General features: G+C 44.1%; 4 protein-coding genes across 4 annotated transcripts; 2 read left to right on the top strand and 2 right to left on the bottom strand.

Moving 5' to 3' along the window:
- Positions 1 to 47522: 47522 nt before the first annotated feature.
- On the bottom strand, positions 47523 to 56105 carry HIF1AN (hypoxia inducible factor 1 subunit alpha inhibitor; the record flags this gene model as incomplete). Its single annotated transcript, XM_079708190.1, has 8 exons — positions 47523 to 47567; positions 48420 to 48530; positions 48758 to 48821; positions 49245 to 49351; positions 50146 to 50291; positions 52615 to 52763; positions 55395 to 55645; positions 55929 to 56105. 8 exons carry the CDS (start codon positions 56103 to 56105, stop codon positions 47523 to 47525), a joined length of 1050 nt encoding a protein of 349 aa, XP_079564316.1.
- Positions 56106 to 58054: 1949 nt separating this feature from the next.
- Positions 58055 to 63393, top strand: NDUFB8 (NADH:ubiquinone oxidoreductase subunit B8). The gene is made up of 5 exons (XM_079698999.1): positions 58055 to 58150; positions 58414 to 58540; positions 60020 to 60119; positions 60556 to 60711; positions 63210 to 63393. Exons 1-5 carry the CDS (start codon positions 58066 to 58068, stop codon positions 63300 to 63302), a joined length of 561 nt encoding a protein of 186 aa, XP_079555125.1. The 5' UTR covers positions 58055 to 58065; the 3' UTR covers positions 63303 to 63393.
- Positions 63394 to 69202: 5809 nt separating this feature from the next.
- On the top strand, positions 69203 to 97747 carry SEC31B (SEC31 homolog B, COPII coat complex component; the record flags this gene model as incomplete). Its single annotated transcript, XM_079712780.1, is given in 30 exon segments — positions 69203 to 69299; positions 69654 to 69777; positions 75938 to 76133; positions 76336 to 76431; position 77372; positions 77375 to 77514; positions 77873 to 78015; positions 78872 to 78971; positions 79091 to 79252; positions 79801 to 79839; positions 79845 to 79896; positions 79899 to 79933; positions 82856 to 83086; positions 85030 to 85104; positions 85359 to 85457; positions 87329 to 87428; positions 87950 to 88020; positions 88024 to 88128; positions 88399 to 88525; positions 88883 to 88905; positions 88909 to 89028; positions 89739 to 89912; positions 90423 to 90584; positions 94528 to 94705; positions 95375 to 95683; positions 95912 to 95970; positions 96260 to 96402; positions 96660 to 96813; positions 97268 to 97348; positions 97568 to 97747. Coding segments are annotated over 30 exon segments (3558 nt in total). The 5' UTR covers positions 69203 to 69220.
- A 4978-nt stretch (positions 97748 to 102725) lies between these two features.
- Positions 102726 to 129918, bottom strand: WNT8B (Wnt family member 8B; the record flags this gene model as incomplete). The annotated part of the gene is made up of 6 exons (XM_079697845.1): positions 102726 to 103271; positions 103483 to 103625; positions 104387 to 104512; positions 105322 to 105460; positions 106218 to 106251; positions 129851 to 129918. 6 exons carry the CDS (start codon positions 129916 to 129918, stop codon positions 102726 to 102728), a joined length of 1056 nt encoding a protein of 351 aa, XP_079553971.1.
- Positions 129919 to 144179: the final 14261 nt, after the last annotated feature.

Genomic DNA, 144179 nt, shown 5'->3' with positions numbered 1-144179 from the left:
TGAGTAGTATTCTATAGTGTGACTGTACCACAATTTATTTCCCCACAGAAGAACATTCACCTATTGAAGGACATTGGGGTTGTTTCTGATTACTATGAATAAAGCTGCTATGAACAATTGTGTACAGGTTTTACGTAGACATAAATTATCGTTTCTCTATGATAAATGCCTAGGATTACAATTGCTGGGTCATATGATAGATAGGATAGATAGATAGATAGATAATTTTAAGGAACTGCCAAACTGTTTTCCAGAGTGACTATACCATACATTCCCACCAGCAATGTATGAGTGACCATTTCTGTGCATCCTTGCCAGCATTTGGTAGTGTCATGGGTTTTTTTTGTTTTTTTTTTAATTTTAAGCCATTTTGAATGGTGTATAATCTCTCACTATGGTTTTGTTTTGCTTTTGTTTTTGCATTACCCTGAATATTTTTCCATGTAATTATTTGCCACATATGTATCCTCTTTGGTGAAATGTCTCTCTTCATGTCTTAAGCCCATTTCTATTGGGTTGCTTGACTTTTTTTTTTTCTTTTACTGTTGAGATTTTAAGAGTTTCTTATATAGTCTATATACTAATCATTTGTTGGATATATGATTTGCAAATATTTTATCCCTGTCCGTAGTTTGTTCTTTTATTCTCTTAACTGAGCTAAAGTTCTAAATTTTCAGAGTCCCGTTTATCAATTTTTCCTTATATGGATCATACTTTTGATGTCCAGTCTAAAAACTCTTTGCCTAGTTCTAGATCCTGACAGTTTTCTCATGTTTTTTCCTAAATATTTTTTTAACATCTTTATTGGAGTATAATTGCTTTATATTTTACATTTGAATATGTGATTCACTTTGAGTTCACCTTTGTATAAGGTGTGAGACTTAGGTCAAGGTTCTTCTTTTTTTAACCTATGGATATCCACTTGCTCTAGCACCACTTGTTAAAAAGACTATCTTTCCTCCACTGGATTGCTTTTGCACCTTTGTCAAAAATCAGTTGGACATATTTGTGTGGTTTATTTCTGGATTCTTTACTCAGTTTCATTGATCTGTGTCTATACCTCTAAAATACCTCACAATCTTTGTTACTTTAGCTATATAATAAGACTTGAAATTGTTTAGACAGATTCCTCCCACTTTATTCTTCTTTTTCAAAATGTTTTAACTATTCTAGCTCCTCTGCCTTTACATACAAATTTTAGAATAATTTTGGTTATGTTTACCAAAAAAATCTTGCTGGGATTTCCATTTATTTATTTATTTATTGGCTGCGTTGGGTCTTTGTTGCCGCACGCAGGCTTTCTCTAGTTGTGGTGAGTGGGGGCTACTCTTCATTGCAGTGCACGGGCTTCTCATTGAGGTGGCTTCTCTTGTTGCAGAGCATGGGCTCTAGGCACGTGGGCTTCAGTAGTTGCAGCATGTGGGCTCGGTAGTTGCAGCACGTGGGCCCTAGAGCACGTGGGTTTTGGTAGTTGCAATGCATGGGCTCAGTAGTTGTGGCTTGTGGGCTCTAGAGCACAGGCTCAGTAGTTGTGGCGCACAGGCTTAGTTGCTCTGAGGTATGTGGGATCTTCCTGGACCAGGGCTTGAACCCGTGTCCCGTGCATTGGCAGGCAGATTCTTGCCACCAGGGAAGCCCCTGACAGGAGGATTCTTGACCACTGCACCACCAGGGAAGTCCTGGGATTTTCATAATAATTGTGTTAAACTTTATATCAATTTGAGGAGAACTGACACCTTTAGTATACTAAGTCTTAGTCTTCCAACTTGTGAATATGACATGCCTCTCCATTTTTCAAAAAGATCTTCTTTGATTTCTTTAATTAGCATTTTGTAGTTTTCAGCATACAAGTTCTGCCCATGTTTTGTTAGATTTACACTTGAGTATTTCACTTTATTTCTGAGCAACTATGAATGATATTTTAAATTTGTGTCCATATATTCATTGCTAGTATATAAAAATACAATTGAGTTTTGTATATTTATCTTGTATCCTGCAACCTTGCTAAATTCACTCATTAATTCTAGGAGATTAAAAAAATTTTTTTTATATTCCTACTTAGGGATTTCTTAAGTAGACATAATGTCTTCCTTTGTCATCTATATAGCTTTTCTTTTCTTCTCTTGCCTTACCATCCTGGCTAGAACTTTAAGCACTATGTTGAATTGGAGTGGGGAGACTGGACATCCTTGCTTTGTTCCTGGTCTTAGGCAGAAAATATTCAGTCTTTCACCATTAAGTATAATGTTAGCTCTAGGACTTTTATGGATGCTCTTTATCAAATTGAGGAAGTTCCCCTCTATTCCTATTTTTCAGAGAGTTTTTATCATAAACAGGTATTGAATTTTGTCAAATGATATTTCTTCATCAACTAATATGTTCATGTGATTGTTCTTCTTTAGCCAGTAAATAGGGTAGAATACATTGACTGATTTTTAAATACTGAACCAGCCTTTCATGCCTGGAATAAACTCCAATTGGTTATGGCATATAATTCTTTTTATATATTGCTGGATTTGCTTTGCTAGTATTTTGTTGAAGATTTTTGCATATATTCATGAGGGATATTGGTTTGTAGTTTTCTCTTTTTTGGATACTGTCTTTGGTGATATCCAGGTAATATTAGCTTCATAAAATTAATTGGGAAGTCTTCCTTCCTCTTCTATTTTCTAGAAGAGATTGTGTGGCACTACTTTTCTTCTTTAAACATTTGGTAGAATTCTACAGTAAAACTGTCTGGGCCTAGAGATTTCTTTTATAGAAATTTTAAAATTATTAATCCAATTTCCTTAATAGTTAGAATGCTATTAAAATGATCTATTTCATATTGGATGAGTTGTGGTAGTTTGTGTTTTTCAATGTGTGTAGAATTGTTCATACTATTCCCTTATCCATTTGATGTCTGCAGGGTCTGTAGTAATATCTCCTGTTCATTCCTGATACTGGTAATTTGTGTCTTCTCTCATATTCTTTGTTGGTCTTGCTAAAGTCTTGTCAATTTTATTGATCTTTTCCAAGAACCAGATCTCTGTTTCACTGATTTCCTCAATTTTACTGTCTTCAATTTCATTGATTTCTGCTCTTGTCTTTATTATTTCCTTCTCTTGCTTGTTTTATGTTTATTTTGCTTTTCTTCCTCTAGATTCTTGAAGTGGGAGCTTGTAATATTGATTTGAGACTTTTACTCTTTTCTAATGCATGACTTTAGTGTATAAATTTTCCTGTCAGCACTGCTTTAGCTGTGGCCCATAAATTTTTTTATATTGTATTTTCATGCTCATTCAGTTCAATGTATTTTTAAAGTTTCCTTTGAGACTTCCTCTTTGACCAATGGATTATATACAAGTGTGTTGCTTTGTTTCTAAGTGTTTGAAGAGCTTCTTGTTATCTTTATGTTATCATTCCATTCTTTAAAAATTTCACTTGTGGTCAGTGAACACATCATAAATGATTTCAATTCTTTTAAGTCTGTTGAGGTTTGTTTTATAGCCCAGGATATGGTTTGTCTTTGTGTTAAGTCCCACATACACTTGAAAATAATGTGTATTCTGCTGTTGTTGGATAGAGTGTTCTGTAAATGTCAATCAGATTCTGTTGGTTGATGCTAGTGTTGAGTTCTGATTTTCTTCCTAGTTGTTCCATCAGTTATTGAGAGGAGATGTTTATGTTTTCAATCATCATTTTGTATTTGTCTGTTTCTCCTTTCAGTTCTATCAGTTTTTGCCTTAACACATCTTGCAGCTCTATTGCTTGGTGCATATACACTTAGGATTGTACATCTTCTTGATGGATTGACCCTTTTATCACTATATTACATCCCTGTCTCTGGTAATTTTATTTGCTCTGTAATCTACTTTATCTGATATTAATATGGCATATGGACTGATATACATATGAACTCATGTTTTTTTGATTATTATTATTATTATTATTATTATTTTTGCAGTACACAGGCCTCTCACTGTTGTGGCCTCTCCCGTTGTGGAGCACAGGCTCCAGACGCGCAGGCCCAGCAGCCATGGCTCACGGGCCCAGCCGCTCTGTGGCACGTGGGATCTTCCCGGACCGGGGCACAAACCCGTATCCCCTGCATCGGCAGGTGGACTCTCAACCACTGCGCCACCAGGGAAGCCCTGATTAATGTTTTTATGATATATCTTTTCCATCCTTCTGCTTTCAATCTACCTCTATACGTAGGAGATACATTTAAAGAGTGGTCCTTGTAGGCAGCATATAATTAGGTCATATTTTTAACCATTCTGCCAATCTGCCGTTTTAAAAAAAAATATTTATTTATTCGGTTGTGTGGGGTCTTAGTTGCTGCAGGCGGTCTCCCTAGTTGCAGCTCGCCAGCTCCTTAGTTGTGGCATTCCAACTCTTAGTTGCGGCATGTGGGATCTAGTTCCCCGACCAGGGATCGAACCTGGGCCCCCCGCATTGGGAGCGCAAAGTCCTATCCACTGCACCACCAGGGAAGTCCCCAATCTGCCTTTTGTGTATTTATACCATTTACGTCTAATGCAATTATTGATATATTAGAGCCAAAGTCTGCCTTTTTATTTTCTGTTTTTTTGTTCGTTCTGTTTTTCTTCTCTGTTTTCATTTCTCTGTCTTTCTGCAGTTCACTTGGACATTTTTTAGAATTCTGCTCTTATTTTTCCATGATGTTTTTGAGGATATCTCTTTCTATAGCTTTTTAAAAAAAATTTTGTTCCTTTAGGTATTACGTTATAAATGCATAACTTATCACAGTCTACTGGTGTCATCATTTTACTGGTTCAAATGAACTGTAGAAGCTTTACCTCATTTTACATCCCTTTATCCTCTCATTTATAATATCATTGGCTTAAATATTTCCTTTATGTACATCAGTGTTGTAATTTTTTCTTTATTTTATTTTATTTTTTTTGTGGTATGCGGGCCTCTCACTGTTGTGGCCTCTCCCGTTGTGGAGCACAGGCTCCGGACGCACAGGCTCAGCGGCCATGGCTCACGGGCCCAGCCGCCCCACGGCATGTGGGATCTTCCCAGACCGGGGCACGAACCCATGTCCCCTGCATCGGCAGGCAGACTCTCAACCACTGTGCCACCAGGGAAGCCCAGTGTTGTAATTTTTGCTTCAAAAAACATAATTTAGATAACTCAAGTGGAAAAGGAAAGTCTATTATATCTACCCATATTTTTTGCTTAGCATGTTCTTTCTTCCTTCCTGATGTTCCAAAGTCCCTTCTTTTATCAATTCCTTTTTTTTTGAGAATTTTCTTTAGCCATTTTCTTAGGATAAGTCTGCTAGTGACACATTCTCTTCGTTTTCCTTCATCTGAGAATACCTTGATTTCCCCGTCATTTCTAAAGGATATTTTCACTGGATATTCTAGGTTGACAGTTATTTTCTTTCAGCACTTGAAAAAAATGTTGTGCCACTTCTTTCTCACCTGTATGGTTTCTGATGAGAAATCCACTGCATTTGAATTGGTTTTCCTCTATTAAAGTGTGATTTCTCTCTCCTTTCAAGAGTTTTGTCTTCAGTGTTTAAAAGTTTGACTATGATGTGTCTTGGTGTGGGTTTTTTAGGTTTATCCTGTTTGGAATTCACTCAGCTTCTTGAATCTGTGGGTTTATATCTTTTGCCAAATTTTAGGGAGTTTCTGCCATTTTTGAGTACTTTTCCAGCCCTGTTTTCTTTCTTTTCTCCTCCCGAAACTCCAATGACAAATATGTTAGAACTTTTGTTATAGTTCTGCAGTCTGTTTTCAGTGTTTTTTCTTTTTGTTGTTCAGATTGGGTAATTTCTACTGTTCTATCTTCCAGTTCACTGATTCTTTCCTCTGTTCTCTCCATGCTGCTTTTGAGCCCATCCACTGAGGTCTTTGGTTCTGTTACTGTATTTTTGAATTCTAAAATTTCCATTTAGTTCTTTATATTTTCTATTTCTTTGCTAAGACTTTCTATACTTTTGCCAAAACTTTCTATTTTTTCATTTGTTTCAAGTGTGTTCATAATTGTCCACTGAGGCATTTTTGTGATGGTTGCTTTAAAATTTTTGTCAAATAATTCAGACATTGTTGTCATCTCAGTGTTGGCATCTAATGTCTTTTTTCATTCAGTTTGGGATCTTCCTTGTTCTTGGTATTATGAGTGATTTTTTAAAATTGAAACTTGAACATTTTGGGTATTATAAGACTTGATTTTATTTAAATCTTCTGTTTTTGCTGGCTTCCTCTGACGGTCCTCTTGCTGAAGAAGGGGGAGAGCACTGCTTTGTAACTGCAAGGTGGAATAGAAGTTCAGGTTCCCCACTTGGCTTGTCTTCTTGTTACTACTGGATGGAGGTGAAGGTTCCAGCTCTCCACTAGGCCTCCTCTGATACCTTCCTGGCTGCAAGGGGGTACGAGTACTTTGTTACTGTTACCCACATGGCTTTCATTGACACCATGGAGGCATGAAAGTCCTAACTCTCTACTAAGCCTCCTCTGATACCACCCCAATGTGGAGGGGAAGGGTTGCTTCATTGCTGCTGGGTGTGGATGAAAGTCCAGGCTCCTCATGTGGTCTCCACTGACACTGTGCAATGGGGGTGTGTTACCACTGGCAGGTATGAACATCCAGGCTCCCTTCTTAGCCTTCTCTGACACCATCCTACAGAGGGCTGGGATGCCTCCTTATGGACTGGTGAGAGTAGAAGTCTAGGCTTAGCACTTCCCCTTGCTGACATGGGTGGGAGTGGGGTCACAGGTTTTTCTGTGGCATTTGGCTAGAGTTGAGCAGTTGTCTAAAAGCTGTCTTGCTAGGCTGCCCCTTTCCCAGTTCTTTGACTAGAGAGCAGGCTTTCACTGGAACTTTTTTTTGATCTGTACTTATTGGTGTTTCTGGGTTGCTAGCCTCTTTAGCTCTAGGTCTGAGATACATGAGGTGAGACAAAAAGAAAACTTAGGCAACTCACCACTATGTTGTTCCTTGGGTTTCAAGTTCCCTAGCTGCCTTCTTCTCTCCACTTTTCAGAGTTTTCTGATGTTTGCTTTATGTATTATGTCCAGGAGTTTTAGTTGTAATTAATGGAAGAAATTAGGAAAGTATGTCTACTCTATCTTTCTAGGATAGGAACCTCTTTTTGATCATTTTGATACCCATCAGTTGGCTGAGCCTTCTGACATATCAGGCACTGTGTAGTCACTGCAGCATGGTAAAGATATATAAATTATGGCTCCTATATACCAGGACCTCACCACTTAGTGGAATAGACAGCCATGTCTTGTTTAGTCTGGCACATAGTTAGGAGCATGGTTTGGACTCATATAGGACTGGGTCTCAATTCCAGCTCTACCACTTGCAAGTTCTGTGACCCTGAATAGGTGAGTTAACCTCTCTGAACCTCAGTCTCCTCACTTGTAAAATATGGGATAGATTAGGACCAATCTCATAGGCTGTTGGTGGCTTAAAGTAAATGAAATAGTGCATGTAAATCACTTTGCATGGTGTCAGCACATAGCAAGTACTTAGTAAATATTAGTTGGTGTTGTTTTCATTGTTACAAGGCAGGCTGGGCCAAGTGTAATTATTCTCCCTCAGTCTGTCCTCTCCAGACAGAGGAGGTCTTTTGGCTTACTTTGTGTCCACTGCCTCTCTCCCCTCCTTGATCAACTGTGGGAACCTTTTCAACCTTGTGAAGGGATTGAGATGGATGTTGCACAGGATGAGGAGGGAACATAATGTTTACTATCTGTTTTCAGTCACTCATTCCTTTATTTGTTCCTTTTTTTAAAATTTTGATTCAGCCTCAGTTTCTTAATTAATTATTTGGCTGCACCAGGTCTTAGTTGCGGCATGCGGGCTCTTAGCTGCAGCATGCAGACTCTTAGTTGCGGCATGTGGGATCTAGTTCCCTGACCAGGGATTGAACCCGGGCCCCCTGCATTGGGAGTGTGGAGTCTTAACCACTGGACCACCAGGGAAGTCCCACTCATTCCTTTACTCGTTCATGAATTCCTTCAGCAAATCTTTGTTGAACAATAACCCCGTGCTTGGCACCATGCGGGGAGCTTATAATCTAGCAGGATAGGCATCTAAGTAATGATAATATGAGGCAAACTCTAAGTGCCAAGAAGGATACAGTTAGAATACTCTTGAGAGTTCAGAAGAGAGAGAAATCACATTTGGATAGAAGAATCAGGGAGGGATTCATGGAGGAGGGCACATCTGAGCTAGATTTCAATAGGTAGACATGGAGGAAGAGCATGAGATGAGCAAGGAAACAGAGAAAGTAAGGTATAAATTATCCTTAGGAAAAAGAAAATAGTATGGTTTGACTAGAACATGGTGTATTTGTAGGGGGGTAGAATGAGAGGTGACTGGATAGTATGTTGGGGCTAATATTTGGAGAGATTTGAATATCAGGTGTGTCAGTCAGGGTGAGGGTTGACTGCAAGCAGCCAAATTACAGTAGTTTAAACACAGAAGGGTTTATTTTTCTCTAAGTTAAATATAACCTCAGAGTTTGGTGATCTGAGATTGATATGGCAGCTCTACTGCCACCAGCAACCCAGGCTCCTTATATCCTACACAAGTGCTTCCATCTTTAAAGTTGCCTCATGGTCCAAGATGGCTGCTGGAGCTCCAGCATTCCAGAAATGGAGGAAAAAGTAAGGGAAGACAGGGAATCTGTCCAGCTATCTGCCCTCTTTATGGAACCTTCCAGGAAGTGGCACCCAACAATTTGCATTCACATCATATGGTCAGAACTTAGTCACATGACCATTTATTTGCAAGGATACCAAGAAATATAATTTTTAAAACTCTGGGCATATTGCTCTCCTGGATAAGATATGATTTCTATTGCTAAAGGTAAAATGAGAATGAATACCAAGTAGGCAACTGGAAGTCTCTGCAACATCAGAGTAAGGGGGGGTTAGGCTTAATTCATCTGGCAGTAGGAGTCCTGTGGCGGATTATTTAGCAGGAGACTGGCACAGTTCAAGTTGTTGACTACAAAGATTAGTCTGGGAGTGTGGAGAAAAGACTGTAGTAGAAAGAGACTAGAGGCAGAGAGATCATTTAGGAGGTGATTTCACCAGTCAAGGAGGGAAGTGATGAAGATATGAAATGGAAAGTGAAGGGGACAGAGGGGAGACATATTTCAGGAGTTTATTATTAAGGTGGAAGTTGATTGGATGTGAGGGTTAAAATAAGCCACAGATTAATTTTGCAATGGGAACCTCAGACAATTGACCAATGGATATGGAATTGGATGTGGGGCCATTTCTGGAAAGAGGGAAATCAGAAGAAGAACTTAATTGGGGCCAGGTGATGAGCTTGGTTTGGAACAAGAAAGAGGTTCAGGCGGAACACTTATGTCAATGGTTCTCAAAGTGTGGTCCCCAAACAGCATCAGCATCATCTGGGAACTTGTTAGAAATGCAAATTCAGACCTACTGAATCAGAAACTGTGGGGTTGAGGCCTAACAATCTGCTTTAACAAACACATACTGTATTTCTATAAACTAGCAATAAAACAATAGGAATAGAAAAATTTAAAACATACCATTTACAATAGCATCAAAAGTATTACTTAAGTTGACCACAGATATGCAAGACCTATACTCTGAAAACTACAAAACATTGCTGAGAGATATTAAAGAAAACCCAAATAAATGGAGAAATATTATGTCCATGAATTGGAAGACTCAATATTGTTAAGATGTCAATACTCACCAAATTGATCTATAGACACAATGCAATCTCAAAATCCCAGCAGGTTTTTTATTTGCAGATATTGACAAATGGATTCTGAAATGCATACGGAACAACGGTCCTAGAATAGCCAAAACAACTATGAAAAGGAACAAAGTTGGAAGGCTTACATTACCTGATTTCAAGGCCTATAAAGATACAGCAATACAGAGTGGTACTAGTATAAAGACAGACAAACAGATCAATGGAGCTGAAGAGTCCAGAAATAAACCCACGCATAAATGCCTAATTGATTTTTGACAAAAGTACCGAGGCAATTCAATGGGGAAAGGAGAATCTTTCCAACAAATGATGCTGGAATATTGGATAGCCATACGCCAAAAAAAAAAAAAAAAAAAAAAATTAACCTTGACCCTTACCTCACACCACATACAAAAATTAACCTGAAAAGGATCATAGACCTAATAAAAGAGCTAAAACCATAAACTTCTATAAGAAAATGTAGGAGAAAAACTTAGTGACTCTCGGTTTGGCAAAGATTTCTTAAATATGTCCAAAAAAGGGCAAATAATTTAAAAAATCAGTAAATCAGACTTCATAAAATTAAAAATGTTTGTTCTTCAAAAGATATTGTTTAAAGAATTAAAATGTAAGACATGTACTGAGAGAAATTATTTGCAAAATACATATCTAACAAAGCCCGTGTGTTCTAGAATATATAAAGAACACTTACGGCTCAATAGTAAGAAGACAACAATTCAATTTTTTAAATAAGCAAAAGATTTGAACAGACATTTAACCCAAGAAGATAAATGGATAGAAAATAAGCACCTGAAAAGCTGCTCAACATCATTAGTTATTAAGGAAATGAACATTAAAACCACAATGAGATACCACTACATACCACTACATACCACTACATACCTACTGGAATGATTACGATTAAAAAGACTGATCACACCAGACAATGGTAAAGATGTGGAGCAAGTGGAATTCTCATACCCTGCTGATGTCTGTGTAATATGGTGCAACCAACTTGAAAAACAGTCTGGCAGTTCCTTAAAAAGTTAAACATACTCTTACCATCATGACCCAGCCATTTCACTTCCAAGAGAAATAAAAGTACAAAGTTTTTACACAAATGTTCTCAGCAGCTTTATTTGTAATTGCCCCAAACTGGAAAACCAAATGTCCATAAACTAGTGAATGGAGAAACAAACTGCTATATATTCATATAATGGACTACTACTCAGTAATAAAAAGGAATGAGCTCTTGATACATGCAGCAAAATAATTATGCTGAATGAAATAAGCCAGAAACAAGAAAGAGGTACATATTTTATGATTCCATTTACACGAAACTCTAGAAAATGCAAACTCATCTATAGTGACACAAATAGGTTAATGGTTACCTGGGAATGGGAGTGGAGGTTGAGGAGAGAAAAAAGAGGGATTATAACGAGAAACTAGGAGCTTTTTGGGGATATGGATATGTTCATTATCTCGACTGTGGTGCTGGTTTCATGAGTGTATTCATATGTCAAAACTTATCCAATTATTCACTTTGGATATGTGCAGTTTATTGCATGTCAAGTATACCTTGTATAATGCTGTAAAAAATATTTTCAGGCCCTCCCTAGGCCTACTGAATCAGAAACTGTGGGACTAAGCCCAGCAATCTCTGTTTTAACAAACACTCCAGGTGATCCAGATGCACAGCAAAGTCTGAGACCAATGAGTTAGGTGATAAACTTCCAACAGGTGGCTGAAATAAGGCTCTGGACTGGAGTACAGATTTGAGAGTCACCTGCTTGGAGGTCACAGCTGAAGTTACAGGATGACAGAATTTAGAAAGTAAAGAACAGAAAGCAAGAGGTGGGGACTAAAGAAAACCTATCCTCAGGAAATGGGAGGAACAGGTGACAGAAGCAAGGAAGAAGCCACCTGAGGTTGGGGGAAGAACTAACAGATGCCAAGGAAGTGATATTAAGATAAGGGATGATCAATAATGAGGATATCAATGTGGTATCTTATATTTGCATAAGTGCTATCCAGTTTCCAAATCGTTTTCATGTATGTTAGTGCATTAACCATGCCAGGGATGGGCAGACAGACATCAATAATATTATACCTGGTAGGTAGCACAGTTTAGATTCTACCTAGGTCTGTCCAACTCCAAATCCTGGGTTCTTCCCAGAATTTGGAGTTGGACAGACCTCGGTAGAATCTAGCTCCTTCACTCACTCATGTGACAAGTTTCTTGAACTGAGTCTCCATTGCCCTGTTTTCAAAATGGAGATAATTCTACCCACTAACAGGGTAGAATATTTGTGCTCTGTAAAATACCTGCACCAAATGACTTGCAAAGTTGTTAGTTTCTTTATGGTCTCCACCTACACCTCATGGTTCCTCATCTTACAGATAAAGAAATTGAAGCCCAGAGTGGGTGAGTGATGTACCCCAGGTCATAGAACTCCACATTCTTGACTTGAAACCTATGGGACCACTGGACAGGTGCATAGATGGGCCTCAGTGGGTATGGAACTCTTAAAATCATATGCAGACTGGATATGAGTGTGTGATGTGTGTTTTTCCTGGAGCAAGTGTTCATTATTTACATTGGCATCTCCAAGGGATCCAGGATCTAAAAAGGTTAAGAACTTCTGCTCAAAGGTCAGTTGTACTTATTTTTCCCTAAGTGCCTTGATTCATGCCTCCCCATATTCTTAGCCATCTGTCTTCCCATCACACACCTTCTTCCAGGACAGAGTTTCACTATTTCTTTGCTGACTAACCAGTCTGAAAACCAGGAAACTTGCTTCATGGTCTCACCTCAGATCATTCATTCACTCCACAAGCAACTGCTTATTACCTGCAGGTCCAGTCCACACCATATATCTGGTACAGGGAAGGACCCAAACATGGATGAGGATCCCAGCTTGAAGGAGCTTATGGTCAGGTAAAGGAGTAGGCAGGAACAGAGATAACTATGATAGATACAGTCTATGATAGGAAACATGAGAGAAGGGGCGCAAGCAAAGGTCATCTGGAAAGACTGCATTTGGACTGCCTCAGCGTGGACCTTGGTGAAATCTCTCCATCCATATGTCTGTTCATTCAGAGAAGTACAACCCTCAGCTTCATCTTTATTCTTCAAACCACCACAACTTGCCTTCCACCCACCACTTTGATGAAATGCTTTCCTCCAGGTAAACCACCAGGAACCCCTTGCCCTCTTTTACAGACTCTGCCATTTTTATCTTTGATGCTCTGTGACACTGAGCTGTGTTGGCTGGTACTCTGGGGGTCTCCTTCCTCCCTTGGCTTTCCTGACAGCAGCATCTCCTTCTTTCTCCTGCTTCTCTGGGATCTCTTCTTTCTCACTCCCAAGCTCCCGTTAACGATGGTATTTGCCACAGTTCCATCCACAGCCCACAACTCTTCCCTTTCCACATACTCACCCCGATGACCTCATCCAGGCCCATGGCTCCCCTGACCAAATTCACACAGACAATCCCCATACCGTTTTTTTTCTATCCAGCCTTTCTCAGAGCTTAGCTCTGAACAACTGACCAGCATCTCCAGCTGGATTCCTTAAGAATCTCAATTTCAACTCATCTACAATGAACTTACCACCCTCCCCGTGAATCCATTTGTGTTCCCAGAATCAGTCACCCAACCAGAAACCTGGGAGTCATTGTGAATGCCATCTTTTTTATCACCTCTTTTCATCCAAGCAATCACTAAGTCCTGTGAATTTTACCTTTCAGAAGCTTTTAAACTGGCTTCTCCTTTTCCATCTCTGCTGCCGTTGTCCTAGTTGTGTCCTTACCACATCTTTCTTGAATACCTGCAGTAGTCATCTCACTGCTCTTTCTACTGGTCTCTGCCCATCCCAATCCAGCCTATAATAGCTATAACAACAGTTAATCTTCACCAAGGATTGCTACATGCCAGTTTTACCCATACTATCTCACTGCATTCTTACAACAACTCCAAGAGGCAGGCACTATCATTAACCCCATTCTACAGATGAGGGAATTGAGGCACAGAGAGGTTAGGTCACTTTTTAGTAACACAGCTAGGAAGTGGCATGCCAAGATTATTCTAAAATGCAAATTTTAATTATGCTACACACTGTCCTAAAATCCTTAAAGGTTCCCCATCCCCTTAATACAAAAACTCAAATTCTTTAGCACAGCAGTGCAGACCTTCAGATCTGAGCCCTGCCTACCTCTCCTGTGTCAACTTTGCCTCTGGGTTTTAGTACACGCTGTTCCTTTTTAAAAAAAATTTTTTTAAATTTATTTTTAAAATTTTTTGATGTGGACCATTTCTAAAGTCTTTATTGAATTTGTTACAATATTGCTTCTGTTTAATGGTTTGTTTTTTTGGCTGCGAGGCATGTGGGATCCTAGCTCCCGGACCAGGTATCAAACCCACACCTCCTGCATTGAAAGGTGAAGTCTTGACCACTGGACTTTCAGGGAAGACCCCATGCTGTTCTTTCAACCAGAAACTCCCCTTTCCCTACATGTTCCCCTTCCGGATTTTTTTTTTTTTGCCTTGTAACCCCTACTCATTCTTCTCAAAGCTCAGGCATTGCCTCATACACAGAAGCCTTACTTCACTGTGAGTGCCCCGCCCTCCCCAGCTCAGGTAGGTGCCTTGGTGGACACTATAATGTTCTGTCCGATTCCCTTCAATGAAGGACTTACCCCAGTTGCTGGGAGTGCTAGCAGACAGTCTTCAGCTTTCAGCTCCCGTGGGGGAATGGCCTCAGTTGAAGAGAGCTGCCCAGCCTAAGGTCACACCCACTTCTGAGGCTACTTGCATTCCATGACCCACCAACACAGGGGTATGAAACCTCTGGCCCCAACTTGGGGAAAAACTGAAGGGCCATTCTAGCCTCAAGAGTGACCCAAAGAGCTGGGCTCTGCCCAATCCTGATTCCTTCCTCTCCTTCCACAGGTTTTGATCCCAAGAGCTTCCTGATAACACTCTGAGCATTAATTTCTATCTCAGAATCTGCTTCCTGGGGAAGCCCTCAGCACTTATGTCTCCCCAGCTAGGCTCCCTGAGGACTCAGTGATCCAGGGCTAGGGAACTACTGGAGAAAAGCAACAGTCTTCATGAGCCCCAGCCCGGGGGGTGCAGCTCTTTAAATGCAGGGCAATAAGTGACAAAACCCTCTCTCTCCATTGATCCACCTGGTCATGGCTTCTTAACCAGATAATTCACCTCCAGGTGGCCCTGGGCTTCCTGACCCCAGGCAAGTCATTAATTTGGTGACTCTTACTGTCCTCCAGTACTCACCTGACCTTCACCCCCCGGAAACCCCCAAACCATAGTGTGAGGCCAGAGCATGGATTTCAGAAGGCAGAGGGTGGGGATGTATGGCAGTGAGGTTGCACTCCCCTGTCACACACTATAACCACTCTGAAAACAAGTTACTTATACTCCAACTGCTCTCAGTCAAGGTAATGTGGACCCCCAAAGTACCAGCACCCTGAGACCTCATATCCTTGAATTGCTAATTCCAAAGCCTAAACTCTTGATCCTCAAATTAAAGAAACAGCTCAGTGTCGGAAAAGGCACAGCTTTGGAATCAACTAAATCTGAGTTCACCTCCTGAATCTTCCCTGTCTTGGTTGTGAAGCCTCTCGCAAGTCACTTCAGCTACCTAAACCCTCATTTCCTTGTCCGTTAAACAGATGTGGTGACAATCCCATCTCACAAGGTTTTTTTGTTTGTTTTAATTGAGACACCACATGTAAGACACTCAGCAGAGGGGCTGCTCAGTAGTTTACAGTTCTCTTCCTCTATACTTGAGAATTCTGAATCCCTAGAGTCAGAAGCAGAATAAAATGAGAAGCAGAACTCTCACTGTTATAGTACTATGTGTCAGGGACTGTTCTAAGCACCCTACTCATACCAAATCAATCCTCTCAACAATCCTGTGAGGCAGGTACCATTATTAATCTCATCTTGCAGATGAGGAAATGTGGCACAGAGAAGTTAAGTAATTTGCCTGAGGTCACACAGCTAGGAAGAGGTGGAGGCAGAATTACAACCCAGGCAGTCTGGCTCCAGATCTACACCCTGGGGGGGGGGTGGAATGAGCTCACACAGTAGGCTCTCAAGGAAGCTTGTTGATGTGGAGAAGGAAGAGGAGGAGGAAGGGCAGTGGAGGGGAGGAGGAAGAAAGGTCACTCTGGGCAGACAATGAGGAAGGCTGAGGGAACAGGTCAAGGGCCATAACCCAAAAAACATATCAGGGCCTGTCTGGCAAGAGTGGGACCAAGAATATGAAAGGTCTTGGGGGTGGGCCATCCATGAGCCTGGAGGAGCCTGGACTTTGACCAGAGCAGGGTAGAAAGCACAAGACATGGTGGTGAAACGTCTTGATGATGTTGTCAACATTTGTAGTTGGAGGTCAGTATGCGTGTATACAAGGGTGTATTTGGTGCCTGTGGTCTGAGCTGGAGCCTCTTGCAGGGGGCGATCAGGGAAGGTTTCCTCGAATAGGTGACATCTGAGTGTGGCTTTAAAAGATGTGGAATGTGGTTGGTGGAGAAGCAGGAAACTGCGGGCCTGTCAAGGAAGGTGGCCAGTCCTGAAGGGCTTATGGGGGGTGGGAGTGAGGGTGTTGGAAGGGGTAGGTTGGGGCCCATTGTGAAGAGCTCTGAATGCCATGCTGAATCGTCTTGGTCAATGGAGCACTTGCTCAGAGTAATGCTTCAGAAAAAATAATTAGGCAGCAGGAGATGAAGGGCAAAGATGAGGAGAAGGAATACCCTGGGGGCCACCCACCCTCTGCATCCCTGTGAAGTCATCTCCCCCCTCCCCTGGTCCTCTGACAGACTGGTTATCCTGGGAGAAAGGAGAAGCGGGCCACCACAGAGTCATTAATCCCCTGTGTCTTCTGTTTTTGGAAAATGCCTGCTCCACTTGCTGTAGCCAAAGTGGGCACTGGACCCCGAGAGTGCAGGTGGGTGTGGTGTGGAAAGAGGGCAGAGCTAGAGGAGAGAGAGATGGAATGCATGCCAGATAGTGGCTCCTTTATGATTATTTCTTGATCCACTGACTAAGAGAAAGAGACAGACACCCAAAGAGAGGTACACATAAAGGGAAGAAGAAAAACAGAAGATGTCTCCAGTAGAGGGACTTACCTTCTTTCCCATTTGTCTCCCACAGCACCAGGCAGCACCTTGTACGCCACAGGAGCTCAAGAATTATTTGTTGAAATAAGAGACTCAAAGGATATTCAGAAAGTGGCCAATTACTGAGATGGACACAAAAGGTGGAGAGAACTGAGGTTTGGATTGAGGAGCTTGGTGGACCTCCCTTCCCTTGTTGCATCTATATTTGCCACCGTTTCCTTGCCCCTTAACAAAAAAGCAAGTCCTGAGTCTGCTCCCTTCCCTCGAGCCTTCAAAGTGAACAGATCTCAGAGGAAGACTTCAAAGGCCTAACCCCAGGTTCTTGAAATTTCTGGCAGGGAGCAGGGAGGAAGAGGGGAGTGGCGGTCAGGAAAAGAACCCTAGGCCAGGATTTAGCTGCTGCCTGGGGCTGCCGAGGATAGGGTGGGAGTAAAAGGAGGTTCTCTGCCTTCCATGGTTCCCATGCTCCTTCACTGTCCCCAATCCAAGCCTTTCTCAGAGGCAGCCTCTGTCACACAGGTAACATGCCTTCTCATGAGAGGCAGAGAGTCAGCTGTGAGGATGGGGACACTTAAAGACAGAAGCAAGTAAGGCACAGGAAGAAAGCAGAGGGGGAGGACATGGGGAAAAGGGAAGGAGAAGACAGGAAAAGAGGGAGAGAGGGAGAGAAAGAGAGACGGAGGGGAGAGGGAAGAGATGGGAGAGAAGGTCGGGGGAGAGGGAAGGAGGGAGAGGACGGAGAGACAGAGAGAATTTTTACCCAAAATGAATATTACATAGATAATAGAAGCAAGTAGTCATCTAACAGGTGATAAACATAAACACTGGGGTCAGAGTCTGATTGTCTTTCCAACTGTCTGTTGCCCAGTTTGTCTGTTTATCTCTCTGTCCGTCTCTATCTATCCATCTATTCACGTACCCATTTCTTTTTGCTTTTAAGTTTGTCTAACTAGCCAGATATCCACATGTCCTAGGTTTGACTACCTGTCTGTCTTTGTCCATCTGCCTATTTGTTTTTCTACCTGTTTTTGATCTGTCTGTCTGCCAATTTGTCAGTTGATTTGGGTAGAATTAGGATGCTTTTGGCTGCAAGTGACAGATGATCCTACCAAAAGTGGCTTAGATACAGAACTGGAACAAAAAATTTCACAATTTGTATGGAAACACAAAAGACCCCGAATAGCCAAAGCAACCTTGAGAACAAAAAATGGAGCTGGAGGCATCAGGCTCCCTGACTTCAGACAATACTACAAAGCTACAGTAATCAAGACAGTATGGTACTGGCACAAAAACAGAAATATAGATCAGTGGAACAGGATAGAAAGCCCAGAGGTAAACCCACGCACATATGGTCACCTTATCTTTGATAAAGGAGGCAAGAATATACAGTGGAGAAAAGACATCCTCTTCAATAAGTGGTGCTGGGGAAACTGGACAGGTACATGTAAAAGTATGAGATTAGAACACTCCCTAACACCATACACAAAAATAAGCTCAAAATGGATTAAAGACCTAAATGTAAGGCCAGAAACTATCAAACTCTTAGAGGAAAACATAGGCAGAATACTCTATGACATAAATCACAGCAAGATCCTTTTTGACTCGCCTCCTAGAGAAATGGAAATAAAAACAAAAATAAACAAATGGGACCTAATGAAACTTAAAACCTTTTGCACAGCAAAGCAAACCATAAACAAGACCAAAAGACAACCCTCAGAATGGGAGAATATATTTGCAAATGAAGCAAATGACAAAGGATTAATCTCCAAAATTTACAAGCAGCTCATGCAGCTCAATAACAAAAAAACCAACAACCCAATCCAAAAATGGGCAGAAGACCTAAATAGACACTTCTCCAAAGAAGATATACAGACTGCCAACAAACACATGAAAGAATGCTCAACATCATTAATCATTAGAGAAATGCAAATCAAAACTACAATGAAATATCATCTCACACCGGTCAGAATGGCCATCATCAAAAAATCTAGAAACAATAAATGCTGGAGAGGGTGTGGAGAAAAGGGAACACTCTTGCACTGTTGGTGGGAATGTAAATTGATACAGCCTCTATGGAGAACAGTACGGAGTTTCCTTAAAAAACTACAAATAGAACTACCATACGACCCAGGAATCCCACTACTGGGCATATACCCTGAAAAACCATAATTCAAAAAGAGTCATGTACCAAAATATTCATTGCAGCTCTATTTACAATAGCCAGGACATGGAAGCAACCTAAGTGTCCATCGTCGGATGAATGGATAAAGAAGATGTGGCACATATATACAATGGAATATTACTCAGTCATAAAAAGAAACGAAACTGAGTTATTTGTAGTGAAGTGGATGGACCTAGAGTCTGTCATACAGAGTGAAGTAAGTCAGAAAGAGAGAAACAAATACCGTATGCTAACACATATATATGGAATCTAAGAAAAAAAAAAAAAAGGTCATGAAGAACCTAGGGGTAAGATGGGAATAAAGACACAGACCTACTAGAGAATGGACTTGAGGATATGGGTGGGGGGAAGGGTAAGCTGTGACAAAGTGAGAGAGTGGCATGGACATATATACACTACCAAACATAAAATAGACAGCTAGTGGGAAGCAGCCGCATAGCACAGGGAGATCAGCTCGGTGCTTTGTGACCACCTAGAGGGGTGGGATAGGGAGGGTGGGAGGGAGTGAGATGCAAGAGGGAAGAGATATGGGAACATATGTATATGTATAACTGATTCACTTTGTTATAAAGCAGAATCTAACACACCATTGTAAAGCAATTATACTCCAATAAAGATGGAAAAAAAAAGCAATATTGAGAAAGAATAACGGAGCTGGAGGAATCAGGCTCTGGGACTTCAGACTATACTACAAAGCTACAGTAATAAAGACAGTATGGTACTGGCACAAAAACAGAAATATAGATCAATAGAATAGGATAGAAAGCCCAGAGATAAACCCACACACATATAGTCACCTTATCTTTGATAAAGGGGGCAAGAATATACAATGGAGAAAAGACAGCCACTTCAATAAGCTGTGCTGGGAAAACTGAACAGCTACATGTAAAAGAATGAAATTAGAACATTCCTTAACACCATACACAAAAATAAACTCAAAATGGATTAAAGATCTAAATGTAAGGCCAGACTCTATAAAACTCTTAGAGGAAAACACAGGCAGAATACTCTATGACATAAATCACAGCAAGATCATTTGGATCCACCTCCTAGAGAAATGGAAATAAAAACAAAAATAAACAAATGGGACCTAATGAAACTTAAAAGCTTTCGCACAGGGCTTCCCTGGTGGCGCAGTGGTTGAGAGTCTGCCTGCCGATGCAGGGGACATGGGTTCGTGCCCCGGTCCGGGAGGATCCCACATGCCGCGGAGCGGCTGGGCCCATGAGCCATGGCCGCTGAGCCTGCGTGTCCGGAGCCTGTGCTCCGCAATGGGAGAGGCCACAACAGTGAGAGGCCCACGTACCACAAAAAAAAAAAAAAAAAAAAAAAAAGCTTTCGCACAGCAAAGGAAACCATAAACAGGACGAAAAGACAACCTTCAGAATGGGAGAAAATATTTGCAGACGAAGCAACTGAAAAAAGTTTAATCTCTAAAATTTACAAGCAGCTCATGCAGCTCAATATCAAAAAAACAAACAACCCAATCCAAAAATGGGCAGAAGACCTCTATAGACATTTCTCCAAAGAAGATATACAGATTGCCAACAAACGCATGAAAGGATGCTCAACATCACCAATCATTAGAGAAATGCAAATCAAAACTACAAAGAGGGGCTTCCCTGGTGGCACAGTGGTTAAGAGTCTGCCTGCCGATGCAGGGGACACGGGTTCGTGCCCCAGTCTGGGAGGATCCCACGTGCTGCGGAGCGGCTGGGCCTGTGAGCCATGGCCACTAAGCCTGTGCGTCCAGAGCCTGTGCTCCGCAACGGGAGGGGCCACATCAGTGAGAGGCCCGCGTACCACAAAAAAAACAAAAACAAAACAAACAAACAAACAAACAAAAACTACAATGAGGTATCACCTCACACCAGTCAGAATGGCCATCATCAAAAAATCTAGAAACAATAAATGCTGGAGAGGGTGTGGAGAAAAGGGAACCCTCTTGCACTGTTGGTGGGAATGTAAATTGATACAGCCACTATGGATAACAGTATGGAGGCTCCTTAAAAAACTAAAAATACAACCCAGGAATCCCACTACTGGGCATATACCCTGAGAAAACCATAATTCAAAAAGAGTCATGTACCACAATGTTCACTGCAGCTCTATTTACAATAGCCAGGACATGGAAGAAATCTAAGTGTCCATCAACAGATGAATGGATAAAGAAGATGTGGCACATATACACAATGGAATATTACTCAGCCATAAAAAGAAATGAAATTGAGTTATTTGTAGTGAGGTGGATGGATCTAGAGGCTGTCATACAGAGTGAAGTCAGAAAGAGAGAAACAAATACCATATGCTAACACATATATATGGAATCTAAGAAAAAAAAAAAGGTTCTGAAGAACCGAGGAACAGGACACAAGTAACGACGCAGATGTAGAGAATGGACTTGAGGACACAGGGAGGGGGAAGGGTAAGCTGGGACGAACTGAGAGAGTGGCATGGACATGTATATACTACCAAATGTAAAACAGATAGTTAGTGGGAGGCAGCCGCATAACACAGGGAGATCAGCTCGGTGCTTTGTGTCTACCTAGAGGGGTGGAATAGGGAAGGTGGGAGGGAGATGCAAGAGCGAGGAGATATGGGGATATAGGTAGATGTGTAGCTGATTCACTTTGTTATATAGTAGAAACTAACACACCATTGTAAAGCAATTATACTACAATAAAGATGTTAAAAAAAAGAATATCGGGACAAATCAAGGTCATGTGCCTCTTGATATAATGCACTGAGAAGAACACAGCATCATTCCTGCCAAAAAATGCATAACATGAGAAAACATCAGATAAACCCCAATTGAGAGATACTCCTAAAAAAAAACCTGTTCTGTATTCTTGCAGATTAGCCAGGACATGAAAGACAAAGAAGGACTGAAGACCTGTTCCAGATGGAAGGCAACTACAGAAACATGTCAATTAAATGCAACTGTGACTCTGGAGGGGATGCTGAACCAGAAGGGGAAAAAAGGTATCAAGGATATTATAGTACCAATGGGCGAGGTTTGAATGGATCTGTGGATTATGTGGTAGAATTATATCTATGTTAATTTTCTGATCTAGATGATTGCATATGACTATGTAAGACAGCATCCTTATTTTTTTAGGAAATACACATTGAAGTATTTAAACTGGAAAAGAAAAAGTGGCTTAGGTGATAAGAAAAATATTATCTCACATCACAAGAAGTTTGGGGACAGAGAGATTCCTAAATTGGTCAGTGTGGCCCAGGGGCATCATTTGGCACCCAGATTTTCACAGCTATCCTCTACCATCCCTGGCATGTCAGCTTTTTTTTTTTTTTTTTTTTTTGCGGTACGCGGGCCTCTCACTGTTGTGGCCTCTCCCGTTGCGGAGCACAGGCTCCGGACGCGCAGGCTCAGCGGCCATGGCTCACGGGCCCAGCCGCTCCGCGGCATGTGGGATCCTCCCGGACCGGGGCACGAACCCGTGTCCCCTGCATCGGCAGGCGGACTCTCAACCACTGTGCCACCAGGGAAGCCCCATGTCAGCTTTTGACTCAGAAGGAACCTCAGGGTTTCCAAAAAGCTGCAGCAACTCAGCACATTACATCTTCACATAGGAAAGTTAGAAATCCAGAAGGAGAGAAGAGGGCACATCTCTTCCATCAGTCCTTTTATAAGTTTGAGGTAAAATTTCCCCAAAGTCTCCTTAAGAGACTTCCTCCCACATTTCAGTGGTCAGAATTGTACCATATATCCATTTGTAAATCAATCTCCAGCGAGGGGAATGGAATTACCATGATTTTCCTGGACCAACTAAGATTCACCTCTGGGGCAAGGGAGAGGTTCAACCTTCCCCAAAGCACTTGGTCTCTAAACACCAAACAAAAGAATGGGTTCCGCTAGCACGAAGGGAGGACAGAATGTGGGGCGTGGCTATTGGGTAGGCCTATTCTACATGCTGAGCTCTGTGCAATCAGCTGTCCATCTAGCTGTCTATCGATTGGTCTGCCTGTCTGTTGGTCTGTTAGTCACTCCTGGAGACTGTCTGCCTACCTGACTATCCATGTCAGTCTGCGTGTCTATCTGTACACTTATTTATCTGTGTCTCTATTTGTCTTTTGGTCTGTCTATAAATAAATCTATTAATGAGTTTGTGTGTTTACTCAATATGTCTGTCTCTGTCCATCATCCATCTTGAACTTCTGTCCACTTCTGCCCGTCTCTTCCTCACCTATCCCATATTTTTTAAATGGATAGCTCATTTCTTTTTTTTTTTTTTTTACCACAGAATAGTCTGAAATAACTCTTGAAACTCATCACTCTTGACAAAGCACTGACCACAGGGCCCACATCTCCTAACAAGAGAGACAGCAGCAGGGAGAGACTGCCAGAGTTCCCACCCCACCATCTCATGGTGCACCATCTTCCCTCTTCCCAGGTCCTGCCCAGAGGCTGGGTTGCTCATGGTCTCTACCTGTGACGATCAGGCCGTTCCTAAGCTATCTGAGCTCCCAGAGTGACTTTGTTCATTCATTCGTTCTTGAACAAATATTTACTGAGTACCTACTATGAGCCAGGCCCTTTCTTAGGTGATGGAGATACAGAGAGGATACATGGTTCCTGCCCCTATGGGATTTACAGTCTATGCATAGACACGGCCACACATAGCCACACTTACACAGGCTTATACACCACAATGGATGCTCCCATGTGTGTGCACACACAGGTTCTCAAATATACATTTAAAGACACACACAGCTACATCTGGGCCCTGCCAGCCTCTGCAAACATTTGTTGAGCCTAATATGTATGTGGCACTTAAGTTAATCCTGTACAAAAGCACATCTTACACACACACACACACACACACACACACACACACGTACACACAGTTATACATTTTACTGCCCTGGGACCCTGATAGTAGGGCACAGGGAAGTGGCACAGGATTCTTATTTCTGTCCCCACATCTAGGCTTGACTCCCTTCATGACCTTGAGTAATTACTTCTTGACCATACAGTATCCCCTTGTACAAAAGGGGCAATGCCTGGCCCAGGGATGATCAACCCCCTCTCATTTCCTTGAACTACTCTACTCATGTTGCTTTATGGCATAAAAGTTGCTTCTGACCTGTCACTGGGAACATGTCTCTTTCTTTCCTCCCGCCTCTGCCTGTCTGTTTCTCTCCATGTCTCCACAGGGTCTCCCCCAACTGTGCTCCTGCTTTTGTGTTTCCTGTCAGAGTGTGACTGTGTCTGGGTCTCTGTCTTTGTGTGGTGTTTGAGTATTAGGATAGTGTTTGAATTCATGTCTGAGTATATGTTTGAGCTGCTGTGTATTCCTATGTGTGTCTGCCGTGGGTCTCTGTGTGTTTTTATCCAAGAGTGTGTGTATGCATACACACACACAGGCACGCGTGTGCACGAGCACGCGCTCGGCTCCCCTAATATGCTGAATGGGCCATTACGCCTCTTGTATGTGGGGCTGGGGGTGGATGGGGAGGGGGAACAGAGGGAGGCAGCAGGATTCTGTAAGAACATTAAATCCCAAATAAAGTAGAAAATATTTTTTAAAATCACCGACTTCCCGTTTTCTCTGAAATGGAGTGAAACGAGGCTGGTCCCGAGGCAGGGGCTCTGCGGGGCCAGCCACTGGAAAGGGGCAGCGCTTTATTTTTTATTTTTGTAATAAGAGGAACTGAATTAGAAAAAACGGGGAAGGAAGAGCAGAGTCAGATTGTTAAAGGATTCAATGAGCTGTGGCCAATGTATTCGAAAGGTGCTTAAGGCAGCAGAGCCGCTCACCAAACACACACTCACATGCACACACGCACGCACACACACTGTCATACACAGCCACACCAAGGCACCACATACCGCCATCACACTCACACAACCGAGACAAAGGCACATTCAACCACACTGGCATTGGGACACACACCCAGAGAAACACAGACACACAAACCCATCCCCACACATCCCCCACATGGCCAGTATACACTCCAAGATGCACGCATCCATCTCAGGTGCCAGGGCAACTAACTCAGATACACCCTGAGACACAAAATCATCTACTGCAAACAGATATACGCAATGATGCAGACACCCAAAGACAAAAACACACATTCACAGTCACACACAGACACTCACACTCCCCACACTTGGATCCACACAGATATTTTCGTATATTTTATGACAACTACCAAATTCACTTCCAACACCTGTATACTCACTCCCACAACAAACTTATTGCAAATAAACTTCACACATACTATGACGCTTGTTCTCTCACCCATGCACCCACTGTGGCTGATACACAAAGACACTCAGGCCTCCGGACACACCCACATCTTCACACACAGTCACCCAACACACCCCATGTGTAGTTATCAACAATACCAAACGTTTATAGGGAGATTTACAGTTGAACATGTATTTTGGTCTATTTAAGCCCCATGATCATCCTGTGAAACAGATGCCCTTATCCTTACTTTAGAGATGAAGCAACAGAGCTCAGGGAGGTTAAATGACCCGCCCAACACCACACACCAGCAACAGGCCAAGCCAGGACGAGAGCCCCCTGTTTAAAAATTTAAATTGCCAACTGCAGAGAGCTGAACAAACACAAACACATAGGGTCTTGGTCTTGCTCACACGTTCTCATGAACACAGCCTCACGCTCATTTACATAGGCAGGTTCAATTTCACACACACCCCCCACCCTTGCCTGGCCTGACAGTAACCTGCATGTGCTGTGCCCACATTCTCACACACAGTGACCCCCTTCTACCTCCCTTTCTCATTTTCTGTTTCTCCAGCTGCTTCCTAATCCTGCCACCCCTGGATAGCCTGAGCTAAGGTAAGTTTTCAGGGGACAGGGATGGGGCATGAGCCAGGCTCTTCCTCTCAGCTACACCTATGACCGCATTCCTCCCACCCCACCAAAAGCAACCCCACCTCGTGGCTGCCCCAGCCCCCTCCCCCAGGGCCTGGGAAAGGTGAGCTCCAGCTTCCCTCACCCTACTCCTCCCACACACTCTAACCAAGGGGACATTAAAAAGTGCTGACAGGGCAGGGGAGAGGCCACCTGCCTGCTCGCCAGTCGGGCCACTTTCATCTCAGCTGCCTTCTGCTGCAGCCGCCGCCCTGGCCTTCCCTCCCCCGGGTCCCTCTTTATTAATCTGGCCAGTCTGGCTAGCCCAGACCCGCCTAGTCGCCCCCATCACCCCTTTCCCCTCCAGCGCCAGTGGGGGCGGCTCCAGCTCCCCAACATCCCAGGGCCGCGCCAGGTGGAGGCTCCATTCCCTGCATCGATCATCCCAGGGGCCACGGAGAGTGCCTCCAACAGTCCGGGGAAGCTCGTTCTCCTCCAGATTTACAGCAGGAGATGGGGGTCTCCCATGCCCCCTACTGACACACAGACACATCACACACCGAGCCTCACCTGCACAGGACATGCATGCCACACACTGACAGTCCTACATTCACACTGCACAGCAACACACCCACACCCACAACCTCAGCCACACCCACTGTTGTTACACTGAGTTACACATAACACCCACAATGACAGTCACACACAAGGACCCCAAGGGGAGACATACACCAACAGCCATACAATAACATAGCCACCCGTAGTAACCATCATTTAGAGCACACGGTCAACACAATCACACACAAGCACCCACACATGACACAACATCACACACTAGGACACGCTATCACCCAGCTTGTTGTTGCCCATAACGATAATCAAATGGTACCTGGCTCTTAGTGGCGCTCAATAACTTAACATTTATTGAATGAATAAATGATACAGTCGCAGTACATTCACACACTACACTGCACACATATACCTTAGAGCCAAAATGCATATGCCATAGAGAGTGGAAACAAGCCCTGCTAAGAACACCCCAAGCAGCATGTGACTGATGTCAGAAAAGCAGACAGAAGAAGGTGATGGAATGAAAGCAACCCAGCTGGGACAGGGTTGGGGACAAGGCGTTCAGTTACCTTTTGCAACTGGAGAATCTTTCTGAAACACAAATCTAATACCAGAATAAAGCCCCAGCACTCCTCAACAGTCTGCACAGCCCCATCTTGTACACACCCGCTGCGTGCCTGCCTGGCCATGGTCCTACTTCCCATGCTCCAGCCATACTGGCCTCCTCTCATTCCTCATCCCACTCTGCTCCCTCCTGCCGCAGGGCTTTGCATATGCTGCTTCCTCCACCTGCAACACTTTTCTCTCCTCTGTTCTCCCAGTTTACCTTTAGCCCTTGGCTCCAGGTCACTTCCTAACTAGGTTAAATCCCTCATACTATAGACCGAATGTTTGTGCCCGCCCCCATTCATGTGTTGAAACTTAATCCCCAACGTGATAGTATTTGGAGATGGGGCCTTTGGGAGGCGATTAGTGCCCTTATGAGGGACTCCATTGAGCTCCCTTGTCTCTTCTGCCGTGTGAGGACCCAGTGAGAAGACGGTGATCTATGAACAAGGAAGCAGGCCCTCACCAGATAATAAATCTGCTGGTGCCTTGATCTTGGACTCGCCAGCCTCTGAAACTATGAGAAATAAATTTCTGTTGTTTATAAGCTACTCAGTCTATGTGTTTTGTTCTAACAGCCTAGAAGGACTTACATCCCACTTATAAGCCCACCTTATCAAACCGCTGATCTCTCCTTTATGGCACTTTTCACAGATGCAGTTTTTGTGTCCCCACGACTAGACTGAAGGCCCTATGAGGGCAGACAGTGTCTGCTTTTGCTTCCACCAACTCACAGGACTGCTACCTAATAGTCCTGAGGGCCTACTCTGTACACATCGCATAGTAGGTGCTCAATAAACATCTAAATGAATGAATGACAGACACGAGGTACATAAAAGAACACTAAAGGGACAGCTTGGCTAGAAGTTAACAAGTCCTAGAATGCTAGAACTGGGAGGGATATGGGGAAACCCTGAGTTTTTGCCCTTGCTGTGTGACTCTGGGCAAGTCTCTTCATCTCTCTGGGCCTCATTTTCCTCACCTGTAACTGAAGGCATCAGAATGTGCTCTGTGGAGCTCTAGGGGCTCAGGAGCATCCAAGTTGCTGTGGGCAACGATGGGAGCAAAGGAGAGCAAGCTTCAGCCACAGCACTTCTGCTTTTATCTCTGTGTGTGTGTGTGTGTGTGTGTGTGTGTGTTCAGAATTGAAGGTTCTAAAGTTTAAAATATTCTTTGAAATCCCTGAACTAGGTGATCTCTAGTTGTCTTCTGGAATATTACAATGCAACAGAAGCAGAATAGTTCCAAAACAGTAAGATGCCAGAGCATGTGCTACTTTTTATCTGCGAAGTTATCTAAGTGGCCCCTCAAAATCGACAGAGGAAAGGAGCAATAAGAATTGAATGAGCCCAATTGGAGGAGGATTCCTCGAGGAGAGGAGTTTTCAACATCCTCTGCTGATTCCTAACTCTGGTGACAGACTCAAAGAGACCAGGGAGCTGGTGGGGGAGGGATCAGGGAACCACTTCCCAGAAGGGATCGTGATCAAAGCAACAGACTAAAAAAGGTAAGTCCTGCCTGACTATGAGTAGGAGAAGACAATGGGTGGGTGGGGTGGTGGGGGAGAAGGGCACAGGGCGGTCCACAAGCTTTCTGAAAAGCCCACATGCACGGAGGATGGCAAACAGGAAAAAACTCTACAGTCAAGTCACCCTACAGGAACTGAACTTTATCCTGGGAAAGGGAAGGCTGAAGGCACAGGAGTTGAGAATCACTGAGTATGGAGGGCAGGGTAGGAAAGCCAGATAAATCAGGATAGTTACAGGACACGGGCTATCTGTTTTTCTCTGTGTTCCTTGAGGGGGGCAGAGGAAACAATAGCCTAAACTGGGGGTTAAGAAGGCAGGTGGGGCAGAGAAAGGTCAGAGAATGGAGCCTGGAGAAATCTACTACTTTGTACCTAAGGTGGGGATGGTTCCTTGGGAACCCCTTAGCTAAGAGAAGAACTTCTTCTCCTACTCTATCCCCTCCATCAGCCTCAATGTTTCCTCTCTCTCATATACACCCTTTTCAACCTGCCTTGGGAACCTCAATTGTCTCCCTCTTTCCTTGAACTCCCAAGTTTCTCCAATCCACAAGCCATCTTCACCCACTGCCTCCTTCCTGCAGTGGCTCCCCTGCCTGTCTCTAGCCTCCACCCTGCTGCTGTCCTGAAGTCACTTGTTCTGGAAGCAGCCAACCCCTAGGCCTATTCTCTGGGGTACCTGGCACTGGTGATGCTCTTCTGGAAGCTCTCTGCCCTCTCCTAGTTCTCCAACCTCTCTGATTCTCTCCCAGCAACTCTTCTTATCTGCAGAAGGGGCCCAGGCTCAGTCTGAAGGTTTTCAGTGCTTTCCCCTCCACACTCTCTCCCATGACCAACTTATCTACAAGCAGGACTTCAAATTCAACTAGCAACCCCATAGGAAAGACCCTCAAAGGGGCCCTCTTTTATATGTGTATTGAGTGTACTCAATAGATGTGGATTAATGACTCCCAAATCGGTACTTCAGTCCAACTTCCAACTGGCATCCCCAATTCCTCACCAGATATCTCCTCCCAGATTCCCCATCACTACATTAAATTCACTGTGATCACCTTGAGTCCCAAACCAGCCCACATCTCCCAGAATTTCCTCAGGTCATGTGCCTGCTAGATCAGGCCCAGCCCACTCTCAATTCATGAATCTTCACACTGGGAATTTCCCTTCAAATGTCCCTTAGTATTGCCGCTTATCTGCACATTTTAACCCCAAACCCAGTCCAATTCATGTGCCTTCCCTCCAGGGTTTGGTCCAGATTCTCCCCCTCACCCAATGTCTTCCCTGACTGCATGAGTGGTCTTCCTAAATATGCCATGCCCTCATCCAGAACCCCACAGGTCTCCATTTCTCTGCCCAGTGTCCAGAGCCCTCAGTCTGACCTTCTGGGATGTGCTCCCAGCCTTCTCTGCAGCCCTAAGCCTGCCCTTCCCTCCAGGAACACTTGCTTCCAACAGAGTCTAATTCTTCTCAGCCAGACTGGTCTGCAAGCTCCTCCCGACACTTGCTCAAGCTGCTCCAATCTCTGGGATTGCTACTCTTCTGAGGAGTTAAATCCCAAGCATCCTTTCTAGCTGAGTTTCTCCTGCACATTCTCAACTGGGACATGACTGACCACTGATACCACTCCTGGCTCCTGCCGGCCACATCAACAAAAATGTCCCTGGTTGAGAACCACTGGTTGTATACTGTTCTCTCACCTTCCTCCCAACTACTAGATCGTCTCTAAATTACCAGTATGTTCCAAGACCTTCTTTCAACTTCCTCAAAGTCCTTAGCTTCTGGCTGGAGGCAATGAGGATCAATGAGAAATAATAATAATAATAATAATAATGGCAGCATCCCCTAAGCAGAACTTTCTATGTACTAGACACTGTTTTAGGTCCTTTACATATATTTACTTAATCCTCACAAAAACCTATGAGCTAGCATTACTATTATCCCCACTTTTCAGATGAGGAAAGTGAGGAAGAAATTAAGTAATTTTTTCAAGGTTACTTACCTAGTAAGTAGTGATAAAAAGGCATAGCAGAAAGCATACGCTTTGGAAACAGAAAAAACATTCAAATACTTAACTCTGATACCAACTGGCTGTGTGACCTCAGCTAAGTTACTTCCCCTCTCTGAACCTTGATCTCATATGTAAAATAATAATAATAGCACCTACGTAACTCACGGACGGTCCTGTGAGGATCAAATCAGTTTATCTAGAACAGTGTTTGGCACAAAGCAATGCTCCCTTTCTGCATCTCCTTATGTTCTTTTCTCCACTCAAATCCTACCTCAGATAGTTAAAAAGAGTAACAATGATAACCCCTCACAGTTAAACTCAGGCTCTTGGCCCCCCTACACTGCATGGCCCCACACTGTTCAATCAAGCCTTCCCAGGCCTGCTCTGGCAGCTGTTCCTCTCTTCCCCAGCAAAGCCCCTCCCTGCCTTCATAGTGTTCTGACCTCTAGGCTCCGGAGACTGTTGTAATCCGGTCACACCATGGCTTGCTTGCTCCATCCTGCTCCCAGAAGCAGAGCGTCAGACCTGACCCAAGAGAAACCCAAGCCCGAATCTTCTGCCTCCCAGGCCTGCTGGGCAATATGTCAGATGTCCAGACCACTCCTTTGATTCCACCCCTTCCTCTGTATCCCTCCAGCCCAGCCCCACCCTGGCCACCCTTACTTCAAGAAGCCTACTTTAGGAGGTCAAAGTCTGGGTCCAAGCAGAGCTCTACGACTTCAACCCTTTCTTCTCATCTGCGGCTTTGACCTCTTCTAGGCCCTGGCTCCCTTCCCTTACTTTCCTGTCTATAACTTGGCTCTTCCCAGTGTCTGCTCAATCTCTTCCTCTCCAACAGCTCCTTCTCCCCTGTCCTCTGTCCACAGATTTCCTCCTCCCCCAGGCTAACAAAGCTTTGCTGCGGCTTTTTTTTTTTTTTTTTTTTTTTTTTTTTGCGGTACGTGGGCCTCTCATTGTTGCGGCCTCTCCGGTTGCGGAGCACAGGCTCCGGACGCGCAGGCTCTGCGGCCATGGCTCACGGGCCCAGCCGCTCCACGGCATGTGGGATCTTCCTGGACCGGGGCACGAACCCGTGTCTGCTGCATCGGCAGGCGGACTCTCAACCAATGCGCCACCAGGGAAGCCCTGCTGCAGCTTCTTTTTCAAACTGCAACCCATCTCCAGCCCTCTGTGTATTTCTCAAAGGATAACCTACAATGGTCTACACTTGCTGCCTCATTTCTTCTCCACCGACTCACTCTTTAACCCCTACCATTCTGCTGACCTCTTAATCACCAACTCTAATGACCTTCACTGGGTCCTCACCCCCACCTCCTATACCAAACAACTCTTCAGAGTTCGAGCTTGTGACTGCCCCTCCTGTGTTCTCTCCATCTCAATGACCTCCACTCTCTGGGTTCCACTCCTGCTTACTTGGTGTTTCTCTGGACGTATGTTCACACCTGTCCCTGGAAGCCCCTTCTCTCCTGTCTCCTGGGTGCTCTCATCTGCTCAAGCCTCAACCCTCACCGTCCCTACTGTGAGCCCAACCCTGAGCTTCTTTCCTCTGTCTTCCACCTCGCCCCTCCCGCCACAGCCACGCCCCTCTGTCCTTCTCACTTACTCTGTCCCGACAGTGGTCCCAGCCCTCTAACCAAGCTGGTCTCTCTATTGTCCCCCAAACCTCAGATGGATTCAGGCCTCTATAGCTTTGCTCCCCTGCAGACAGACGCAGACGCCTCACTGTCTCATTCCAGTGTTTTTTGTTTCCTTCATTTTCATAAAATCATAGTCAGAACAAAAGTAACTAAAAATAATTCTACCCATTTTAAGGTGCAGCTCCAGCTGCCCTGCTCTAGGGAGCCTTCTGTAGGTGCTCACCTACCTCTGACCTCCTAGGTGTTTACTGGCAGAACCCACAAACCCCTACCTGACTCTACTGAGTCTCCCTTTTCCCTAGGTAATCTGTGAGCCTTGTCTCCCACACCAGGCTCTGGGATCCCCAAAGGCTTAGAAAGCAGGGTGTCCTCACAAGGTCCTCCCCAGAACCAAACTGAGGGAGACTGCATCAGATGGCACCTAAATTCTCTTCCAATTCCAGGGTTCAAGGATTTGAAATTTGAGGTTTCTTTCTAGAATGTTCCTCCAGGAAGGTCTTCAAAGTTTCTGGAAGGTGTTTTCAGTTAGCAGACATCCACATGCTCATGCTCATGAGCTGACAAGAGTGCCCGCTTTTGGAGAGTTGAGCCCCAAGAGAAACCAGGCAGGTCAAACGTTATTTTGTATGTGAAGGTAGGGGAGAGGAGTCCTGGAATCGGACTCCCTCTCCTCAAGTCAGTGAAGAAATTCAGAAAAGGACTTTTAAAAATCTCAGTGCATAAGCTTGCCTTCCCCTCCCCATTCACACACACACACACACACACTCTCTCTCTCTCTCTCACACACACACACACACACATACCCTCTGGGACCAGGAAAGTTCCCCCAGAAGCTTAAGGAGCATCCCCCTCCCCTCTTACACCAAAAGAGAATAGTCAGAAGCATGGGCTCAGTGTCTCACAACAAAACACAAAGCATGGCTGCCCCCGTGGGGCTTCACTGAGCATCGCAGTCTCCACCACTTCATCTTCATGGCCCCATCATGATATAACAAACCTTCATCTCCAGCCCCTCAAGAAAACGCCAGTGTACTCCAACCCATCCTCTCAGCTCCTTCCCCTCCCAGTACACTCTGCCCCTATTCCCTTCAACAACACATTACACTCAGCACTCCAATACACCAACATACCCCCATCACCCCACCAGTATCCCCATCCCTGGTGCCAGCACCCCAATTCCTTTATGGCCCTCAGTACATCCAACCTCCCCAAGTCTCAAAACATCCATCTTGGGCTTAAGTATTGTGTCCCCATCTCCAGACCCATCGTCCTCCTCCGAACATCTTGGCTACAGTTATCTGGAGAGCAAGCCTGTGTACTCTTGATCGCCCCACTGTCCTTCTTGTGTGCTCTGAGAAACAGAACTGACACATACTAGGTAGTCTTGTATGTCCTAGGTCAGCTTCTCAAAATGTGGTCAGAGAGCCATGGACATCAGAATCACCCGGGGAGCTGGCTAAAAAAGATTCCTGAGCTCCATCCAGAACTACTAAATGACTGGTGGTGGAGCCACAAATCTGCACTTTCTACAAGCTCCTCTGGTGATTCCTGTATCAGTTCAGAATCATTGCCCCAGATGACTCTTTCAATCCTAACAACTCTATGAACTTGGCAGTGTTATTCTACTTCAAACAGTTAAGGAACCCAAGACAAACAGAACTTAGTTTAGGTAAACTGGTCACAGTCATTCAGCCAGCCAGGGGCAGGGGATTCGGGTTGGTCCATGACCCCACAGAAATGGAGCTCTCAGTGCCAGGGAACCCTCCTGCCATAGGAACAGCCCTCTGCACCCTGGGCTCCGTGCCAGGGCAGACAAGAGGCCACGCGCACAGTAGCTCAGGCAGGAATGCTTGGCTGTAATAGGAGACACACCTGAATTCCATGTGTGTTTGTGCTGTGAGTCTTCTTGCCACCCAGGAGTCCCAGGCCAGCCGCACCTAAGCTGAGTGGCCCCGTGGGCTCCCTGCAGTGGGGAGTGTGAGAAGTGCAGCCGCAGCCTGGCCGTCCACTGGGCTCCTGCTGTTGACTCAGGATCCCCACATGGAGTGAGGGCGCCACGCTGTGACCAAAGTGGGGACTACGTATCCTGGGGAAGGGCGCTGGGGAGGTGGTGCTTGAGGTCCAAATTTGCAGATTCCTTCCTACCACACTGCCCCATTTTTCTACCCATTCCCACACTGATTCCCATCCTAGACCCCTTCTCAGTAACCCCTAATCGCCCGAGTTCAGGAAATCCTGGGATGAAATTCACAGGCCAATGCCTCTGGGTACCACAGCAAGTGAGGAGAAGTAGGTCCCCCTATTTTCTCCCAAGTACCAGAAGAGTGCTCCAGATACAACTGTCTTTGCCTGGGGTCACTCCTGCCCTTCATCCCAGAACCTCAGCACCAAAGAATTTCTGGAAAGTTTCTGGCAGTATTCCGGCCTAATGCCATGCCGGCTGCTTGTCCAAAATATTTTCTCATTTGTCACTGACCTCCTTAAAAAAATGGACCTCAGAATGGACCCAGTATTCCAGAGGTGGCCTGACAATCTCAGAAAGCAGTGGGGTACCTCCCTCCCTTGATCTGGCTGCTCCTTTTCGGTTAATGCAATTTGTGATTGTATTAGAGGTTTTAGCAGTCGCATCACACAGTTGACTCATATTGAGCTTGCAGTCAACTAAACCCCCAGGTCTTTTCTTCATGAACCGCTGTCAAGCTTGGCCCGCCCCACCACCCGGTATTTATGTCATTGATTTTGTTTTAACCTAAGTGCAGGACTCTACATTTATCCCTGTTAAATTTAATCTTGTTGGTTCCAGCCCAGTGTTCCAGCCTGTTGAAATCGTTCTGAATCCTGACTCTTTCATGCAGAGTATTAGCTGCCCGTCCCACCTCTATCACCTGCAAACTTGATGAGCCTGCTGCCTCGGTCAGTTGTTAAAAATGTCAGACAAGACACCGGCCCAGACTGAACCCTAAAACATACTACTGGAGACTTTCCTCTAGTACAGGCTGACGTGGATCCATTAATCAACTCTCACTGGGTCTAGTTTTCACCAAACTTCATGACCATTTGGTTCAGATGTTTCTACTGTGTCTACAGATACTGTGAGAGGCTGTTGGCTGCACTGCTGGAAATTTCTCCTGCCCCATGCTGTGGCCCCAACACCATGGCCATGCCCTTTCTACTCTCCAAACCTCCAGCATCATTTACTTAACCCTCACTCTAGGGGATTATAGACTTCCAACAGTGCCCACTCCTACATCTCTTGAGGTGTTAAGATGTTTCTGAGCTTCAGAATCTCCCTGGGAGTCACCAATTATTGCTATTTCCTATCCTATCACCCTATGCCTCCTCTGAGGCCTTATTCTCGCACTTGAATTCTCTCTCCTGCTGCCTTCTCCTCTGCCTACAACTATGCTCAGTTGCCTCCCTCACCTAAAAACCCTTCTACTGGTTGCCTCCTTAAACTGTGATTGGCTTCTGCCTCCATGCTTCTCTTGAAAATGCAAACACTTCCAACCTCACCTCCCATGTCTCCTGAACCTTCAACAATCTTCCATCCCTCAGCTGAGTAACCACACTGCCCAGAGAGTGAGGAGTGATGGTGGAGATGGGGTTGGGATTTGGGAGTCTGAGTCAGAAGATTCAAAACCAAGCCTGATAGACCAGGTATAATCAGGTACAGGAGCTTCATAAAGCAGAGCCTGGGAGCCCTCACACACCAGAGTGAGGCTGTGGTCAAATTACGAAGGGAAGCAGGAAGTTCACAGGAACTGAGACATGAGGTCAGAGTCCAGGCAAACAGTCTGGGCAAGAGAATCTCTGGAACCAGTGTGGTTATAGACAAGAGCAGCAAACACAGAGAAGTCTGAGCCTGGTAACGTCTTGCGTATTTCCTCTAGGGGCTGAAACCAGCCCTGGGGCCAGGTGGCTGGGAAAAGACAGCCTGGACAGAGGGGATGATGAGAATAGAGAGGAGGGCAGGGACTGCACTTTTCCTGAGCCCTTCCCCCAGCTATCAATCTGCTGTTAGGAGCCTCAGAAAACCTCTAGTTCAGGTCACAGAGGTGAGATAAATCAGGTATTAGGTACCAAAATGAAGAGTGGTGACTGTGCTAAATGGGAAGGACATGCCCAAAGGGGTGGCAGCTACTCAGCTCTGGCCAACTGCTGTCCTATGGGAAACGGGATCTTACTGTTGCCAGATCTTCTAATTTTCCAGAAAAGCCAAAAGCTTTTGTTTTTATCTAGTTTTTAGTTTTTTGGCTGCATTGGGTCTTCGTTGCTGCGTGCAGGCTTTCTATAGTTGTGGCGAGCGGGGGCTACTCTTCGTTTCAGTGCGTGGGCTTCTCATTGTGGTGACTTCTCTTGTTACGGAGCATGGGCTCTAGGCGCGCGGGCTCAGGAGTTGTGGCTCGCGGGCTCTAGAGCGCAAGCTCAGTAGTTGTGGTGCATGGGCTTAGTTGCTCTGCGACATGTGGGATCTTCCCGGGCCAGGGCTTGAACCCGTGTCCCCTGCACTGGCAGGCCGATTCTTAACCACTGCACCACCAGGAAAGCCCCAAGCTTTTGTTTTTAAAGTTTATCATAAATGTTGCCAACCAATTTTAAAAAGTTTCAAAAACCATGTCTGTAGCTATGATTTGACCCACGGTGGCCATCTTAACTGCTGCCAGTGCCTGGAGAGCGACTGGTACCTAGAGAGGATAAGTGACTGGGTCTCTGGTAATACTATATGCAGAGTTTCCCCGGGAGGTGTTTGATATCCATGAGGCATACTTTTTTTTTTTTTTTTTTTTTTGCGTTACGGGGGCCTCTCACTGTTGTGGCCTCTCCCATTGTGGAGCACAGGCTCCGGACGCACAGGCTCAGCGGCCATGGCTCACGGGCCCAGCCGCTCCGCGGCATGTGGGATCTTCCCAGACCAGGGCACGAACCCACGTCCCCTGCATCGGCAGGCGGACTCGCAACCACTGCGCCACCAGGGAAGCCCCCATGAGGCATACTTTTGTGTGTAGAAATAACTATCCAGAAATTACTTTGGTTTTAAGAATTATATTCAGTTTTCGAAGTTACATATTCAAAATCCTAGTTCTTGTCTAAGCTGTGAAGTTCAGCTTACAAACCTTATTATTTTGTTTATAAAACAAAGGAGTAATGTGAGGTTAATATATTTTATTTCTTAAGTACTTCATTTACCTGACTAAAACAAACTTTCCCAAGTACTTAATTATTATATCGCCAATAGATTACGTTCATAAATACAGCAAATCTCAAATCATTTTAAATGTTCCAAAACAATATAGAGACTTGGAGAGATTTCAACTTAAAATTCAAGTCTAAATAAATTATTCAACACTCTTTAGTTGGTATTACAAGGTAAACCTATCAAACTGAAAGGCAAATTCTCCTCTGTATGTTAAGGATTTAAAAACAAACTGCATAGATTCCTTAGAGCAAATATAGTAGTGCTGCAGGTTCCATGTTCTTAAACATGCCTATCCTTCATTCTAAGTTCTTCAGAGTTAAAAGATGCTTACCTATCAAGGAAACAATTGATGCTGCACATATATTTTGGGGGTTGCCTTCTCAGATGGTTGAGATGGTAAAACAACCAGAAACATTGATTATGCTACTGACTGGATTCTAAGAAGGGACCCATAAATTCCTATTTGTTGTCTCTGAAAGCCCTATCATGGGGCCTTCATTACCTAAGACCTAAGAAGGTGGTCACCTAGCTCATATCCCTGAGTTTGATGCGCTTCAATACCCAACTGCATTTAGTCAGACATCTTGAACCCCACCTAGGCTGTCAGATACCTTGATTAGGCTGTGCACTTCCTTGGCTCTGAAAACACTTAAAAAGTCTTTCCATCTTGAAGATTTCTGCTTTTATATTCTTCCTTTCTGGGAGGACCACAACTCTCAGAGGTATTAAGATGACAGCTGGTTGAATGCAGGACTTCTCTCACAACTTGATTTGTAGTCACAATTCCTAAGGTTCCCCTGGCAGGACTCTGATCTCATCCATAGCTCACTGTCCTGTCCTCCACTCCACACAACCCCTAGACTGGCTTTTCCCTCTAGCACTCGGCACCCACCTTCTTTCTTCAAACTCACCTCTCAACATCACGTGTTCTTCACTCACCCCCACACCAACTAGATGACCAAAGGACCCCTACTCCAGCTCCAACATAGTAGAGTCCTGCCACCTTCTCCCATGACTCTTCCTCACTCACACTCACACTCCTTAGGACAACCAATCTCACCCTAGACAAGAAGGGAATTCTGATATTACTTGTTCACACTAAGTCATGGACAACTGAGTCCCTTTTAAGCTGGGTAAATTAGCTGCTTCCTAAAGGGAAAAGAAATGAAAGAAAGGGAACTAGTATTTATTGGGCACTTACTAGGGAGGCACTAGGCACTGAGATGTTTCACTTGAGCTGTCTCATTCATTCCCAATAGCCACTCGAAGGGGCCTGTTAAGAAAGCAAAGTTCAGAGACAGTAAGTAATCTGACCATCTCAGCGTTGGCAATGGTCAAAACAAGATTCAAACCTAATCCATGGGACTCCAAAACTTATGCCCTTTCTCAGCACACTGCTTTTCCTTCTTAAACCAAAACAAAATCCTGACCAAATACTGGCACAGTGAAAGACAGTGTTTTGGTGAGAAATGCTGCTTTACTGTTTCCTGCTGGAAATGTGGGAGGCTCTTATCTGTGAACTCCTGCAATTCTATGACCCACCCACTCTGGGAAAGCTCTCCTAAACCACCACCCAACAAGTATTATATAGCGCTCAATTTAGACAGAATTTTCACATATGTTGTCCCATCAGCCCTGTAAGGGAGGCGGTGATAGTACTGACCACTTTTAAAGATGAGGGGACTGAAGCATGGAGACAAATGTGCCCAAAGTCACCCAGCCTGAAAAAAGGACATCTAAGATTCACATAGGGGTTCGTGGCCCCTGAACCTTGTGTCCTTTCCACTTAGACGCACCATGTCCCCCATAGACACCCTCCTGCCCTATTTCCTTCATTCTGGGGATCAGATGGTAACCCAGAGCCTAGGTCTCTGCTTCTGCTCCTTAAGACCCCATCCTAGCAAGACCACCTTTGTCCCCATATCTGCCTTTCACAGACTTTCAGTCTCTTCCACGACCTGGTGATCTCTTTCATTTTGCTTCCCCACCCCAAGTCATCTCTTCTGTGATTCCACTTCAAGTGTCATTATCTTGAGTCAGAGTAGGATCAAAAAAGCCCAGCTATCCAAGCACTAACTAGACACTGGGTCTTCATAATAAACCATTTCCTGAGTGCCCATACTGAATTGAGTGTTTTAAAAAAATCATCACAAACGCTCATAAAAATATTGCAAGCCATGCGCTATTTTCCACCCCTCACAGCTGACGTGGCGGAGGCACAGACTTAACTTAGGTTAAGAGGTCATAGTTAGGAAGCGGCCAATAGGGATTCAAACCCAGGAGTCACATCCGATGTCTCCATTCTTGTCAAAACATCACATAAACCCTTGTAAGAACAATGACTATACTGACTGTAAAATGGGTGTGGTTTTGCTCAGTCAAAAGCTCACTATTCAAAAACTTGGAGGGAAACTTCACAAGCCTGTGGCCCTGCTGCCTCTAGACTATTGTGTGGCCTCTGTGCCCATCTCCTTGTCTCCTGTGCCCCTGCCTGCTGTGCCTCCTTCACACCTGTTGTGCCACCAGCTCACACACACTTCCAGTGCTTCTTATTCCCGTGGTGACAGCAGGTCTGATGTCTTCTATTTTCAATGACAGTGTTTCAGGTATTTTTAATATTATAAAAAAGAAATTTTAGATCATTCCTCAGCAATGGCAGCATAGTAGATTAGAGTCCTGCGAGTTGGAGGTCACCGAGAAGGGGTAGGGAATGGTAACATGAGCAAGAAATTTATGCTCCTATCTCTGCTCACGACCTGACAACTAGACTTGCTCTGGGAACAGACACAGGACCTTTGTCAGAAAGCTACATGGACGAGAAGTAAAGGCTTTAAAAGAGACAAGGCTGGGGCCATTAGAAGCCAATGACAATCAAGCCTCTGCTATGGAATAGTCACCCTGCTGAGCCTTTCTTTACATACCTTATTTCACCTAACCCTGACAAGGTAGATAATGTTATCCTCATACATATGAAGTTGAATTTCAGGTAGTCTGTCATTTGCCCAAGGTCACATAAGATGACAGATCTAGGATTCAAAGCCAAATATGCAAAGTCCTCATTTTCAACCACTACTCTATATTGCACCATACACTATACATTCAAGAGCTTGGATATGGAGATAAGCAGCAGAGCTTCCCTGAAGGGCAGGATTGACCTCAATGACCAAGTAAGTTTTAAGTAAACTGAATAAAACACAGCAACATTTTCTGGGCCAGAGGGAAGGCTTCCAAGGCCCAGAGCGAAAGAAACCTAGAAGTGGAGAGGTGACTGTGAAGTGACTACAGAATGGCCTGAAGCCGACGGCTTGGCACCAGCTAGAGAGGTCTTCTACATCCATGGGGCTGGAGACCTGGGTCAGACCCAAGAGGATATGAGTGGCTAGAGGGGCAGAGAGGCGTGGCTCAGTGGGGAGGAGGGGAGTGGCTGGGAGTGGGGGAAGAACCTAAGAGATCAGTGGGATATCAGTGTGGAAGAGGCTGAGAATTCCAGGCAGCCAGAGGACCTCTCGGGCTGATGTCTAAGTAACTGGATCCAGCATCGCTTCCAAGTAGGGTGGCAGGGTGAAACTCCAGAGGCCAGAATGAAGTCTTTTACGGAAGCAGTCAGGGAAAGGGTTACAACTGAGCAAGTCCAATCCATCTGCACTCCAGGACAAACGTGGGCTGACAATCAAAATGATTTTCAAATGTTTCTGTAGCTAACCAAAGGGTTTTCTTCTTTTGGGGGTCCACTGTCTGGCTCTTTCCTACGAGTGATTCTTAAAACCCTTAAACAGAGGAACAGAGTGCTTGCTTTGGGACTGGAAGAGAGAAGCCAGAAAAGAAACATGCCTTTTACTCCTCCCCAATCCCTGGTTAACTTCCAGATAACACCTTAGACTATGTGACTTCTTGCAAGAAGCCTACTGTGAACAAAGGAGCTTGTCAGGTGCTTCTCCTCTGCAAACCTGCAACACTGCCTGCTTGACGCCCCCAATGAACTGAGAGCACATGGGTAGAGACTAGAACTGGGCCTGAAACAAATGCTCCAGGGGCTCCACAGATGGTAGCTATTAAGACTCCAGTCTTATATTTTTCTGAATTCTCTTCGGAATGCCCCTCTGTCCTAAAATAATCTTAACACATATGTAACTTAAATACATGGAAGAGCATGCAATAAAACTGAAACAAGTGGGCCTGATTTGACTACTGTGGTGTTTCATGGTATGAGGTTGGCAACAGCTTCTCCAGGTGTAATGGGAACTCGCCCAGCTGCCCTCACCCCTCACACAGCGTAAGGAGACCTCACACCTGACAGCTTCTCACGCCGGCCCTGGGCCGATGAGAGCGGTAAAGTCTGGCTGACCAAGTAGGAGGCATCAGACTCTTCCCTGTTTCCCTCCCTCTAGAGTGGATTTAGATACCAAGGCTCTTCTATCTGTCCCCATCTCAATATGAGTTTCTCCAGCATAATTTCCTTATTCTTCCTTATGCTCTTCTTGAGAGGGAAGGAATCACTGAAATCAAGTTTCTGAATAAGTCACAAAATAAATATAACAACCACTACCACAGCCATTTATTAAGTGCTTGCCAGGCACTGTGGTAAAGCTTTACAAACATTGTTTCAATCAGTCCATCAGCCCTGAGGTAGATATTTTCAACACCCACCTTGCCCTACACACATACCATTATAGTTCAGGAAACTTGAGGCTCAGAGAGGTCAAGTCAATCAACAAGGTCAAGCCCAGCTGATAAGCAGCAAAGCTAGAAATCTGAACCAAATACATCTAACTCCCAAACCCATGTTTTTATACACTATACTAGATTGTTAGGTTGTTTCTCATTGGAAGTTAAAGGACACATGCTCCTTCCCAAAATATCACCTGAAGACTAGATTTCAGGTGGGGAAGAAGGCAAGGCCCAGTTTTTTTTTAAACTTCTTTAATCAGCTATTGTACTAAACACCTGGAGGAGTGAAGTGACAGTCTGGGTATATAAGCTGACCACTGGGCCCCTGTCTCCTGCTACCCCAGCTTCCAGGGCCTTTCTCATCGAAGACCTCCACTCCTGACACGTGACTACTCAATATGCTGTTTCCCTTCCAGCAAACACTGAAACAAAGAAATCAGACAAATTTGGTGACTCAGAGCATCACCAAAGACACCTGAGAGAAATTAGCAGACATTCCCAAAACACCCACCATCCCTGAACTGCTGGACCCTAAGGCACAGAGATGCATGTATGTGGAAACACAAACTTCAGTTCTTCCCTCCAGGCTTGCCAGGCCCAGCTCCACTCCTGGGGAGTCTCCTGCTCAATCTCCCCTCACTGGTTCTCCACTGTCCATGATTCTCTAGGTTCCCTCCTCTCACCCATCTCCGGAGGCCTCACTAACCACAGACCCCTGGTCCTCAAGGTTGCCAGTGTCTGAGGCTTTGTCCCCCAGAAATGCACCAAAAGTGCTAGCAGGGCTCCGCTGAAGATTCTAAGTCCTATGAAGATTAAACAGAACTGGCTGAAGACTAGCAGAAAGGGCTCCCAGAGTGAGAAAAGCTAAACCAGGACGTACAGAAGTGACAAACGAATGGCAAGAGAACAGAGCAGACACAGAACAAATGGACTAACCGTGGGTGAACAGAATTATTGCAGATCAGAAAAGGAAGATAAAGGGATCCTAGAGAAAGTCAATCCAAACACCTGCAGCCAGGGAGCTTCTGAGAAAGCAACTGTTTAGGAAAAAGGACCTTGGTGAAGGGGCTGCTGAAGAGCCTAGGCAGGGAGAGTATAAGTAGGAGAAACTGGGGGGACTATGGAAAAGGAAGCTGGAACAGCTCTTTAGAGCAGGCAATTTGAGAGGATACCAGAGAAGTAGGCAGGGACTCGGGGGGCAAGAACTGGACGTTCCGGAAAAAGGGAAGATGACATGGGCAGAAAGGCCAGGGCCTCTGGAAGCCCATGAGTTCTTAGGAGCATCCCAGTAACCACCCTGTTTGGGTAAAACTGGTCCCTGAGGGCCACTCTCTGCAGCCCTACTAAACCCTGCATTGGATTATGAAGGGTAGACAAACCAGAGGTAGGAAAGTTACCAAGGGGAGAGACACAGCCCTACCCATGGGAAGTTCACATTCTGACGAGACAACCAACCACCACCATCAACCCTGCCTCCAATCCTTGAGGGAGCCACGAATCTAAGGAACCCACCAACATATAAGCCACAAAACTGAGAAACAAGTAACAACGGGTGCAAATCCTGTCCGTGATGTTTGAAGAGACAGAGATGAGAGAGGAGGTGACACGGAGACCTGAGAAGATCCAAGTTGGGACTCTCCACACCTTTACACTCAGCCTGTTAGTTCATCTCATCACCTGCTCACACATCTGGGCAGGGGTCTCAGTGCCTTCCACATAACTACAGCTGCAATGACGTGCGAGGGGGGAGGGACAGAATCAACCTTGCTGGGAGCCTAGGATGAAGAGTCCTCCCTGGGGAGCCCAGGGGCTGGGAGGAGCCTGGAGGTTGAGGTTTGCTCTCTACTGATCTTCCTCCTCTCTCAACAGTCTCTAATCTTGTCCTCATAGGGTGCACCACACATGGCTTCATAACCTCTGAGTGTTTCACGTGGTTTCCTCTCCAACTAAGCAGAGGCTCCTGGAGGATAAAAGAGGAGGTTTTCTCCACACCCTGCAGTGCAGGAATGTAACAAACGCATGTCACAGGTGGGGTATCTGGAGTGTTGATTACAAAAACATTTTCCACAAACAGCATACACATGTCAAAACCATTCTATTTGCTATTCTTTGCCCTATCACTTGCATTTGACACCCTTTGTTGGCTCATGCCTCTAGATGTCTGTTCCTGTATCCACCTCAGCCTGGGGACTGGGCCCACCTGACTTTGCTAAGAAAATAACAGCTCAGCTTATGGTGGGAACAATGAAAGGGTATGTGGCCCAAGAATCTCTGGGGGGCAGAGGGAGGGTCTCCTCATTTTGGGTTGGCCCACTGATAAGGATCCTTCCCCCGTCTCCTAACAGATTCAGATTAATGATCGCTCTTTCCTAATTGTCAAATTTCTTTTCCTTCATCCTGTGTCTAATCACCAGTGACAGAAACCATTACGCAAATGAGAGCAGACGACTTCCCCCAACTGTTCGTGTTGGTAAAAACCTTGTAATTTAGAGCTCTGATTTGTAGGGGAAGCTGGTCTCCCCCAGGCATCCTGGGCATCTGCTCAACTGCTCATCTCCTCCACCCCCCAAACTTCAACCCCCCCAACAAATATTTGACTTCACAAAAGAGTAGTTTCCTCTGTACCTGCTGGTGTAAAAATAGGATCTTGCAACATGGCTGACCCTCATACAGGCCCAAACCCCCAACTTCCTCGCATGTGTCTGCCCTCACACTGCCAGCTAGAAGCAACAGAGCGGAAACGTTCTACTCTGCTACGAGTAGAATTTGAGCCTGAACAGCCCTAACCTAGGTATGTGAAGGGAAGAGCCTCAGTCTCTTTACGGGGGGAAACGGAGGCAGCAGAACATGAATCAAAGTTCTTAGTGAATATCTAGATCTAGATCTTCAATTCTACAGATGCAGAAGCATGCTGGGAAAAGTTGTGGGACCTATTCAAGGACACACAAGTAACCAATGGGATCTAGAACTCAGTTTCCCTGTAACTTCTTCCAGAACTCTTAACCCATAATATGGCTTCCTGGCAGTTTTCCCAAGAAGTCTTTAGCTGGAGCCCAGAAGAGCTTTCACCCTGAGCTGTATCTTCTGTATCCTTTTGGGCTAAACCTGTCTGTACTAGACACTGCCTGCTGCCTGTAGTCCAAAGGAGGTACAGTAGGAGAATCAATGTAGTTTGGTGGAAAAGAACAGCAGGGGGTTTGCAGCCAAACAGTACTAGGTTTGAATCCTGATTGCCACTAACTGCTTATTCTTGAACTGTAAAATGGGAATACCTACCTTGCACTAAAAGCACCAGGCACACATTAGGTGTCTAATAATCAGGGATCACTGTTGGACATGAACCCAGAGACATTACCCAAGGATCAAGACCCAACCTGTGAAGGTCCCTCCCCCTCGTGCAGACCTGGGTCGGCACAGCACCCAGAGAGGAGCAGCTGAGAGACCACGCCTCCCTGCTGCACATCACCCACACCTTTAAGGAATGAGCCAGGGATGCAGCAGAGCTGCTGAGAAGGAAAATAATGTGCTATATTTCAAAGTGTCTTTGTGGTCAATTTATCTTTTGTCTGCCTTGTTTTCTTTGCTGCGTTCCTCTTTCCCAAAAGAGATGGAGGGATGGAGATCACTGCAATCACATTTTCCAGCATTGGCTATATTTGAAAGAACTACACTTGAGAAGGTACCATGTTTGAACACCCACACTGCATCAGAGAACCCCAGAACGGGGTACTAAAAATAAACGCCCCTCCCCAAAATACACACAAGTGCGCTCATGCACACACACACATATGCATCCTCTCAGTCCATCAGTGCACTGTAACTGTAAACTGAGCTCTGGGGGTGAGAGCCATAGCTCGGACACTGGAAGTAAACCTTTGGCAAAAAAAAAAAAAAGGAAAAAATGAACCCAGAGACTTCCAACTCCTTCTTCCTTCCAGAGAGAAGGGGCGTGGAGATGGGAGTGGAGGTGAGCAGACGCAGGGCCATCACACTGCCCAATCCCAGGGGCCCCACTTCCATTATACAGGTGTGAATGATGGCCCTTCGAGTTGTGCAGTGCACAGCTGCCCAGCTGTAAGCTGCAGCCCTGAGAGGGGTTCCCATGAAAAGCTATGAACAGAAAAGGAAATTCCTCTCCATGCTCCACCAGTTGCCCTGACTTCTGAGGGTGTTTGTGGAACATTACAGCGGGGTCTGGCAGAGGCGCTGGCTTTAAGAGGCAAGGCTACATTTTTACCCTTGCCATGAGGTGGATGACATGTGGTGAGTTAGCTGCCTAGGCTTGACCCCATTTTGTCTCCTGAGCCAAGAAGCTCCACAGACACAGAGGACGTGGCCTGGGCAGGGAGGGTCATAGGACCTGGAGGCTCTAGCCAGTCGGCCTCAGGCAGGTTGCAGCGAGGCCTGACCAACATCCAATGGCTAAAAATGAGTTTAAAAGCTTTAGACCAGGTCAGGCAGCACTGCCTTGGGGCTCCCGCTGTATGTCCCACTGGACAAGGTTAAGCCGTAGAAACTTGGTAAGCAGAGAGGCAGGCCAGTGTGGACACACATGCACGCACACAGGCACAGACATCCACACACACATCCACACAGAGGCTTGCACCCCTAGAACCTAGAGAAGCCATTGCTAGGATGACTCCCCTGGCACCCAGGACAGAGAACAAGAGCTGGTGCTGAAAGAGAGAAGCTGTATGTGTCTGTAATTTGTAAGTTATGCACAATCCTTGGTTTCTGTGTCCCAAGGCTCTTTTCTGTGTATGGCTTGAGCTTGAAGGTTCAAGTTGGAACCCTAATTTACTCTCCTAGGAAGCTATTTAGGCTCTCAAAGGCAACCCTCCCCACTCTCCCTCTCCCCATTAGAGTCTCAGTAGCCATTCCCAACAGCCTGGAGCCTCACTCTGTGAAAACTGGGAGGGGGCAGACTGACCTCATGGTTAGGTAGCTGTGGCCCTGTAGCCCAGATGCAATGGGCGTCCAAGAACATCTCCTCTCTCTCAGGCTGAGGCACTGAGATTGCAGGAGACAGAGCTGAGAGCCAGAGGTGGCATCCTGACCCAGAAGGAGGGAGCAAGGAACAAATACATACACGCGTGTGCAAGCATACACACGCACACACATCCCAAGGTTGACAGACTAACACACAACATGACAACCAGAAGCTGGGGACTCCACACACTGAATGCAGGACTTTAGGGGGCAGAGAGGGAAGGTGCTGGGGCACAGAGGCAAGGGTAAGAAGTCCCTCCGAATGGGAGTGGAGTGCCAACCACCCTGCCTTGCCCCAAACACCTGCCTCCAGGGCCATGGCAAGAGTCCAGTCCATTAAGTGCAGCGTGCAATACTAGCGTTTGGAGTCTCCTGTCCTCATCAATGAAGCGGTGTGGACGGGCTAGCAGTCACCTGGCAGGAGGCCTCGACTCCTGGCAGGCTAGTTGTATCGGCCCTTGATCATTGTGTTCAACAAGGGCCCCACCTGTGAAAAGACATGAGGAGCCAGTCAGAACTGCCTGTCCTCTAGCCCTGGAGCCAGATGAGGTGTGTCTGGAGACATCAATGTCCAGCCAAGGGCAAGGACAAGGCTTCCATTCAATCTTGTAAACCCTCTAACCAACTCTCTTCCTAGCAGTCAACCCAGTATCCTGGAGCATGGCCCTCTCCTCTGGGTCCATCTTGTATTACCTTCCCTCTCACAATACCCTACATTTGTAAGCAGAACCAAACTGAGAGACAGAAGGTCAGAGGAGCTAATAATCCCAAACACCCCGAGTGTTTACGTGCATGCTTTAAAAATGTGACTTAAGAATCTCAAGTGATTCTACATCCTGAAAAGATCACTTGTAATCGGGGCTGGTGCGACCTCCCAAGCCCACAGGTGCTCTGAATGCTGAGGCTATCCACAGGACAGAGGTAAGAGCATTACAAATACAAACCTCCCCCATTTACCCAATGGGCCACTGGCACACCTGCGTGGGAAGCAGGTCTCAACATTACCTAGAGCAGTCTTGGCACGGCTGGGAGCGTGTGAGTAGATGCTTTACCGCTCGCTTCCCATTCCAAAAGAATCCCCTTGGGGGTCCCCAGCTGGCACACAAGCCCCATGCGGAACCTTACTACTAGCATGGAACAGATTATAATTGATCCGCCAGTCAAGCCCAGCTCTCATCAGAAAACAAGCATTTTCTGAACATACCCATAACCTCTATGAAGAAACAGGACAACAGATACTGAAACAGAAGAGCTACAGAGACTGTGACACCAATCCTGACTTTCCCTGGTCACTCTGCCCACTGAGTCACAGGAGTGCCACCTTGGGGCAGCCACATACCTCTTGTGGGTTCCCCAAGGCCTCTCCAAGCATCTTCTCAATGTTTCTCATTATGGCCACTTTCTGATGGGCTTTGAGAGGATATTCAATTCTCTTAGGGGTGGGGGCCCCCTGCAAAGGAAGCAGCAGCTCAGGAAATGTCTTTAGCAGGCTTCAGTGTCACCCATTGTTCCTCGCACCATCCTTCCTTAAGAAACCCAGTTCAACCCCACCCTCTCCAGCTCCCCCAAAGATCTGGGAATCACTTCCAGAGATAGTCAACCTCTCCACCCTGCCCCTAAATAATTTATTACACCTACCTCACCCCACTCCCATCTAGGAAAAAAAACCATATTCACCTTATACCAGAAGTTCACAGTGATGGTAATCCCCCCATTTAGTAATGACTCTATGTGATGCCACCTGCAAGAAAATAAACAGGCTCCTGTTTGCCACCAATACTTCTCAGAGGGAGGGATCCTCTGAAACTAGGTAGAATCCTGCTAAGGGATATAATGAAGACAGTATCTTCACACTCATCCTATCAAACACACCCTGGGGCTAGGGGCAGTGGTGTTCACCCTTCAAATACCAAAGAGTCAAGGACAGTTTCTCTAGCCTCAAGCCTCTGGGATCTCTTTGGACTTGAGGAACTGTCATCTTGTCTAGAAACAGTATTGCCATTTCCCCCATGTTCAGTATGCTCATCATCTGGATATGCCAACCTTCCTGTATATCACGTAAGTCCAATCCTGCCACAACTCAAAAGAAGAGACATGGATAAGGCTTTCCAGGGAATGGGAAAGAACACTCCCTAAAAGCCCCCAGTCCTAGCCCCATCCTCACCAGTACATTGGGATGTAAAGAACATCACCAGGGCCAACCACTGTTTCGTAACCAACCACGTTCTGGAAATTGGGGAACCTCTCGTAGTCAGGATTGTCAAAGTCCACCTGAGAGGTTCAAGAGAAAAAAAAAAAAATCAGTCAATCACCAAATTTTTATCAGTAACTTTGGTAGTCAAGAAAGATGCCTTAAAAAAGTCTTTAGAATTTATATCCAGCAGAAGACACAACACACATTAAACATACACAAACTCTCTCAGAGAACGACCTAAGAAGATAGGCATTGCTGAATGTTAAATGATAAAGAAAACTAGGCCTCAGTGCTCCTGAGGTCAGAAGCCAATCATCACAGTTTAAAGGTCAGAAAACCCACTCATGGCCTGCAGATCTGAGGAATTAGGACTCATCCTTCACCCAGACCTTCAGAAACTTTTCCCCAAATACATATTCTAACCAGCAAAGATTTCTACACGAGGTAGCTAAACGGTTTTCTCAAGAAAGGAGAGGTGCTCTCTGGTTGGCCACAAAGTCAACCACACACCTCACTGAGATCCAGAAAAGACATTAAGTGACATATCTCAATTCTATTCACCCTTCTCTTTATCAAAAAGCAGCATCCATGACAAAAGTAAACAATTATTAAATCCAGTGGAGACATACACATTTTGTTCCATGAACTTATAATTCAATCAAACAGAATAACCAGAGTCCACCAGCATCAGTGATGGGGTCTGCCCTAAACATCTGGGGACCACCACAGGGACCTGGAATATATAAACTACATTGTGAAATTGTCCTCTGAGTTTGTCCAAACCTGGCATACCTCCACAGAGAAGGGGAAAGACATGCCAGCCTTGGATCTCAAAGGAGTTCTACACCCTCCTCAGACCACACGAGCTCACCTGGCTCTGTCTGTCACATGGATGATGAACAGGATATGGGTAGAGGCACTCAAACTGATCCGGAGGGAACAAAATGCATCGCTTGTAGCCTTTTATCTGAGCAAAGAAGTTCTGTTGCTCATCATAGTGAGCAGGTGTCACATTTCCTGTAGGAAGACAGACATTTTCTTACTCAGAGCAGTAACTCTATTGCACAGGATGGAACATAGGCCCCAGTGCTGGAGAGAAACCCAGCCTGCCCTCTCAGCAAAGGGTTCCAAATCAAAATTTCAGGCAAGATCAGGGAGACTGTAATTACAGCTCTCAGACAGTTAGGTGCTACACTTTTAATGGGTGATAAGTCTAGTAGCAAACATTACTGGCTAAGAGTTCACCATCAATTAGCAAAGTAGACTTTCTTAAATGATGACTGCTGCCCTTATTGGAAGCAACTGCACATCAAAGTGATACAAGTACGGCAAAATAATATACTCTGCACAGGTACGCCCCGCTTTTCAAAAGTTCGCTTTACATCATTTTGCTTTTACAAAAGACCTACATTTGTACCTGTTTTTGCTAACCGAAAGAAATCCAAAGAGGATTTTCATTTTTATGAAAAAAAAAGGCAAAAATATCATTCAGTGTTTGTTTTGCAGCGAGCCATCATAGAGGCAGCAAGCACAAGCAGTGAGAGTGGCACTGCCAATCTCCTCCCCTGGAAACTACACTCAGCATCTCAGCATCAAGCCAGCATCTCAGTATCAAGCCACCATAGCTCTGAACTGTGTCTGTGAGCATCTGTGCTTTATCTCGATTTACTTTGTGCATCCATTAGCAAGATGTGTCCTAAAGTAATTGCTTCTTTGTTTTACATCATCTTGGCTTATAGAAGGTTTCACAGGAATGCTCTGCTTTTAGACAGCTGAGGGGAACCTGTACTTGTACTCTTCTTGACTACGGCACGAATTCAAGGGCAGCAAAGAAACGAGAGTTAGAAACAACTGAAATGACTGGTATCAGCAATGCATGCATGATCTTCTTTGATGGAGTTAATCAGTCATTTGAAGTTGTACAAATATGTACTTGCTTTGGGTAGCTCTTTTGGAGCTCAAAGATTCTCAATCTCTGCTCCCACTTCATCACACCTGTGGGATTGCAACACTTCTTTAGATCAACACTGGAGCTGCTGATTCTCATCGAGGGAAGCATATCAGATTCCTAAAGAGAGTTGTATACTTTGAATAAGGCAAATTATTTAAAATGCCATCCTGAATTAGTTCTGCCCTAGCGTATGTATGCTCCATCTACTCTTTTTAAGTGGGGCTGCATCTGATGTTTATCCTTTGCACAATCCTTGAGAGATCAAGGGACCTCTGCAGGGAATGGAGTTTAGAAAACATTCCCCAGGTCTGCCTGGGTGGGCCAAGACAGCTGCTTTCCTAAGTGCAGAGATCCATATACATCCTCAGAGGAGACTTGCTCTTTCATCTCTACCTGAGGGATCTGTTTCCCTGCTCTCTACACCACAGGATAGGAAGGCAACATAAAAATTCAGAGTCAGGTAAACAAGAACTGGCTCCTGGCAGGTCAACCAAGAGTCTGTTTCAAAGGGTCAGGTTAAGGGTCAATTCATAAGTTGCACTGCTGGAAACTTTTATTAACACTGGCACCAAAGGACCCAAATCTGAAGAAAGGACAATTAAAGGGGAAGAAGAGACTTCAGAGCCTAGTGGTGAATGACAATGAGTAATTACTCTGCTTCCTTGTTCAACCCAATTTACTCACCATTTACTAAGTATCTACTAGGGGCCTGGCACTGAGCAAGTGACAGAAATAAAAATAAGAATAAGACAATGACCCTGGCTGGTAAGTAGCTCTCTTTCTCCTGATTGGAGTTTAAAGGTTCCTCTTTTTATTTAAAAAAAAGTATTCATGTATTAGCTTATGTACGTGTAAAATCCACTAGCAGGATACACAAGCAACTAATAACATATGGTGCCTCCAGGGAGGGAAGGAAACTGAGAGGCTGGGAAATAGAAATGGAAGAGAGATTTATCACTACATACCTATTTACACCTTTTGAATTTAACCCCATTAATGTATTATCTGTTCAAACGATAAGGTTCAATTTACATTGGAAAAATGTTTCCCTCTTCTACTGGGATAAAAATCTTCTGAATATAGACAGATCCAATAGAAAGCAGCAGAATTTTAGAGATCCCTAATATGTGAATATATATACTCACACAGCAGCTGAGGAAGGGAACAGGGAACTTGCTTTTTAGAGTACCTGACATAACATATGTTATCTCATTTAATCTTCATAGTTAATTATAAGATATTACTGTGTTCATTTTACAAATTAGGAGACTGAGACTTAAGAAAGTTACGTGACTTGTTGAAAGTCATGGAGTGAACAAGTGGTGGGGAAAGGTTTAGAAATCACTTCATATGACCCCAAGCCATGCTGCTTTCTGAAAGATTTCTTACCTTCCATGCCAATAAGCAGCAGGTTAGAGGTCAGCTGCCCCCAGCCACGCTTTCCCTGTTGCTTATTAATCCAGTTCCAGTTAAAACCCAAGAAGTCCATGACAATCTTCCTGCCCACAGTGTCATTGAGTGTTTGCTGCAGATACAACCTATGTTCCCCAAGAAGAAAATCCCATTAGTGCATGTACACACTGTCCCTGGTATGGCCTCTCATACCTCGAAATCCAAACCCAAGGCCATACCAACATCTCCCACAAAGAACAGGTGAAGTCATGGGACTCTCACAGAACTGAATCCTTACCTACCCTTCTCTGAGCTCTGTTCAACACCAAATTTTATATTTTAGAGAAGTGATTCTTAACTTTTTCTGGGTCACAGTATGAATCCTTTAAGAATCCAAGAAAAAAAAAGAATCCAAGCAAGGTTCCCCATAAAAATGCACACATTGCACTTTAATATAATTTCATAGATTTCCTCGAAGCCTACCCACAGACCCTAGAATGATGACTCAGCCTTGTTCCAGAAACTCTCAGGGCGCGAGACATCCCCTTTGGCCCTTGATGGGCATTTTGGCAGCTCGTATTATTGTTCACCAAGAACTAGTTCCCGCCCTGTGAAAGGGTTATTCTTCCTCACCTCCTTGAAGCAAGGCTTGCTTATATAACTTGCTTTGGCCAATGAGATGTCCACAGAAGTGACTGGTGCTGCTTCCAAACTGTAATTTTAAGAACCAGTACACACTACCACACTACTTTCCCTCTGCCACAGCAATTGCAAAGTTTCCAATGGCAACTGCTGGAGCAATCTGTGTCCCAAAGTGCAAAAGATGATGTAAGTAGAGTATCCAGGTGACCTGAGATGGACACGTAGGATGAGTGAAAAATAAACCTTTGTTGCTTCAAGTCGCTGAGCCCTGGACTGAAGCCTAGTTTATCTTAACTGATTCAGCCACCTATCTGTAGCAGCCATCTATAGCTGAAGAAAAATACCTCACTAAGCTTTCTGCAGACCCAGGGCCCCTAACATGCCTGAGGAAGGTAAGAAGTTACTTAATAGATATGAAAAGCCAAACACACTTGATCAAGCCCCAAAAGAAACACTATTTAGGGGGCAAACGTGAAGAAAAAGAAGTAATGGTCCTGCGAGCATTACTTCAAAAGCTCAAAGGTATCCCAGTGCCTGGAATCACAATGTTTAAGGCAACATTAATTAAAAATCTTGATAAGTTGGAAACAGCTACTTGTTTGGGGACGTGGAACCCTCAAGACTCCAATGCAACCTTGGAATGTTCCCCAGAGATTATGATGTACATATGTTCATACAAATATTTCTCAAGTAACTCTGAAAGAGTCAGGAACACTCCCCAAACAGGAATCTAAGCAATTCCTGTGAAACCTTAACAGTAAATCCTCAAAAGAGCTCAAAGAGGATCCTAACACCCTTCACCCCAGAATCATAACAAGCTGTACAATTATACAATAGAGTTGGTTGGTGCTAAAGTCAGCTGATAGGGCAAATCTTGCAAATAGTAAAAAACTTTCCTTAAATCACCCATAAAGTACAGACTACACTCATAGTTCAGACTTAGGCAAAATGCTTTCACTACAGGAAGCAAGAAACTTAAAGTGACTGAGGAACCAGAGGACTCATGTGTCTTATCTCACGCTCATTCCATGCATATGTTCAATCAATAGCTTTACACTCCACCAGCATCATTTAAATCAATCTCTCTTCTCAACATTGGGTGCATGTGTGCGTGTGCGCGCACGCGCACACGCACTGTGGTAAATTTGAGGACATCACGCATGAGATGATTCAACTGAACCAGTCTCTATAAGACATAAAGAACAAATCAACCACAGTTCAGATTCTGGAAACTCTTCCGGTCAAAGTTCCATCATTATGACAATAGCTAAGAGTCAAGAAGCCAAAAAAAAAATTAAAAAGTATGTTTCAAATCCTTTCACTCTGCCACATACTGCTAACAGAGTCAGGAAGAGAACTGAGGCTGGAGAGTGAAGAAAAGCCCAGGGTTGGGCACCAAATGTGAGACGGAGATAGTCATTCACCATCAAGTACTCAGTGACAGCAATGCCCCAGAGGCAATGTTATTCTGTAGGACTGAACGTTGTCTGGGACCTACATAAGAGGCTGCCCTCATAAAGAGAGATAAAGGTAAAGAGAGTCACTCCCGTGTGTGTGTATGTCTTGTGTTTGCTATCATCAATACAACGCAACACATCAATATTCTCCCCACCCTCACCTATACAACTTTTCAGCCTGCACTGCCCCCATTCAAAAATTTTAGGACAAAGGCTCCAAACCCATAATCTCAGGAAATCTACTGACAGATATTTTAAATTGGCCTCTTGCAGCATTTTAAAAAATACGAATTAGCTGCCCACATTTAAAACTCAAAAAGATTTTAAATAACAATACTGATTTCTGGTTTCTCTTGAAAAAATCAGACTATCTGGCAACCCTGGGACTGCACTCCAAAATGGAAACAAGAGTCAAGTAATGACTTCGCACTTTGAATAAGGCATATGCCTTCAGCTTCATCACAGCTTTCACCCAAACAACTTCACTCACTTCATTCACCTACCTGACTCTGCTAGGCAAGGGTGACTCTCCCTTTATGAAGACAACAAACTTGAAAATCACAGTTCAAGTCTAGTCATTCCATCATCCCTCAAGCTAGAAAACTCATCCTCAGATAAGTAAAGGAAAGGAATATAGATGCCCTAGATCCAATGGAAAACCACGACCTGGAAATTTACCTCTCTTCACCTCCTCGCTCCTGTACATCCTGCAGTTTCTCAACAAACTCATGAAATTTCATTTCTTCCCTATTGGACCTCGGCTTAAAGTTCTGGAAATTAGCCATCTTCTTCTCATCATAGTACAAAAACTTGTGGGTGCTGGCACTGTACACAGAGAAGTCTCCGTTGCCAATATTTTCTTGCAGGTATTCAAGGTCCCATTTTAGGGCAGGATACACAAGATTTGTGTCTGTCAGCACCACAGGCTCCTAAGTGGAAAAAACAAATGAAGTCGTCCCAAGGAGCTAGTGGGTTCTTGTCCCAAGATTCCAATACTTCCCAACTTCAAAATTACTTCTCCTGTTAACCAGCACGAACCCCGCAAGTCCCATTTTTCCTCGCTTCCCTCTCCATCTCCCTTTAGGCCCTAGTCCACAACCCGGCCTAGTCCACAACCCCTCCCTTCCATCACCACTCGCCTTTGACCTCTCCTCCCAACCTGGTCCCTTCCCCCATCCCCCACCCCCTCTTCGACGCGGCCCCGCCCCCTACCTCATTCTCGATAAGCTCCTCCGCCCGGGGGTCGCTCTGACTCAGACGCGGGATGGGCCGGGTCGGGAAGGTATAACTGCGCAGTTGGGACTCATCCCAGGCGGGGCCGGGGGCTTCAGCCTCTTCTCGGGATTCTCCAGAGCCCGAGGCCGAAGCCTCCGCCGCAGCCGCCGCCATCTCCGCCGCTAGGGACGGGCCCACCGGAAGCGGAAGCTCCGCCTATTCCGGGGAAAACACAACGGAAACCATAGAGCTAGGCTGCGAGAGAGAGCGTCCCAGACACTAAGAACGCGGGGCCGAGCCCTGGGCGAGCGCCTCCTAATGGTAACCTATAGTTCTACACCCTACGCTCCGCCCCCGAAGACCCGGGACTAGACGTTAGTCCCACTGAATAGGGGTGATCATTGGGTTAACCAATTCACAAATTATTGCTGCCTCAGTGTGCCCAGGCCTACACAACAGGCAAAGAAGGAGGCAAGTTTAGTGGGGCATTAAATTTTACACTGATGGATGGGGAGAAACGCAAACTTGACCCACCTAAGGAAGTCAGAAGGAAAAGCAACTGTCCGATAGATAGATGTTGGGTAAAGGTTGCTCCGAAAGCCTCGGCAAAAGATATATGGCAACTTGAATTCTTTCGAAATCAAAGACGGTTTTCTTGCTTGGCACCATTTGATTTTTCTGCCTGTGTCACCATCTCACCTACTTAAAGGCATTTTTGTCTATCATGACTGAATTAGATCAGTGTTTGCTATTGATTGAATGCAGATGTCCAACCATTCTGAACATCCATTCGATTCTCATTTTTTTTTTTTTTTTTTTTTTTTTTTTTTTTGCGTTACGCGGGCCTCTCGCTGTTGTGGCCTCTCCCGTTGCGGAGCACAGGCTCCGGACGCGCAGGCTCAGCGGCCATGGCTCACTGGCCCAGCCGCTCCGCAGCATGTGGGATCTTCCCAGACCGGGGCACGAACCCATGTCCCCTGCATCGGCAGGCGGACTCTCAACCACTGCGCCACCAGGGAAGCCCCATTCGATTCTCATTTACAAGAGGGCAAGTTGCTGTAAAGTAGTTCTCCCCCAAATTCATATACTAAATAGTATATATCAGTTTTTATTGCTCTGATATATATTGGGGAATGTCTATAATAATGGATTCTACTCCAAAACAGTGATCACCCTAAAACTTCCTGGAAATATGTGCATATTTGTACTGTAAATTATTCAAATCATACTTGTGTAAATAAAATTAACACATATTCATATGCGAACAATAATGCCCCCCCCCCCAATTCTTTTGTTAGGCTAGTGTTCGGCTAATTGTGGTTCGGCTTGAAATGTATTTATCCAAGTCCTAGTAAATCTGAGCGAATTCTAGCAAATCTGAGGTGGGTTCAGATGATAGGATTGGTTTTACATTTGTTGGGTTGAGGTGACTGGGACATTCGGATGTAAACACGAGACTGAAACTGAAGAACCAGTTTGGGGGAATTCCCTGGGTCCAGTGGTTGGGACTCAGCGCTTTCACCGCCAAGGGCGCGGATTCAATCCCTGGTCGAGGAACCGGGATCCCGCAAGCCGCGCGGCCAAAATAAAACAACAAAAAAAGAACCAGTTCGGGGCCAATTTGTGTGTTGCACCGTGCATCTAACTGAAGTAGATAACTAATTTGGAAAACAAAACAAGAACAAACAAGACCAAGGGCTGAATTTGAAGAATGATCACGTTTGGGGATGGAAGGAGGAACTGCCAGTGAAGGAGAGGAAAAAGGCAAGCAGTCAGAAAAGAGACTGACAGGCTCCTTTTACTTGTACCGGTCCTGGGGTAGGTGGGTCAGCTGTCTACCTGAGATGCTCAGGTTCTGAGTGCCCGTTATCCCTGGATGCGTCTAAGTCAGCTGAGGTAGAAAAGGGACATAACAATCTGAAATGTCAAAGCAGTCCTGCTTGTTTTTCTCTCCTTCCTGCTTTCCCTTTCTGCCTCTATCCAAGCGCTCATCTTCCCTCTGGCTTCCTAGCACCGTTTAAGCCCCGCCCTTATTGAACCCTTAAGACTTTTCTCCCTTGTCGCGTTTGGCCCGGCTCAGCCGCCGTGACAAGGTCTTTGCGCATGTGCGGGGTGAAACGAGAAGAAGGTGAAGATGGCGGCGGCCAGGGCGGGGGTCCTGGGAGTCCGATGGCTGCAAAGGGCATCCCGAAACGTGGTGCCGATGGGTGCACGGACAGGTCCGCGAGAACGGGCGAGGCCTCAGTGTGGGAGAGGGGTGCCTGAGGTTTGGTGCGTCGGACGGAGGGTGGGTATTGTGGATACCGCGGCGGGCGAGTCCGGGCAAGGGCGGAGGTGGAGTTGGTGTATTCAGAAAAACAGGTGGAGGGTCTGCTGGTCCCTCGAAGCCTCGGGCTCCGGTCTCTGCAGCCACCGCAGCTTGAAGCCTTCAGAATGCAGGAGGAATGGGGTCAATTCTGACGTGCCCTCATCTGCTCTCCAGCCTCCCACATTACCAAGGACATGCTCCCGGGACCCTATCCCAGGACCCCAGAAGAACGGGCTGCCGCAGCCAAGAAGTATAATATGCGGGTGGAAGACTACGAGCCGTACCCAGATGATGGCATGGGGTGAGATAGGGTCTGCTCGCACCTGGGTAGTGATGGGAGAAGTTCGGCTGGGTTGGGTAGCTCTACTCTGACCCTTTTCCCCGAACCTTTTCGTGACCCCTCAGAGTCAACGGTGTGGGCGCTTTTCTCCGTGGAGGGAGGTGGGAGGGGATGGGTGAGCAGCTGCAGCCGAGAGGACTTCAATTTTCTCCTTGGCTCAGGCTGTTTCCTCAAATGAGGAAGCTGAGGTTTTAATAGCTCCCTTGAGGACCCCTGAATAGCACGAACCTTCTTTGGCTCCATCCAGAGCGCAAAGTTTCATTTAGATTGAGCATCTGCTGGGCTCAGGTGCTGTCATCCAGGCACGTGACCAGGCTGGAGCTGGATTCCTGTCATGAGAACCGTATTTGTAGATGGAGTACTCTATATCATGTATATCTCTCTTTTAAGAAATATTTTGCAGTTAGCGCTGTGGAAGTCATAGCAACTTTAAAGCAGATTAAATAGCCAACTCCCTTACTCCAGTTGATGGTTTTGCCCCCGCACCCCCGTAACATCCCTGTGGTTAATTGTCTGAGTTGATTACCATCACGCTCATTTTCTGTCCTAGCATCACTCTTTAAGCCGTGGTTTCAGCAGCTCCTATTCGTCTTGTTGTTTTCCAATCACTTTCTGTGACACATGTCTAGTTGTCATCATTTCCTATGTCTTTTATTGTGTTGTGGACAAGAGCAGCCTCGGTAGCAGTCTGTATAAGTTAAACCTGGTTTTGTTGGGGAAAAATCCAGCTTATCATGAAGACCCATGAGGTGTTTGAGACTTGGAGTTGTTATGTCAACTCTGTGGTTGAGAAACACAGTTGCTATGAAAAGTGCTTTTCTAATCTGTACCCTTTTGTTTTTATTCCAATTAACTGGGCGATCTTAGGTTCAGACTCTAAACTTCAGTTTCTTTTTCTGTCTAATGGGGGAAACAGAGTGATTGATTGTTAAATTCCCTTTCAGCACTAACATTATGACATTGCATGATTTTTCTTCTTTCTGTTGAAAGAAGATAAGAAAAGCTTACATATGTTAAAATGTTTCAGAGTTTGACATAAATTTTTAATGACAATTTGGACTTCTTCGGTTATTCTGTGCTTAGTGAGTAAAAACTGAGATTTTTTTTCACTTATCCAATAACATTTTATTAATGATAAATTTGGTATTGGAAGGCATTCAGGAAAATGGATCTCTTTTATACCGTTTGTAGGAAGGTAAACTGGCACAGTCTTTTTGGGGGGAAATTTGGGATATTTACCAGTGGCCCTTTAACTCAGCATTTCTCAATATGTACACCTCAGGGAAAAAATTGAGATCTTGATTTGAAGGTCAGTTCCTCTGTCCTTAGGGGAGGCAGTTACCTCTGTCACTTGGTTTTTCATCTCTGAGATGAGGAGACTGTGAATTGTCTGAGTGAGGCTGCTCAGAGCCCTGTCCAGAAGTTCTTGCTGTTTCTCAGGTATGGTGACTACCCAAAGCTCCCTGACCGCTCACAGCAGGAGAGGGATCCATGGTATGACTGGGACCACCCAGACCTGCGGTTGAACTGGGGTGAACCGGTGAGAGAACCATATCCCATTTCACCTTCCTTCCTATTCCCTATGTCTTCTGTAGCTCAAATGGCACTTTTCTGCCCAAGTAGCACTAAAGTTTTTCTGCCCAAGGAAGCGAGGTCCAGCAATCTGAGATCTGATGTTGCCTGTGTGGTGTGTGGAATGGGATGTCTGGGAGTAATCAAAGCTCTGTATCGTAAGAGTCAAAGCTCTGTATCGTAAGAGTTGTGAACTTCTATGATTGAGCTGTCTCTGGTCAGCGGAACCTAGACATAAGCCAGCATCCAGGCCTGTGGGCCACAGTATCTCAGATGTGGCTCTCAGAATACTGCCCAGGGCAGTAGAATGCCTTTCAAGCCTTCTGTGAGGCTCTAATCACTCTGGACTTCATGCCTTTTGCAGGAAGAGCAGTATGTGACAGTGATCTGCCTTTTTGTCTCAGATGCACTGGGACCTAGACATGTATATCAGGAACCGTGTGGACACGTCCCCCACTCCTGTTTCTTGGAATCTCATGTGTAAGCACCTCTTCGGCTTCGTGGCCTTCATGCTGTTCATGTTTTGGGTGGGGGAGACTTACCCCACCTACCAGCCTGTGGTGAGTATCTGAGAAGTGCTCCCTCAGCCACACTTACTTAGCCTTGTTTCCTGAGGGAATGAAGTCTCTGGAGTAGGGATCCAGCCAATACCAAGCTTGACTTCCTGGTAAGGCCTATAGAGGGTCCTACCCACTGGCCTGGTACAAGTACCAGAGCATTGCTCCTGCCTGCATCTTGGATCAGTCTGAGTGAGAAGAAACTGTAGGACTAAGTGAGGAATGAGAATGGAGAAGCCAGCTAGTCTTTAGAGTTGCCATTTTGGGAACTGTAATATTTCAGCAAGTGATCTTTTAAGGTAGAGTCAGGGAATCTCGAGTTGAAAGCTTATCCTTTGTTGGTGTGAAGGGCACTTCCTATAGGGTACTGGAAGCAATTAGTTTACTGCAAGCATGGACAGTTAGATTTTAGAGAATGTAAAGGACATTGTAAAGGACTGTCTGTAGAGAACAGACTTGTGGTTGCTAAGGGGGGTAGGGGAGGTATGGATTGGGAGTTTGGGATTAGCAGATGCAAACTAGTATAAATAGAATGGATAAACAACAAGGTCCTACTGTACAGCACAGGGAACTATATTCAGTATCCTGTGATAAACCATAATTGAAAAGAATATGAAAATGAATGTATATATATGTATAACTGAATCACTTTGCTGTACAGCAGAAATTAACAAACAATGTAACTCAACTATACGTAAATAAATTTAAAAAAAGAAAATATACTGTCTAGCTTTAAGGACGTTTAATTTGGATAAGAAGAAAATTTAGATACATGACATGAGCAACATTGGAACATATATATAGGAATTTGGCACAGTTTTTGTGTATATATGTGTGTAGTGAATGTGTATGCTGGGGGTATCAGGTGCTGTTAAGGAGAAGGATTATGCTAGATGCTAAAATATATATTTTTTAGATGGTGGGGAGAAGTTGAAGAGAACATTGGGGCAAGAGAAAATAGAATAAAGGAAGAGGACAGTGAGTTAGCTGGAGTGGAATAGGCTTATAAATAGTTCCTAGATAACCAGCTGCACTGGTTACCTGGAGAGCTACTAAAAATTCAGATTCCTGAGCTCCACTGCCTGGAGAGCCTAATTCAGTAATTTCAGAATGGGGTTCTAGAATCAATACTTAACAAGTTCCTAGGTAATTCTGATGTCCTGGGAAATCAGTTGTCGAAACTGCTGTGTTAAAAAAAATATTGTGCGGGGCTTCCCTGGTGGCGCAGTTGTTGAGAGTCCGCCTGCTGATGCAGGGGACGTGGGTTCGTGCCCCGGTCCGGGAAGATCCCACATGCCACGGAGCGGCTGGGCCCGTGAGCCATGGCCGCTGAGCCTGCGCGTCCGGAGCCTGTGCTCCGCAACGGGAGAGGCCACAACAGTGGGAGGCCCGCATACCGCAAAAAAAAAAAAAAAAAAAAAAAAAAAAAAAAAAAATATTGTGAAGTGAGTTTGATCAGTTAGGTTGCATGGCTAAGGGATCTGGACTTGATGGTATAGTAATGCACTAATTCAGTAAATATTTATGAAGCCCCTATCACGCACCCGGTACAGAAGGTGCTAAGGGTTGGGGGTACAGGGATGACTTGGTCTGCCTCTAGGCAGCAGGGAGCCATGTTGGGTTTCTGAACAGAAGAATGCCATAATGAAGCCTAGGTTTTTAGGAAGATTAATTTGGGAGTAGTCTACAGGGTAGATTGTGAGGAAAGGAACTGAAAGCAGGAGGCTGCCGTGTTTGTAGTTGGCTGCACAGTGCTACCTGTGCTGAGATAATCAATGTCCTAACGGTAGTGTGTGTGTCTGTGTGCACTGACACAAGGCTTCCTACCGAGCCCCAGGGGCCCCAGGCTGGAGAGTGCACATAGGGCTGGTGTGAGCGCCAACTTCACTTCAGGAGAGCAAGAAACACAGTGTGGCTCTTCCATTTTTCAGTTCTGTAAGCACATCACCCTTTTCTCCTCCCCTTGAGCTGTGTTCTCTGACAGCTGTTTGTTGGTAAGGCCAGCAGCCCCTAAAGCACGTCCGAGCCGTGTCTCTGTGCTTTCCCCCACTGCTGCTCCTGCACGCCTCATTTGCTAGGCCACTTTAGTGGTGGAACCATTAGAGGCTGAGTGACTTAAAGGAGATTGAGTCTGTCTCGACCCCGAGAGAGAGTGGGATGGATGGATGCATCGTCTCATTTAGAAAGCTCTCCCTCACACTCTCCCTTTCTCCCTCTCTCTTTCTCCTTTCTCCCTCTCCCTCCCTCCCTCTCTCTCTCACTCTCACTCACACACACACAAACAGTGTAGGCACCACTTCTCTTACAATCTAGGCTTTCTTTCTGCCTTGGGCCGAGCGGGGAAGAGGAGTGCTGTCCCTGCTGTTCTAGCCCAGCTGGGTCTGACCAAAGGCTACCATGTACCCATTTACTGTGTGTGATTCTTCACTCAGAGTGGGGTGTAGCCAGGTATTGGCTACATAGATATATGTTGTTCTTGCTGACCTGTGTTTTTTTCTTAGGGACCAAAGCAGTATCCTTACAATAATCTGTACCTGGAACGAGGTGGCGATCCCAACAAAGAACCTGAGCCGGTGGTTCACTATGAGATCTGAGGAGGCTTCGTGGGCTTTGTGCCCCCTAACTCACTCCCTCAATCCTAGAGATTTTACCTTAATGAAATCGCTAATAAAACTTAGTACTGTGGTGTCTGTGCCTCATTTCCCCAGGAGTAGCCATTGCTTAAGCACAAGAAGATGTTGATTTGCTAATTTCACTGGGAAAAGTAGTTGAGGATGTTGATTTGCTAATTTCACTGGGAAAAGTAGTTGAGGGTTCCAGTTGTACAGCAGGTGGTAAGGGTAGCTCCTTTCCCCATCTACAGGGTTGCGGAAGAAGGAAGATACGTTCCTGACTTCACAAGTTGGAACAAGATTTATTTCCCATAAAAAACCTTTTTAATAATAAGTGGTTAGCTAAAAAACAATACTCTAACGTGTTTCAAGTATATTATAGGATAAATAAGTGTTTTGGGACTGGCTTAGGGCTGTGATTGCCTCTAGTCTTATATCTCTTACAAGAATATGTATTTGGGACTTCCTTGGTGGCGCAGTGGTTAAGAATCCGCCTGCCAATGCATGTGCGGGACACGGGTTTGAGCCCTGGTCTGGGAAGATCCCACATACCATGGAGCAACTAAGCCTGTGTGCCACAACTACTGAGCCTGCACTCTAGAGCCCGTGAGCCACAACTACTGAGACTGTGTGCCACAACTACGGAAGCCCTTGCACCTAGAATCCGTGCTTTGCAACAAGAGAAGCCACCGTGATGACAAGCCTGCACACCACGACGAAGAGTAGCCCCTGCTCGCCGCAACTAGAGAAAGCCCGCGTGCAGCAACGAAGACCCAGCATAGCCAAAAATATTTTTTTTAAAAGTATGTATTTATTAAAAACAACATTGTAAATCAACTATACTTCAATTTAAAAAAAGAAAGAATATGTATTTATTCCAAAGCAACTTCTGAATCCTAGACTCTTATAAATGGATAAATTGACATTACCTTTGTTTATTAATTAGAGGATAGTCATTGACTTATTACTGAACCTATACATGGCTTTCACTACCTTAATGATTCATCCAAGCTCCTATAATAGCCTTAGAAAGAGAAAAACCATGTTTCTGAGGGTCTGTTTTTTTTTAATGAAGTTTTTTTTAAAAATTAATTTATTTTTGGCTGTGTTGGGTCTGTGTTCCTGTGCATGGGCTTTCTCTAGTTCTGGTGAGTGGGGGCTACTCTTTGTTGCGGTGCGTGGGCTTCTCATTGTGGTGGCTTCTGTTGCGGAGCACGGGCTCTAGGCGCGCAGGCTTCAGTAGTTGTGGCACGTGGGCTCAGTAGTTGTGGCTCGCGGGCCCTAGAGCGCAGGCTCAGTAGTTGTGGTGCACAGGCTTAGTTGCTCTGCAGCATGTGGGATCTTACTGGACCAGGGCTGAAACCCGTGTCCCCTGCATTGGCAGGCTGATTCTTAACCACTGGGCCACCAGGGAGGCCCTGAGCGTCTATTTCAATGCATCTGTTTAAAAGAGAACCAATTTATGTTCTTTTCTTCCCTTTAGGGACATTTTCTTAAATTACAATGATATTGCCTGAAAACCTGTCTCATAAAAAAGCATACATTCAACATGATCTGTAGAAGGCAGTCCATTTATGCTAGATAAGGGGTCCTTTAGTGGTATTCAGTCAGTGAAAGACCTTTATGAGATCAGGGAGTGGGTGCTTCTACTGAAATGCTTCTCTTTGAAGGTCTCCACTGCTTTTTATATGTTTTCATTCTCTGTCCTTTAGAGCACTTGATAAGTATTTAACAAACGTCTGTCTGCCTAATATATATCAGACACTGATAGGTCCTGGGGATATAAAGTTGAACAAGAAAATAATTGCCTTCAAGAAGTTACCTAGAAGAGGAGACTGGCATTTGTAAAACGAGGTGAAAAGAATTTCTAAGGTGTCTGAGTTGAGAGAAGGTTGCACTTTTTTTACTTTACTTTTTTTTTTTTTTGAATCATGTCCTACTTGAAACTGTGACCTTATGCCTTTGGTTCAGATTTCTTTCAGAGCACTCCAGTGACACCTCGGCCTCATTCCCTACTTCGAGGTGTTGCCTGAGGTTCAGTTTTCAACCCTATTTCTCATCCACTGTTGTGCTAAGAAGTTCAAGAAATACTTAGTACGTAGAGTGGGCAGGCACCACCAATGCCCTAAATTGTTTTCTGTCCTGAGTTCAAAACTCCCATGTCCACTTGAAAAGGAAATCTAGAGCTGTGTCACAATGACTTGGGGCCACGTCATAAGTCTTAAGATAACCAGCTCACCATCTTTGGGGGTATATCAGGCTGAAATATGGTGGTAGAATTCATGCATTAAATTAAAAATTTAAATCATATAACTTAGGTCTAAGATCTTCAGCTGCCTACAGAACATTTTATTTGGAAATGCCATAATTCCCTCAATCAATATAAAAAATATATATGATCACCCCCCTCCAACTTTTTATCGGTCACAAGAGCCTGTCCAGCTTTCTTTTACAATCATTGCCACTATGTTAATCCAGTCTTTCATCACCTGGTACCTGGATTGTTCTATTAGTCTCCTAATTTGATTCCCTGCCTCCAGTTCTGTTCTCTCTGCATGCTGATCCATATTGCTAGTCTGATATAATCTTATTGCATATCTGCCCATAATTTTCAGTAACTCCCAATTACCTGCAGAGTTGAATTGGTATTCCACAATCTGAATCCAGCCCACGCCCCCAACTGTAGTCCCTTTCATTCATGGTATGGGAAACACCAGGGCGCTATTAGCCGGTTGGGCCCTTTCCTCCTCGCTGGGAGTTCACCCATCTTGAAGCCCCAACATATGACACCTGTCTCGTCCCTGAAACCTTCCAGAAAGCCCCTGGTACCTCGCCCCCCGCCCATCTATAGCTTTTAATTAGTTCAACCAACGGTTGGGGGCACCAGTTGCTGGGCTGCAGAAGGTCACCGCTCCTTATGGCCTAGATTGCTTTTTACCTTTTCAACTAAGTGGATTCCACTGAGAGCCCCTGGAGCTAGGGCCGGGTCTTCTCCGCTTCAATAAGTAAATAACGAGTTATTTTCCCTTTTTAGAGGCTGCCCGCAGAGCCTGACTCAAATTGAATAGATCAGAACTTACTGGTCGCGGGATCTGACCCACTGAGCAATCACAGGACAGGTGAGGGAGGCCCGATTAAAAGCTATAATCCTATTAGGGAACGTTCTCCGTGGGTCAACGGGGTGCTGGGCCTGGCGCCTGGCGGCGCGTGTGGGAGGTGGGGCCTGCGGGCCAGGACTACTTTTGGCTCTCCGCAGCCGCCATCCACAGCTCTCTGCTGACCTCCGTAGCACAGAGAGACCACCGGCTCCGGCTCCGGCTCCGGCTCCGGCTCCGGCTCCGGCTCTGCTGCACCAGACCCCTGGCCTGGGCTTTCCGCGCAGGTTGGTTTTCCCCGCCTGTACGGGGCCGCTGAGCGGGGAAGCCGTGCAGGGGACCCCGAGCGCCGCCCATCTCTCGGGAGGGTGCCGGGGCGCGCTCGCCCTCCGCTGGCACTCCGGCCCGCCCCGCTCCCGGGGCTCCTGCCGGTGTGACTCTCAGGGGACCCCACGACGCCTGCCCTGCTCTCGGCCGCACTCGGCTCGTTCTCCCTGCCGCGCCTGGGTGCCTCAGCCCGAAGACGGCCTCTCTCCAGCGCTGCCCTGGCGCCTCCCCCAACAATCCTGGGCCCTGACCTGGCCTGGGCCCAGTGTCGGCAACGGGTCTCTGCGTCTGGCCTGGGCGGGAAGGCCTGTCAGTGCTGACGCCGGCGCGCCGCGGGGGAGGCCGACCATCCTCCGGAGGGACTGGACAGCCAAGGGTAGCTGGCGTCCTCTTTCACTGCACGAGTGTGTCCAGCTCTTGGTTGAGTGGTCATAGCTCTCCCACTTTTAACGCCCCCGGCCGCCGGCATTCTGACCGCAGCGGGGACCTTTTTTGTGAACAGATGTCTTTGAACAAAGTGGATTAAAAGCCCATCTTCCCAATTTGTAGGCTGGGGTTTAAACACTTAATGGAGTTTAGTTTAGACTGGTATAATGGTTGAAAGCACTGGGCTCTGGAGGCTGTTGGGGTGCACAGCTTGGCCTAGCCAGTTTTCTTCTCTAAAATGCGGATAGTGTCAGTACTGACCGCCCAGAACCATTGTGAGAATTAAATGAGATATGCAGGTCAAGTGCACACGGCTAATTTCAGCTCCCGTTTAAGAGACCTTTCTCCAGAAACGTGAAAATGGTATTGACCAGCAGGTGGCACTGGTGACCGTGTAGTATGATGTACAATCTTGTCCGAATATTCCTCAAGTGTTTAGAGGTCCCCGGGAAACCTCGGCTGAGTTGGCAGCCTTAAACTTTCTTCAAGCTGGAGAGTACATTTGATATTATTAAGTAATAAAACTTTTGTTTTGGTAGGTCAAGACTAACCTGACTGTGGCTTGCTCAAGCAGGTCATGGTGGGTCCCAAGTTTACTCCATCAAGTTCAGTGTTAGCTTTTTTTTTTTTTTAAACTTCCCTGCTGCTTTAGCCTGTTGGGATGGCACCTTGAGTATGTGTTAGAATTGGTTTGGAAACTACCGGGTTAAAATAGATGTCTGCATTCATTCATAAAATATTATCGAGCACTTACTATGTGCCAGACATTGTTCTGACACTAGTTATAACATGGAGAACAAAGCAGACACAGTGCTAGCTCTCATGGAGTTAACTTATTAGTGGACAATACCAACAATGTAGATGTAAATAAATATATAATTATAGATTGCTAAGAAGAAAAAAAGGAGTCTGTTTTCGATTGGGTGGATCACCTCATTGAGGAGGTGAGAAGCTGAGCCCTGAAAGATGTGATAAGGAACCAGTCATGCAGAGAATGAAACAAAAAGCTGTCAAATTCTGCAAACAGAATTTACAAAGCTCTAAAGTGGGGAAAAGCCAGGAAATGAAAAAAGGCTAATGCAGCTGTAGCACAATAAGTAAGGGGGAGAGTAGGAAGAGATGAAGTTGAAGTGGTAGGCTAGAGCCTTTGAGCAGGGATCAAAGGGGTTCGCATTTTATTCTGAGTGTGATAGAAGCCACTGAAAAATTTTAAGTGTGGAATGCCAAAATCCAATTTTTTATTTTAAAAGTTTACTCCTGCTGCTATGCAGAGAATGAATTGGGTGACAGGGATGAGTAGCAGGGAGAAGACCAGTAATCTAGGTGATAGATGATAGTATCTTCAAATAGAGCAGTGGTGAAGATGGAGAAAAATAGATTAAGATATATTTTGGAGGCAAAATTTGGAAGACTTAATGATGGATTAGAAGGGAATAAGGGGGAAGGAGGGATCTATGGTGATTTTCAGGTTTGGGGGTTAAGCAGTTGGCTGGGTGGTGGTACGATTTGCTGAAATGAAGAAAACTGAAGGAAGAACAGATGGGTGGGTGAGATGGTGGAATAGAGAATTCCATTTTAGACAGATTAACTTTTAGGTATCTTTACTATATCCAAGTAGAAATATTTGATTAGCAGTTGTATATAAGAACTTGTAGCTCAGAGGAGAGATTTGTGTTGCCCATATAAATTTGGGAGTCATCGACATATGGATGATGTTTAAAACCAAGGGATTGGATAGGGTCACTGAGAGATTATTTGGTTTGATGGTTATCATCACCCTTGGGCCTGTGGCAACCAGTGTATTTGAATATCTTTTACGGTTTAAAGCATTAGATTTCAGTAACTGGGAAAATGAACTGTCATTACAGATCTGCAGACGGTCATGTATTTGTTACCCTGTGTTGCCCCAAAATGCCCCATTCTTTGGTGGTGAGAGAGAAACAAGCTCTCATGTCCACAGGTGTTCCCCTTGATCTGGCCCTTAAACTTGCTGGTTTCTATTTTCAGTAGGCTGAGGGCCATGTCACTTTTCTGCCACCTACAGGACAGAACATGAAGCTGAAGGAACTTGAGCGGCCAGCTGTCCAAGTGTGGAGCCCAGCTAGCCACTACCCTGTGTATCTGGCCACAGGTATGGTGATACTGTGGATAAGGATCCACTGGAGTACATAGATTGAAGGGAAACCTAGTATCCAGGGTTCTTTATTGTGCTTCAGAGAAAGTTTTAGAGTCATGGAAATCTGGGGTTGGCTAACAGCATATGCAAAGGGATATTAGGAGTTCCTGGTACCTGGGGGTAACCTTGGACTCTGGCTTAAGGCTAAGCACCTCATGCTTTCTTGCTTTCTTTGGAGCTACCATTTGAAAAAGGGTATTGCAGTCCTCTCCTGTTCCTCCTCTTCTCTACTGCTTAACCATTTATACCCCAAATCCATGCATATATTGTTGCTCATTGCTGCCTCTTCCTGACTTTTCTTGTGCCTAGGAACATCTGCCCAGCAGCTAGATGCCTCCTTTAGTACAGATGGCACATTGGAAATCTTTGAGGTTGATTTCAGGGACCCCTCTCTGGACTTGAAACGCAAGGGAGTCCTTTCTCCCTCCAGCAGGTACTATGTCTGAACTTTTGATGGGTATGCAGGGCAGATCCTGCTGTAGACCCTGATGGGGAATCCCAGGAGTAGTATGTGCTTCTCAGGGCTCATGAGGAGACAAGTGAGGGGAGAATGATCTTTAAGTAGGAGAGAAGTTAACTCTGGGTTTATTTTGCAAGAGGATTTTGAAAACACCCACTCCAACCTTTGTGGTCAGCAGCAGCAGCGTCATGCAGAATCATGTGATAGAGACGCCTCACAGAAGCCTGGAGCCACAAGTACCTGATCTGTCTCTGAATGCAGAGGAATTGGCTCCTTTCTCCCTTGGTTCTTGTGACGATAACAGCCTTACACAGTATTTCCTTGTCTGCCAGTGGGAGGCGAAAGAATGATCCTCTCCTCATTGCTGTCAGGCACCGATAGGGCACTCATGGATTTCATGGCTCTGGCAGGCTTACAGGGCTGGGTACTAGCATTCACCAAGCACATGTATACATGCCAGGCACTATGCTAGGGGCTCTGTATAATATCTTATTCATTCCTCAAAATGAGCCTAACCAATAAATACCATTATTCCCATTTTACATAGGAGAGAACCAAAACTCTGAGAAGCTAGGATTTAAGTCTAGGCCTGTCTTACTCCAAAACCTACCTTCTTTCTATTATTCAACTGTTCTTTTACAGGTTGTGTAAAGATGAGGCTTACAGTCTGAATCAATGATTTCTAAATTTTTGTACAATCAGGAAAAATGTGAATATTCACTGTACTCAAGTATATATTCAGTATAAATAATATACATGTATTACTGTACTACTTTTTAGTATTAAAAATATAAATCTTTTTCTTACAGCCCAGAGGATTATCTTGCCCATCCCACTTTAGAGATTGCTGGTCTAGAATGCAACTCTCCATCTTCTTGTGCATTTTTTGGTCCATCTGAGTGATTAGATTAAGTTATTTAGACAGAAGTACCCTCTTCTTTCTTTTCATGGTTTAACCTAATAATGAAAGTTAGTTTGTGTTCTCCTTTTCTTGAGCTCCTATATCACTTTGTTACAGTATCCCTTATTTTGCAGTTTTTAACATTTCTTTGTATTTCCAGTACCTTTACCTTTTGAAGAGCAGGCCTTGGCAGGTTTACCAGTAATGATGAGATATTCTTAGCCTCTAAGCAAGCATTTCGGAAAGGGCTGCTGAAAGGGGTGAGCTAACTTAATAATGTTTATACTCCTGAAGATAAGAAAAGGGGCAGTGAGCGCAAGGACTCTTTTCTTTGACCAGCCAAGCAGCAGCTTCAGCACAGTAGTGGCTCCTTAGGGCTAGGAGTTCCTAAGAAAGAAGCAATGTAATTGCTTAAGAAACCTTGAAACTGAATCCTGAGATCCATGTAGGCAGAGATTTTTGTCTGTTTTATTCACTGCTATATCTTTAGCATCTAGAACAGTGCCTGTCATTAGGTGGTTAAAAAATATCTGTGGAGGGGCTTCCCTGGTGGCGCAGTGGTTGAGAGTCTGCCTGCCGATGCAGGGGACATGGGTTTGTGCCCCGGTCCGGGAAGATCCCACATGCTGCGGAGCGGCTGGGCCCGTGAGCCATGGCCGCTGAGCCTGCGCGTCCGGAGCCTGTGCTCCGCAACGGGAGAGGCCACAACAGTGAGAGGCCCGCGTACCGCAAAAAAAAAAAAAAAAAAAAAATCTGTGGAATAAATGAATGATATTAGAACCTTCTGGATTACCAAATGGAGCATTCATGTCCACCAGTTCAGTTTGTTATAGTTAGCCTTCAGTTAGTCTTAGTGCCTTAAGAGCTTTCCAAGGGTAACAATCTGTTTGTTTGGCAGCCAACTAGGTTGAAGGGACCCTTTTTGAAATGTTGATACTGTATTCAGGAATCATGAAGCATCACCTCACACCCTGCTCTACCCTGCAGGAATTTGGGGACTATAATCAGAACAAATGGTACAGTTAACTTCCTTTTTCCACCTCTATAATTGTGTCTAAAGATTGATTCTCATTCTCAAAGACCTAAGGGATTACCTTTGACACAGTTCGGTTGGGCCCTTACTGAAGAAATCATCTTAGACCCTCCAGGGTTTAAGACACCCACTTCTTTCCATTCCAGCCTGGGTTAGGTCACTTACTCAAAAGTCAGCACCACAGACAATTGACCAAGATGATCAGGGTAGACAAAGGGCAACCCATCCTTTGCTTTATGCTTTCCTCTTTTCTGTGTCATCTTCTGTTTGGTTTAATGGAAAACACAGTTGTTTTGGGTTGCTACCTTGGCTAAAACTATGTGACTTTGGGCAAACTGAATTCCATCAGTGATCTTAGGTTTCCTCGCTTATATGTAAAGAAGAGGTTGTATAAGATGACTTCTAAGAATCTACTGAACTCCAAATTTAAGTCTTATCTTAAATCTCTCCTTCCCTTTTTCTAGCTTAGTCTCCTTCCTTTTTTCCTTCTTTTTTTTAACAAATGCCTCTCTGTATCTCTTTATTATTAACTATACATACTCTTCAAAGTCTTCCCCCTTCCATTGCCTGCCCTTTTTACCAGACCCATGCCTCAACCACATTTGAATCCTGAAGATCCCCTTATCCTCAACCCATGGTGTATCAGAGAAATATTATCTATTTAGAAATACCTGACTGAAAGAGAAATGTTCTGAAACACTGGTATGGGTGAAGATAAGGGACAGCTTTAAGCTATAAATAGAGTGAAGAGAGTGTGTGGATTAATGCCACTGGATGCAATCAGAATCAATATGGATTAGCATGTGCACTGAAGCAAGAGATGTTTGGTTTGTTAGATGAATCTCACTCAAGAAGAAAGCTATCTGGGAGAATAATACATTGTTTATGTATTGACTTTTGAGTTGAGGACATAGCTGCTGTGGCTGAATGAGTTCAGGGCTCAGTGGGTGATTTGCTGCACTCTACCTCTGTCTACACTGAGGTTCTAGATCTCTGAGTGGCCTCTGTAACCTATGTCTGACCCATCCTCTAGGAACATGGAGAAAGTAGGTGATCTATCTTACAATACCTTTATCTCAGTTCTAGCTACTTGGGGAGCACTGTGACCCCTCTTTAGGTGCCTTTGTAAGGGACAACACTAAGCAGTAAAAGATCGTTTTGGTACTACTCCTGGTTTTCTTGTTTCTAAGACTTGCCTTCTCTCTAGAGACATCAAGATCACAGAGGAGAGAGAGCATGGGCTTTGTTGTTGGACAGACTTGGGTTCAAGTCCCAGCTTTGCCATCTACTGTCCTATCAGACACATTATTTAACTTCTCTGACCCTGTTTTCTCTACTGTAAATTTGAGTAACATAGTTGGCACATAGTAGCCTGGTGCATACTAGGCATTCAAAAAAGTAATTCTCCTCTCAGACAGCCATCGCTCCACCCCAGTGTCTTTATTCTCCAGCTTGGAGCACTGCCCTCATCTGTCTGACTTTTAAGGAAACTTGGATTTCCTCAGTTATTTTGGCCAAGATGTGGACAAACTCATTTTCACTTTAATCCACTAACATGAGGTTGGGATTTTTCTTAAGGAACTTCACTAAGCAAATAAAATCAAAATCCAAAACGAAGTACAGAAATCATGGGAGCAAGAATTTATACAGCACATACTCCTAATCATAAGGTAGCTGAAGCTTGGCCTCAGATGAGCTTAGCTGGTGTGACGTTCTGATCTCACAGGTCTCAGTTTATTCTCTCCAGCCTTGTCTTTCTCTTTTTGCCAGGAGCATAGCCATGAGTTGATTGTTGGGGCTGGTTCTATCTTTATGCATTCAACTTCTTCCCATTGTTCTATGCTGGTGTGCAGTCAGATGTATCTAGTACAGAGGTTCTTAACCTCGGCAGCTTATTAGAATCAGCTGGGGGGCTCTTACTAGAAATGTAGAGGGCCTGTCTGGAAATTCTGCTTCACAAGGTCTGGGTGGGAATCAAGGAAACTGTATTTTCTTTAGGTGCCACCCCTCATTCTGTGATGCCATATGGTCTCCATCATTGCCATCATTATCCTGAGAAGCTCTTTAGCAGAGAATTCCACCTGTATTCTCATGTTTTCAAAGTTCCCACCTTCCTATACAAACTCGTCTCCCTATACTTTCTACTTAAATCTCTTAGTTCCTATTTGCAGGCCAAAGGCCATCTTTTTTGTTTCATAACTTTTTATTTTTAAAATATTCAAACACAGAAAAGTTGCACAATAGTACAATGAACAATCATATACCTTCATTTAGACTCATCAGTTGTTAATGTTTTGTCACATTTGCTCACATGCTTGTGTGCTCTCTCTTTGTACACACACACACACACACACACACACACACACACACACACACACACACACACACACACACACACACACACACACACACGGCTGTCCACTTGCAGGGCAGAGATGATTGATCAAGTCTCCTTCCTTGCCTGACTCGTCCCAGGTGTTGTCTATCACAGCTATTCGGGCTCCAGTTTCACCCTTACTAGTGAAGTGTTAACAGTAGGAATGTACTTTCTGCATGCTTACACAAAGAAAAATCATTTTGTCACACCCCGTATTCTGCATTTCAGCCACTCTAAAGTAACTGGGCCCTCTTCTCCGACCCTTTGATGACTCCCATGTGGTCTCAGGTACCTTTTACCCTGATTTTATATGTCATGTTGTAGGTCACTGCATTCCCATGTGAATTTCCATGGCCATACCTACCTCTGCTTCCTGTGTGACCTATTAGAGGCTTCTCTGGCTAACCTATTGACTTGCCCTCTGCCCACCCTGTTGACTTGCCCTCTGCCCATGCTGAGCTCTAGCCCCTGGATGACATGGCAGCCTCTGGAGCCAGCATGGAACACATTCTTCTGTCCTGTTAAGGTCAGCGCAACCTTAGAAAATATAGCCTTTCTGACAGTAGCTTTAGACCCACTGTTTGTTCAGCTCTGCTGTTTTTGTTCAGATGCTGACCTGGTCTGAACTAGTGCTCAGCTCTTCACTTTTGACAGGTTGGCTCTGCAATAATGACTGGCCAAACAGGTTCCTGCCTGGTCGCCCCATTCAATTTCTTTGCTGATTGTTCCCAGGGTGTGGGAACATTTGATTTCAGTTAGAGATCTTATGACATCATTCAATGTGAAATCTGGCTTCTCGGAAGGCTGCGGAAATATCCTTGTCTAGTAGGATAGCCAAGTGAAATGGAGGACAGACCACCTGTGAGGCTTTGGGGATTTCACATGCCTTCCCTAGGGGCTTTGCAGGGGACCCATACTTGTGTGCAGGGAGCCCAGGGTCCATCTCTTTCTTGTGTGAAAGATGCTCAGAAAGCCAGAAAAGTATTTCCCAAATGGTGCATTTATTCTTTGTGCCTCTGTGTCTCTAGGGCTGGCCCACTGAATCCACATGGTTGTTCCAGTGGACTAGACACATGGGAGAGGCATGGGATGGGAAAGTCCTTAGATCTTTTCTCACTTCCAGTTTAAGAGGGAAGAGGGGACAGCAACTGTTGGCCTAAGGAACCTGCTTCTATTCAGGTGTAGAAGAGTTTGGATCTTGCTCTAAATAGAAGACAGTATTTTATGATGGTTAAGAGCTCAGGCTTTGGCATAAGATGGGCCTAACTTTGAACCTTGACTCTGTCACTTCCTAGGTGTCAAATGGGAGTAAAATTACTAACTGTATATACAGAAGTTTCGCAACTTCTCTGTGCCTCGTTTCCTCAATTGAAAATGGAGTTAATACCTCATGGAGTTGTTGATCAGCTAATACATGTGAAGCACTTAAAACAGTGCCTAGTACATAGGAAGTTATCAAAATAAGTGTTAGTTGTTATTTGAGTTGGGAGGATTAAAAAGTAATTTATTTGAAGTGTTAATCACTGGGTTTATATTAAACCCAATAATATTAACAAAAACAAAAAAAAGCACCCCTCCCCCAGCCCCATGGCAGTGGCCTCCTGGCTTCTAGTGTAACATAGATGGAACATTTTTTCAGCCAAAGGGAAGGAGGACCAGGCAGAGGAGACCTCTGTTCTGTGACTGGGAAATGAAGGAGACAGGCAGGCCCTGACTAAGGGTGGGGATGCCTGCATAATGTCAGAGGCTGACAAAGATGCCCATTCTCTACTTATTGACATGGACCTGAGTTGGTGCTGATGCCATTTCCTCCTCTTTGTAGGTTTCACAAGCTGATCTGGGGGAGCTTTGGCAACAGGCTTCTGGAAGGCTCTGGGGTTATTGCAGGCGGCAGGGATGATGGCATGCTTACTCTATACAATGTGACCCACATCCTGTCTTCGGGAAAGGAGCCTGTGATTACCCAGATACAGAAGCACACGGGGACTGTCAGAGCCCTTGACTTTAATCCTTTCCAGGTACTACATTTCAGTTAATCAGACATGGCTGACAGATCTGAAGGGAAGCGTTTGCTTGTGACTTGTGGTCTCTAACTCTGAGCCCTTCCCAGGTTGTTGTGGGGGTGGCTTTGGAAGCCCCGCGTGTGGGTCTCCTTCCCCCTTTTCTGCTCTCAACTCTTCCTGGGAAGGTGGGTCTCCAAATGCCTGTTCCTTCATACAGGGCAACCTCCTGGCCTCAGGGGCCAGTGATTCAGAAATCTTCATTTGGTATTTGAATAACCTGAGTGTGCCAATGACCCCAGGATCCAAGTCACAGGTGAGGAGCCTTCTGGTGCTGCTGCTTAAGAGTGTGCACCTGATTTTACCGGGGAGCGTTGAATTCTGGAGGCATCCAGCGCCCAGGAGATTTCCATCTTCACCACTGGAGGGCACTAAAGCTCCACAGACTAATGTGCTGCCTACCAGCCAGATAATAGAGAGTTGGAGTCGGGTGGGGAGGGGTTGGGGGTGGCTTGTGGTCATTAACTGACCTAGGGGTTTCTGGAAGGCAAATGAAGAAGGGTGAGGGGAATAAAAGACATTGAGAGAAGGCGTGAGCTTAGGCAAGCTTGGGCCCTGAGCTTAGCTGACCAGGGGCAAGAGTAGGACACCCAGATACACCCTTGTCCTTTTTGTGGGAGGATCAGCATTGTCTTTGTATCTGGTTCCCCCATGCGGTTGGGGGACTCGTGTGTGTCTGTCTCTGAGTGTACCTATCTTGTCAGTCTGTAACTGGGCCCATCTTTTTCTTCCTCGCTTTTGTTTCTTATGCTTACAGTATCGTGAGGTAAGTTCAGTATGAATATGATAGCACTTTGTGCCCTAAAAGTATCAATGGCTTTTCTCTCTGCCTCATTCTCTCTGGGGGTCTTGGGTGTCTATATTTCCCTCCCTCCCTCCCTCACCTTTTTCCTCCCCCTCCCTCTCTTGTCAGAGACAAGAGGGCTGTTTTAAAATCTTGACTCTATCCTCTCAGGAGCACTTTGGGATGGGAGTAAAACCCAAGTGCATCTGTCCGTCTGAGCTTCTACACCAGTTTCCTAAAGCATCCTCTCTGGAAAACTACCCTCCCAGCTTCCCGAGACTGGCTTGGTTTGGATAGCCCCATGTCTACTCTTGGCCTTTCTGTGGGTGGTTGGGAGCAGTGGAAGAGCAGCTGTCTCTTGGTCCAGGGGTGACAGGTTGTCCTCAACCTGCCCCCCCCCATCCTGCCTCAGCAGCCCCTGAAGACATCAAGGCACTCTCTTGGAACCGTCAAGTTCAACACGTTCTGTCTTCTGCTCACCCCAGCGGCAAGGCAGTCGTGTGGGATCTCAGGAAGAATGAACCTATCATCAAAGTCAGTGATCACAGCAACAGGGTGAGTTGAATCCAGGCAGAATATAGGCTCGGGCTCTGCTGTCTCTCTCAGGCCTAGTTTTGGAGCTGCTCTCCCCCAGGCCAGGGTTCTGCTTTCGGCTGTTACACCTGTGGATTCAGCCTCATAGCAGATTTCCATTGAGAGTGAAAGCTTAGGGAAGCTAAACTGATCTGATCTGGAGGCTTCTGGTGCTCCTTGCTTATGGTCATCACTTATTCCCCGATGGCTGTGGTGTTCCCAGTCACATAGGAGAGACAAAAAACCTGCCCTCAGAGAGGTCCCATTTCAGCTGGGCAAAAAAGGTTCATAACCAGAAGAGTCAGGTTACATTGCCCATTGGGGTCTGTTCTGTTCACAGATGCACTGCTCAGGCCTGGCCTGGCACCCAGACATAGCCACCCAGTTGGTGCTATGTTCAGAAGATGATCGTCTTCCAGTAATTCATCTGTGGGACTTGCGCTTTGCCTCCTCACCCCTGAAGGTGCTGGAGAGTCACAGCAGGTAGCATCTCAAACCCCATCCACATCCTTGTTGGAGGGTGGGGGCATAAATGACCTGGGTAGAAGGCAATGCATGCCTCACTTTGGCTACCAGACATTCTCCCTGGCTTCAAAGCTATCCCAGTGAACACGTAGTTACCCAGTTCTAGTTCCAGCTCCAATCAAGAGGAGTTCCTTTAGACCCAGAGGTTATGGAAAAGAGCCTGAGTTTCCATCTAACTTCCAGAGATGGGAGTGGGGATAGGGTCATGAGAAATACTGGAGCCAATGTTTAGTCCCCCTGGGAGAATCCCCAAGCTCTGATCTGAGGATGGTACTCATTTCTTTAGGTGATTAGGTTGCCTTCTTCAAGAGTTCTTAATAAGAGAACCTTGGCTCCTGTCTTTTCTGTGAACAGGCCTGCCTCTGAAGCTGTAGCTCTTGGGCCTACAGCAGAGAAAGCAGCCCCATAGTCTGTTGTTTCTAACTCAAGGGCCATGCCCCTTGGGGACTTTTGAGCATTAGGTCCTCACTGCCCTCTTGGGCTAAAAGCACCCATAGGGATGGGTGCTTGCCTGATTCATGTTGATTCATAATTCCTACCCTACAATCAGGGAAGAGAAGCAGGCCATCCTTCAGTGACCTGTAGGAGGCAGAGTGGTATAGTGCATCGTGCACAGGCTCTGGGATTTGACTTGGGTTCTGGCTGCTTGACTGCTGAAAGTTCCTTAATTTCCTCCAAAGCCTCATTTTCCTCATTTGTAAAATGAAGTCAGACTGCTCATTTTGGGGGGATGAGATTTATCCAAGATACATAAGGCGCCCTACTCACAGTAGGCATTCAGCAAATGTTAGTTCCTCTTTCCTTTCCTTTTTAGGGGGAACCTGTCAGTGTCATGGAGTCAGGCTGATGCTGAGCTACTGCTCAGTAGTGCCAAGGGCAACCAGATCTTGTGCTGGAACCTGGGGAGCAGCGAGGTAGGCTGGCCCTTCTGTGGGCATGCTGGGATGGTAGGGGAGTCCCGGCTGCACCTGTGTGTTCTGGGTTTCCTTACCTAAGTCAAGGTTTCCTTAATGGTTGTGTTCCCTCATATTAGGTGGTGTATAAGCTACCCACACTGAGCAGCTGGTGCTTCGATGTGCAGTGGTGCCCTCGGGACCCTCCAGTGTTCTCTGCTGCCTCCTTCGACGGCTGGATCAGTTTATACTCTGTGATGGGTAGGAGCTGGCAAGTCCAGCAGATGAGACAGGCTGACAAGGTTTGAAGGGCTTGGTGGAGAATGCTGGAGGGAAGGGACTGTCCCTGTTTGGCGGGAGAGGGAAGGACATAAGCCTGGAAAGAAGTGGGGACTATTGGAGACTTGGGAGACCAGAGCCCTGGGTTTGGGAAGGCTGAACCTTTGCTCCAGTGCCCATCTTCCCGGAAGGATGTCAGTTCCTGCCCAATACAAAGGAGGCCTTTACCTTGACTCTTGCTCTTGGATGTTCCTGGTGGTATTTTGGGGAAATTGGACCTCCATGCTAGGACCCTTCACTATTTTGGAAGTATGAACTGTCTTTCCTCCCTGCCTCCTATAGATCCATTTTGTGCCACACTCCACTGTAGACATTGGATGCAGTAGGCTTTCCAAGAGCCTTATTGCATGGGAGTCCCATCCTCACTACCAGTCCCCTGGAATATGAGAGTCCTGCCTTTGTGGGCCAAATTGGGTGTCTCAAGGATCCCTCCCAAAATGGAGTTTGTAGGTAGAGTTCCTGGCTAAACCACCACTCCACACTGGTGATGCAGGTGTCCTTTTGCCCTCAGATCTCTTCTTCCTTTAGCAAAGTCCAGCGTCTCCCACCATTGAGGTGCCAGAGCAAGTGGCCCAAGCATCATTGATACCTCCCCTGAAAAATCCCCCAAATGGATGAGAAGGCCAGCAGGTGTTTCATTTGCTGTAAGTGTAGTGTGTGTGTGTGAAGCCTACTGTGTGCCCAGCATGGAACTGTGTTCTGTAAGAGGTTTATTCTCACTGCCTGTGTCTCAGGTCAGGTCCCACTTTACTGCTCAAGCAGAGTTGCTGTAGCTTCCCTCTCTACTCCTTCACCCTGCTTGCTGTGCCAGTCCTGTCTAAAAGGAATTGATTGCTTTAGAGCTCTCATTTATGGAGAACTGCCTGAGATTCCATCTGATTTTTCTCCACATCTACATACCTGGACTGGTAGTGAGTCCAGGCATGGTTAGAATACAAAAAGAACAGGTTGAATACAAAGCAGGAAAGAAAAAAAAATGTAGATTTCATCCTCTCCCTCCTCTGCTCAAAACCTTTGACTCCCCTGCCATTGCCTTATAGACTCAAGGCCAAATGTACACAGAGCACCACTTACCTCCAGTTTTTTGGGGGAGTGGGAGCACTGCCCTAAACATCAAGTTTATTGTGCCGTTCTCACATTCCAAACCCAATCCCCCCTCTCTCAGTGGAGGACAGCAGAGGGAAGGATGTTCACAGTACCTGCAGGCCTCCCCAGCAACGTTCCCCTCTTAACCCTCAGTCCATCTATCCGTGGTCCACTGAGACACAGCTAGGACAAGAGCTGAGGAGAAATGGGAATCTCTCCTTGGGACAACAGGAGGAAGAGGCTAGAGAACTTGATACCCACCACCTCCCATGCCCCAGGAGAACAGAGGTCAGCAAACCGTCCATGCCATCCAGCCCAGTGGAGTGGGGGAGAGGAAGATGATGGTGACTCCAGCACAGCCGGGCTTGCTGCTTAGGCGCCAGAGGTGTAGGGAAGAGGCTGGGGCAGCAACACAGGAAAGGCTTTCTCTGCAGATCCAAGAGAGGAAACTATCTTTGGAGCCAGAAAGAAAAGACCTTGGGATACTTTCCTCTTCCCCCAGGTCCTTTGTAGCAGCAGGCAGCTTCTTCACACTGTCTGTTCAGGAGGCCACTTAGTGGCTGGGGGGATGGGCCTTGTGGAACAGTTACACAGGACACTGGAAGTCTTTGAAGGTGTTGTGGGGTGTGGCCACAAGCTCCTAGCTGGAGGAGCCCACCTCTGGGGATGTCAGATAGGAAGTGAACTGCTCTGGCTTCAGCTGAATTCGATGGTAGTTCTTGTAGATTGTTTCCATGAGAGTCTTTCTCTTGCCGTAGGATGACCAAGGCTGGGGCTCCAGGACCAGGATGCCCCTAGGATGTAGGTGCCAGTAGATCTGGCAAAACACACACTTCCCCTCGTCTCTCCAGTTGAGACGCACCCACCTGTTGAGGCTGAGACAGACCACCACATCTTACGTGAGTGTTTGGGCCTGCACCAGCTCATCTCGATCCAGCGCAAAGTTACCTGCCCTGGAGAATTCTCTGCTGAACTAAAAAAAAAAAAAAAAAAAAAGGCACTAAAGCAGGCGACCTTGTCCAACTTCCACTTCCCCCGAAATGGCCAAGTCCTGCTCCAGTTTTTATTCCCACCTTATTCTCATGTGTTCACTCTGCTCCAGTTACATATGTCTACTTTCTGTTCTATGAATAACTCAACTCTGCTGCCTCCACCTGTACCTTACCCTTCAGCTTCTCTCCTGAACATTGAATCCTACTGCAACCTTTCAAGGTCGCTTGCTTAAATACCACCCCCCTCCATGATGCCCATCTTTAACCCCATCAGAGGTGAAGAACTCTGAGGTCAAGGGGCCTGAATTCTTATCATAGCTGTGTCTCTTACCAGCTGGGTAACCTTGGGCAAGTCACTTAACTCAGGACTTCAGTGTTCTTATCTGTAAAACAGGGATAGTAGTACCTGCTGAGCTTCTATTTGTGAATTGACATGAAACTCAAATAAGAATATATGTAAGCACTTTGTAAAACTATCAAGTATTATACAAATCAAAAGTTAAGATGGTTCTGTTTAGCACAATCTGTAATGTAGATTTTGTGCTGTAAGAGTGGAGCATTCTGGCTGGGAACATTCATAAAGGAGGGGGTAGTAGTGAATGGTTGGGGACTAGAGCAGTAGTTGTCAAGCATGGCTGTAGTTGGAATAACCTGAAGAACTTAAAAGAAATACTGACGCCCAGTACCACCCCCAGAACTTCTGATTTTTTTGTCTGGGGTACAGCCTGGTGACTTCGGATAGCTCCCCAGGTGGTTTTAATGTGCAGCCAAGGTGAAGAACTGCTGGAGTAAAGGAACTTTCCTGGGCTCTGCTTTTGTGCCAGGTGCTTTATATAAAGTACCTCATTTGGAGAGAAGGATGCTCAGGTGGGGTTGTTGTGGTTGAAGGCACAGAAGCAGGAATGAACTGGGCACTTCGGAGATGCGGAGTGATCACATGAATGAACAGAGAGAGAGGCGCTGGAGAGGTAGGTCTGGCCCTGATTTTGAAAGATTTTGTGCACTCTAGGCAGAGGAGCATAAGCTCTCTCCGGGGCCTTGTGAAACTAGTACAGGCTCCTGAATGGCAGCAGGGATAGGGTTGTAGTCTAAGGCTTGGAATGGAGGAGGAAAAGACCAGTGCTAGCACTGGGCATGTGAGACATTGAACAAGAAGAGGGAAGACTTTGTCGTTGCTCAGCTATTGTGGGTAAAAAGACTGTGATAATGCCAAGGAGTTAAGTCCAGGTGACTGGGAGAAAGATGGTACCAGGACAGGTGAGGAAAAGATGAGTATCATGTACTGAAGTTTTAAGTTGATGGTGCTGAAAGTGCAGGGGTGGTTTTGGGGTGGGGGTACATTCACTACTGAATTCCTGATCCTATTCTACCCCCAGGAGTTCTCTTATTATTGCTTTCCTATCCTAGGGTCGACCAATAGATAGCCTTCCCTGTGATCCTGACTTGGTGTTAATTTTTGCCTTAACCCTTCTTGTTTTTCCTCACCAGTTTGGGGGGAAGCTGGTTACCTTTGGCCTCCCCAGCACCCCTGCCCATCAGGTGCCACAGTCTTGCCTCCGCCTAGTCTTCATCAGTCAGGTCACCACAGAACCTGAATTCCTCATGCAGTCAGCTGAGCTGCAGAAGGGCCTGGGATCAGGAAATCTCCTGAATTACTGTCAGAACAAGATCCAGCAAGCATCACTGCAAAGCAAAAAGATGCTCTGGCAGTTCCTGAAGGTAGGAAGCCTGAAGGCTGGATGCTCAGAAGTGTTTCTCCAAAGCCAGGCACCCCAGCCTCTGTCAACAACCACCACGTGGCCCAGATTACAGAGGGCCTAACCCCACTGGGATTTTTCCTACATGGACCCACCCTGGGCACAAAATCTTCACCCTTTACCCAAGGCTCAGAGACCATTTATGGCTAGGGAAACTGAAGAGTACAAGTAGCATTTGCCTTTTTTCTACTGTTGCTGATGTCCTGGATACTTTACCAGAGCCAAGGTGAAGGCTTTCACAGTGCCATGCCACAGGGCAGTTAAGGTGATGGGAATGGAGAAGAAAGAAAGGGAAAGGAAGGGAAGAAGATCAGCTGGAAGGCTTTGAGTTGTTTCAGGTAACCCAAGGCAAGTCATTGTGGTGGGACTCAGGGCTCAAGTCCCACTCTACTCTGGAGGCATGGCTTCAGTTGCAGCATCAGTTTAATTTCAGGTTGCTTATGACACCATGATGAGTGCTTTATGTGTCAAAGGAAGTGAGCATGTGAGAGGAGAGAGCTGAAGAAAGAAAGAAATAACTGGACAGGCAGTGAGAGGATTAGTCATATCTTTGGGATTATAGAGTAGAATGCAAAAAGAAGGACAGGGCCTGTCCTGGGGGGTCTGAGAAGAACTTGGAGTCTGTGCTTCAGATATACTAGAACTTTATGAAGGTCGACACCAGGAATCTGAGAAGGAGAAAAGGATCTGAGGAAGATCATCAACCATAGAATGAAGCTAGAAGAAGATGTGGGAAGAAAATAGTAAGAAATAATGCTATTGTTATAAGCAGGATACAGGTAGTAGCTCCAGGAATGGTGGGGTGGGAAAGAGTAGAGGGAATAATCGGGAGTTCAGCCTTTACTCTGCTGAACAAAGGAAGCATTGGTGCCCATAGGACAGAGGGGAGTCTGATTTAAAAGCTATACAAGAGCTGTCCATGATGATGGTCCTGAAGCTGAGTATGGATGAACATTTCCAGCAGAAGAAGATAGAAGAAGAAGGGGGCCCTGAGAAATTATGAGAAAGATCATAGTAAGAATTCATGGTTCAGTGTAGGATAAATGAAGGGCCCAGGCCAGCTAACCCATTAGGGTAGGGCTTCAGGAAGCCTTGGCCCTTAGTACCTGGAACACTGAGTGGGTAAGCTGACTTCATTTACTATATCCATGCAACTTCACTTAGGAGTCTTCTCACCTAGCCGTTTAGACTCATAAGACTACTGAAGGCTCACTTGGCATCAGTCTCCTCAGAAGAATAGGGGACAGGAGCCACAGCTTGTCAGCAGGGCAGCATCAGGGAGCATCAGGTGGTTCTCTTCTGTGGGAGTCCTTGTTACAGTCCATGAGGCAGCTTAGAGTTCTCTCCTTCAGCTCCCCAGGTGCAAGAAGATGAGATATACATCAGGCTGGTGTGCTAGCTGCCCTGGCTTGGAAGCCCCAGGCCCACAAGAGCCAATATCTCTCATACAAACTCCAAAAGCATAGCTTCTAGGGTCCCTGCAAGGGATCTGTTTAGTACAGGAGTCCTTGCTATCAGGGAAGCCCATAGCATGGTGTCCACATCAATTATTTATAGTTTACATAGTTCCGGTCCAGATGCAATTTACCAGTCACAAGCTGTGTTGCCTAGAAACATAGCTGACATTTTACTCTTATCAGGCTACCAGGGCAATAGATCTAGGAAGTCAACTGAAGGTCCAGTTCTCATTGCAGAAGGGGGAAGGGTTTGTTAACACATCTGCCCACACCCCAACAGGAATCAAGTCTGGGGAGACATAGGGAGAGATGGTGTTGGCCTCAGTGGGCACTTCTGGTAGTACAGAGAACTGCATTTGAGGATGCACTGGCACAGATGTCCAGCTGGTGCAGGAGAGTGGCTTTCACATTCATTTAATGGAGACTTCTATGTTCTGTGGTTCCTTAGGTGACCTTAGAGAAGGACTCCAGAATGAAATTCCTAAAACTATTAGGATACAATAAAGAAGAACTTCAGAAGAAGGTAAGCTGCGTTCACATCAGAAACGTGCTTGATGCAGAAAAGAGAATCCTGCCAGTGGAAACCATCTCAGAATACCTCTTCCATTGATACATACACGAGCATTTTACCTCCTGAAGGTAGTCTCTTTCTTTCCCAGGAAGATACCTCAAGGATCTTAGCGAGTCCAGTTGGTGGGGTATGGAGGTGGGAAGAAAGCATAATGCTTATTTGACCTCGTGCTGGGAAGAGTGGTACTCATATGTCTCTCCCTGCAGGTGGCCACGTGGTTGAAGAGTGATTTGGGGCTGGGTGAGAGCCCTCAGCCCAAGGGAGTTGACCTCAACAGTAACAGACAACAGGCCTTCTGCATCCAGGTGCGGTAGGAGCCCAGCCAGCCTAACCTAGGGTAGCATAGAAGATCTGCCTTTAGGGTATCTTCCCCTTCCTAGCCCTAAGCTTTGCTCTCAGTAAGTGCTCAGCTTCTATGGAAGTCTTCAAACTCCTCACTCATTTAAAACCAGAGTGAGACACAGAGACCTAAGCTTTTAGGCTAGGAGCAGAGTTGTGTTTTAACCATGAAGTAGAGCGCTTCCCAAACCATACCTGGTTATTCTTTTACCTTTACCCATTAAGGGCCAACTCTTTTTTTTTAAATTGAAATGTAGTTGATTTACAATGTTGTGTTAATTTCTGCTGTATAGCAAAGTGATTCAGATATACATACATTCTTTTTTATATTCTTTCCCAGTATGGTTTATTGCAGGATATTGAATATAGTTCCCTGTGCTATACAGTAGGACCTTGTTGTTTATCCATTCTATTTATACTAGTTTGCATCAGCTAATCCCAAACTCCCACTCCATCCCTCCCCCACCCCCTCCTCCTTGGCAACCACAAGTCTGTTCTCTATGTCTGTGAGTCTGTTTTGTATTGATAGATAAGTTCATTTGTGTCATATTTTAGATTCCACATATAAGGGATATCATATGGTATTTGTCTTTCTCTTTCTGACTGACTTCACTTAGTATGATCATTTCTAGGTCCATCCATGTTGTTGCAAATGGCATTATTTCATTTTTTTGTGGCTGAGTAGTATTCCACTGTATATATGTACCACATCTTCTTTATCCATTCATCTGTGGGTGGACATTTAGGTTGTTTCCACGTCTTGGCTATTGTGAGTAGTGCTGCTGTGAACATAGGGGTGCATGTATCTTTTGAATTATAGTTTTGTCTGGATATATGCCCAGGAGTGGGATTGCTGGATCATATGGCAACTCTATTTTTAGTTTTTTGAGGAACCTCCATTCTGTTTTCCACAGTGACTGCACCAGCTTACATTCCTACCAACAGTGTAGGAGGGTTCCCTTTTCTCCACACCCTCTCCAGCATTTGTTATTTGTAGACTTTTTAAAAAAATAAATTTATTTATTTTATTTATTTATTTGTGGCTGCGTTGGGTCTTTGTTGCGGTGCGTGGGCTTTCTCTAGTTGCAGTGAGCGGGGGCTACTCTTCGTTGCGGTGCACGGACTTCTCATTGTGGTGGCTTCTCTTGTTGTGGAGCACGAGCTCTAGGTGCGCAGGCTTCAGTAGTTGTGGCACATGGACTCAGTAGTTGTGGCTTGTAGGCTCTAGAGCGCAGGCTCAGTAGTTGTGGCACACAGGATTAGTTGCTCCTCAGCATGTGGGGTCTTCCTGGACCAGGGCTCGAACCTGTGTCCCCTGCATTGGCAGGCGGATTCTTAACAACTGTGCCACCAGGGAGGTCCCTGTAGACTTTTTAATGATGGCCATTCTGACCGGTGTGAGGTGGTATCTCATTGTAGTTCTGATGTGCATTTCTCTAATAATTAGCAGTGTTGAGCATCTTTTCATGTGCGTGTTGGCTATTTGTATGTCGTCTTTGGAGAAATGTCTATTTAGGTCTTCTGCCCATTTTTCATTTGGGTTGTTTTTTTGTTGTTGAGTTGTATGAGCTTTTTGTCTATTTTGGAAATTAAGCCCTTTCCGGTCGCATCGTTTGCAAATATTTTCTCCCATTCCATGCATTGTCGTTTTGTTTTGTTTATGTTTTCCTTTGCTGTGCAAAAGCTTGCAAGTTTAATTAGGTGCCACTTGTTTATTTTTGCTTTTATTTCTATCGAAGGGCCAACTCTTAATAGCACTCCCAGAGAGAGCTACTAAGCCAGCTCTCTGTTCCTAGGCTCATTTCCCAAGAAGCCACCTCTGTCCTTCTTTGTACAGACCTCCAAACATACCACCAAGGAAGTCTCTGCCTGCTCAACCTTCTTTGATGAGCTGGTCCCTCAGGACATGACTCCGTGGGAGATCCCCATCACAGAAGGTACCCTGACCCTGAGGGAGAGGAACCCTCTGTGTGGGAGTGGGTGGGCTTAGCGTTCTCGGGACTTGAGGACATTCCCTTCTTGTCCCCGGCCTCCTGCTTCCCCCTGTGATCACAAATGCTGGGTGGTTCTGTACCAGTTAGAGCTCTCTCTGGCTGAAGATTTTCATGGATGGGTCCTTTGTATGGAAGGCCTTCTACCAAGGTATTTTTTTCTATCCTTCTGTCTTTTTGCTTAAAGAACTGTGACTCTCTTCTTGTTGAGCAGGCACACATCACACCTATGATGCTGCCACCTGAGTCCCTGCCTTGTCTTGGGTCCTGTCCTTAGAGAGTTACCATTGGACCTGGGCACCCCAGTACACCCCACTACACTTTGTTGTGAGGGAATGAATTTTGGGAGTTTGGGGCAAGGGAGACTGAGGGATGCAGAGTATAGGAGGTGGGCTGTGGGCCCTGCTGGGGACAGGAAGCTAGGGTCTGAGGGCAGGCTGATGCAGAGGGCATGCCTCTACCTACAGACACAGACGGACTCCTGAGCCAGGCTCTCCTGCTTGGAGAACTGGGCCCCGCTGGGGAGCTGTGTCTGAAGTAAGAGTGCTTTGCTGATGCCATCATCCTGGCCCAGGCTGGGGGCACAGATCTGCTGAAGCAAACACAGGAGCACTACTTGGCCAAGAAGAAAACCAGAATTGCCCCGGTAACTGCCCACCATGCAGGAGAGGAGGAGAGGGGATTACTTGGGCCTTGTCAAGTGGATGTCCATACCTTGGGACTGGTGCTTAGACCATCTGCCTATCTCTCTCTCTCCCTACTCTTAACCACCCCTACCTTACCACTGGCCCCTAGTCAGTGGTCTAACAGGAAGGCTGCTTATGAGGGGCTTTTCTCAGCACATCTGTGTGTGTGACTCCTGCTGCCTACACTGGATGGACGGCTGATGGCTTCCTTCCCTCTCTGCCCATTACAGCTGCTAGCCTGTGTTATACAGAAGAATTGGAAAGATATGGTATGTGCCTGTAGCCTGAAGAACTGGAGAGAGGCTCTGGCCTTGCTACTGACATACTCAGGGCCAGAGAAATTCCCCGAGCTCTGTGGTAGGTGGCCCTCAGCTCCAGGATGGAGTGGTGTGACTCTAGCATGGGTCAGTGGATACACTGAGGGAGGAGACAGAGGAGCGGCCTGAACTCTGGGAGGTCAAGCCATGTTGTCAGGGACTAGAGTGCATCCCTCTACATTTAGCAGAGGGCATTTATGGTCCTCTTTTACTTTTTCTTATCACATCTCAGTGCAAGAGTTTTGCCCTTCACTGCAGAGCAGGATTAGCCTCACTGTTGTCTTAAAGCCACTGAGGCTCCTTGTCCCATAGCTTATGGTCCCCCACCTGTTTTCAAACAGGAGGAGGAGGAGCACAGGGAAGCTGTGCCATTTAAGAAGTTTCTGTCTCTCTACAGACATGCTGGGGACTCGCATGGAGTAGGAGGGTGGCAGGACACTAACCTCTGAAGCCAGACTCTGTTACGTGTGCTCAGGAAGTGTGGAGCGGCTGGCGGAGTGCTGGGCAAAATGCCCCCTGGCTTCATCCCCCATGGCTGTACAGGTACCCCTTCTCTGCAGGGCCCTGGTCCCCCACACCAGGCCTTTAGGAGGGGCTAGCAGTGGAGATTGCAGGGACATCAGAGGTGAGTCTTCTGAGTAACCAGGCTGGAATCAGGGTATTAGGGAAGAGATTAGGGCCCCTAAAGTCTGGGACCTTTTCCATGGATAAACTATCATCTTCCTTCTTTCTCAGTCAAGGGAGACTGAGCAGCAGCTGCTTAGATATTAACCTTCGTAATTTTTTCCCACTTCAGGTTTGGGTGTATAAGTTTACTCTATATTTGAGTAATTGTGAGCTTGGGCCTTTTATTAGCTTCTGTGAAAAGTCCTGTATCTAAATTGTACCAGATACTTACTCTGTGGGTACCCAGAGAAGGTGGGGGTCACAGACTCATGCGGAGACAAAGTCACACATGAAATAAGAGTATAACAGAATCTGAAGTTGATGATGTATTAGCATAAAAGATAAAAAATCCAAAAAGAGGAGGCAGAAATGTACAAGAGTGTAAGACTCAAACGGCTTGGGAAGTGAAGCCAAGTGGCCCTTCTCTGACTGTCATGTCTCTTATATATCATCACCTGCTACCTGCACCTGGCTATGGCCAGGTGCCCTCATACCCATAGCAGGGAAGTCCTTGGTTGAGCTGCCTGGGCTTGGAGAGCAGGATGTGCTTTGAAGAGGGCTGACTGCCCTTATCCTTGTCCCTATAGGACCTGATGGAGAAGGTGATGGTCCTTAACAGGAGCTTGAAGCTACTGCGGGGTCCTGATGGGGTGAGCCCAGGCCCTGCCACAACCTACAGAATCACTCAGTATGCCAACCTCCTGGCAACCCAGGGCAGCCTGGTCACTGCCATGAGCTACCTACCCAGTGACAGTGCTCAGGTGAGGGGGGCATGTGGAGAGAGCAAACCATTTCATTCAGTCATCTAACACTGGCCGCGCACGTCCATGTTCCAGGCACTATGCTAAATGCTGGAGCTCCCAGGATAAATAAGATCTAGTCCCTCAGGAGGTTCACAGTCTCTTGGGGGAGAATCAGGTATCACTAATTTATCCTGCTATAACAGAAGCTTATACTAAGCACTGTGGGACTTCACAGGCAAGGGGCTGGCTTTGTCTGGAGAAGTCAAAGAAGGCTTCCCAGTGGTTCAAACATTTGACCTGGACCTTCAAAGAGAAGATAGCTTACCAGAAGATGTCAGGCATTCTAGGCAGAAAGAACAGCAAGAAGGAAGGTTTGGCAGGAATTAGAGACCTTTTGAGTCCTCTAATGGCTGAAATGTAGAGGGTCGGCTGAAGTTTGAATGCTATGTGGGGCCAGGCTTGTAAGAGGGGATGTTTGCTTGTTTTAACTTTACTTAACACAGTTCTTCATGATTATAACTTTTATAGCCACCAATCCAGCAGCTGAGAGATCGGCTTTTTCATGCCCAGGGTTCTGGTGTCTTGGGCCAGCAGTCTCCCCCTTTCCCCTTTCCCCGGGTTATTGTGGGAGCTGCTCCCCACTCTCAAGAGACATCATCTCCCAGACTGGGATTCCAGTCTTCTCACCAGGTAAGATATTGCTTGTTCATTCATTCAAAAATACCTGTTAAGTGTCTACCAAGTGCCAGGCATGATTCTAGGCACTTGGAATATATTAGTGAAAAAAATGATGAAAATTCCTGTCTTCATAAAGTATGGATTCAGTTAATTTTCTAATAACTGTTTATTGAACAACTACTAGGCACTTAGAACAGAAAGGTACACAAACCATGATCCTTGCCCTTAATTAGCTCATAGTCTAGTCTAGGAAAGATAGGTAAAAATTAACTACAGTAAAATTCATAAATGCCATGATTGGGATATGATTAAAGAGCCATGAGATCACACAGAAGAAAGCAATTTACTGGGGGATGGGGGAAGTTCAGGGAATGTTTCAGAACGAGTATGATGTTTGATCTGAGTCTTGAAGGTTAAAAGTTATTTAGGCAAAGGAAGAGGTAAGGAAGGCTATTTCAGGCAGAGGAATGGCATCTACAAAGGCAGTGAAGGGAAAGTAAGCAGAGCCCATTTGAGGAATGACTAACATTTTAATGGGGCTACAAAACAGGTGTTTGTGGCAGTGGACTGAGTTAGATGAAGCTGGGGTAACAAGTGGTAGTTAGATCAGGAGAGACCTGGCATTCTGTGTTTGAGTTTAGATTTGAGGGACTTCCATGGCGGCGCAGTGGTTAAGAATCCTCCTGCCAATGCAGGCAACATGGGTTCGAGCCCTGGTCCGGGAAGATCCTACATGCCACAGAGCAACTAAGCCTGTGCGCCACAACTACTGAGCCCACGTGCCACAACTGCTGAAGCCCACGCACCTAGAGTGCGTGCTCCGCAACAAGAGAAGCCACTGCAGTGAGAAGCCCATGCACTGCAATGAAGAATAGCCCCCCGCTCTCCACAACTAGAGAAAGCCGGCGCACAGCAATGAAGACCTGACACGGCCATTAATTAATTAATTAATTAATTTAAAAAAGAGTTTAGACTTGACCCTGAAGGCAGGCAGGCAGGCGCTATTGAATGGTCTTATGCAGGGGAAGGACTAGCTATGTGTCTAGGAAGGGCAAGGCTATAGGTGGTTAGGAAGCTAAAGCAAGAGTTGATGAGGGAATGAAAGACCTGAAACTAGAGAGTGAGGTTGGATTTGAGATATTTAGTAGGTAGAATTGACAGAAACTGGTGATGGTTAAGAGGAGTGTGCTAAATGGGGGGACTGACCACAGTGCCCAGATGGATAGGATGCTGTTAATTTATGAGACCAGGAGCCTACTAGAGGGGAATAAAATCCAGGGAGATTGTAGATAAAGGTATCAGGTAGAAAAGTTCTGATGATTCATCCTGTCCCACCTTTAATTCCCACCCTAATTTTCTTCCCTCCCTCACCTTCCCCCTCCCTCCTCCTCCTTATCCTTCCCTACTTGCTGGCTCTCTCTCCCTCCCTCCCCTCCCCCTTTCCTCTCACTCTCTCTTTTCTATCTTGAAATAATTACAGATTCACAGGAAGATACAATGAAATGTATTGGGAAGTCTCATGCATCCCAAGCCCACCACTTCCCATGCCAGTGTCCCACACAACCACAATACCATATCAAGGCTGAGATACTGACATTAGTATAATCCACAGATTCAGATTTCACTGGTTTTACATGTACTTATTTGTGTGTGTGTATGTGTGGTGTGTGTAACCATGTAAGAATTTTACTCTTCATCTTTTTAACAGAGTCCTCACAGAGCAAAAAAAATTAATTTTATAAGGGCCAGTTTATGAAGTTTTCCTTCTATGGATCATGCTTTTCATGTCAAGTCTAAGAGCTCTTAGCCTAGTCCAAGGTCCCCCAAATTTACTACTGTGTTTTTTCTAGAAGTTTCATAGTTTTATGTTTTACATTTAAGTCCATGTTCCACTTTGAGTTAATTTTTGTGGAAGTGTGAAGTTTGGGTCAGGTTTCATTTTTTTTTTTTTTTTTTTTTGCCAATGGATGTCCAGAATCATTTATTGAAAAGACTGTTCCTCTTCCACTGAATTGATTTTGCTCCTTCATCAAAAATTAGTCAGACATATTCGTATGGACTTATTTCTTAGTTCCCTGTTCTGTTCCACTGATCTGTGTGTCTGTCCTTCTGCCAGTACCATTCTGTCTTGATTACTACCTCTATATCAGTAAGTCTTGACATGGGGAATAGTAATTTCTCCTACTTTATTTTTCTGTTTCAAAATTGCTTTGGATATTCTAAGACTGTGTCTTTTCACATAAATTTTAGAGTAAGTTTGCCTATATCTAAAAAGAAACTTGAAGAAATGGACAGGAGTTGCATTAAAACTATAGATTAATGTAGGGATAGTTGACATCTTTACTATATTGAGTCTTCCCATACATGAACATGGTATGTCTCTCCAATACTGTCTCCATCAGCACTTTATAATTTTCATCATACAGCTCCTGACATGTTTTGTTCATTTCAAACATAAGTATTTAATTTTCTCTTGAGCAATTTGAAATCAGATGGCATTGCATTTTTAATGTTGGTTTCCACTTGTTTATTGTCAGTGTATAGAAATGTAATTGGTTTTTATGTGTTAATCTTGTATCACGTGACTTTTCAGTGCTCATAAATGAGATTCCTGGACTCATTTATTTGCTTTAGGAGTGTTTTGTGGATTCCTTGGGAATTTCTATGTAGATAGTTATGTCATCTGTGAATAGAGACAGTTTTATTTCTTTTTTTCCAAATTGTATGCCTTTAATTTCTCTTGCCTTATTGTAGTACTAAAATAAGAATGGTGAGTGTGAACACCCTAAACTTGTTTCCAGTCTTAGAGGGAAAACATTCAGTCTTTCACCACTAAGTATGATGGTAGCTCTAGGTTTTTGTAGATGCTCTTTATAAGGCTAAGGAAGTTTTTCCATCTATTCCTGGGGTACTGAATCATGAATCAGTGTTGAACTTTGTCAGATGTTTTTTTCTGCATCATTTTATATGATCAAATGATTTTCCTTCTTTAACCTGTTGATATGGTGGATTACGTTGATTGATTTTTAAATATATCATAATATGCATTGCATGACCTGGGGTAAATCTCATTTGGTTGTGGTATATTATTTTTATATACATTGTTGGATTTGATTTGCTAAAATTTTGCTGAGGCTTTTTGTGTCTAAGTTTATGAGAAATATTGGTCTGTAGTTTTATTTTGTAGTGTTAGTAACAGGGTAGTGCTGACCTCATAAAGTGAGTTAGGAAATGTTCCTTCTTCTATATTCTGGAAGAGATTATGTAAACTTTGTGTTAATTCTCTGAATGTTTGGTAAAATTCTCCAGTGAAACTATCTAGGCCTCGAGATTTTTTTTTGGGGGGGAGCTTTTTAATTACAAATTTAATTCCTTCAATAGTTATAGAAATATTCAGGTTTTCTGTTTAATTTTGGCTGAGTTTTGGTAGTTTGTGGTTCTTGAGGAATTGGTCTGTTTTTTCTAAGTTGTCAAGTTTATGAATGTAAAGTTATTTGTAGTATTCCTTATTATCTCTTTAATGGCTACAGGGTCTGTTGTAATGTTCCCTGCTTCATCCTTCATCTTGATGAATTGTGTCTTCTCTCTTTATCTTTGTCAGTCTTTATAAAGGTTTATCAGTTTTGTTGTTGTTGTTGTTGTTGTTTTGCAGTACAGGCCTCTCACTGTTGTGGCCTCTCCCATTGCAGAGCACAGGCTCTGGACGCGCAGGCTCAGCGGCGATGGCTCATGGGCCTAGCCGCTCCGTGGCATGTGGGATCTTCCCGGACTGGGGCACGAACCCGTGTCCCCTGCATCGGCAGGCGGACTCTCAGCCACTGTGCCACCAGGGGAGCCCTTGTTGGTTTTTTTTAAGAATTAGTATTTTGTTTCATTTTCTTTGTTGTTTTTCTGTTTTCAGTTACTTACCTTTCTTTTTCTTTCCAAGTGCTGACCCTTTTTTCTCTTCCATCAGGTTCCGGCTCCATCTCCAAGGCCAAGGATTTTTACACCTCCGTCATCACTTGTGATGCCCTTGACACCTTCCCGTCCTAGCCCTTATCAGGGCTCCAGAATGCAGAATACAAGTGACTACAGGCCATCTGGGTTCCAGGAAGCCCAGTCTTTGCCTGTGGTCCCTGGGGTAAGGCCTGGTGAGTGACTGAGTGAAGACCTGTCTAGGCAGAGCACAGAGGAAAACATCTGGCATGGCCAGAATGGATTTGGGAGGCAGTATGTCTATCTAGTGAGAGGAGCTTAGAGTTTGAATTCTGAATTCTCAGTACTGTCAGTTACTGACTTTGTACCTGTGGGCAATATACCTAGCCACTTTGTTTCTTTTGAAAATTGAGAGTGGTTGTTATGTTGGTCATTTCAACCCCACAGGATTGTTCTGAGGGTCAAATAAGGAATATAGTTAAGGGCTTCCCTGGTGGCGCAGTGGTTGAGAGTCCGCCTGCCGATGCAGGGGACACGGGTTCGTGCCCCGGTCTGGGAAGATCCCACATGCCGCGGAGCGGCTGGGCCCGTGAGCCATGGCCGCTGGGCCTGTGCGTCCGGAGCCTGTGCTCCGCAACGGGAGAGGCCACAACAGTGAGAGGCCCACATAACGCAAAAAAAAAAAAAAAAAAAAAAAAAAAAAAAAAAAAAAAAAGGAATATAGTTAAAAGTACTTCGTAAATGGTAGATCTCCATACACATGTATTAGTTATTTATTATTATTATAGTTTTCTTTTTATTGCTGCTTTATTCCTCCTGATGTGCTCTGAGTCTCTCCCAAATTGAAATTTGGTGGCAAATGACCTGTTTCTATCCCATTTCAGCTTTATCTCAGCCGCAGCTGTCAGGAGGGCAAAGGGTGCAAGCTCCTAACCCCGTGGGATTCCCTGGAACATGGCCTCTTCCTGGTCCACCCACAGCACCCCCAGACATTATGCAGGCTGGTTCTGCCTCCCTGCCTGAGACTCCTCAACGGCTCCCTCTGCTTCCTGTGAGAGCACCAGGCTTCAACCCTATGAGCTCCCAGCCACCAGCCCCTCCTGTCACCTTCTCTGCAGCACACCCTCCAGGAGGGCCAGGTGCTCCATGTGCCGATGCCTTCCCAACCACTGGCATCTTGACTCCTCAGCCAGGTCAGTCTTCTCCCATGGCCTCCCTCTCCTCCCCTCCCCACTACCACCTTGAGAGTCTCTTTCCTCAAGCCAATGAATTGGGGTTGGAGAATGTCAACTCAGAGTGTGGCTGGTCTGTGGAGGGAGGTGTGGCAGACTCCAACTAAAATAATTTTCCTGGTCTTCAGACCAAAAATTCCAGTGTTTTTGATCATGCCCCTAAAATACCTCTATATTTATACTATTCAGGACCTCAAGATTCCTTGGAAAATGCTCCAGTGCCCAGGGGAAACCTCCAGAGGAAAGAGGTCAACACATCTCCCCCCCACTCAACCCCTTATACATTCACCGACGACCCACACTCTAGTTCCGTACAGAAAGCAGCCTGGTCCTTCCCGTTCTGCTTTCCCCACTCACTCTTCTCCCCTCAGCTCCCTCCTCTTTCCTTCTTATACACATTCACCATCTTCTCACTTCCAGGTTCCCCACTTACTATTCTGTGCCCTCGTTCATTCATGATTTCTGCCACTCCCTCAAAGTAGGGCCGAAGGAATCTTTCAGCTTAGACTCACGTGCCTCTCTTTTCTCTCTCTTTAGTTGCCAGAGACATTTATGCCCCCAGCACCAATTACTGCTCCAGTTATGTGCCTCACCCCTGAGCCACGAGGGGTCCTTTCCTCACAGCCTGCTGTCCCCAGTGTGAGTCATGCTCCCCCTGGAGCCCCAGGAGAACTTAGCCTGTAGGCGACAGGAATGATGTGTTTCCCTCCTCTTGGAAACCTTTTCTTGGGTATAGAAAAGCAGGGAGCATGGTAGATGGCTTCATTCCTCAAGTTGGAGGCAGACTCCGGGCTGAAGGAGACGGGGTGGGGGGCAGATACCAAGTGTCCCTACTGCAGACCAGAGAGGACGCCCCTCCTCAGCTCTGCTCTAGTGGGAGCAGTGTGACCCCCAAGTCACTGAGGACTAGTCCTGCGGGGAGCAATGAGCAGGACAGCTTGCCTCTCTCTCCTGTGTCCCTGCTCCCTCCTCAGCAACTTCAGCGGCCACATGCGAAGATGGACGGGAAGGAGCTGCCCCCTGAACATCAGTCCTTGAATATCAGCTTTGAGGCGCTTCTGCAGCGCTGCTCCCTGTCTGCCACTGACGTAGTGAGTCTGAACCTTCCCCACGTTGCTCCCCTCCTGCCCTAGCTGGTCCCAGGATCCCTTAGCCGTAGACCAGCGCCTGTGTGACTCTTCTTACTGTCCCTGGACATGCTGCCTGTATCTTATACTTGTTTGATGTCCATGTGGAGTTGGGGAGGACTTGTCTGGTCTGGAGGTTATCTCCTTGGTAGCAAGACCAAACAACACTGAGACCTAGCTCTTGGAAAGGCCGCAGGGAGTACTGCAAGGAGGGTGAGACCAGGAGTGAAGAGACCTGCCATTCATTCCTGGCTGCGTCAGCTTGAGCGAGTCACTTGGCCTCTTCAGGTCTCCTTTTTGTCCTCCGTGAAATGAAAGAGCATTAAGCCATTCTAGCTCTAAGGTACCGTGATTCTTTATGGTTCTGTGTAGTGTTAGGCATAGTAGCTGGAATCAGAATCCACTTCCCTCCCTGCAGAAGACAAAACGGAAGCTGGATGACGCAGCCCAACGTCTAGAATGTCTATATGAGAAGCTCTGCGAAGGGGCATTAAGTACAGTCAGTGGTGCTCCTCTGCCTCCTGCTCTTCCACCTTCCCCCATGGCCAAAAGGTGCCCAGTGGCCCTTCCTATGGGCCTCACTGACCCTGGGTTCCTTACAGAATATAGACATCTTGCCTGGACTGGACTCTAGAACTTAAGTCCTCTCTTCTCCCTTCCATGCCTCCAGAGTAGGGGTGGGGTTGGGCTTACTGACTGCGGGCTAATTCTTCCACAGCTCTCGCCTCCTGTCCTGGCTGGGCTCCACGAGGTTGCCCGATGTGTGGATGCAGGAAGCTTTGAGCGGGGCCTCGCTGTGCATGCTCAGGTGGTGAGCTGCAGCAGCTTCAGCGAGGTCTCCAGCTTCATGCCTGTCCTGAAGTCTGTCCTCACCATCGCTCTTAAGCTACACATCTAGACCAGGCAGCTCCTCTTGCCAGGAGGCCACTTCTACTGTTACTTAACTCCTTCCTGCAGGAAAGGGGAATTTCGGAACAGATTCCGTTTGTTTTTCCTAGCCCTCTTCCCTTGCTGCCAGGTATATGATGCTGTAGGCTTGGCTCCCAACCAGCAGAGTGCCTGCTCTCCACCCCTTTATGCGTGGCCCTCTGGGATCTGCTCAGGGCTCTCTCAGCCTGTTCTTCTTCACTTTCCCTAAAACTGTACTCCAACAGGGCCTGGCGCAGTGTGTCGTCTCCCCCAGGGATATTCTAAGTGGCTTCTGAGAGGGTGAGCAGGATCGTTATTTCCAAGTCTACCTCGACTGTACCCATCTTGTGGGTCTTTTGTCTTTCCCGTTCTGTGGGTTATGAGCCGGACTTTACCTTTTCCTTGCCTCTGACTTCATATTTCCAGGTTCATACTTCTCTGAGCCGCAGAGGCTGGGGTAGAGTTGACTGCTGTTCACCCTTTGAACAAGTCATACACATGAGGGATGGGTGCTGAGCACAATGAAAAGAAGGAACTCAGACCCTTTTAAGAAGGGACCTCTCAACTGCCAGCATTGTTAAGGATGGGCTAGGTGAGGTGGAGGGTGGATGGGATACCTTTTGCTGAGAGCTGTCTTAGGCTATGGGATAGGAACAGAGGGACCACTACCTGTGGGGAGTGGCCCCTGACTCAGCCTGCCTGATCCCTGGCCCAAGGCCTAGACCACTCATTCTGTGATTAGAAGCCAGGTTCTGGAATAGGAGCCATATTAATGAAAGAGTCTTCTAGCACTGTTCTTCAAGGCTTGGAGGCCCTCTTCCCCCAGCCCCACACTTCTCAGGGCTGCCTTCTCTGGCTGCGCTTTCATGGTTGGACTCTGCATTTGAAGCACTGATGTACTTTATGTGCAATAAAGCAGCTTTAGTTTGGTTTCCTCTGTCATCTCCCAATTATTATCTCCTCTAGGTCCTATTTTGCTCTTATCTGTCTTCCCAGTCCTCTTTGTTCTTGTTCCCTATACCCTAATAAGACAGAGGAGAGGCTTGTGGACAGATAGGAAGTCAGGAGAGTTGAAGAAAGGAGGTGGCACTGAATTAGGCTCTCCTTGCAGCGTTTATGGTCACTCTGGTGTGTGTGTGTGTGTGTGTGTGTGTGTGTGTGTGTGTGTGTGTGTGTGTGTGTGTGTGTGTGTGTGTGTGTGTGTGTGTGTGTGTGTGTGTGTGTGTGTGTGTGTGTGTGTGTGTGTGTGTGTCCATCCGTGCCTGACATTCAGCTTCAGGGTTTTCCCCACACCACTTCAGGGCTGAGCTCAGCTACACAAAAGGGGCTGGGTGTGAAGCCAGGGTTACGATCTCTAATCCTGTTGTAGATCGCATCATGTCTGCGGGCTAGATGTGTGTGTTTGGGAGGAAAGGATTGTTAGGCAGTATTTGTTTGTAAAGCCACTTGCTCTTCAGATAATACTTGCACTAACTTCTATTGATGAAGCAGTGTGAGCCCCAGCAAAGTCCTTTCCCAAAGTGTCTTTGAAGCCAAGAGCCCATTGAAGGGAAGAAAGGCCGGGAGAGGGGATTAGTTTGTTCAGCAGCTGTGAATTTCAGTGGGAGGTTGATGAACTCCGAAGTCTTTGTTTAAATTAAAGGTGGGGAGAAAAAAGCCGCTGCTGGAGCGAGAGCCTCACTTGGGGCCCTGAACTAACACAAGGAGAAGTCTGAGCTGCGGGGAGCTGTGTACTGACTGCGAAGACTTTTCCCAAACACTTTTCGGGAAAGGTGTTATGAGAAGAGAAGGGGGCGGAGTGGGGGATTAGCATGTGAAATGAAGTTTTCATTGACTCCGGTGGGGCTAGAAGGCTATTTTAATGGCATTTTGTTCTCTTATTTTCTCTTCTTGAGCTCTTTAGAGATATTGTTTTGCTAAGGCAGGCTTTCTTCCCCCTTCTTTCCAGTCTGCGGATTGCCTCTATGGGAGCCAACATAAATATTTCTCCTCCAGGAATGCGGGTTAATTAAAAGGAAATGAATGAGTGGAAGCATCCAATCCAGACCCACAATAGGCGAGTGCCCTGGCCTGCCCTTCCCTCCCACCACCACCAGCAACGCCAGCGCTGAGCACGACCCTGTCTCTGTCTTTGCCCTAACCTGCTGCTAAGGCCAGTTGAGGCTGCGATTCTTTTCAAGAAAAGAAAGCCCTGCCTGTGTGTAGGCTCACAGGCTAGGGACAGGAAGGAGACAGTGTTTTGTCCCCTCCACCCAGCGTCCTTGTCACTTCTCAGGACCTCCCTCTGCTTCTGTCCCCTGGCTGAGACAGATGGACTCCTAAAGAGCACACAAGAGGAGGGAAGGGGCCTGGGTTCCAGGACTCACCCCACGGTACCTTACTAGTTGGTGGAACAAGCCACACATCTTTCTCAGCATCAGTTTAAATCTGTAAAACAGAAGGTTTCACTAGCTGACCTCGAAGGTGTCTTCCCAAGCGACCGGTCTGGTTGTCCACGTTTATAAAGGGGAACACAGCACTGGTGATAGATTATAAGAGAGAACCTAACACTCCATGAATGCAGGAGGTCACTGTGTTGTTCACCACTGTATTTCCACTCTGGTGTTCGTTGAATGAATAAATGAATGAAGAGATAACGCAAGAGGGGGAAAAAGGCAATCCAGATGTAAGGTAGCTCAGTATTGTTTTCTTTATAGGTGCAAATGAATGTGGTACCAATCATATCCATTTGGGAATACAAAACAATAACGTATGAAGGAACTTTCTGGCAGCATGACATGTTTCAAGTACTGACCTGGAGTTATCAAATGTGGAGCACAATAGTTCTACTTGTATGCAGAGAGACCTCCTGGAGAATGTAGCTTTCCTTTGCAACATTGTACTTTTATATTTTCTAGCTGCCTTGCCAGATTTTCTTACTGTACACTATCAAGTAATTCTGCCAAGTGAGACAGCCAAGTTAGTACATGCTGCTGCTTGATTAGGGACGAAGGGCGAGTTGGGAGATTCAAGAGGCCCAGATCAAAGCTGAGGGAAGGAGCAAAAGGCCTTTTGCTGATGGAACTGGAAATGAAGCACTAGGAGACCCTGAGGGAATCATGTCCCCTGTAAGGAGGGAAGGGGAACCTCTCTCCTCAGTAAGTGTTAGTGGGACCAGAAGATGTGTAGGGATGAGGCCAGGGATTTGAGGTCTGACCTGGCCATTGTGTCAGTTTGGAATATGGGAGCCTTTCCACTGTCACTGGTCAGCCTTTAGAGCCTCCACCCATTTTACCCACTTGGAGCCACACCTCCTCTGTGCTTTCTCCTCCTCTACAAGAGGTGAGATGAAGTTGTCTAGCATTTGACCAGTTTTGCTCCGGAAGGGCTGCGGGGCTACCTGGTGCCTATGACCCAGGACCAGCCTAGGGGAAGGGAGATGACCGGCAAGCTCCTTGGGCTGCAGAGGGTCTGTCAGGGATTAGTTCTTCCCTTCCCAGAGCCCTATTTCACTAAGTCCCTGTTGTACTGCTGCTTTCTGAGAAGAGAACCAGAAGACTCAAGCACAACCAGCAGCAAGGTCTTAGCTACTAAGTGAATGTATTAGTGGAAGATTTATGGGGATGATTTACTAATCCTTGGCAGATTAACCTCTGTCAGGCCAGGATAACTACTTAGGCCATCAGGGAAGTGAGGCTCACAGGAGGATAGTATCCTGGCAAGGTGGGAGGGAGGAGAGGACCTAGAGGTTATATCTTATACACGCTCTTCCCCATATCCCCAAGAATAAGTTCAATACCTGAAAAAAAGGCACATGTCACAGTGACTGCAATAAATTAAGGTTCAAGGTGCTGAACTTCCTATTAACAGTTTCATTGCAGGAAGTTTATGTATTGAAGGAAAGTATCCAGTGCCTGAATCCTGCCTGTTTGAGAACCAGGTTAGTGAAAAGTATGGGTCCCAGCTTCTCCTTCCTCATGACCTGTCTTCAGAGGTGCAAACCAGGGTCTCAATGGGAAAGTAGCTTTATTTATCTCAGTCTTGGCTCAGGGGAATAAGATCCTTTGGGGAAAGAGAAGAGGTAAAGTTGATTGCTAGGAGGCTATAGATTAGGAGCAGGCAGGAGGTTACTTTAAAGTGTAGGAAATGACTGGCAGTCTGCCCTTACATCATTCCTAGATGTCGTGGGTATGTGTCTGGAGCACCTTGGGTGATTGTCTAGGAAGGTCATTGCCCCACTGGCAAAGTCCATTAGAGACATGGTATCACAAGGATGAGTGGCATCCTTGGTTTTCAGCAAGTCAGCGTTCTAGGGTTCCCATTTCCTCCATCTTCAACCCCTGCCTCTAGGAACCACCCTCCAAAGACATGCTTTTTCCTGGGTCAGTTTCCTCAGTATCCCTTCAGGGAAGGAAAGAAGGAAAAGGGGGAGAGAAAGCAGAGATTCCTGGGGAGTCTATGCTAGCAGTTAGGGAATCAGAAGCACAGGAGGGCCACTGCAGAAGGAAGATATGGCTATGACAGCTGGCAGCAGAAAATTGAGGGGGAGGGGGTGGGGATGGGGGGAGGGGGGAGACGGGTAAAAGAAAAAAGCCGTGTTTTCCCTGGGCCCTGCCTATCTCTGAAGGGCTCTTCCAGTTCCTAAGCTCTCCACAGGCTAGGCCAGGCGTTAGGGCAGCTGGGACCGGGAGGAGGAACGCCTATTCTCTTCCTACTCCAAGGAAGATCAGTAGCTCAGAATCTCAGAACAGAGGGTTCTCAGACCTAAGTGTGGTGAGCAGACGATGCAGACAGTGTGAGGAGACAGCAGAGGAATTGTGGAAACAGGTTGGAAAGTGGCAAGCACAGGAGAGATTACAGCGTCTCTCTCCCTCTCGGGATCCCTGGCCTTGATAGTGTGGGGTCCCTATTCCCTAGATTCCTCTACTACTGGGGTCTCTAAAAGAAGCCAAGGACAGATTGGGAAAGGAGAGTGGGGAAGGGGACCCTTAGGGTTTTCTCCCGGGTTTGTGCGCCGCGCCGCCCCGCGGCCGGTCCGCGCGACTGCAGAAGTACTTGGTTACCCGGCGGCGGCACTGCTCGCAGCGGACCGCGCAGCACCAGTGGAACTTGCAGTTGCAGCTGGACACGGTCTCGGCGCGGCGCTCCTCCACCGCTAGCCCACAGTCCCCACAGAGCCGACGGCAGCTTCGGCGCTCCCAGCGGCCCAGGGCCCGGCCGCGCCGCAGGCACTCTCTGCCTTCGGTGCCCAGCAGTCCTAGAGTTTTGTTCTCCAGGCAGTAGTCTGGGGAGTCCTCCAGGTGCACCAGCTCCCTCGTGGAGATGGAGCGAAAGGTGTCTGCGATGGCGCCGCGGCCCGCCGCGCTGTTGCCAGCACCCTGCAGCAGGTCCACCTTGAGAGCTGCGTGGTACTTCTCTTTCAGGTGCGCGCCCACCTCTCGGAACTCAGGCAGCTGCAGCCAGCAGGTCTGCGTGGTGCAGCTGCCAGACACGCCGTGGCACTTACACGTGCGTTTCATGGTGCCCTTCACCGCCTGGGAAGAGAGCTAGGAGTGAGTGGGCCAGGGATTAAGCGCCTGGGGAGTGTCACCCTCTGGCGGGTTGTGAGGATTCTAGCTAGTCTACGTGGTCAGCCGCCTCTATGCCGCGTTTCCCCAATCTGATGAATGAATTGAAGAGCCGTCCGCACCTAGGGCTGGTAGTAGATGGAGCCAGCTGCCTGACCCCAGGGGCTGCAGAACTCACCTTGCGGCCAGCCTCGTTGTTGTGCAGGTTCATGGCTGCCCGAGCATCCTGTCCTGTCTCCAGGGCATCGACGAACTGCTTGGATATTGCCTCTCCGAAGCCCACGTTGTCGCTGCAGCCTCCCCACAGCCAGCCTTGGCCCCCTGGAAAAAAGGCAGTGGGAAGAAAGCACGGCCCGGAGCCTCCTGGGCTGCTGGTTCTAAGTGGGTTTGGGGGATCTGAGGTGGGGAAGGGTTCAGGTGGGGCGAGTGCCCTGTCTCCAAATTAGTTTCACCCTAGATTTGTTTTTGCCACCTTTGTGCTCCTACTTCCAGCTTCAGCCAACCCCGTGCCCAGGACTCCAGGACATGAGTAGCTGCCAAGTGAGACAGGTGCCTGCTCACCCTGTTACTATGTTTCTGGCCTTTGGGCAGAGTGTGCAGACCTCCGCCAGCGACTGACGCCTGGAAGGGACAGAATGGTGCAAAAAAGGTGAGGAAAGCACAGCATTGAGGGGGAGAGAGAAGGGCAATTCAGATATGGAACAGCAGTTGGCAGTTGAGCTGCAGGGCAGGGGGTTGGAAAGGATAGTGGAGGTAAACAGTGGAAAGGAGATAGGGCTAGGCAGCATGGAAGGGTGTTCCCCCTATGTTTGAGACAGTAATAGGAATGATTCTGAAGGCAGGGTTCTTCCTTTATCATTATTGTGTTTAAATTAAGGAAACCACCCAGTCAGAGAAGGGTCCCCAGCTACATTTAGCCTGGTTTGTCACTGTAGGGTTTGGGCTCAAACTGGTTCGTCCTGATTTTCCTCAGATTTAGAAGAACACAACTCTTCTTCACCCCACCAAGTACCCACCAAGCTTTTCATTACTTAAGTGAACTTCATTGGGCTGCCCTACCCACCCTCAAGATCACTACTCACCCAGTTGCCCATTGCGGGAGTCATCACAGCCACAGTTGTCAAAATCCCCAAGGCTGCAGTTTCTAGTCAGAGTGTACATAACCCCGGCAGAACTGATGGCATGTACAAATGCTGTCTCCCGATTAGCTGACAGGAACCAAAAATTGAGTGAGTTAGAGGGAGGAGTTACAGCCCAAAGACATACCTTTAATACCATCATTATACCCTCCTCTCCCTGCTCCATTCTATTTCCCCACCTTTATAATGTACCTTATTCTCTTCCAGGGTCTGCTGCAGCCCTGGTCTCAGCCCTGCTCTTCTTCCTTCCCATCTTTTCAGGTCACACATTTTATGACTGAGTGGCTAGATTATTGTTGATATGGGTGTGATTTAGGTGGGAAAGAGCCCAAGAAAGGAATGGGGGAGAATCTGAAGGTTAGGTTGTAAAGAACCCATCCCCACTTCCTCCTGGAACATTGAAGTCTGAGAGGCAGGTGCTAGCTAGTCCTGAAAAGAACCACTGATTGGCAGCTCTTTCATTTCCTTGCATGGCCGCTTTTTATCTTCTCCATGGGAATCTGGGCTCCAAGTCAGTTCCCACTTGTCCTGTACCTCTCTGCTAAGCCTGCTGAAGGAAGGGGCTAAGAGGCATGAAGATTTACGACCCCTACCTACCTTATTTATATTTTGAGGAAGCCTTTAGCCAGCCGGGAGACTGAGGGTGGTATAGGTCCATTTGTTGAGCATTGAGGGTGTTGGGGAAGAAAGAATAAAGCTCTATAGGTAGGAAAGAGGAGCTGGAGAAGGAACAGAGAAGATGCTGGAGAGGGCAATGACCTGAGAGCAGAGACCAGCTGAGAACAAGGGTGTAGAGGAGGCAGGGGGCCATCCCTGGAGAGTGGGGCTCTAACCTATGGCCAGGGGGTCCAGGGAGCTGTGGCCAAGGCTTTCCTTACCACTGCGAAGGCCGCCATGGCTGGACAGCTGCAGGGCTCTCTCAGGGCAGTTCCAGCGGTCCCAGGCAAACTGGTATTTGCATTCTTCAATACCACTCTGGGCACCAGCTGCCACGCTGCTGGAGTAGATCAAGTAAGCCTGCAGGGACACAGGGGTCAAACTTCAGACTCACAGCAACTGAACTTGGGAGGCATTTGCCCTTAAGTGGCCAAGCACCTCTTTTCCTGTGCACTCCCATCCTTCCAAAATAATGACAGAGTAAGCACTTTAAATATGCTTTTAACATCACAAATAACATCACAAATAAACTTAGGTAGAAACCTAAGGCTCAGAGAGGTGATGGAAAACAGTTTGCCCAAGGTCCCACCACTAACAAATGTTTAAAGTAGGAATGAAAATCAGTTTCATTAGACTCTAGACCTCACTGCCTCTATTCATTATACTATTCTGTCACTCCAAAATGAGCCTCAATTACATAATTCATGAATTTTCAGCTGTTTTCATCCTACTACTAGCTTAGAAGAGAACATTTTGTAAGCTGGAAATGTCCTTAGAGATCATGTAGTACAATGCCAGCACTTTAAAGATGGAAGACAGCCTCCCACCCTGCGCTGAGAAGGATGGGTGACTGTAGCCTGACACTGCCAAAGAAAACTTTTCTGGCTCTGGAAATTCTGGCCATAAATTCAGAGTTAATATTCCTGAGTTCTTGTCCTGGCTCTGACACTAGTTTGCTGTGCGGTTTGGGGTGTGCCCCTAACCCTTTCTGTGCCAGTTTTTCTGCCTATAATATATATAGCATAATAAAAGATTTAATAAAAGATATTGACATGTGTAGTCTTCAGTCAAGAAGCTGAGTGAAATCCAAATAAATCAAAGGAATTTTTTTTCTTACCTTTGGACCAGTCATCAGGAAATTGTTCACTGACCTGGAAGAGAGAAAAACCACAGAACATAATAGAGATACACCAATTCATTTCTGCTGCCAAGAGTTGTGAGAATTACTTCAGCAAATATGCAGGCACACCTCAGAGATATTACTGGTTTGGTTTCAGACCACTGCAGTAAAGTGAATATCACAATAAAGCCAGTTACGTGAATGTTTTGGTTTCCCAGTGCATATAAAAGTTATGTTTACACTATACTATAGTCTGTTAAGTATGCAATAGCATCATGTCTAAAAAAATACAATGTAAGTGCCTTAATTAAAAAACAGTTTATTATTAAAAGTGCTAATCGTCACCTGAGCCTTCAGCGAGTCGTAATCTCTTTGCTGACAGAGGGTTTTGCATCGATGTTATGCTGCTGACTGACCAGGGAGGTGGTTGCTGAAGGTTGGGGTGGCTGTGGCAATTTCTTAAACTAAGAGTAAATTTTGCCGAATTGATTGGCTCTTCCTTTCATGAATGATTCCTCTGTAGGAGGAAATGCTGTTTGATAGCATTTTGCCCACAGTAGAACTTCCTTCAAAACTGGAGCCGATCCTCTCAAACAGTGCCACTGCTTTATCAACCAGTTTATGTAATAGTCTAAGTCCTTTGTTGTCATATCAACAATATTTACAGCCTCTTTACTACGGGTAGATTTCATCTCAAGAAACCACTTTCTTTGTTCATCCATAAGAAGCAACTTCTCATCCGTTCAAGTTTTATCATGAGATTGCAGCAATTCAGTCACATCTTCAGGCTCCACTTCTAATGCTAGTTCTCTTGCTCTTTCCACCACATCTGCAGTTACTTCCTCCACTGAAGTCTTGAACTCTACAAAGTCATCCATGAAGATTGGAATCAACTTCTTCCAAACCACTGTTAACGTTGATCTTTTGACCTCTTCCCATGAATCATGAATGTTCTTAATTATCTAGAATGGTGAGTCCTTTTTGGAAGGTTCTCAATTAACTTTGCACAGATCCATCAGAGGAATCTATCTATGGCAACTATAGCCTTATAAGATGTATTTCTTAAATATAAGACTTGAAAGTGAAAATTACTCCTTGATTTATGGGCTGCAGAATGGATGTTGTGTTAGCAGACATGAAAACAACATTAATCTCACTGTACATCTCCATCAGAGCTCTCAGGTAACCAGGTGCATTATCAATGAGCAGTCATATTTTGAAAGGAATCTTTTTTTTTCCCTGAGCAGTAGGTCTCAACAGTGGGCTTAAAATATTCAGTAAACCATGTTGTAAACAGATGTGCTGTCATACGGGCTTTGTTATTCCATTTATAGAGCACAGGCAGAGGAGATTTAACATAATTCTTAAGGGCCCTAGGATTTTCAAAATGGTAAATGAACATTTGCTCCAATCTAAAGTCACTCACTGACTTAGTCCCTAAAAGAGAGTCAGCCTGTCCTTTGAAGCTTTGAAGCCAGGCATTGACTTCTCCTCTCTAGGTATGAAAGTCCTAGATGTCATCTTCTTCCAGTAGAAGGATGTTTCATCTACATTGAAAATCTGTTGTTTAGTTTCACCTCCTTCATTAATTATCTTGGCTAGATCTGGAATCTAGATAACTTGCTACAGCTTTTATATCAGCATTTGCTGTTTCCCCTTGCATTTTTATGTTATGGAGATGGCTTCTTTCCTTAAACCTCATGAACCAACCTCTGCTAGCTTCAAACTTTTCTTCAGCTTTCTCACCTCTCTCAGCCTTCATAGAATTAAAGAGAGTTAGGGCCTTGGTCTGGGTTAGGCTTTGGCTTAAGGGAACGTTGTGGTTGGTTTGATCTTCTATCCAGACCACTAAAACTTTCTCCATATCATCAATAAGGCTGTTTCACTTATCATTCTTGTGTTCGCTGGAGTAGCACTTTAAATTTCCTTCAAGAACTTTTCCTTTGCATTCACAATACAGCTAACTGTTTGGGGAAGAGGGCTAGCTTCCGGCCTATCTTGGCTTTTGACATACTTTCCTCACTAAGCTTAATAATTTCTTGCTTTTGATTGAAAGTAAGTGACTCTTGTTTTCATTTGAACACTTAGAGATCATGGTGGGGTTATTAATTGGCCTAATTCCAATATTGTTGTGTCTCAGAGAATAGGGAGGCCCAAGGAGAGGGAGAGAGATGGGAGTGGCTGGTGGGTGGAGCAGTCAGAACCCACACATTTATTGATTAAGTTTGCCATCTTATATGGGCATTGTTTGGGGTACCCCCAAATAATTACAATAGTAACATCAATTTTTTTTTTTTGGCTGCGCTGCACAGCTTGCAGTATCTTAGGTCCCCGACCAGGGATTGAACCCAGGCCCATGGCATTGGAAGTGATGAGTCCTAATCACTGGACTGCTAGGGAATTCCCACATCAAAGATCACCATGACAAATATAAAAGTAGTGAAAAAGTTTGAAATATTGGAAGAATTACCAAAATGTGACACAGAAACACTAAGTGAGCAACTGCAGTTGGAAAAATGGCACCAATAGATTTGCTCAATCCAGGGTTGTCATAAACCTTCAATTTGTAAAAAATACAAGATCTGTGAAGCACAATAAAGCAAGTCTGTAATTGAGAGGAAGAAAGGGAAAATGGTTTTTCCAAGGAAAAATTTTGCATAAGGAATCTACTTAATTTAGTGGGAAAAAAAAAGAACATGTACAAAAGGAGCTAGTATTATGCTTTGCTTGGATTTTTAAAATTTCAGATAACAAAAATGTTGGGAGTAATGTTTGATCGTTATTTTGCCGTGGAGTGGGAAGAGAGCTAGCATTAACTTGCTACTGTCTACCAGACACTCTGCTCTCAGTATTTTACATGTTGATGTTGTTAAATCCTTACTATCTTGGGCATTGTTATCCCTAGTTTTCAAATAGGGAATCTGAGACTCAAAAAAGTTAAATATATTGTTCAAGCTCACCCAGTTAATTAGTGATTGAAGCAAGATCTGAATCCAGGTCCATCTGACTCCACAGGACTCTTAGAAGGATAGTTCTCTAATCAGAAAGAGGTAAACAGTGGAATAACTTTCTAGGGATTGAGTCATAATTAAATTCCAAAAATAAATAATCTGACTCTGGCAAATAGTTTGGCTGTTTCTTTCAAAACTAAAAATGGACTTGCCACACTACTTAGCAGTTCCACTGTTGGACATTTATCCAAGAGAAATGAAGACTTATTTTTACTCAGGAACTTGTATTCAGATGCTCATAGCAACTTTATTCAGAATAACCAAAAATTGGAAACTACCCAGATGTCCTTCAAAAGGTGACTGGTTAAAAAAATTGTGGTACATCCATACCATGGAGTGCTACTCAGCAACAAAAAGGTATGAACTCTTGATACACACAAAAACTTGGATGAACCTCAAGGAAATTAAACTGAGTGATCAAAGCCAATCTCAAAATGATACATACAGCATGATTTCATTTATGTAGCAATGGTTAAATATGTAATTATGGAGCTAAAGACTAGATTAATGGTTACCAGGGGTTAGGGATAGGGGATGGATACCACTATAAAGTGATAACACCAGACAGTCTTGCGGTTATGGTAAAGTGTCTTGATTGTGGTATGGTTTTGCAAAGCTATACATGTGGCAAAATTGCATCGAGCTATACACATACATACATACACACACACAAATAAGTGTATGTAAAACTGGTTGAAGTCTGAATAAGCTTCATGGATATTGTACTATAGCTGTAAGATGTTAACACTGGGGGAGGCTGGGGAAAGGGTGTGTGGGACTTCCCTGCATGTTTCTTTGCAACCTTCTGCAAATCTATAATTATACAAAAATTAAAAATATACATACATAATCTAGAGTGCCAGAGATTTGGCAAATGGACTTCAGTATAGGCATGTGAAAATTAATCCATATATATTACCTATTATCTTTCTTTTTCCATTATATTGGGAGAAAGTAACATGGGAATCGTTATGTATTATTCCATGAAAGTTGGTGTAACCTGCATTTCCAAAGGCCAGTAAGATGCTGGCCATCACAGAAAGTGGGTTGGAAATGAAAAAGGCTAAGAAAGTTCAGTTTCCCATCAGAGGCCAAAATAGCTTGACTGGCGTCATACAGAACACACACAACACCTAAAATACGGGTAGTTTTTGACAAACAGTATCAATAAACTGAGATGCGGCCATATGAGAGAAGATGGAAAAGGTTCAGAAAGAAATGTAACAGAATTTTAGAAAATCATAAAAGACTACAGAGTCTAGCAAAACCAAGGCCTACTTTTTAATGCTTGGCAAGCAAAATTAAAGAAGCAATAAATACAAAGAAGCAGTACTCTCTTGGGGGCAGTAGTACCATCAAAGCAGAAAAATAAATTCAAAATGATGTGAATGAACTCATAATTGCCAAAGCCATTATGGGTTTGGAGATAAATTTCTGATCCTTAAAGACTAGTGTCAGACAAGTCAGCCAGTTCCTGTGCCTCAGATAAAGAAGCCTGAGCTTGCTGTGTCTCAGAAGGGCAATCTTTATGTGAGGGATAACTTTTGAAGATTTTCGTACATTACCAGGCCAGACAGAGGCTAGTTCCCATTCCACAAGACAGACAGACAGTATCAGGAAAGAAAACAAAGGAACAAAATGAAGACTGGGTGGCAGCCAAAGGAGAAAGCTTAGTGGTGAGCCTGGGTCAAGAGACTTCCTTTGAGAGGACACTGAGTTGAAGTCACAGAGAGTGATGAGCAGAGATGCTAGAAGATTCTTCTTTCCTCGAAGATCCTACAGTATGTAAAGATTTGTATGATATGCTGGTATAGCCTAGTTGATTAATCAATCAGATGTAATTGAGCACTTGCCATATGACACAACTGTAGGCCTTATTTGGACAAAATTCCCGTAAGTTGACTTGGGTTGTTAACCCCGAGGTATTTGCAGATATATTTGAACCACATGGAAGGGGTTACTTGTATCCAGTATGAAGAAAAGACTCCAGTATGTCCTTGCGCTGAGCACCAAAGGAGGAGGGTCTTGTTCTTGATTAATGAGATGATGGCAAGGTGTCCTTTTGAGGAGTAAAATAGAATATGGATTACAGAAAGCATAGTGAGTGTGTAATGTGAGGAGAGCAAAAGAGGAAAGAATTTAAGTGTTTGTATCGGTGCCACCTAGGGACAGTAATATGATTAAAGGAAAGATGCTAACAAACAGTGGAAGATGAAGACAGCTCTACAGAGCATGATCCAAGCAGCATACTACTAGACGAAGGTGCAAGCTTCCCATTCCCTATATGTACAATTGCTGATGACACTACCCAGGTTGGGTGTCAGTCAAAGGGTTTATGTCTTTCTGGACCCTCCCAACTCTTCTCAGACCTTTTGTTAAACTCCAGACTTGCATATCCAACTATATTCCTTTTTTTTAAAGAACTAGTGTTTGAGTCCTAATTTTTTTTTTTTTTTTTTTTTTTTTTTGGCCATGCTGCACCACACGGCTTGCAGGATCTCAGTTCCCTGAGCAGGGACTGAACCAGGGCCCCCTGCAGTGGAAGCACGGAGTCCTAACCACTGGACCACCAGGGAATTCCCCCAACTATATTCTTGACATCTCCACTTCGATCTTTAATAGGCAGCTCAAACTTAACACGTCCAAAACTGAACTCTTGATCTTCACTGCCACCATTTCAAACCTGCTCCTCCCATTGTCTTCCCTATCTAAGGAATGGACAGTTCTTTCTTCCATTGGCCAGACAAAAATCTTGGAGTCATCTTTGACCTTTCTTTCTCTCACATCCTGTATTCAGTCTGTCATCAACTCCTGCCAGCTCCAGCTCAAATTATATCCAGACTCTAACTGGTTCCCAATACCTTCACTGCTGTCACCCTGGTCCAAGCTGTCATTATCTCATGCCTAGATTATCATTAAGGCCTGCAAACTGATCCCCTTGCTTCCACCCTTATTCTCCCATAATCTATGCTCAAAATGATTGGTCCCTTTAAAAAGTGATCCATTTAAAATATAAATCAAATTTTGCCACTCTCTGCTCAAAATCCTCTAGTGGTTTTTTATCTCACATAGAGTGATAGCCAAATTCTTATTGTGGTTTATAAGATCCTATACAATCTGACACCCAGTTAGGCCTCTGGCCTAATCTCCTACTACTCTCCCCTCACTTACTCTGGTCCAGCCGTACTGGTCCCCTTGTTGTTCCTCCAACACACCAGGCACTCTCCAGCCTCTGGGTCATTGCACTTGCTGTCTTTTCTGCCTGGAATGGTTTTTACTCAGATAGTCACACAGCTTGTTTCTTCACCTGCACTGGCCTTTTAATCAAATGTGTCATTCTCCCTGAGGTTTTCCTGGATCATGTATTTAAAAATTGAAACTTCCCCCACCCCTTTCTCTGCTCCATTTTTCTCTACAGCACTTTTCATCATCTGAACACTAGGTTTTACATCTTTATTTGTATATTCTCCTTCCACTAGACTGTAAGCTTCATTAGGCAGGTTTTTTTTTTTTGGTCTGTTTTGTTCACCAAGTATTATCAGTGCTTTGAACAGTGCCTGAAGATAGTAAGCATTTAATAAGTATTTGTTGAATGAAAGAACAAAGGAACTCACATTTAGGGGTGGGAGCAGGAAGAAGTATCATCTGAGGAAACTCAGAAGGAACAGCAATCTAGAGAGATGGGGGAAAGGAGAGAATCCTTCATTTATGCCCAAGGTCTTACCACCATGATTATGCAATATCTCCCAAATCTTTACCTCTAATCCTGACTTCCATCTTGAGATCCAGAGCTGCATTTCCAAATGAATGCTAGACTTCTCTCCTGGGAATATATCTAATTGTGAGGACAGTATGTTTATTTTTTTAAATTTTAACTATTTAATATTAAAACACACACTTTTCAAATAACTCCAATGCCTATTCCAAAATATTAACAATGATAATATCATATGAACACTTACGGGATATGGTTAAAACTTGAGTTTTTTCTTACAAGGGAAACACACAGCTATTAGAAAGCACTCTCAATAACAGTATAATCCTCAAAGGTTGGGGTGGGGTGGGCAATTGGTGCAAGAGACAAGAAAATAGTAGATTATCTGTGAAAAAGTCTTCCTGGAGATTATAATTAGCCTCCCTCCCCACTCTCATGGTGGTTGAAAATCACTATTATATTGAGAGAAAAACTCTCCTTTTTTTTAAGAATTAAAAAAAATTTACTGTGTGTTCTTTTGAAATCAGCAAAGTGAACCTAAGAAAAATAGGTAACGTAATCAAAAAGATAAAAGCAAAAGTTAAAGAATTAGAAGACAGAAAAACAGTAGTTTTAGAGAGCTGTCTTTAAAAGATAATAAAACAGCAAATCTCTAGCTAGAGTCACCAAGAAAAAGAGAAACACAAATACATACAATTAAGTTGATTCATGCAAAGAAAATACTATAAAAGGTTTCAAGGGACTTCCCTGGTGGTGCAGTGGTTAAGAATCTGCCTGCCAGTGCAGGGGACACAGTTTCGAGCCCTGGTCCGGGAAGATCCCACATGCCACGGAGCAACTAAGCCTGTGCGCCACAACTACTGAGCTTGCGCTCTAGAGCCCGCAAACCACAACTACTGAGCCTCCATGCCACAACTACTGAAGCCTGCGCACCTAGAGCCCATGCTCCACAACAAGAGAAGCCACCGCCAATGAGAAGCCCGTGCACTGTAACAAAAAGTAGCTCCCGCTCGCCGCAACTAGAGAAAGCCCGCACACAGCAATGAAGACCCAATGCAGCCAAAAATAAATAAATAAATTTATTTTTAAAAAAATTTCAATATATCCTTCTATTTTCTTTAAAAAATTTTTAAACTACAGATGATTTTCTAGGAAACTATTACTAAATTTGCCTTATTATTAGGCAGAAAACCTGAGAGAGGGAGTTCTAGAGCCAGAGGGTTGGTGTCCCAGCTCTGCCACTACTAGCTATGTGACCCTGGGAAGAGACTAGTCTGTGCTCAGTCACCTGAACCGTAACTAATGTGGGGATGGTGTGGTAACCTCAGAGGGTTGTTGAGAGGGTCAGATGAGATAATACTTGTATAGGACAAGTGACAAACTGGGGGAGATGCTTACAGTATATGACACATGAAGAGCTCTTACATATTAATAAGAACAAAACAAACACAGAACTTAAAAAAAAATAAAGGACACAAACAACACAAATCCCAAAAGAAATAAAAATGGCCAGTAAACAATGGAGGAGAGTATGTTTAAAAGTTAACTCATCTTCCCTGCCAAACTAGCCACTTCTTCTGACTTTACTAGTTTTTTTTCCCCAGTCTCTCTCAATCCGTTCTCAACATCCAATCAGTTTTTACGACCTGTGTGTTTTTTACCTTTATAATATTTTTCACATACCAGTTCCCTCTTTTCTTTCTCACTACCTCGGTGACTCTCATTGTCGCAGCCTTAGTTGTGGCCTCTGACCTAGACCACTATAGAAGCTCCACTAATAGACTTCTCTACATGACATTTTTTATCCCATTCAATTCAGGTAGAGTCTGCAGCTAGATCAATCTTCTGAAAGCCTGATTCCAATGTCATCCTACTCAAGAATCTTTTGTAGTTCTCCAACTCTGGACACTCAAGGTCCTCCATAATCTGACCCTACATACCTTTCCAACCTCATTTCCCATTAAATATCCCTACTTGTCCAATCCTCTAGTCAAGCTGAACCACTTGCTATTCATGGAAGTCCATGCATTCATGCCTCTATACCTTTGCTCATGCTGTTCTGTTAAATCTTACCTATTCTTAGTATTTTCAACCAATAGTGCTGAGACAACTGGATATCCACATACAAAAGAATGAGGTTGGATCTCTACCTCACACCATATAAAAATTAACTAAAAATGGATCATAGACCTAAATGTAAGAGCTAAAACTATAAAACTCTTAGAAGAAAATACAGGTGGAATTTTTCATGACTTGGAGTCAGGCAATCGTTTTTTAGATATACCAAAAGTACACATAACCAAAGAAAACAGATAAATTGGACTGAATCAAAATTAAAAACTTTTATGCTTCAAAAGACACAGTCAGGAAAGTAAAATGACAACCCACAGAATGGGAGAAAATGTTTACAAGTCATATATCTGGTTAGACACTTGTATCCAGAACATATAAAGAGCACTTACAACTAAAGAGTAAAAAGGCAAATAACCCAATTTAAAAACAGACAAAGGATCTGGATAGACATTTCTCCAAAGAAGATATACAAATGGCCACTAAGTACATGATAAGATGCTCAACACTGTTAGTCATCATGGAAATACAAATAAAAAACACAAGAGGGCTTCCCTGGTGGCACAGTGGTTGAAAGTCCGCCTGCCAATGCAGGGGACACGGGTTCGTGCCCCAGTCCGGGAGGATCCCACATGCTGCGGAGCGGCTGGGCCCGTGAGCCATGGCCACTGAGCCTGCGTGTCTGGAGCCTGTGCTCCACAACAGGAGAGGCCACAACAGTGAGAGGCCCACATACCGCAAAAAAAAAAAAAAATAAAAAATAAAACAAGAATTTTCACCCACTAAACTAAAATTAAAAAGACTATAACAAGTGTCAAGGATGTGGAGAAATCAGAACCTTCATACATTTCTGGTGGGATTAAATAATGGTGCAGCTACTTGGAGAATAGTCTGGCAATTCCTCAAAAGTTTAAACAAGGAGTTACCATATGACCCAGCAATTCCACTCCTAGATATTTACTCAAGAGAATTAAAAACATGTGTCCAACAAAACCTTGTACATGAGTGTTCATAGCAGCATTATTCATGATAGCCAAGAAGTAAAAACAACCCAAATGTCTATCAAATGATGAATGGATGAATAAATTGTGGTCTATTCATACAATGGAATATTATTCAGCTGTAAAAAGTAATGAAGTACTGACAAATGCTACAACATGGATGAACCTTGAAAATATCATTCTAAGTGAAAGAAACTAGACACAAAAGGCCATAAATTATATGATTCCATTTATACAAAGTGTCCAGAACAAGCAATTCCATAGAAACTGCAAGTAGATTAGCAGTTGCCAGGGACTGAGGGATGGAAGAATGGGACATGACTGCTAATGGATAAGGGGATTCTTTTTAGGGTGATGAAAATGTTCTAAAATTGATTGTGGTGAGGGTTGCACAAATTTGTGAATATACTAAAACCTATTGATTTGTACACTTTAAGAGGGTAAATTTTATAATATATGAATTATATCTCAATAAATATGTTATTTAAACACCTTACTTATTCTTAAATTAGTATCTAGCTCAAAAGCCACAGCCAGAATTTTTGAAGATTCACAGCATCTTTTTTCTTCCTCTCATAAAGGTTTTCCTTTATTCCCTTGTAATCAACTATAAGTGGAGCCTGCCTTAATTATCATTGTATCCCTTCCAGCTCCTAATATAGTTCCTTGAACATAGCAAGTACTCTATAAAAGCAAATTAAAGGGTTTTGAAAAAATAATCGGAGGGTCATCAGAATCAACATAAAATTCTAGGATTAAAGGGACTGAAAAAGGATTTGGGGGACTATGAGAACTAAGTTTATGGCAAGCCTGTGTTCCCACTAATTTTCTAGCGTTGTGAGCAGATGAGCGTGCTACATTTGCAGAAGATTATTCCACAAGAGCAACAGACAATGAACACTGAGCAGATGTATACAGAGGTTGATGTTATAATCAAAACTTTTAGCAAAGTCAATCTGACACGCTTAATGCTATATGTAATTGTTATTGTGCTTCATAGTAATTAGGCATAAGTAGAAGCAATTTACATAAATAACTGTAGTTAGTTTTGCTTTTACACCGCCAAATAAAAATTTTATAATTGTTTCCTCTCCTTTGGTTAGTTTTCCAGTCTCTATACTGGTAACATATAAAATTTAATTTCTATCACACAAATAATAGTTAACGTTTATCGAGTATGTAAGGAACTCTCTGAGTGCTTTACCTGTAACATCGTTTTCAATTTTTATAACAACCCCATGAGGTAGGTACTGGACTACTTATTGAGTGTTTATTCTGTGAACACAAAATACTATTTTTACTGCCTTACATGTTTTAAGCTCACATAATTATTACAATTATATGAGGTAGAAACTAGTATGTCTTCCATTTTACAGACACAGAAACTGAAACAGAGTGGTTAGCCAGTGTCACACAGCTAGTTAAATGGTAAAGACAGGGTTGGAACCTAGTCAGTCTGGTTCCGGAGCATGTACTCCCTTACTGCTGTGCTTTTCTGTAACCCATATTTCTCTTGCTCTTATTCCCACATACTAATCCAGGACTCCTGATCCCAAAAAGTTCTTGATAAGTATTTCCTGGAGGTCTCAGGGATGTTTTGCACACAGTCAGAAAAAGCTCGGTTAACTATCACATTGTCTCTGCTGCTTTCTATTATTCCATTGCTCCAGCTCTTCCTTCTGCTTCATGCCTACCAGGCACCCATATCTACCAGGCTCGGCTTTATCTACCACCACATCCCCTGGGCACATTTTGGGGGTACTGTTGCTGCTCACATTGGGTTCAATGCATAAAAAAGTAGGGACAAACAAATGTACCACACTAATGCAAGATGTTAATAATGGGGGGAATCTGTGCAGGGGAGAAGGGCAGGGGATATATGGGAACTCTGTACTTTCTGCTCTAGTTTTCTATAAACCTAAAACTTCTCCTTTAAAAAGTCTATTTTTTTAAAATGTAGGGGCAAATGTCTTTTAACCCCTTTTAGAGTTTTACTTTTCCACTTGGGCATCAAAGCTGCCATTTGTGTATAAGTTCTTACAGGATTTTAGCAAAATAGTTCTTTTGTTTTTGCTCATAACAACCCCTGGGAAAGAGACTCCTAGTCACCCTCCAACCTCCTTCATTGAACTGAAACTGAGGGGCTTGCTAACAAATTCCAGTGACAAGCTTTATAGCTGGATCTTCTCAATTCCCTTCCTTTAGAGAGAATCCTCTCCTGGGAAGACTCCATAGTCACTCATTTAGATAAACCTCTGGGGCCTGAGCCTTACCAATTTTCCTGATCTGCCTATATATGCTGAATCCAAGTGGTGGGCCCAGCCTGGAGCCCCTTCAAAAGGTGGCCCTTTCAAAGGGTGCCATCCTTGCAAGGAAATGAGCAATTTTAAAAAGTATTAACTAGAGACTCTGTAGTGTTCTGTTCATACCTTTCTTGGGATCGGCTTTCAGGGACCTCATGCAAAAAGTGCCTTTGCCCACCCAAGAGCAGTGTGCTTAGTCTTGACACCCTGGCCATTATTGGTTCACCCACCCTGGACCTCTTCCACTCCTATAATGACTCTGAAGAATAAGCACCAGTGAACTTTCTGATTTTAGGGAAGACTGTTTATTACCTTGGAAGCTGACAGTTTCCAATGGCTCAAAAGCAAACACATGGAGACTAGGGTCTGACCAGATAAGCAGGATAATTTCTCAGTAAGACTCTGACTGAAGCTCTAGCCCTGCCCCTGTCCCCAGATGCCTGAAGAGGGTTACTTTGGTGTCAGCATCTCCCCAGTGGAGGAGGGTGTAAGCAACAACCACACTCCGCCGATCCCCTTTAATTGTCAGGTGGCCATAGTGCCTGGCCTGGACAGGACTGGATTCTTTCCCTACTTCCTGTCTCCTACCATCTGTCTTGCTTTGGCATTCTTTTAGAGGTGTTCCATTAGTCTGGGACAGTGAAGTGCAGACTTGGAGTATGTAAAACTGGTGAAGTCTGAATGTGCTTTATGGATATTGTACTACAGTTGTAAGATGTTAACACGGGGGGAGGCTGGGGAAAGGGTGCATAGGACTTCCCTGCATGTTTCTTTGCAAGCTTCTGCAAATCTATAATTATGTAAAAATAAGAATGTAACATACATACATGTATACATAATCTGGAGTGCTGGAGATTTGGAGAATGGACTTCATTACAGGCATTTGAAAAACAATCCAGATGTATTATTTGTAAAGCGCATGAGAATCTTCTGGGGTTTATTAAACATGAAGGCCCCCAGCTCCAGAGACTCTTGTTGGGCGGTGGTGATGGGGGAGTGGGTCAGAATCTGCATGTACACGTTCCCGAGACGGTTGTATTGCAGATAAGCCTGAGAGTCCGCTTTGAGAAGCACTGGTCAGTGGGAGAACACGGAGGTGCTTACAAGCATCTGATACCTAGGTATAATTTGAGGGCCTGGGAGACTCAAATTATTGCCTCAATCTTCTGGAAAATGGCTGCTCCAACTGCAACAGTAACAAATAGGTGGACATTCTCTTCGGTTGTGTCTGGATGGAGCACCTTCTGGTTTCAGTAGTTCCCAAAGCTCTCACTGGTCACTGCCTTGTGGCGCTGAGTCTCTGATTGCACTGAGTGTTAAAACCATGGATCTCATTCCTTCCTTGCAGTTTTTTCTTTCTTTTTTTTTTTTTTTTGTGGTACGCGGGCCTCTCACTGTTGTGGCCTCTCCCGTTGTGGAGCACAGGCTCCAGACGCGCAGGCCCAGCAGCCATGGGCTCCGGACGCGCAGGCCCAGCAGCCATGACTCATGGGCCCAGCCGCTCCGCAGCACGTGGGATCTTCCCGGACCGGGGCACGAACCTGCGTCCCCTGCATTGGCAGGCGGACTCTCAACCACTGCGCCACCAGGGAAGCCCTGCAGTTTTCTCTTGGTATTGGTGTTTTCCTGGTGATTACAGCTGCCCTGTTTATGCCCACCTTCCGCATTCCAAGGCTAAAATATCTGGGGGGAATGGAATATGCTCACAAGGATTCTGAATCTTTATCTAGGGGCCCTCTGTCCTCTAAGAAACAAGCTAACTACTTTCACTCATGGAAGTCTTTAATGCCATAACTATGATTTTATATTCTTAGACAACCTCCACACTCTTGTCATCAACCTTGAAATGAGTCTTTACTCATTTTTTGGCCTATGCTTTTTCCTACAAGCTTCTAATGCTGTTTCATTCTTCTCCCAAGTTAATTTACCAACAGTAAGAACTTGAGAGAGCAATCAGATCTCTCTCTCTCCTTCTCTTTATCCATCAGTCATCCTGAGCTCTCACAGTAATGTTTCACTCAAAGTAACCTCTGCTGATACTTGCTCCCATCTGGGCTGGTTGGCCAAACTGTGTCCTTTTGCTTGTCTTTACTAACTTTTGCCACGACTTCTCTAATATCAACATTAACAAGTTCCTTCCTCTTCCTTTTAACATGAGTTTAAGTCCTTGCTATTCTCTTCATTACTAAGTATCTTTTCAACACTTGTTAAGCAGCCGTCCACACATACAGATGCATTAGTAGTTTTGAGGTTGTGGGTAACTGCTAAAGCAGAGCCCTGTGGACTTTCTGTCATTTCCCCATTGCTTCTCTGCTCTAGGGACCTTCTAAACTTGCAGCACCTCAGTGGCTGTAATCTGGCCATAATCTAACCACAATTCAAAATTCTTTGATCTAGGGCACAAACACCCACACCTTTCAACATTACATATCTTTTCTTGTGGCCTATATGGCCTCCTGAATTGCCTATTCCATAATCAACCTGATCACCAGCAAAAAAATTTCCCAGGGATCTGGGACAGGAGGGGAGGGACTTTAGATCCACCCAAATACAAATGCCACAGCTTCTCTTTTAGCTCTTGGAAAGTCTCCAAGTTTCTTTAGTTTGTTTGTTTGTTTGTCTTTTCTTACCTAACATTTGTTATCCATAGATCCATACACTCAAATTTTTAAAGCTCTCTTCACCTGATACCATTTGAAGAAATTTATTTTACCCCCTTAGGAAGTTCTAGAAAATTACAAGTTCCCATTCTCTGTTAGCTATTTCTCATTGTGGACAAGCGGTTGCAGCCATTATCCAATTAGTTGTACCCATTTCTCCCTATTTGCGGGCTTTCTCCAAACTAGGGTAGCCCATGAGGCAGTCTGTAGCATATCACCTTGTACCGTGAGTGGTGCAGCCGCCCTGGTGAGGACACATACCTGTTTCTGTATAGTTCCATGGCACAGGAACAGGAGCACCCAACACTATGCTATCTGCAGACTTGCTTCTCCCTTTGCCTGACCATGACCTTGTTACTGGGCTAAGTTTGTGCACATGATTCCCTCTCCCCTCAGTATGAGAGTTCCCTCCCAGGAAAGAACTCAGTCTCACGCAGAAAGCCTTGCAGGCCAGCCTCACTGGTTTCCCAAGTGTGCCCAGATACATTTGAATTCCAGTGGTTGATATGACTTTGATTTAAGTTAGGATTCCCTTTTTCCCTTCTGCACACATGTTTTTAAAAAACAAAGGTTCTAAATATAATTATAATTCTCCAGAATTTGGTGTTTTCCTCTCAATGCTAAGGACTTTCATCTCAATGCCCTCTCATCCCTTCATTTCTTCTGCCTCTTTTCACTTTCCCCACAAGTCCTTGAATAACAGGTTTGGTTTCTCCCTGCCCTTTGAGGTCCATAGAAAGTCTTTGGGTCATGAAGCTCTAGTTGGCCTACTTCAGGAGAGACCATCGGTTTATAATAACTTTGGGTGATGGCCCAGGGAAAAGAAGAAGTGGTTGTAAATGAATGCAGATACAGATCTCCATCTGGTGATTTGGCACAGAGAGAGTACAGGGGAAAGGTTAAGGGGAGGGTCCAGAGTAGGGGAGTTGCTAGAAGATGCCCCAGTGAAACAACTTTCTCTTAGAATGAATGTCTGAAGGCCAGGTTTTTCACCTCATAGAGCTCATGAGATGCACTGGGCTGGGGAAAGCCCAGAGACAGCTCTTTCTGAGCAAAATTCTTCGTGACTCTAGCCTCTACAACATCAGTCCCACAGAGCACACACGCACCAGCACACACACAGAAACGTACGTACATACACAATTATGTATATAGAAGGTGAGCCTTACTAGTGACTGTGACATAATATCTCATTGGTCCAAACACTTTCACTACGTTTGCTGACAATACCTAAGGATATTTAAGCTAGAAATAATTCACTGTACAATTAGAGTTAAGTTTAAAATGCAGCTTTTTCTAAGAGTGACCAGCATGACTAATTCTTATCCACTGTAAAGTAGAAATAATTGAAATCAGGCTCTTTCCTAGTTAGTTATGGGGAGGGATTAGGAAGTAGAAGGCACAAGATAGCTGAAGTCTTCAAGGGAAGAGAAGGATTCAGAATTTCAAAGGCAAGTTTCCTCCTACTTAAAAATTTGTATTTCAGTAGATTGAATAGAACAGAGGCCAGATTACAGTGAGTAAACAGTTATGAAATGAAAGTAGCTAGTATAGATTCATTGAAGGAGTACGGATATGAAAGGAAAGAGAGAAAGAAATGATTGCAGTGATGATTGGGGCCAAGTGAAGGTTTTTTCAAGATATGTATAAAAGGAAAAATTAACAAATGTGTAGTTTTGGCCATATCCCCATATCTATTTCACGGATTTAAACTCCCTCTCTTTCTTCAAGGGGAATTCAGCCCTATAAATAATTCTCAAACTGTTTTATATAAATGTGAATTTTCTATATTATAATGCAGTGCCCTAAAATATTAGGGGGAAAAAAGTCTTGTAAACCACTTGGCAAGGAGGAAAGAAAGAAAGAAAGAAAGAAAGAAAGAAGAAAGAAAAAGGAAGGAAGAAAGGAAGAAAGAAAAGTTAAACAGATGCCTCAGTTTTAGCAGTTGTCCTTAATATTTATATTAAAATCCCACATTATCTCAGATCTAGCCCTTGCCAAGTAAGTACTGACAAAGATAATATAATAGCCTACAGACGGCTGTGTATCATGGGTCTCTGCAAAACAATCTCAGGTCCCTTCCCAAGCAAATCATAGATTTTCAAGGGATAATCTTTTCCCTTGAAACTGAAAAGTCATTTGTATTTCAGGATATTTTATAGAGTGATAGGCTCTCTTTCCTTGTCCTCATTTCCTTCCTTCTTTATGTATTGTAGCAAACTCTGCTGAGAAACACTGAGCTACAAAAAACACTTCAGCATTCAGCATGTAAATGAGGACTGTAGCTGGGAATAAGCTGTACTCATTCTCCATTCTGTGGTCTCTAAGCGAAAGCTGCTAAGGTACAGCTCAAACCACTGTTCTCAGAAAGCCTGGGATTGCAGGAACCTCTTCCAGGATTGTTATGAAGGCAAAGAATTTTGTTTTGTTTTATGATCTTGTAACGTTTGTCCCTGTAGTGCGGACTTTAGAAAATATTCATGTTCTCAGTTGCATTGATGGATCAGTCAATCAGTTTATATCAAGATCAAGAAGGGAGGTATGCATGGTAACTATAAAAATTATCCTACAACACAACTAGGTGACCAGTTCAAGGCAGGGATATTGACAGGCATTGGCACTTTGGTACCATTTTCATTACTTAATGGAACAAAATCCAAATGGATGGTAAAATTTTCTCTCCTCAATCTGACCTAGTTATCAATTTCTGTTGCCTTTGCTAACCAGCCACAGCTCAAATAGAAATAGATTCAAATATTTTTTTGAATAAATTTTCTCTTTTTACTCATTTGTATTCTTGGTTTTTCCCCCAAGGACAGTCATATCTGTATGATGTTCCCCAAGATTCACTCTAATTACTGGCTCAAGATCTCTCAGACACAAGATTCCTTTTCCTATCATTCTTTTTCCTATTTTGAACCATGGTAGTATTTGGAAGATTTAAACAAAGAGAAATATATACAGTTGACAATGTTACAAGAAAGTATAGATGAAGCAAGAGGAGCTTGCAGTTGATAACTGTTGAAGCTGAGCTATGGGGGTTCATTATATATGCTGTTCTCGCTAGCTTTGTAAGAAAATGAAAATGTTCATAATATAAAATTAAACAACAGAGTGAATAATCCAAACAGAACCAATCATCTATGCAGTCTAGGCTCTACCAGATGCCTTGGATTCACATGAAGAAATGCCAGACACGATAAAATGGTTCACTATCACTATTTATTATCTTGGGTAGTATGGAAAGGAACCTTCAAAGTCTGATATAGAGAGCCTGAGTAAAGCAAAAGGACTGTGATTTATGGTAGCAAGAGAGAATTACAGTCTTGAATGAAGGGGAATTTTTTCTCATGCAGGATGGTTTAAGCTTGACCTAGTAAACATAAGAATTTCATCTATGGAGTTGCATAGAAAGATTGAACTATTGGCCCACTTACAGGGTCTTATTGAAACTACTGGCACATAGCCTCGTACTGTGCTGGTACTGCAGGATGCTGAAGTTGGAAAAACATCCTATTAAGAAGAGTGAGTTTGAACTGGTCAGATAAAGGTAAGTTTAAGTGATACCCCTATGGTCTGATTTCTCTTGGCCTGGAGAAAACTCTGACCTTAGAAGCATACAGTGAAATGATATGATCAATAACAAGAGCCGACAATAAAGACTGAGAAAAACAAACCATAAAAGTTTGGCTTATAATGAGGCTAGAGGGTCTGTCCAAAGTGGATGGTAGTTTCTTTCAAGAGGCCCTCCGAGTGTAGGTATATTTCAGATGGGAGGCAGTGGGAAACGTTATTTATGTGAACCAAGCTCAGAGTTCCCCCAACTGTTAACCGAGCATGATCTTTTACCTAGGAAGAAAAATCTGCTTTCTGAAAAATGAGGGTTTATCCTAAGAAAAATTGTACGGACCTCTCTCTCTAAGCCCTATGAATTCTCCTCTGCCTTTCTGATGGAAATAGGAAAGAGGTTTTTTTTCTGTTTGGGTTTTTTTTTTTTTTTTAAGATCAACACTATACATTTATTCTACACATCTCCCCATCATGTGCTTGAATTAGGGATATTGGGAAATTTGTTTTTACCATTGGCTAGTTACTTTGATAATCAAAAGGCGAAAGAGCTCTAAAGATTCCAAGTGTTTATTTAAAAGCTGTTATGAAATGAAATGAAATTAAAAATGATGAAATGAAGGACACCCACAATAATTCTTGAACTCCTGGAAATCCTAACAGATGCTGCAAATATAGGTCTTTATTCTTAGGAAAATATAGTCAGAGCTAGCTTCCTTATGCTATACATAAACTTTTAACATCAGAGGCAGTACAGATAGTACAGAAGTTTTTGAACTGATCTCCAAATAAACACAAACCCACTATGTTGAAAAGAACAAGTAATTTGAGGTTTAGGGCAAAAGCCAGTACTTCACACATCTAATCCAAATCAAAGAGGCTGCAGATAGTTTTTGGTGGGATGAAAGGAGTGAAATAAAAATAAATTCTCTGGGTAAATAAATGTAAGAGACAATTTAAATAAGCTAACAGAAGAAATACATTAAAAAATAAAAATACTAGCCAGGTACAAGCTTTTGTTTCCCAATGCCAGACTTCTGCATCTTTGTCAGACTAAACTGTTAATATCATTAAAAACTCCCAGAAGAATTGGAGTGCCAGACAGAGAAAGAAGTCCAGCCACAGAATGAAGGAGCATGGTCCAGTATCTCACTACTGACAAGCTGTGTGTCTTTGGCCGAGTTACATAGTGAACGCTCACTAAATGTTGGTTCACAATATTATTATTCCTGAGTATAGATTGTGTCCCAGGATATGGGGCGGAGCCAAAGCTAATCATAAGTTACCCTTTCTCAGGGGTCTATAGCTATATAGCAGTAAGAACTTCAGTAAACCAGGCAACTTTTTACTTTTAAACTACAAAATGTGAAAAAGGGGAGCAGAGAACAGAGGTAGCTAATTTAACCTGGGAAGACTTCGTGGAGGAGGGACTACCTGAACTAAGTCTTTAAGGATGAGCAGATGGCAAAGTTCTGGTGGAATCTTTGGACTCTTTTAGCCAAAAAGCCATTTCACCCAAATGTGAGCAGATAAAATCCTTTGCAAATGTCCTGATTTATAATAATAATAATAAAATCAGCCAGCAGATTAAGAGAATTTGATCATATCAATTGGATAAAAAAAGAAAAGAATAAATGGAGCCCAGGAAAAAGGGATTTTATTAATAGTCCCAGAGAGAAAGAATTAGCATTACCCAATATAGAGCAGCATTAAACCAATTGTCCCAGCTGGGAAAAAGAAAAAAAAAAAAGTAAATTCTTTCCATGGAAGAGAGAGGATTTGGAGAAACTCCTTTTCTTCTAGCCTTTTAAAAAATACCCCCATTTTTCTCTATATAATATCACAAAAAGGAGATCTTTCTTTGTGTCATATTATCATCTACGCACACAGAAATGAAGATGCACCACGCAGCATCCTCCTCATTATTTATACAAACTGGTTTTGTAAGAAAAGCTGTAATGAAGTGTCTCCTCCCAGACCTCACAGCCTTTGTAAATGATAATAATTATTATTATATTAATATTATTATCTATGGCAAGAGATATAGAGATACTGAAAGGAAAAACGCAGGGCTCCACTATTGAGAAATCAATGACAAAATGGGAATTAAATTTCAGTGATCACGTCTCAAGCCCTTAGAAGGACTTCCTACAGTGCAGCTGCCAACCTAATCCACCTCCGAGTTACTCCACGAATACCAAGCCTTTTTTTATGGACTATAAACTTTTTTTTATTGAGAAGGGAAGCTATTAGGTATGTGAATCTTTTATATTGGCATATTATTTTCCTAATTTCAAAGCAATTTCACACACCTTACTTTTTATTTCCCCAACTTTGCAGATTCCCAACCTCTGTGAGGATGAGAATCCCTTTTTAATCTGACAGAGTTTAGTGGATTCTCACCTGTTCTTTTTTTATCTGTCAGTGGGAAGAACTCAACAAAAACTTAATATAATAACAAATTACCATGAATTCAATAATTTTTAAATGAGTGTGTGTTTTATTGTTCATATATATGTGCAAAATAGTTTCACATATATGCAGACAATAATAAACTATAGATGATGCTTGGTGAGAACATGGACTCAACCCCCCCCACACACACACATGGTAATTGAAGTGCTTGCTAATCAGGGGTTCTGCATGTCATTATCAGATGAAATTTCAAGAGCCATAGAAAGGTTACCCTAAAAATGTACCTGGAGAGAACCAAGGAATTATGTATATCAAAAGCTGCCTTAAAACCCAGAGATTTCAGATAAATTCTTGCTCTACTGCAGAAAAGAGAATGACCCTATTTAACTCCTTTGGAAAGAAGGAGAGGCAGTGATCTCTGTTAAAGAATGAGAGCAGAGCCAGCGTTAACCTCTATGTCTCAGTGCATCTTTCTGATTTGGTGATTGAGTGGAGCAGAGAGAGAGAGAAATGGATAGAACTGAGCAAGACCCAGTATCACTGTGAGACATCATTGGGAGTAAAATAAAGGTAAGAGTTAAGGAAAAACATGTTCTAGGCCTGTTCATGCCAGATAAGTAAGTATATTGGAAGTGAAAAGTCAAATTGGTTTATCTCTGGCCACCATTACAACTGTCTCCATCTGCTTGGATGTATCATGCATTCATGCGTTCCCATTCTCTCTCTCTCTTTTTTTTTTTGTTGTTATTGTTTTTTGTTTTGTTTGTTTGTTGGAGCCATTAGGATTAAGAAAAACAAATTCAGAGAAAAGATTTTTCTCAAGTTACTAAAAGAAATTATCCTCAGAAGTGTCCTCACAAGAAGAAACTGTGGAGAGTGCTTCCCCCCCACCAACTCCCACCCAATTATCTTGCACTGAGATACCTAGTAAAACTGCATGTTGTAGGTGAATGTCATCTTTATTCTCTCCTTTTCAAGCCCAGGAATTTCTGCTGATGGACTCTTTTAGACAGTAATTTCAGGAAAGCCTACAATTGAACAGCCAAGCAGGAATTGTGGTTCTATATTTGTTAAATGCTTTTGAGGTCCTCACATAAAAGGTTGATAATGAAGTATTAAGAGAAACTCTGAAAGGCTGCGGTTGGTCAAATTTCTCTGCATGGCACAAAGGGGAGGATGACCTTATGCAAAACCCTGATAGTTCCATTATAAGAATAACCAAGATTTAATGTGAAGTTTAAAAATCACTTTCAAATGCTACCCAACCAGACTCTTGGCAAAGTATAAATGTTTCATTCAAATTGGGGCTTATAGGGGAAAAGCAATTAAAATCTAATTGCATTATACAGGAGATTTATACATTTTCTCCTCAAAGTCAGGCAAGGAGAGAAGGGGTTCTTAAACCCTGTTTTTAAATTAGAACTTTCTTTCACATCTCTTTTTTTCTTGTCTCCTTTTGAATCCAGACACTTGAATTTGGACAGACAAGCAACCCAGCCACCTTTCAGTGTGGCTGTGTCAGTATCGGAATGAAATGAACATGACCCCCTCCAGCAGGGAAGGAACACACAGTAAAGGTATTTTTTATAGAACAATTCTTCGCACTGCCCTGGTGACTGGGGAAAGGAATCTCGTGTTTCTCTTTTGCTGATACTGAATCAGCTGAAGAATACCATGAACGTCAGTAGAAATGCTCTGAAATAGTCTGCTCTCCCTTTTGTCTTTTTGTTCTCATGAAGGAGAGAGAAGACAGATTTTTTTAAACATGAAATATTTAATTAAAATGCCAATTAAAAATCGACCAGTTATTCGGTGGTTCAGTTTATAATCGGCGATGTTGCAAATTATTGCATTAACTTGCAAACTGTATTAATTTGGCATACTTCTGTTCGACTCTCTAATAAAGATGGCTATACTCACTAAAGATAAGAATACATTCTTAACTAGCATAGGAAGCTGATTTCAGCAAAGAAATTCCTATTCTTGTTTTCTCAATAGTTAATGTAGCAATTGGATTTATATCTTGGTTACACAGATGGGCAAAATTAGAACTGATAGAGAAACTGAGTTTATATCTTAATTGGAGAGAAATTCCAAACACCTTAGCAACATGCATCTCCCAGGTCTTACTTCTGTATGTTATTGCATACTTGCTTATTAACATTTCCATATATAGATCCTTATACGGTTTCTAAGAGCTAAATGAAAATGATGATAATATCATCTATCATTTGTGCAATGGTTTATAGCTTACAAAGCACTTCACATACATTTTCTCAGCAATTTAGAAATTTGTGTAAATGGAATAAATTAAATACATTTGTAGAGAAGTTTAGATTTCTAAAGCAGTTTATTTCAAACATGTTTATTAACCCACTAGCAACTCGGTAGCTCAAGCAAATTTTTAGTCTCTAGGAAGTGTCAATATGGACAGTTAATTAGAATATTCTGAAAAAAATTAAAGTCAGAAAGTGCAAAATAAGATCCCATTGAATTTTGTCTCCAGCCTTCACCTCAAAGATCAGATTCAGCAGACGGTAGAGCTTGCTTTGAACCACCTTCTTCTTCTCCACAATGCGGACATCAGGATTTGGTAAAAAGGGGTACTGTCCATTTCCCCCCAAAAGACTTCGAATATTTGTGGTCCAGCAACTTATAAAAGTAAGAACCCCTCCCCCCATCTGATCATCCATTCCTTTATTACGTGGGGTCCTAAAGATTCACTAAAACCGGCCATAAATTAGGAAGAGCCCTACTCCACGGAACAATTTTTTTCCTAGGAGAGATCCCAAGGCTTCCAACAATTCTGGAAATGAAAATAAGCTCTCTCCAATAGATTACATACATTTACCTATTCCCAGTTCCAGGTAAGAGTCCAGGTTACTTACCAGGTGTGGCTGAGTTGGAGGACACAGGTGAAAAGAAAGATGCACACAGAAGGCTTCGTAAGAAACATAATCCTCTGGAGTGACAAGGATAGAAAATTCTAAAAACTTGGGAGGCTGAGAGGTAAGATGGGAAAGTATTCTCCTCAGTGGTAGTGGGGTGGAATTCTCCTCAAACCCCAACTTCCTTGGTGTGTAAGCGATCCCAAACAGAGTTAAGGGGAGGTGAAATGGAGCTGCCAAACTTCCAAAGAAGAGATTATCTACTTAATTAAAGTTTTTTTCCCCCCTCTAAGTCCTTCAGCCAATCAGAACTCAAGTGCCAGAGAAAGATTGAGTCGATCAAAAGAACACTCCAGGATCCTCCCAGACAAATGCAGAAGAAGGGGACGAGGAAAAGGGGACAAAGAGAGGAACACGGAGAAAGAGGACAAAGAAAGAAGGTGGGGGGAGGAAGAAAGGGACATAGCAAATCCCCTCCACATAATCACTGCATGGAGTCTCTCTCCTCCCTCCCGCCTCTGCCCTCCCCCCCCACCCAGCCTCCCTCACCCATGCACACTCACCACAGACACAGACACACCGAGAGGGAAGCCTGGTCCCCAAGGGGATTTAGAAGGGACTGTGCTTTCCCGGTTGTCCTTTGTAGGGCTTTGAGGCTTAATTTGCATTCAGGGTAGCTTTCTTCAGAGAAAAATATACCATGTACTGGGTGAACCTCAGCCCTCTAATCTGAGAATGCAGGGATATGACCCAACCATCTCCAGTATTCTTTAAGTTAGAAAGAAGCTTAGGAAACTTTAGGGAGCCTGATGGTTTCTTCCTTTCAACTTTTCCATTGAATGCTTACTTGTTGAACACCTATTACATTCTCAACCCTACACTAGACATTGTGGACATTTTTTAAAACCAAAACAGGATTTCTGCCCTAGAGACATTTACAACCTAGTAAGGTGATAATACAAGAATGTAATTTAGTAAGGTATTAAATTGCTACAAACTGACTATAACTCATATAGGCTTATTTGGGGAAGGTTTTCTGAAGAAGGTAGAATTTGAGCTTCGAAGAAGGGATGAAATTTCAATAGGCAGCCACCTCCCTACGGTGAAGCCAGGAGGGTGCCCAAGTTTCTTGCTCTCACATCTCGGAGCTGCTGTCCCTTCTGTTCTACTAAGAAGGAAGGGTCACCTGAGTCACAATGCAGGAACCCAAAGGGCCCCCAACATACTTCCACATGGTCACATCTGCTTTAGCATCTGCATCACCTTTCCTCAGGGCTCCCCAGAGACAATGGTCTGTCTTCATTTCCTTCCCTTTATCTTTATTTCTCTTGCTTCAGAACCCTCTCTGGCCAGAGCTACACTGGCAAAGGGAACTGGAAAACAAAGAATTATTAGATTAATTCATTACTGGATTATTCAGGCCAGAAGATTTAGGGCTCTTGACTTGAATATTTTGACCGTTAACCTTATTGTCCATTTTGAATCTTCCAGATCTTTATTTGAGATTCCTTAGTGTGAGATGAGCTCAGTCAGTTTTGACCCCCATACAAACAACTTTAGGTCCTTTACTCACTCTTTGTTTCTCCTCAGCTTTGAGGTGTAATTAACAAATGAAAATTGTATATATTTAAGGTGTCCAATGTGACGGTTTGATATATGTCTCTATTGTGAAATGATTACCACAATTAAGTTAATTCATACATTCATCACCTCACATGGTAACGGGGTGTGTGTGTGTGTGTGTGTGTGTGTGTGTATGGTGAGAACACTTAAGATCTACTCTCTTAGCAAATTTCAAGTGTCCAATACAGTATTGTTAATTACAGTCAACATGCTGCACATTAGAATTTTTTCATCTTATAACTGAAACTTTGTACCCTTTGCAGGTCCTTCTCTCTTTTGTCATTCAGAAAGGGAGCTGCAGAGTCTATTTAAGACCCAGAGTCAAGTCCTAGGAAACCAAGGCATGATGACTCATGTATTTCAATCTTGACTTCTTCCCTGAGATGAGGACAGGGTTCTCTCCATTTACTTGACTAGGGAATTCTGAGGGGATGGAAAACTTGTAGGAGGTAGAACAGACTTGGGTGATTTTTCTGTGAAAAGGGAGAGCTAATGTAAAACAAGTTTCTTGATGCACTTTCCCACGCCCTCAGAATTTTTTCCCACAAAGGAAATATTTAATACCCTCATTGGTTTGTATAAGGTTAATGCCTTCTCATTGTGAAAACTTAAACATGACAGAAATATATGAAGTAGAGAGCTCACGTCCCCTTGATGACCCACCTCCTTCTCCCCACTCCAGGAGAACAACTAAGTTTTGGATGGTCTTTTGGGTTTTTAACTGTACATATAGGAATATAAATATGTATATTAACATTTTTCACAAAAATGAGGTTATATAGATTATATTTTGCAAGTTGCTTTTCTCATTTAATAATATGTTGTACTGCTTTCTATGTTAGGGCCTAAAGATCTCTCTCTTCTTTTAAGAGTGTGATAGTATAAATTGTCAGGTGTATAAATTGTCAGCACTTTGCTGAATATTTGGGTTGTTTTCAGTCTAGCAAAGGAATTGGAAACTTTTAAATTTATTTCAATTTGGAGTTAAGTATTGCTGTTTTAATCACTTTGATACTGGAGAATAGAGTTATCTCAATGTCTGAGGTACAAAGGATTATACATAAAGTTATGATTTCCACAGTACTTTTGTGTTTGTTCTTACATTATTGATAATCTTTTTCTAATTGAAATATTATTGCCATACAACATTTTGTAAGTTTAAGGTATACAATGTGTTGATTTGATACATTGCAATATGGTTGCCATTGTAGTGTTAGTTAACACTTTTATCATGTCACATAATTATCATTTCTTTTTTATTGTGAGAACAGATCTTGGTCTCTTAGCAACTTTGAAGTTTATATAACCTTCTTAATCTCCTCCCATCTTCTCCAAATCCTAGGTCAGGAGTTTCCTCTTAGTGTCCTCAAATCAAGGGTCCCATGTAAAAATGAACTACATTTACACTATTCCTCTAAAAATGAACTGTATTACATTATTCAATAACTTTCAATTTATAGATATTTGAAAATAAGATGCTCTTAGGTTTCCTGGAATTTTATACCAGCATCTAATATATCAAAGTATTTTATAACCAGATTTCTTAGTCTTCTTTTATCCTAGTTTATCTTCTGAAGATGTTTGATTGATAGTATTCTTTTAGACCTAAAAATGTAGAAATTAAGGCACAGGGCAGAAAAGCAATCTACTGAATATTCTAAATGATACCACCTTTTAAAATGATTGCTATTAATGTCCTGACATTCTGCTATATATGTCCTGACATTCTGCTATATTGTTTAATCCCTGTTTAAGACTTCGACAGTGGCATATTTGCTTTGGGTAAGACCCTGCATTATGGTGAGAGAGGAGGCTGTTACTACATTTATAGGCTTCCGGGAGAAACGGACTAGCAAACGCTCAAAAGTGCTTAAGGGAGAGATAGGCATGGAATGCTGTGGAAGCATAGAGGCCGTCTACCTAAAGGAACAGAGGAGAGAGACTGAAAGGCTTCCTAGAGCATACAAAGACTTGGTTGAGTCTTAAAACAGTGAATAAGAGTTAATCAATAGTGACCGAGAGGAAGAGGGTTCCATGTAGACGGAATAACAGAAGGTATTACAGATCTGTGAAGCAAGAGGGTACATTTGGAGAACTGTAATTAGTCCATTGTGGCTGGATTGAATGTGACATGAAGATAGAAGGAAGGCCAGAGAAATTCGGTAGGACGCAGGTGAAGAAGGACCTTGTGCTAAGAGTTTGGATTTTATCATGAAGGCAATTGGAACCAATCAAAGGGGGTTAAGCAGATGTGTGATATAAAATGTGTATATCAGAGGGATTATTTTGGGGCAGTGATGAAAGATGGCTTTGATGAGACTAGAGGCAGAGACAATTTAGGGCCAGTTACAGAAATCCAGGTGAGAAGAGACAAGGGCTGAACTATTGTAGTGAATAAAAGAGGATGGTGGCTATTAATATAACAGAGGCTGCTATGACTGCATAATTGCTTGGCACTTCATACTCATTAAGTATTCAAGATTCATTTGTTAATATTTAATCTATTGGTCTCCATAGTATTTTTTTAAAAATCTATTATTAAAGTTGATCTGCAGACAATTCATATTTAGGTAAAAGCATCTTTTTAGACTTAACCAGGCATCCAAAAAAAAAAAAAACCACTCTATAAGCAAAATAAAAATACTAATAGAAATAGAAATATTTTCAACATAGATCTTAAAAAGTAAGTTTCTTACATATGTAAAGAGCTATAATGAGCCATTAGGACGAAAAAAAATAGCCCTATTTAAAATTGGCTAATTCATATGATTAGACTCTTCAAAAACACAGAAGTAAAAATATCCAAAAAGCAGATTAAAATATTGAGCTTTCTTGATTATAAGAGAAAAGACAGATAAAAATGAGGCATCACCTTCATTTGTCACATTGTCAAAGGTTAAAAAAAATGAGACCTAGTATTGACAAAGGAATTGTGTTTTATCAAATGGTCATTTATATCCTGCTGGTAGGAGTGTGAATTAATCCAATGCTTTGGAAAGCAATTTGGTAACATGAATTTAAAACTTTAATCATATTAATACACTTGACCCAATAATTCCCCCTTTAGGAATTTATCATAAGGAAGTAATCAGATAATGTTTATCAGGATATATCTACAAGGATATTTATTGAATTATTATAAATAATAGTTTTAGTAGAAAACTTTTGGACTGTCTACCTAGCTCATAGTGACTGATTTTATGGATTGTCTTACTTCCAACGGAGGGGCCTCCAGCAGTGATTTTGTACCACGTGGCAACCTTCCTCCACCCCCACCACAGTGGTCATAACTAAGTTGGTACTCACCCCAGCTGAGCCAGTCAGGTTTCCTTCCCTGGGAATTTAGACGACAGAGAGAATGACAGAGAGGAAATAGTACCCCTGTCAAATTGAACTTCTCAGTGTCTCCTGAATAGTCCGTGTATTCTTTTTTCAAAAGGAGAAGAATGCTGAGAACAGAAAGGAGTAGCATGGGATAGCAAAATGCTTTCTAAAGTAGATGACTTAAGGAATCTATACAGTAATAGCTTGTAGACGCATCACTCCAGTCTCTGCCTCTGTCCTCCTATGGTGCTCTCCCTGTGTGTCTGTGTCTCTTTTCCTCTTCTTATAAGGACACCAGCCATTAGATTAAGAGCCCACTCTTCCCCAGTATGACCTCATCTTAATTAACTACATCAGCAATGACCTTATTTCCAAATAAGGTCACATTCTGAGGTACTGGGGGTTATGACTTCAAAATATCTTTTAGGGATCACAGTTGAGCCTATTACACATGACCCCAACAAACCTTGAACTCTTATTCAGATGTTGTATAATGTCATATTTAACTCTCTGGACCCTTTCACTTAGGTGGTCAAATCCCACACATCAGATGTTGGAAAGTTCTGTGACTCTAGAGCCTGCATTTTTCATAATGATCCCTTTCTCATTGTGCCATTATTTTTTTTTTTTTTTTTTTTTTTATTTTTTTTTTTTTGTGGTACGCGGGCCTCTCACCGTTGTGGCCTCTCCCACTGCGGAGCACAGGCTCCGGACGCGCAGGCCCAGCAGCCATGGCTCACGGGCCCAGCCGCTCCGCGGCATATGGGATCCTCCCAGACCGGGGCACGAACCCGTATCCCCTGCATCGGCAGGCGGACTCTCAACCACTGCGCCACCAGGGAGGCCCTGTGCCATTATTTTTACTTGGAGAACTCTTTTATTTATTTGCCAGAGGGATAGATGCTTGGCTGATGGAGGGAGAGTGGAGTTGATGACTTGTCTGTTGTGTAAATAGACTTTTAATTAATAAACCTCACATCCCACTTATTCCCTCTGTTGTACCTGGCGTTTCCCAGCTAAAAGCTTCTCCGGGATTCTGAGGAACTGATTAGTGCCCTTGGCTGTATCACTCACCATGTTCTCTGGGCAGTAGCTTCCTCTTACTGGCTTCATTCATTACCCCTTCTTTATCCATTCTCTAACTTCCAAATATTGGTTGAAATCTTTCATTTCCTTATGGGCTCCCTCATTATTTTCACCATCTTAAGTTTTATTTGTGTGGATGTTATTTCTCTGTCATCATTTTAACGGGAGGTGGTTCCAATAGGGAATGGGGAAAACTATGTGTTCATAGCCATCTAAAAATGTGTATTACCAAATTAGTTTTCCTTTTATATTTCTCAATTCTTTTTCTTAGTTCTTGCATTGAAACTTGAATATAATGTTGTTAGTGGTCATCCTTATCTTATCCTATTTAGGTGGAAATGCTGCTAATATTTCATCATTAAATATGATTTTTGTTGTAGATTAGTATCCTTCATGAGACTGAGAAATTTTCTTAATATTTCTCCTGAGTTTTTAAAAATCTGTGATGGGTTTTGATCTTATTCAGTTATCTTGGTGGTATCTGTTGAGCTAATGGAGCTTCCTCCTTTAATATGTTAATGTAGTGAATTATATTAACATAGTTCCTAATTCAGAATCATTCATGGATTCCTGGGATGAACGTTTCTTGCTCAAGATGTATTATTATTTTACTGCATTGCTGGATTAATTTGCTAACATGTCATTTCAGATATTTCATCTGTGAGCATAAGTAAATTTGGCCTACCCTCCCCCCTTTTTTTTTTTTTTTTTTTTTTTTTTTTTTTTGCGGTATGTGGGCCTCTCACTGTTGTGGCCTTTCCCGTTGTGGAGCACAGGCTCCGGACGCGCAGGCTCAACAGCCATGGCTCACAGGCCCAACAGCCATGGCTCACAGGCCCAGCCGCTCGGTGGCATGTGGGATCTTCCCGGACCGGGGCACGAACCCGTGTCCCCTGCATTGGCAGGCGGACTCTCAACCACTGCCCCACCAGGGAAGCCCTCCCCCCTTTTTTTAAGATACCAAATGCCATCCTAGTTTGGTATTGGTAGCAGGATTCTGCTAGATTTTTGGAACAAACTGGAGGACTTTCGTCCTTTTCTAAACCCTGATACAAATTATATAGCATAAAAATGATCATTTCTTTAAGATTTGTTAGGACTCAGATAAAATTATCTGAATCAGATGCTGTTGTTTTGAGGAATAGAACTTTTCCATTTCTTTTGTAAATATCAGTCTCTTCAGGTTTTCTACATATTCTTGAGTCATTTAAAAGTATTTAAAATATTATAAAATATATCATTCAGAACTAAAACATAGTGAATATATGTATCCATCCTATCTCCATCAAGTCCAAACCTTTTTTTACTTGCTTAATTTTTTAAAAAGAAATAAGGGATTAGAGATGTACTTGAAATCCCTAACATTCTTCCAATTCTATTCCTTTCATTCTCTCCCTACACATATCATTATTCTGAATTTGGTGTTTATAATTCCCATGCACGTTTTATACTACATACATATGTATTCTTTTTTTTTTCTTTTTTTTTTTTTTTTTGCTGTACGTGGGCCTCTCACTGTGGCCTCTCCCGTTGCGGAGCACAGTCTCCAGACGTGCAGGCTCAGCGGCCATGGCTTACGGGCCCAGCCGCTCCGCAGCATGTGGGATCTTCCCGGACCAAGGCACGAACCCATGTCCCCTGCATCGGCAGGCGGACTCTCAACCACTGCGCCACCAGGGAAGCCCCACATATGTATTCTTAAATAACATATAGCATTGTTTTGAATGTTTTCAAAATTTATACAAATACAATTATATGCCATGTGTTGTTCTGTATCTTCCTTGTTTTCCTCGTCTTTAGTATTAACCTAGTTTCTTTATTTAAACCACCGTCTAACATATCTTTCATGAATGTACCAAATTTTTTTTATCCATTCTTTCTTGGTGAATATTTAGGAATTTTTTTACACAGATATTCATGTCTCCTGGAACTCCTGGCACAGATATTCATGTCTCTTGGAACCCCTATCTCAGAGTTTCTATAAAATATGTGACTATAAATGTAATTGTTGGTCTCTCAAAAAAGTGCTCTTCAGCTTTGCCAGATTCTGCCAAAAATTTTCCCACAGTATTTATACAAATTTATATTCCCTTAAGCAATATGAAGTTTCTTGTTTCTTCACATCTTTATCCACATTTGGTATTTTCACATTTTTTTCTTTCTTTTTTTTTTTTTTGTGGTACGCGGGCCTCTCACTGTTGTGGCCTCTCCCATTGTGGAGCACAGGCTCCGGACGCGCAGGCCCAGCGGCCATGGCTCACGGGCCCAGCCGCTCCACGCCATGTGTGATCTTCCCAGACCGGGACACGAACCCGTGTCCCCTGCATCGGCAGGCGGACTCTCAACCACTGCGCCACCAGGGAAGCCCTCTTTTTTTTATTGAATGGAAGATTCTTTAGATTCTATAAAGGTTATTTTCACATTTTTAATTTTTTTCAATCTAGTGAATGTGAAATGGTATCACATTTTAATTTGCATTTTATTGATCACCAGTTATTCAGATTGTTATTCTATGAGTTGCTTCTTCCCATCATTTATTTTCTATTTCATTTTGGCTTTTATTTACTAATTTCATCTACTTCAATTGGATTTATTTAATAAATTTATTTATTTGTTTTTAAAATTAATTAATTAATTATTTTTGGCTGTGTTGGGTCTTTGTTGCTGCGCATGGGCTTTCTCCAGTTGCGGCGAGTGGGGGCTGCTCTTCGGTGTGGTGCTCGGGCTTCTCATTGCAGTGGCTTCTCTTGTTGCGGAGCACGGGCTCTAGGTGCGTGGGCTTCAGTAGTTGTGGCACGCAGGCTTCAGTAGTTGTGGCACACGGGCTCAGTAGTTGTGGCTCGTGGGCTCTAGAGTGCAGGCTCAGTAGTTGTGGTGCACAAGCTTAGCTGCTCCACAGCATGTAGGATCTTCCTGGACGAGGGCTCGAACCCATGTGCCCTGCATTGGCAGGCAGATTCTTAACCACTGTGCCACCAGGGAAGCCCCTATTTTATTTTCTAGAGTTTCTTGCATAATACACTTTATTTATTTTCAATCATTGTTCATTTCCAATGTATACATTTAAATTTTTTCCTGAGAACTGTTTTAGCCCCATCCCACATTTAAAATTTTCCGTTTTGATTTCAGCTCTAATCTGAATTATTTATCCAGGCATTTAAAATTTTGTAAATGTATAAATTTTAAAAAAATTATTAGTCTCTGGACTTCCCTGGTGGCGCAGTGGTTAAGAATCCGCCTGCCAATGCAGGGGACACAAATTTGAGCCCTGGTCTGGGAAGATCCCACATGCCGCGGAGCAACTAAGCCCATGTGCCACAACTACTGAGCCTGCGCTCTAGCGTCCCCGAGCTACAACTACCGAAGCCTGTGTATCTAGAGTCTGTGCTCTTCAACAGAGAAGCCACCGCAATGAGAAGCCCGCACACCCCAACAAATAGCAGCCCCCGCTCTCTGCAACTAGAGAAAGCCCCCAAGCAGCAATGAAGACCCAATGCAGCCAAAAATAAATAAATAAATAAATTTATTTAAAAAAAATTGTTAGTCTTTAATTTTATTACATTGTGATTAGGAAAAATCATTACTTTTTGAAACTCCTTGGGATTTTCTTTCAATATATATGACTGTTTCATTTGTGTTTGAAAAGTAGGTATAAATCTTACATGTACTATTATATCTAGCTTTTTAAAATTGCTTTGATATTAATTAATTTGAAAATAAATTTTATAAATATACATTAAAAATAAAGAAACAAGATACACTGAACACCTATGTAGCTTAATATAAGTAATAGAATAATTCTATTATGTTTGAAATACACTTTATACCTCATCCCAATCTCATCTCCTTTACTCCCCCTTCAGAAATAAATAATACCTTGAATTTTTTTCTTTAGCATGCCTTTGCCATTCACATGTTTTATTCCTAAACAATGTTGGTTTTGTGTTTTTGGACTTATACTAGTGAAATCATACTGCATATATTCTTCTGCAGTTTGCTTTCTTTTCACTTAACATTACATTCCTGAGATTATCCATGCAGCTATTCATAGCTGTAATGAATTTATTTTCACTGTGATAGAGTATTTAATTGTATAAATAGTTTACAATTTATCCATGTTACTGTTGATAGTATTTGGATTGTGGCAGATCTTTTGCTAGTCCATAACAGTGGTGCTGTGAATGTTCTTATACATGTCTTTTGGTACACATGCACAGTGGTTTCTTTAGAATATATACCTAAAGTGGAATTCCATGATCATAGGGTTAGTGCATCTTTCACTTTCCAAGATGATGTTAAATCGTTTTCCAAAACAATTATAATAATTTACACTCCAACTAGCATTTTATACTCTACTGGGCACTTTATGATGTGTACCTTCAAGCCTTCACCTATTTTTTCTATTGGATTATTTGTCTTTCCTCTTTTAATGAAATATATAATTTCTTTATATATATTGGATTTTAAACTTTTTTCAATTATATGCATGGCAATACCTTCTCCAAGTTTGTAGTATGTTTATTTCTCTTTCTTTGTAGTATCTTTTGATTAATAGAAATTCTTAATTATAATATAATTAATAAAATATAACTTAGTATTATTACTGATAGTAATTTATTCATATTACTATTATCATCATCACTAATGGCTTGTGCCTTTTATATCTTATTTAAGAATTTCATCCCTAACCCTAGGTGGTAAAGATAGTCTTTTATATGTGTTGAATTTAACAAATAAGTAAATATATGTGAAGCTCATAGAACAGTACCTGTCATATTAAAGTGTTCCATAAATTAGCTATATTAATATTATCAATTTTATCTTATTTTGTCAATTCTTAGATGCACATTTTTCACATTTTTGCATCTGTGGCAGGCTGAATAGTGCTCCCCCCACACCCTTGCAAAGATATACAGGTCCTAACCTGGAACTAAGGTTACTTTGCAAATGTGATTAAATTAAGGATTTTGGGCTTCCCTGGTGGCGCAGTGGTTAAGAATCCGCCTGCTGATGCAGGGGACACGGGTTCGTGCCCCGGTCTGGGAAGATCCCACATGCCGCGGAGCGGCTGGGCCCGTGAGCCACGGCCACTGAGCTTGCGCGTCCGGAGCCTGTGCTCCGCAACGGGAGAGGTCACAACAGTGAGAGGCCCACGTACCGCACCAAAAAAAAAAAAAAATTAAGGATTTTGAGATGGTGAGATTACCCTGGGTTATCTGGGTGGGCCCTAAGTTAGCAAGTGTCTTTATAAGAGAGAGGCAGAGGGAGGTTTGACTGCAGTGACAGAAGGGAGAAGGCAATGTGACAATGGAAGTAGACAGAAATTTGAAAATGCTATGCTGTTGGTTTTGAAGATGAAGGAAAAGGCCACGAGCTAAGGAATACAGCTCTAGAAGATGGAAAAGGCAAGGAAATGTGTTCTCCCCTAGAACCTCTGGAGGGGACATGGCCCTGACCACGCTTTGGTTTTGGCCCATTGAAACTGATTTCAGGCTTCTAGCCTCCAGAAATATAAGAGGATAAATGCGTGTTGTTTTAAGCACCATGTTTGTGGTAATTTGTTACAGCAGCCATAGGAAATTAATACAGCCTTATAATTGACAGATTTTATAATCCCTGCCAGCCAGGCCACAAGTCATGATATAGTTATTACCTTTGAATACAGGGTCTTGGTTGTTATTCCTGATCTCATTACTGGACAGCTGCAATCCTTTGACATTTCCAACAATAGACTGTTTAAGAACTATATGGAAAATGACTATAAATCCTGGGTATTGTCTGAAATATTCTGTTGACCCTTTCTTATAACTCAAGGAAATGTTAACATCAAAATTTGCAAAATGGATGCCAGTGGCTTGGGAGTTATACTGATAACATGGAGTACTACTTAAGAAATGCTTTGGGGCTTCCCTGGTGGCGCAGTGGTTGAGCGTCCGCCTGCCGATGCAGGGGACGCGGGTTCGTGCCCCGGTCTGGGAGGATCCCACGTGCCGCGGAGCGGCTGGGCCCGTGGGCCATGGCCGCTGAGCCTGCGCGTCTGGAGCCTGTGCTCCGCAGCGGGAGAGGCCACAACAGTGAGAGGCCCGCGTATCGCAAAAAAAAAAAAAAAAAAAAAAAAAAGAAATGCTTTGATCACCAATGTTCCTGATGGCAGAGGTGCTACTGTGCAGACAATAGGGATGGAGGTCAAGGATGAAGCCAAAAACTCTTTGTAAGATTCAGGCTCTGAATATGAAAACATTTTAGGAATATTTTAATTAGCTTATTTCTCTCAAATTTTCCTTCTTATGCATGAACATGAAATCTGTGTTTAAGTAAGTTTATAATAGTATAAGATTAAAAACCCTAATTAGTAAGAAAACATTGTCCTATAGTTTAATTGGCATGTTTTTCCTGTCTTAAGGTAGTGGTGCATCATAGAATTGTTGGCATCTGAGATTCTTTGAAATTTAGTGTTGTTGTTGTTGTTATTATTAATAACTTGTACCTTTTATGTCTTGTTTAAGGAATTCTTTCCTACCCATAGGTTATAAAGATAATCTCTGGGACTTCCCTGGTGGCACAGTGGTTAAGAATCTGCCTGCTGATGCAGGGGACACGGGTTCAATCCCTGATCCAGGAAGATCCCACATGCCGCGGAGCAACTAAGCCTGTGAGCCACAACTACTGAGCCCACGTGCCGCATCTCCTGAAGCCCACATGCTCTAGAGCCCATGCTCCGCAACAAGAGAAGCCACCACAGTGAGAAGCCCGCACACTGCAACAAAGGTTAGCCCCTGTTTGCCACAACTAGAGAAAGCCTGTGCACCGCAATGAAGACCCAACACAGCCAAAAAAAAATTTTTTTTTAAATTTTTTAATCATTACAAAAAGATAATCTCTGATATTGTGTTCTAAAAATATTATAGTTTGCCCTTTATATTTAGATTCTGAATTCACTAAGAATTGATTTTTGTAAGGTAGGGGTCCAATTTAGTTACTTTTCATATGGATAACAAAGTACCATTTATCAGAAAAAACTATCTATCTTTTTCACTGCTCCTTTTTACCAGCTCTATTGTAGGTCAAGTTTTCATTTATTCATGGGTCTGTTTCTGGGCTATTTTATTTCATTGGCTACATTTTTTGTCTCTACATTAGTAAGATACATTTTAATTATTAGGGATTTATAATAATTATTTATATTTTGTATGGCAAGTCCTCCCATCTAGTTCTTCAGAATCACCTTGTCAATTTTCCCCTCCTCCCAAAACACTTTTAGGATTTTGATTGGAATTTATCAGATCTACAGATTAATTTGGGGAGAACTGGCATCTTCACAGCACTGAGTCCATGACTGGAATACAGTCCTCCATTTATTCAGTTATTCTATAATGTTACTCAGTGAAGTTTAATAATATTCTCCTCCAAGGTCTTAGATGTATTTTGCTAAATTTATTCCTAAATACTTCATATTTTTCATGCTACTGTGAGATCATTTTTTAAATTGCATTTTTTAACATTGTTGCTGATGTGTAAAAATTCAACTGATTTTTCTACATTGGCTTTGTATCCAGAAACATAATATTATTCACCTTAATTGTAATATTTTGTGGTATATTCTTTTGCCTTTTCTATGTTAACACATCATATGAACTGAAAATAGTGACTGTTTCTTCCTTCTGTTTCTCGTTTTTCTGTGTCAGCTAAGACTTCTAGTTCCATATCGAATAGAAGTGATGATAGTGGCAACCTTAGTCTTGTTCATAAAATTGGAGGGAATACTTTGAATGCTTCACCATAAAATAAGATTTTTAAAAATTAATTATTTATTTTTGGCTGCGTTGGGTCTTCATTGCTTCTTAAGTTTTGTGGGGTTTTTTGACATCTTTATTGGAGTAGAATTGCTTTACAATGGTGTGTTAGTTTCTGCTTTATAACAAAGTGAATCAGCTATACATATACATATATACCCATATCTCCTCCCTCTTGCGTCTCCCTCCCACCCTCCCTATCCCACCCCTCTAAGTGGTCACAAAGCACCGAGCTGATCTCCCTGTGCTATGTGGCTGCTTCTCACTAGCTATCTGTTTTACATTTGGTAGTATTTATAAGTCCATGCCACACTCTCACTTCGTCCCAGGTTACCCTTCCCCCTCCCCGTGTCCTCAAGTCCATTCTCTACATCTGCGTCTTTATTCCTGCCTGTTCCTCGGTTCTTCAGAACCATTTTTTTTTTAGATTCCATATATGTGTTAGCATATGGTATTTGTTTTTCTCTTTCTGACTTACTTCACTCTGTATGACAGACTCTAGG

Source organism: Hyperoodon ampullatus, assembly GCF_949752795.1.
Source record: "Hyperoodon ampullatus genome assembly, chromosome: 1".
NCBI classification, from domain to species: Eukaryota; Metazoa; Chordata; class Mammalia; order Artiodactyla; family Ziphiidae; genus Hyperoodon; species Hyperoodon ampullatus.
The sequence above is the reverse complement of the archived record's forward strand: the minus strand, read 5'-3'. Positions and strand labels throughout refer to the sequence as shown.

What these genes read in the sequence shown, in the direction of transcription:
- NDUFB8 (XM_079698999.1), top strand. Translation starts at nt 58,066, where the DNA reads ATGGCGGCGGCCAGGGCGGGGGTCCTGGGAGTCCGATGGCTGCAAAGG. An exon ending in GGTTGAACTGGGGTGAACCG is followed by an intron (nt 60,120 to 60,555) that starts GTGAGAGAACCA and finishes TTTTTGTCTCAG; the next exon opens with ATGCACTGGGACCTAGACAT. An exon ending in ACCCCACCTACCAGCCTGTG is followed by an intron (nt 60,712 to 63,209) that starts GTGAGTATCTGA and finishes TTTTTTTCTTAG; the next exon opens with GGACCAAAGCAGTATCCTTA.